This window comes from Globicephala melas, chromosome 13, assembly GCF_963455315.2.
Source record: "Globicephala melas chromosome 13, mGloMel1.2, whole genome shotgun sequence".
Taxonomy (NCBI): Eukaryota; Metazoa; Chordata; class Mammalia; order Artiodactyla; family Delphinidae; genus Globicephala; species Globicephala melas.
This window is the reverse complement of record NC_083326.1, coordinates 64579958-64707632: the sequence shown is the minus strand read 5'-3', so window position 1 is coordinate 64707632 and position 127675 is coordinate 64579958. Positions and strand designations below refer to the sequence as shown.

The following is a 127675-nucleotide window of genomic DNA, read 5'->3' as shown; positions in this document are numbered from 1 at the left end:
GCCAGGACTTCGCTGGGCTGCCCTGGTCATTAGTGCAGGAGGCAGCATGGGTGCACAGAGGACAGGGCTCCACGCTCCCTGGGCTCAACCCGCTCCCTTGGCGGGGAGCACTTGGGAGAGCAGGCTGGGTGTGCAGGAAGGGCCAGGAGCTGGGGGACTTGCGGAGAAGGGCAGAGGGTGACTGGACATGGCCTGCAGTCTGTGCCACCCCAGCTGTGCCAGGCCCAGGGCAAGGGCAGGCCCCAGGAGCCCTTGGATGGTGATGTCTGCATTATTGGGGGGGGGGGGGCGGGGATCCAGGGTTCCAAGGAGGGAGACACCACAAGGTCTGGAATCTTAGGTGGCAGAACCAGAAGGGCTGGGTAGGAGTACGGGGTGGACCATTACCAGCACCTGTCAGGGAGGAAGCAGGGACACCCAGGTCTGCCACCAACACCTGTGAGGGGCTGGGGCTCTTCCCACCTCTGCAATGTGGTCACCCCAGGAAGGGTCCCCTTTGGACCGTGCTCCCAGGCTCTCTGTGAAGTGGGGCGGGAGGTACCCGGGGAGGTCTGAGGCAGGGGTCCTGGGAGAGTGGCGAGGGGTGGCTTTCATGTTCAGGCAGCTGCTGCTGTGTGGGTGCCTGGGGCCCTGGCTTAGGGCCATTCTTAGGTTTGTGAGTGACAAGCCTCGCATGCCAGGGGCTGTCCCTGCCACCATTGTCCAGGACAAGGCCCCACTCCCATCTGGGCCTCAGTTTCCATATCCAAGGGATGCACCCAGGTCAGCTCAGAGGCACAGGGCTCCCAGCAGGGTTGCCATGTGACGCCAGAAGTCATCGTGGGCTGAAGCATCCTCCCAGGACTGGGCTGGAGGATGGGGTGGTCCTGCAGCTGCTTGGCTACGGGCGGCTGGAGAGCTTCCTCATGTGATTCTGCTTTTTGGGGGCCTTAGTCTGAGTATAAACTGGAGTCCCGTGAGGTCCCCCCACTTCCTCAATCCCAGAACCCCAGGAAGTGTGTGGTGCCTGCTCCTTCAGAGGAGAAGTTGGTGAGCACCTCAGGGTGGCCTGGTGGTTCCCGGGGACACTGGCCCCGGCACCCACTGGGTGCTTCATCCTGGGGCTGGCCGCCTTTCTCTGGCCCAGCTGGCCCCAGAGCAAACAATCGGGCCAGAGGCCACCCAGGTGCATCCTGGATAGGAACAAAGAGCCCGCGGGAGTAGGTTGGGGGTGGGAGTCTGAGAACGGAATTCTGGAGCAGGAGAGCCCAGCTGGCCCCCTGCCTCGCCTGCCGAGCCGGGCCTTGAGGGAAGGAAGGGTGGGTGCCCACAGCCTTCACAGCTTGTCTTGAGGCTGGGCAGGGAAACCAAGGGCCCGGAGGTAGTAGATGGGGCCGGCCAGGGCATCCCTGAGCCCGTCACCCTCGGTGCTGCCTCAGGCCTGCAGGGCTCCCGGAGCCTGGCACCTGAGGAGGACTCTCAAGGCCAAGGGCAAGGGGCTCGCTGGCCTGTGGGGTGGGGCAGCAGAGGGTTCCCCAGGAGGGCCTGGAGGCGCACATCCGCTCCATGGGGGGGGCAGAGTTCGTGAACAGCCCTCCCATGTGCCTGCTTCCTGTCATGTGCTCTCTGGGCAATGGCTTCACTGGGGACCTGGACAAAGGCACCTGGCAAATGACACAAGAACATTGGAGCAACCCCCCCTCCCCCCCTCCCATCTCTAACAGGGGCTGCTGGAGAGCAAGGCTGGGGACCATGCTGCTTCAAGGCCATGTGGGTTCCAGGGCCTAGGGAGCTGGCCCCAGGCCTGGAGCCAAGCCAGGCCCTGCTGACCACCCTAGGCCTGGGGCACCCACACCGAGGAGGGGCTTCCCACTGGGCCCCACGAGTGAACTCTAAGGGCTTTGGCACCCTGGCCCTGAGGGCCAGCTACAGAAATGAAGCCTTCAGCCCCTGGGCACTGGATGTAGCCAGTGTGGGGGCAGGCCACACTTGGGGAGGTCTCGGCAGGACGGCCATTGGGCCCCAGAATGGAAATGGCAGGGGAGAGCTTCATGGGGACCCACGCTGGGGACTAGGGGACAAGAGTGACCCCAGTATTGGCTGAGTGTTGGTCTCTGCCCTATGAACCCCATAGTCCTCTCTGGGCCCCAGGTGGCTCTCAAGCTCTTCCCTGCATGTCTGTTGAGTGAGGACTTGAGTGAATACGGGCCCAACAGATGTTGGCAGGAGGGTTTTGTCCCAGCTGTAGGAGTTTGTCCCATGTAATGGCCCAGAAGCAAGGGAGGGAAGCCAAGGGCCTGGGGGGAGGGTCCCCCAGTGGGACAGCACCTCCCCAGGTTCCTCATGGTCTGACTGGCACAGCTAAGGAGGAGGCAGGGCAGGAAGGCGATAGTCCCATTTTACAGGTGAGGCAACCAAGGCAACCCCAGCCGAGGTCTTGATTCCCCTCAGTGGAGGTGAGTGCGGGGGAGGACGGCAGAGCCAGCTGGGGCTGGACCACAGCCTGGACTGGGGGGTGGGGGCAAGGCAGCTGACGAGGTTGGAAATCAGGACGGGAGGTTCCCAATTTGAACATTCTCACGTGCCTCTTCCCATGAGGTCTCAGGTTTTTCTCTCATGTTGGAGTCCCAGCCCCTCCCAGCATGCCCTATTCTGCCTCCCTGTGCCTGGAGACGGGCCCACTGGACATCAGGGGAAACGGGGAGCAGGGGATCCAAGCTGGCTGAATGGGGCCGGCAACAAGCTGGGGAGGCTGCCAGGCAGTGGAGGCTGGTACCTTGGGCTCTGCTCCTGGGATGGAGGAGCTGGCCAAGTGCCTGTGCAGGCTCCCACTTCCCACCCGCCCTTCCCTCCAGCCTCTGCTCCCACTGGCCTCCACCCTGGGGGCCAGCAACACCCCCTCTCTGCCCCACCCCACCCCACCGTGACCCTGCTGGTCCCAGGAGGTTTGAGAATGCAAGGTTCCTGCAAACCCTTGGCCACCAACACCCTGGCCTCTGAGCAGCTCGTCCTGCTGTGCACAGGACTGGGGTTACTCCACTTCTGTCCAGATTCAAGGGTCTGAAGGTGGACTGGGGCTGGATGGATGTGAGGTCGTTTCCAATTTGGAATCACCACAACATGGATCTGTGGGGTGGGAGGAAGATGAAATCCCAGCGCAAGGGACTGAGATTCCAGGTTAGTCAGGGATGCAGAAGGTGACTCCTCTCTTTGCTCAGAGCAGTTGGGGAGGGGGAAGGACCTGACCAGGCACCGGAGCTGAGGAGTTCTTGGAGGGATCACTGGAATTGGGGCTGACTTCTTTAGAGGCATCTTTGAGCTGAGGTACCAACCCTCCACCCCCAGCAGCGCAGGACCAGACTTAGGGAGGGAGAGCAAGGCTGTGGACCGGACTAGCAGGCGTGTCCCTGAGGTCCCTGGTATGAGGCCGAATTTTCTCCTTCAGGAACTGGGGGATCCATGGAAAGATTTGAGGAGAAGCAGGCACAGGACGCTTCCCGGGATGACACAGGGGTACCGACCCGCTCAGCTCCGATGATGAGGGACAGCAGGGCTCCGGGAGGACCCAAGCGGCAGGGGCAGCCTGGGGCTTCTTGGAGGAGGGGAGGGAGTGTGGCTCTGGGACCCAGGGGTGAGAGAATCATCGAAGGGGAGGGGGTGTGGTCCGGAGGGAAGTGGCCTGAACGGACGCGAGAGCTGCGAGGGCGCGCCGGAGCGGGAGGCGGGCATCAGCCGGACTTGTGGGCTGGCCGCCCTGGCGGGGCCACCTGGCCTCGGTTTCCCCACGCAGCGGGGCGGAGCGAGAACCGCGCGGGTCTGGAAGCCGCCCTGCAGGGGGCGCCCGCGGGCGGCGCGGCCGGAGCTGGAGACCCAGCGGCCGCCGAGACGGCGGGAGCCGGCGCGCTAGCAGCAGGTCAGTGGGGTCCCGCGTCCGGGGTCCCCAGGGTCCCGGGCGGGCGGCCGGGCAGCGTGGGGCCGTCGGAAGCTGCTGGACTGGGGGGCGGGAGGCGCGGGTCCCCTCCTCAGGTGCCCCGCCGCTCCGTCTCTTCCCGCCGACCTGAGAGCGAGTTCGTGGGCCGGGGTCCGAGCCCTGCCCGCGGCGGCGGCGGGAACAGCGGGTGCAGGGGCGGCTCGAGTGCGGCTGTCGCTCTAAGCCCGGTCGGGGGACGGTGCGCAGACCCTCTGGGCCACCCTGAAATGGACCGGAAGGTGCGCAGGGTAAGCGGGGAGGGGAAGGGACGAGAGAGCGCGGCCCCAGCGGCAGGGGCGGGAACCTCGCCGGTGCGTTCTGGGCCACGGGCCGCCCGGGTACTCTGTGAGCCCTCGGGGCGCGCCCTGGCCTGGCTGGGCTCGAGGCAGAGGCCGGCCTGAGTAGGGCGGGCCGGACCCCGCAGACGAGAACTTCCACAGGTGGAGCTGCCGAACGTCCAGGTGTTCCCGGGAAGCTGGGTGAGCAGACGGCGTCCGAGCGCCTGGGGCGCAGCGAGAAAGGGGGAGTCGAACGCCGGCCGAGCGCGGGCGCGTCCAGTGGGCATTGGTGGCGGGAACCGGACTTAGGGGGTCCCAGGAGAGGCCAGGGTTGGGGGCGCGCCTCGGACTGTCCTGGCCGTCCGCCGGGCTGCCCTGAGCCGACGTAGGAATTGCGGGAATGGTGGCGGTCCCCGAGGGACTTGGCGCGGGATGCCCAGGGGATCAAGGAGGGGCCGGGGCCAGCGGAGCAGAGATGTCTGCGTTGCGGGCGCGGCCACCGCGCTTTAGACTTCAATTTCCCCGACTGTACAATGGGAGGAAGGCGGAGGCCGAGGGCTCCGCAGGGGAGAAAAGAGAAGAGAGAAGTCCCCACCCCCTTTTCTCTGGACTGGAGCTGACCCCTGGGGGAGGACTAGGGCGGCCCCTTGTGCCGGTTCTCCCTCCCCATCTCAGGCGGCACCTAGGCCCGCTTCCACCCACAGGCCTGTGCTCCTTTCCCACCTGGAGCTCAGGCTGCCCTCTCCTTGGCCTCTGCTATCCAGCTTCCATCGACTCCCAGCCTCTGCACCCTCAGAAGACAATCCATGTCACCTCTATGCCGCTAGGGCTGCCCCTGCGTGTCCTGGTCCTGGGGCCCATGATGGAGAGTTCTTGGGAGCACAGTGGGCTAGGGAGGCTGTGTGGCATCAGGGGCTGCCTCCTTAGTCCTGCGGGGTCTGGTCCTAGATGCCTTGGATGGGCTGGAAAGGCTCTGCCCTATGGGCCAGGCCCCCTCCCAGGTTCTGGTCCATGGCGGGAGCTCCTCGCTGAGGCTTGTCCACACCTCCTTGCTCTACTCTTGCCCTTTAGGGTTTCCCTGGCTCTCCCAGGTCCTGGTGTCTCTTGGGCCACTGCCCCTCCCTCCCTATCCCCTCATTGCAGACCAGATTCTGGGCTAAGCTGGCTTCTCTGTTCATCGCCTCAGGGAGGCTGAGGGCAGCCCAGACATGGCTGGCAGGAGACAGGCTTTGGGCCAGGTGGGTTTTGGTGGACGTGTGTGTTGCCTTCCTCACACTGGCCTGGGAAGTGCAGGTCTCTGACCACACACTGGTCCTGCCCCCAGGAATCCACAGCCTAAGAGGGCAATGGCTGGCTTCAGAGGCAACCCAACGGCCCAGAGACTTCCATGCCCAAACCTGGGTTCTAGTCTTGATTCACTTGCTGAGCAGCCCTGGGCCAGTCATTGCCCCAGCAAACCTGCCTTCTCATCTGTAAAACAAGCCTGATGGTGCAAGCAATGCTTAACGAGGGTTGCGGTGGAGAGTAAATGAGAGATAGGCATTGGTTGTGGGGGACAGATTGGGATCTGTGCTTGAGCTTGGGAACCTGGGAGGGAGGCTCTTAGCCTTATGGGGTTGGGGGGGACACCACAAGAGATCGCTGTTGGCCGAGGGACATGTGGACTGGAGTTGGATTGGGAGCAAGCACCTGGCATCACACCCTGCAAAATGTAGGGCCTCTAGGTCTGCTGTGTAGGACCACAGCGCCTGGTGGCCCTCAGCAGTGACCTGAAATCCCTCAGCAACTCCTGCTCCCGTTTAACCTGCCTGACTCCTGAGCCACCTGACTCTGAGTGAGCTGGAACTGCCACCCCAAGTGTCTTGTGGGGGTCAGTCCTGTCTGCTGAAAGATGTGTACACATGAGAGCCAAGGCGAGCACAGCCTGAGGGAAGGCAAGGGCTTGAAGGATGGGCTGAGAAGTTGTTTTGGTGTGTGTGTCAGGGGACCCTGAGGAGATCACTGGTGTCAGGTGCTAAGTTGACAAAAGGATGAGCTCCGGCCCCTAGGGAAGGATCTGGGCCTGGGAAATGTTGGCGGCCACAGAAGGGAGGGTTTGCCCCATGGTCTGGAGGCTGAAGGGAGCAGTGGGAGTGCGGTGCTAAGGGTGGGCCCCTGGAAGTCTGTGCTGGGCCCAGATGGGGGAAGGGAAGTGAGGAATGGCAGGAGTTCAGAGCTGGGATGCAGGGAGCCCTCGCAAGAGACTGCTCACCTCCCGGACAGGGCTGGGAGCTCTGGGTGGTGGGAAGGAGCAGTTTAGTGGCAGAGGTCCCCCAGCCCTTGCCCACAGAATCATGCAAGGGGCCCCTACAGTGTGGAAGCCATGGGATCCTGACTCCTGATGGGGACTGGAGAAGCTCAGCTGCCCTCACTCTAGCTGGGGGAGCAGGATGGTGGATGGGGGAGATGGGGGAGGGAAGGCAGGAGGCTTCAGCTTTCCAGGACCCCCGCAGGCCTTCTCTGGCATGCCTCTGGGCCTTGCACAGACTGTTGCCTTTGCCTGGAATCTCCTTTCCTCTCTTCCCTGACCCTTCAAATCCAGCATGAATACCCCCTCCCCTGAGAGCCCTTCCAGACTCCTCTGGCCCACAACCCCTTCCATAGGACAAGCTTGTTTCAGAAGTTGCTGGGCAGGGTCTTTCTGCGGTTCCCACCTCTGCTGCTGCTCGCGTCAGCCCAGCTGTCACCTGGAAGAAAGGCTGCCTTGGTGCGCCATGGAGAGGCAGTCAGTGCCACTCTGGTGCCTCCCTGCTGTCAGGGTAATGGTTTCTGCCCAGAGGCCCCCAGGGCTGGTATGTGTCTGCCCATCTGTCACAGAGCATTCACCTCTGGCCCCTCAGTGGACTCTGCAAACCGTAAGCCAGGTACCAGAGGCCACTGAGTGACCAGGGAGCAGTGGCAGGGCCGTGCTGGAGTTGGTCTGGCTGACCCTCTTGCTCTCTCCTTTCAGCCTCCAGGGCTGCATCATCACATCTTCATCCCAGGGACCCCAGAAGTGGGTCTGCCTGCCTCCCATCCTCAGCATACCCACCCTCTGGGAGCTCCTGAGGCTGTGCACCTGGCACTGCCCCTTCAGCAGGCCAGCCTTCTGTCAGGGTCCCACCCCAGGCCCACTAGGGTCTATGTTCTCAGGGCCATTTAGAAGCCCCCCCCCATCTTGACCTCTTCAGGCATGGTAGTGCCTGTCGTCATGCCAGTAGAAGATTCACTTGAGAGGTGTGGGTGCTGAGCCACGTGGGTGAGGAGGTTGTCTCACTGTGGCCTGCTGTACCAGAGGGGAAGCCTCTTGCTCAGGGTCTCAGGGAGTGTGGGATGGAGCAGGAGTGGGACCCCATCTGGGTTCCTTGCAACACAGGGTGGGCACGTAGCACTTTGTGTGTGGAGTGGCCCCTTGGAGGGGGGAGTCAGGTGAGGCAGCCCATGGGGGTGAGTGGCCACGTCAGGCTGGGAAGAGGCAGGGCCTGTGGCCTCTCTGGCATCTGGCCTGGACACGAGGGGGTGGAAGGGGGATTCTGGGCCCCCAGCAGGGAGAAAGGCCCTGCGGCTCCAGGCGTTGCTGATGTGGAGGCTGCTCTGGGGGCTGGGCTCAGTGCAGGGAGTAGGCTCTCAGCCCCAGTCCTGCCCACATCCTGCCCCCAGGCTCTGAAAGCAGCAGCTGCACACCCCAGGGGCCGTGGGGGAAGGGACACCACTGGTGCCTGCCAGGGTACCTGGGCCCAGCCCTCACAAGGTTCCTGAAGTTGGAGCTGCTAGCAACCCTGCAGGGAGGGAGAGAGGGAGGGAAGATGTGCCATGACACAGAGGATGCTCACCTCCAGGCAACACTGGAGATGGCCCTGCTCTCATTGATGGGTTCGGAGAGGGGCCTGGCCGGTCCCAGGGTCCTGAGGTTTGGGAGTCTTGTGCCCAGGCCTGGGCCACTCTAAAGGCCACTGGAGGGCTTGTGGTTGGGGCAGAGCTGAGCTGCCTGTCCAGCTAGTTCTCCTTTGCTTGTTGACCTCTCCACTCTCCCACTGAGTTCCCTTCCCACTGAGGTGCTGCTGCTCAGTCTACCTTCCATTTCTTTCAACTACCTGCTCTGAGGTTTGGGTGAGAATTCCACAGTGCGGTCTTCAGATCCCCAACTGTCTCCTCAAACTGTATGCACATGACAACACATCAATTGTGTTCTCCTCAATCCTTCTGTTTTTCATTTCCAGGATTTTTATATTATTTCTCGTTCATATTTGCCTGTTCTTGTTTTGGTTCTGCCAATAATTCTCATTCTTGTTTATGGATACTACTCCTTTATCTCTTTGAAGATCCTAAATGTCTTTGAAAATTATTAGATTACTATATTATCTTCATCTCTGGAATGAATTAATCTCTATATTGAGGTCTTGGAAGTGGGGAGTGACCTGCACACCTGGGTAGTAGCCAGCTCTCAGGACAGTCTCCTGGGACAACTCTGCCTTAAGGCCCCCCACTGTGGGCTCAGGGCCTGTTGGGGTCAGGCTCAGCAGCAGGTGGCACAAAGCTCCCTGTGCTGTAGCAGCTGGGATGCTGCCTGGCACAGAGTAGGTACTTGGAAACATCTGCTGTGAGAAAGTAGTGGAGGATTCTCAGGCTGGGATTCTGGAACCCAGGAACAGGCCCAGTGTGGCTGCAACAGGCACAAGGCGCTAGGCTGGCCTTGGTACATTGCCCTTAGCTGCACTCAGGAGCAGGTGTGCAGGGTCCTGCCTGGAAGTTGGCGGGCACTTCTATCCACCGGGCTCTGGGGGGTACAGCCACCATGTGGGCATGTGTACAGAAAGCCTTGCTAGTCTGATGTACAAGGAGCCAGGAAATGTGCGGGTTTGATTAAATGGAGTTTTAATTAAAGTGGCCAGACTGGTGAGGGTAAGGAGAAAGGCGGGAAGCAGCAGCAGTTTTGAGTCTAACTGCTGGGGAATCCTGTGGGTTTGTCCTTTTGAGGCTTATCATGCACCTTCCCCAGCATGTAACTCTGATCTGTATGGGATGGCTTCTGCCCTCTGCCCTGTCCCCAATAAGGGACAATCACAAGGAAATATTACATTATTAATATTTCATTTCCCCTCTTGGCTAGCAACAGATGACTCAAGGATTAATTAGAGCCAACAGAGAGGAACAGGAAATTGCCAGATCCTGGCCCCGCCCCCAGCCCCCTCCCCCTGGGCCTCCAACCTTCCTGTCACTCTTGCTCTAGGAGGCCTCTGAAGGAAAGCAGAGAGGGGCCAGGAGGCCCTAGGAAATCTTGCTGCTGCTGTTTTTCATGGGCATTCCCCCAGCTCTGTTCCACCCTTTTATGCTCATGGTAAAGCTGGGAGGGCATTAGCCTCTTTGAGCCTTAGCTTCCTCATCTGTAGAGTGAAGTTCATGGGGCCAGCCAGTGAGAACACAGATGACCCACAGACCTCTGCACCCTCATTTCCTGAGCTCCCAAGCAGGCCGTGCAAACTATTGTAGAGGGTCTGGAGTGGAGTCCAGGCAGGTGGGCCCTGGGAGAGCACAGGGCTTGGTGGCTCAGTGGTGGCTGGAGCCTTGTTTTCCCCAGCTGACTGTGTACGTTGATTCCCAGTTCCTGTCAGTGACTCATTAGTACCTTAAAACAGGCCATCATGGGAGCATTTTACTACAAAACTCTGGCAAAGGCCCCAAGTTAGGGCACCCCCAACCCTGGGCTGATTTGCGGTCTGACAGCTGGGAAGCTTCAACCTCCTCCCAGCTACCTCCGTGCCCTGCTCACCCCGCGGTGCCCTGGGCTCCACTGATGTGCTCTGCTTGGGGCTGGGAGATTCTAGTCTGGCAGATAACCAGGTTGCCTGTGTGGCCAGGCAAGCTTCAACCCGGGATGTGCTGGCAGCTGCTGGAGGGCCTGCAGGAAAGCTGTAGAAGGCTGATGGGGAGCCCAGTGTGCAGGGAGGCAGCCTTCCAGACCCAGCTGGCAGGGGTGTATCTGGCTCCTTGCAGGGCTGACCTGGGCTGGAGGGTCTGTTGTATCCAGTGAGACTGGGAAGGTACCCAAGGCTTGCTGGACAGTAGGAAGGTGCCTTCAGCTTAGTCAGGAAGGGTGCTGGTACCAGGTGCTGTGAGGCCTGAGAGCCCACAGTACAGAAGGTGATGGGGAAGCCCCAAGGATTTAGGGGTCCCGAGTCTGCCAGGAGAACCTCACCAAACAGAGGGCTTGGGTTAGGGTCCCCAAACACCCTTCTATGCTGGGCATCCCAGCCCACATGGAGTCAGCCCAACATCCAGGGCAGATGCTAATGATGTGACCCCATCAGTAGGGCTCCAGGCAGTGGGGCCAGACAGCCCACGTTCAGCTCCACAAAAACGTGGTACTTATCTGGGTCAGGTGGATCACTGGTGGCCCCACCTTATCTGACCCTGGGAAGCACCCTCTGAATCTGGATGATGGCCTAGGGCCAAGTCAGGTTTCTAGCCTGGGCTGGTTGGACTGGCAGAGGCTGTGTCTCTGTCAATGCAGATTCCCCAGGAGAGGCTGCCAGGGTAAGAAGGATGGCAGGGGGTTGTCTGGAGGCCAGGAAGGTGGATGGGTGGCTCACTGGTGGTAGGAGGCAGGGTCCCTGGGGCTTGCTGGGCCTGACTGGACAGTGGCCCGCTGCTGGTGGTGCTGAACCTGGGAGGCCCCCAGATGGGAGGCAGCTCTGGGGCTGTCACTTCACTCCTGCAGAACGAGGACGAGACACTGGACACATAGCCTCTGCAGTCAGGGTGCCCCTGGTGAATGCTACTCTGGGCTGCAGGCCGGGAACACCAAGGGACACTGTGTGGCCAGAGTTGGCACCAGGAGACTTGGTCTGCCCTACCTCCGCCAGTGACATGCTTTGTAAGTAGCTGGCTGGCAAATGCCCTGTGCACAGCAGGGGCTCGGTGGGACTTGTCCATGGCCCCTTGGAGGCAGGCTCCTGCCAGGCCTGGGAGAAGACGTGGGCTGCAGGAACCCCTTGGGTTCTCAGGAGCTCGGCCTCCTCTTCTCTCTCCGGCTTCCTGGGGCTGGGCACTCCCCTCCAAGCCTCCCAGTGGGCATGGGGGACACCTCTCTGTTGTACCTCTCCGTGCCCACCCAGCTCCTGCCACCTGAGGTAGATCGGAGTTAGAAGGAAACTTGGGGTCATTTATTGCAGCTCTAAATCACCTCCTGGACAGGGTGGGGGGAGCCTGGCCCTTGGAATACAGGCAGGGACAATAAGCAAACTTCTCCCAAGGTTGCCAGTCCTCTTGATCCCTCGTATCCTGGAAGAGAGAGGGGGGATGCAACCCCGAGCCCACATGTGGGCCTGAAAGGCAGCTTCAGGCTTTTTGTTCCCAGGCAGGCGGCAGCCACTATCCATGTGCACCTGGACCATGAAAGCCCAGGACTGCAGGAGGGGGTGGATTTGGCATGGAGGATACTGCTGGGCAGCACACGTGAGTGTGACAAGGGGGAGGTAGAGGTGATGGGGAGAGGCCCCTGGACTGGCAGGGGCGATAGAGACTGTTTCACAAGCTCAAGGGGGATCCCTGGGGGTTTGCTTCTACTGGGTGTCACTAATCCTTTACGTTTCTATGACATTTTGACTGGGGGAGCCCTTTCAAATGTGTTCACTCCCTTCTCATAGAATCATGGGTGAGAGCTGCAATGGCCCCCAGAGGCTACTGGGGTCCAACCTCCCCACTGTATCAGTGGGGAAACTGAGGCCCAGAAAGGAAGAACATTGTTGCCCGCAGTCCCCAGGCAAGCCTGGCTGAGCGCACCAGCCAGGCTGGGGAGCAGGTGTGGGAGGAGGGAGTGAGCGGGGAGGCGAGGCGGCCGCCCCTCCCAGATGTGCAGTCAGCTGGCGGGGGCTGCTGAGGGGCGGGCTCCCTTTGTGCCTGCTCCAACACTCTGTGCAGCACCACCAGTGAGGGCAAGAGGGCTTACCTGCCAGCAGTGGGAGACAGGACCAGAGGGCCACCAGATCCTCCCAGATCAGAGCTCTGGGGTCTCTGGGCCTGTTCCTTATGCGGGCAGCATAGGTAGGTGCTGGTAGTCCCTGGGGAGCGCTCTCAGGGGGATGGAGCAGACTGAAGCTGGCTGAGAGAGAAGGTGGGTGGCCCTGGGAGATCCAGGGGTTAAGGAGGCCTTTCCAGGAGGGAGGGTCATGGGGTAGTGGTGAGCTCAGGGATCCAGGAAACTGGCAGAGCTGCCCCAGAAGGCTTGAGAAGCTAAGCCTGGGGGCCAACACAAGTGACTCAACTCTGAAAGTTCTCGGCTCCTCTGGAAGAAAAACAGACTGGGGTTGATCCCTGGCCCTCTGTTTCAGGTGGGAGAGGCAGGGCACGGTAGGTCGTCCTCAGGCTGATGCCTGGCCTGTGGGGAGGGCGTTGGGGAACCGGGGCTGAGGGCTGCCCCTGGGAATCTTCAGCTGTGCCCCTGCCAGTGGTCCACCTCCTCACGTGGCTTCTCCCTTGGCAGGTACCACAGGAACTCTGAAGCTAAGCTGAGCCAAGATGCCGCCAGAGCCCCTGGAGAGGGCCTGGTTTCTGAAGACTCGGAGTTGGCTGTGAAAAGCCCTTGGGGGGCCCCCCCAACGGCAGGGACGCTCCTGGCTCCTGTGAAGGGGCTCAGGGCCTGGGCAGGCCAGCTGTGCTGCAGCTATGGACCGTGAGCTGGCCTGGCCTGCGTCCTTGCTGACCCTGCCCATCTGCAGCTGTGCCCAACATGGGCTCCTCAGTGTACATCATGGTGGAGCTGGCCATTGCCGTGCTGGCCATCCTGGGCAACGTGCTGGTGTGCTGGGCTGTGTGGCTGAACAGCAATCTGCAGAACGTCACCAACTACTTTGTGGTATCCCTGGCGGCAGCCGACATCGCTGTGGGGGTCCTTGCCATCCCTTTTGCCATAACCATCAGCACGGGGTTCTGTGCCGCCTGCCACAGCTGCCTCTTCTTCGCCTGCTTCGTGCTAGTCCTCACGCAGAGTTCCATCTTCAGCCTCCTGGCCATCGCCATTGACCGCTACATCGCCATCCGCATCCCACTCCGGTGAGCCACGTTCTCTTCCCTGGTACACCTCATGCTGGGGGCCACATCTGTGAAAAAGCTCCCTGTGTCAGGGTCTGGTCTGTGCCAGGATCAGAGTGAACCAGGGGTCAGGGTGAACTTGGGGTCAGGATTTGGTCTGGGGTCAGTGTGTTGAGCTGAGGACAGGGCCATGGGGCTCAGTCTGGGGCTGCCCAGGGCTTGGCACATGGCCAGCACTTGTGCCACACCAGCTGATCCCTGTGGGCACAGGGCAGGCTGGTCCTTCCCAGGCTCCCCTGGGCTACATGGGTGAGGCTGCCGTGTTTTGGCTATTGGCAGATGTGTGCAGCCCAGGCCTGGGTGGGTGCATCTGGGGCGTTCTTCACACAGCATGACAGTGGGGCAGGGTGGGCACCACGGGAAACCACAGGACCTGAGAGCTAGAAGCCCGCCCACCTACCCGCCTGCCTTCCTCCAGCTCCTCCAGGCTGCCCTGCAGCTTGCACATTAGGAAAATGACCCAGAGAGGGGAAGTGACTTGGTCAAATGCCTTCGTGAGTCACTTGGACCTCTATGCAAATTCTGTGCTGCTCAGTCACCAAGTGTTCATGGGGGACGGGAGCTGGCTGGTGGATGGGGGTTTTTATGGTGAAACTTTTGTGAAATGACTTCAGCCATGTATTGTGTAAACAAAGACTTTCCCTGAGGCTGAGTTCACTTAAAGACAGGCTCCACCTACCACCACCGACCCATGGACAGGGCTAGTAAGTGTCCCTCCCCACCTGGGGGCCAGCCTGGGGGCCTTCTGCCCCACCTCCTCGCCCCTCCACCCTGGAGCTGGGTTCCACAGCCTAGATGGCTGCAGGCCCTGAGGGAGGTCTCAGAGGATGGTGTGCCCCCATCCAGTGGCGAATTCTCTGAACCAGAGTAGTCCCATCAGCTCCACGCTGGGCTGAGGGTGCCCCAGCCAGGACAGGGAACAGGCTCAATGAGCAAATGGAAATATAGAGTGTCAAACCCAGGGGCACCCTTAGAGGTCCTTTCCTCTCATCTTATGGATGGAAAAATGAGGCTCAGAGAAGGGAGTCAGCCCCCAGGGCTACACAATGAGTTGGTAGCACAGTCAGGACTGGGCCTGGGAAGAAACATGACTGCCACCCTCGGTGACTTCAGTCTTCTGGGAGCTGGTCATAGGGTGGCCCCTGTCTCCCAGAACCTGGGCCACCTGGGCTCTAAGGGAAAAGCAGACACCCTCATCATGCTGCTTAAATGAAGGAAGGAGCCTGGGCCCCGTGTGGCCCTCCCAGAATACTTTGTCTCGGGACAGCCTAGGACCCTTGTCAAAAGAAAAGGGGACTCTGGCTGGTCCTAATAGAGGACCAGCCTAAACAGGCAGAGCCAGAGTCCAGGCTCGACCAGGACACAGAGGCCTTAGGGCTCCCAGGCTGATTGATTGGTGTCCACTTCGGGGCCAGGCCAGTGTGGGCTGGGCCGGGCCGGCTCTGGCAGAATGTTCAGTGGGGAGCAGAGGTGTCGTTCTCAATTTCTTCCTGATTCAAGGAGCAGTAGATTCGAGGGAGAGATCAGAGCTGCTGATCTCAATCTAAAGGGCCTTCCTTGGCTTCTTTTTCTTGTCTCTGTTTTTCAAGAGTCAAAAGTCCCATCCTCCCTGATGCAAGAGGATGGGACGCGCTGTGTGACTGTGGAAAGTCAGCTGCCTCTCTCTGGGCCCATTTTTCATCTATAAAAGGGGCCAGGTCTCTATCCCTCTGAGCTCACAAAGGTGTTCTGAGGGCCCAGTGAGTGGACTGGAGTGATGGGTCCCTGAGGAAGGATGGCAGGGTGGGGTGGATGGAGATTCAGGTCTTTCTGAAGCTGCTGGAGGTTCAGAGCTATGGACCTGGCCCCCCCTCCCAACCCCATCTGCCTGCCCAACTCCCACAGTCTTCCAGAGCAGGACCTAGTTCCACCCAGACCTTGGCCATTTGAGCTCCACTTGATAGGGCTTAGAAGGGTCAGCCTGGCTGTCTTGGGTTAGGGAGCCAATGGGATGACGGTGGTGATGATGCTCAACCCTGCTTGGGGCAGAGAGCTCCACGTTTGCCAGAGGATGTTGGCTCAGCGTCTCCTTTGGTCTTCTCGGCCGGCATTGTGGCCGGGAGGATGTTATGACCCTCCTGTTACTCGTGGGGAGGCCAGAGCCAGAGAAGGAAAAGTGTCTCCGGACGCGGGGACTCCAGGGCCCTTCACCCTGCTCCAGGTCCCCTTGGGTCCCTCCACTTTCCTCTTCCTCAAGGGTACTGGGCTGGCGAGGGCTGGGAGAACGAGGTGTGTAAAGTTGTCCGTGTGGGGCTCCTGAGAGCAAGCTGGGCATGAGTGGGGACTAGATGGAGGCAGATGGTAACCCGGGGCAGCTCTGGGACTGCTGCCTGGCTCAGGGTGCCCATTCCTGCCCCCCTTCCTCTGTCCCCTTCCAGCTGGAATCCAGTCTCTCCTGTGTGCTGTTTCCTGATCCACTCAGTAAGTCCATTTGGCTAACCTGAAGTCCAGCCTCTGACCGATGCTCTGGATGCCTAGCTCCAGGCCTGCACCGTTCACCATTAATTTTTCTTTTTTTTTAAAAGAATTCAGTTTCAGAAAAATCTTATGTGCTCCTTCCCAAGTGCACGGACCCTACTGGGCTAGGGCAGGGCCTGGACAGAGGCAGGGATGGGAGCTCTCCATGTCCCCAGAGGACAGAATTCCCAGGGTGACAAAGGCTTTCTTTTCCCAGGGGAATTCCACACCCCTTGTCTCCCATCTCTTACTTTAGCCCCTTCTGACTGCTCTCTCCCTTCGGGAAACAGGCCTTCGTATGGGGCAGCAGAGTCCTGTGTGGTGAACTGCCCCAGGGAACAAAACCTGAGTACCCTGGCTTCTAAGGGGGCAAGATTGGGAGAGAGGACTCCCTGCAGGAGGTGACGCCATGGGTTGCTGGGGATGCGTTGGAATGGGCATTGGCGTGTGTGGGGAAAGGGGTAACAGAAGGGGGCCAAGCCTGGACAAAGGCCACAGGGAAGGAATAAGCATGTGGGCTCTGGGCCAGGGAGAGGTGACAGAGAGGAGAACAGGCCTACAGGGAGGCTGTGAGGCTGGCTCAGGCCTTCCCATGCTTGGGAGGGAGTTTGGGTTTTAGCTGTAGGTCAGTGGCTCCTTTGGACAACTTAGGAAAGCTCCGCCTTCTCCTGACTGAAGGGCAAATGCACGGGAAGCCCTAACCTGAATTGTGGGGGGTACTATTGGATCATAGGGTAAGCCCCCAATGTAATGGGGAGCCCCCAGGAAGGGGCAGCCTGTGAGCTGGAGGACATAGGGATGCAGAAACACCTCTAAACGCGGGGGATGTGGTTCTGGCACTGGCTTCCTATGACACTTCTGGGCTCCCCAGAACAGCAGAGCATGACCCTGGATGGCCTTGGCACCCCCTCCACCAGGCAGGCAGTCTATGTCTGAGGCCCAGGAGGGCAAGATGTGACTGCCTTAGTCACAGACACAGCTCAGGGGATGGGAGATGCTGCTGGGCCAGGCTGTGGCTTGGCCATGGTTCCATCTGGGCCCTAATGTTGATCCAGTCCCCTGGGAGCCTGGGTCCAGGCCTCTAAGCCTAAGAGGCTTTCTTTCCAATAACAAAATTAATCTGTTTGGTATCTTTTTAAAATAAATAATACCTGCATGTATTACAACATCAAAAAAGAACAAAAGCATATATGGTAAAGAATTGTCCCCCTTGCCCCACCTCAGCTCCCTTCCTGGAAGGCAGTGTTGGGAATCCTTCCAGACATCCTTTGCATACAGAGACAAGTGCTATCAATGTGTTTCTGTTTCTGTCCCCAGGACAGGAGGAGCTTTCTTTTCAGAATGCAGTGGCAGACTTCCTCTCCTAGGTTTCCTCATCTAAATGTAGACAAGTGGACAAAACAGGAATTTTCAAACCGTGTCCCCAGAAGCCTTCAGGCTGGGCCCTGGCTTCCCCCCCAGTTCATTCGTTCAGTGAATATTATTAAGCCTCCTCTCTTCCTCGGCAGCTCCAATTCTGTGATTGCCTGGGAATGCAGGTGAGAAGGGTTGCTGCTGGAGAACAATTTGAAAATCCCCAAAGCAGGTGGCCTCCAGGATCTTCTACACCATCCCTATTACTGCTTGCTTCTGCTTGACTGCCTCAAATGACAGGAGCTTCACCACTGCCTGAGGCAGTCCATTTCTCCTGTGAATAGCTCATTTACCCTGAGCCACAATCCATCTCCCTATAATTTTCACCCAACAATTCTACAATCTGCCCTCATGCGACAGTGCTCACAAGCCCCAGATTCTTAGTCCCATTTTACAGATAGGGAAACTGAGGCTCAGAGACGCAGTGACAACATGGCTAAACAAGAATGCACCATCGCTAGAACCCAGAGGGAATATGCTTTTCTTCAGAAAAATATCAACATTAAAATAGCCTCCTGGGACTTCCCTGGTGCCCAGCGGTTAAGACTCCGAGCTCACAATGCAAGGGGCCCAGGTTCGATCCCTGGTCAGGGAACTAGATCCCACATGCCACAACTAAGGGCCCACGTGCCACGATGAAGATGCCACATGCTGCAACTAAGACCCAGTGCAGCCAAACACATTAAAACAGCCTCTTATTCAATCAGATCATATAAATTACTATTTGTAGAGTACTAAAAACAGTGCCTGGCACAGAGCAAGTGCTATATAAGTAATAAATGGAAAAAAAAAAACCTGTGACCTCACGTTTGAAGCTCCAGAACAGGAAATAGGGCAGTATAGGCTCTCTGTGGCTTGACAGAAATGGGCAAGTCCACGACCCTCTTCCTGCTGCAGGCACCCAAGCCCCCAGTGAATGGGGCTGCAGAGCTCGGGAGAACAGTCCTGCTAGGTTACTGTTTGGGTTCAGAAATGAGGAAGTTACCTTGGCCCGAGTTGCCTCTGGATTCCTGGAATGTCCAGGCAAGTCCATTCCTCTCCTTGGGCCTCAGTTTCTCTACCTATAAAACGAGAGGGTTGGAATAGACTAGAGGTCAGAGGCCACCGTGGTTTTTTTTCCCTTAATTTGAATCAGTTGATAAAATTTAAACCATGGGAGGTTTTACCCAGAAAAATCAGCTCCCAGACCCTCCTGAGATCTGGCAGCACTGGGCAAGTTTAAATGGTGGGGGTGGGGGAGGGGGTGGCTGAGTGGTATCAGCTGCCTCCTGCACACAGGGTAAATACCCACCAGCCTGCCTGCCTCACACATCTGTAACCTCTAGGCCCCTGTGTTTGCTACCCCATGGACTAGTTTCTATGGATACTTCCAGCTCCAGAATTAAGCATGTTTTTCCTTGACACCTACTATGTCCTGTCTCAGTGATGGTAATGCAGCGATGGATATAGGGACCCAAGGGGCCCCCAGCCTTGGGAGCCCAGATTGGGTAGGGATTAGTTGAGCTTGGGTAGTAAACTTCTCTGAGATCTGTCTAACCTGAACTTAGAAAGGATGGGTAGGGTTTACTAGGTACAGAGGAAGGCAGTCTGGTGTTGCCGGAATCAAAACCGTTAAATGCAAAGTCATCCCTCAGAGATAACTGAGGTCACCTTCCTCAGTCAGGGAGATGATTTTTTGATTGCCCTTTCTTTTAATAAAAACGATACCACCCTTTTTTGTTGGCCTGAGGTCAGCTTCTGAGCCAGCAGATCAGGCCACTCCCCGAGTCTGGAACTGAGTCTGGTGCTCTAGAGTACTGAGTGATTTGGGGCAGACTACTTCTCCTCTCTGGACCTTAGAATCTCATGCAACTCTTTCCTCTTGAATGTTAAGGCTTATATAAATGTTAAGACATACTGATCTCATCTCTCTCCAGAGGGCTGTGGGTGAATTTGGAAGGGAGAGGGGGTATCTCATTTGGCCCGGGACCTCCACCCCTCCTTTTCCCACCTGTCCCACCTCTCCTTAGGGGCTTCTGGAGACCCTAAGTCAAGTGGGGAAGGAAGAGCATAAGCACAAGAGATGTGAACCACCTACAGGTTTGATCTGGCTGGTTTGGTTCCCAGCCAGCGAGTACCCTCCTGACCCGTTCCCACTCTAAATAAAGGGACACCCACTGTAGCATCGACTGAGATCAACATGGAGGTTATAACTTCTCCCCTCCTCACCCCCCCAGAATCACTTACTAATTCCTTCAAACCAAACTAATTAAGTCCCAGGACTACTCGTAATACTATTCAAAAATCATCTGGACGTCCGTGCAGTGGTCTCCCTTTCCAGGGTGCCTGCTCTCCTGTTACCTCCTGTGAGAAAAGGCCAGGCTTGGCCCTCCTCTGAACAGAAGAGGATACTGAGGCTAGGAGGCAGGAAGTGACTGGTCCAAGACCTCACAGCCAGTGGATGAGGTACAGGTTGCTGCTCTGGGTTTCTGACTCTTGGCCCTTCCTAAGCCCTGGTTTCCCAGGCCTCTGATGCTGGTCTCCTCTCCCCAGGTACAATGGCTTGGTGACAGGCACGAGGGCCAAGGGCATCATTGCAGTCTGCTGGGTGCTATCGTTTGCCATCGGCCTGACTCCCATGCTAGGCTGGAACAACTGCAGTCAGCAGGAGGGCAGAAACCACTCGCAGGGCTGCAGGGTGGGCCAGGTGGCCTGTCTCTTTGAGGACGTGGTCCCCATGAACTACATGGTGTACTACAACTTCTTTGCTTGTGTCCTGGTGCCCCTGCTGCTCATGCTGGGTGTCTACTTGCGGATCTTCCTGGCAGCCCGGCGACAGCTGAAGCAGATGGAGAGCCAGCCTCTGCCGGGGGAGCGAGCCCGGTCCACGCTGCAGAAAGAGGTCCACGCTGCCAAGTCACTGGCCATCATTGTGGGGCTCTTCGCCCTCTGCTGGCTGCCCCTGCACATCATCAACTGCTTCACCTTCTTCTGTCCCAAGTGCAGCCACGCCCCACCCTGGCTCATGTACCTGACCATCATCCTCTCCCACACCAATTCCGTGGTGAATCCCTTCATCTATGCCTACCGCATCCGCGAGTTCCGCCAGACCTTCCGCAAGATCATTCGCAGCCACATCCTGAGGCAGCGGGAGCCCTTCAAAGCAGGTGGCACCAGTGCCCGGGCCCTGGCAGCTCACAGTAGCGACGCGGAGCAGATCAGCCTCCGCCTCAATGGCCACCCTCCCGGGGTGTGGGCCAACGGCAGTGCCCCCCAGCCTGAGCGGCGACCCAATGGCTACACCCTGGGGCTGTTGAGTGGAGGGAGTGCCCGTGAGTCCCACCGGGACATGGGCCTCCCAGACGTGGAGCTCCTCAGACAGGAGCTCAAGGGAGAGTGCCCAGAGTCCCTGGGCCTCGAGGGTCCCCAAGCCCAGGATGGAGCAGGAGTGTCCTGATGAACCACTGAGTCTGCCCCTTCCTAAGGGAAGGAAATCTTTCTCTTCCTGGTTGCTGGAACCAGTCACGTTGAGAGAAGAGTGCATGTGCCGGAGACCCTTCTCATGGCCGGTTTCCACTTTGGACTGAGGAGGGAGCCCCGGCTGGAGCAGCATGAGGCCCAGAAGGAAGGGTTTGGAGTCCGAGGAAGTGGACGTTTCATGCTGGGAGGCCCTGCATCAGGCCAGAGCCCCAGCACGAGAGCATCTTGGCTGGCCAGGGCTGGTCCCCAACTCCAGAAGCACCTAGAAGTGCCACCTTGTCTCCGCAGAGCAGCTGTGGCAGAGCAGGTTGGCTGGCCTGAGGCTGGGGAGTGGTTCCAAAAGGCCCCCCTGCCACACACACACCACCCTCCCCAGACTTTCCAAGGATTCAGGAGCTATTGTGCTCAGAGGTGGCGTTTGACTATTTTTTCCAGGAGAAAATGTAAGTGTGAGGAAACCCTTTTAATCTTCCCTGCCGGGTTGCTGGCTCTGTTTCAGCCCTGCTGCTAACCTGGCACCAGGAGTTGGCCCAGGGAGACCCAGGCAGCCCTCTCCCGCTGCCATGAGCTGTCATGCACGTCTCCTTCGAGGACAGCGAGTTGTAATGGAGCCGTGCCAGAGCGTGGGCGCAGGGGAGGATGTCGGGGCTGGCCAGCATGGGTTAGCCTGGGGAGCTCAGAGCTGCCCAGGTAGAGGCCCTATCTAACTGCCTTTTCTTCTGAAGGGAATGTTTTTTTTTTCTGAGATACAATAAAAATGAGCCACGTTGTGTTTTAAGCTTGTCCAATGAGAATGGTGTCTGAGTTCCTTTCCCTACTCCACAGCCAGGCCTGGCACACACATATGGGTATGTGTTGCAGGTGTGAGAGAGGGTGCACATATGTGCAGACAGCCTGCCTGCCTGGGGCCTTGATGGGACTCCCAGGCTCCCATCTTCCTAGGGAAGAGGCTGCCTGGATGCACCAAAATGCAAATGCCCATGTGCAGCCCCAAACCTGCATTCCTGTGAGAAGAGGATGTGAAAGGAGGGGACCCTTTCTCTAGCTGCTCTCCCTCCAGAAGCCACAGACCCATCCAGCCCTAGGCATTCCCTCAGTGTGGGGACCAGGCTCCTCCCTCCCTCATTACCTTCCTAATGTCCTTTGTAGGTCTCCTTCTATGTTACCTTCTCAGAGCTGTTTCCTTCACTCCCCACTGCCCTGCTCCACCCCTCAGCTGAGAGGGGATCTAGAAATGATGAGGGGGTGGGGTGGGGGGCTAAACTGCCTTCCCCTGGAGTCATCCCTCCTCCTACTCCCACAAAGAAACGTACAAGGAACAGGTGTTTCATGCTCTAACGCTGTCTCTGGGGCCCCCTGCCTAAGGAGAGGGTGCCACCCTTCTGTGCTGGAGAAGTCTGAGGCCCAGGGGAAGTGAGCAGTGTGCCCCAGCCGGAGGGCCAGTCTTGGTCTGAAGTCTCGCAGGCACACTCAGGGCGAAGATGGGCAGGAATGTTAGAACTTCACAGGTAATCCTCACGTAGCCCTGGGAGCCCCATTTTACAGATGACTAAACAACAGAGAGACTAAACCACCTCTCCTGAACAGAGAGGTTAAGTACTTGCCCCAGTCACACAGCTAGTTAATGGCAGAAGTGAACTTAAAACCCAAGGTTTATCTGACCAAAAAATCCATGATTTTTTTTCCCATTAACTTAACGATGAACTATTTCAACCAAACCGAAAAATATGAAATAATACCATGTTCCCACTACTCTGCTCAAGAAACGAAACATGACAACCAACCCCTCCCCATATTATCACCCTGCTTCGTGCACCTGGAAACAACCACTTTCCTGGGTTTCATTTTGTTCCACTGCACATCTTAATACTTCTACTAGACAGATGTATATGTAAGTATTCCCTAAACCAACACAGGTTTATTTTAGCAATATTTCACTGTCATATCTATCAGAGGTCCTCTGGACTGGCTGCACAGAAGAGACCTAGGACGCTCTAAAGAGTGCCGACGCCTGAGCCCTTACCCCAGAGATGCTGGGTCGACCCAGGCAGCAGCAATTCCCCAGGGGTTCTCATGGACAGTCAGGGTCAGAACCACTGACACAACCACACAGCCCACTCCCTCCACTCTCCTACACACTTTGGCCTGGGCTTGCTGCAGGCTGAGGGCAGAACAGTGGCCTGTTTTGTGCCTGAGGCGGCCAAGGGCACAGATGCTGTCAGTCCTCATGACCAATTGGTGGGAAGAGGCCACTAAGAGAACCACAAAGGTAGGTAAAGAAGAAATATCGTCTCTCCATCCTTTTTTGAGGCCTCTTGGGAACAGAGCTTTGAGTGCTGGGCTACATGGTGCAGGCTTTGGGTTGGGGAAGAACAGGGACAGGGTCTTAGGAAACACTTTAGATACAACTGAGCCCTAGACCCTCGCAGGACCAGCCCGTAGGCCAGCCCTGGAGCCCAGGCCCACGTGATCATGCTTCCTCGGGTCCCCAGGGGGCCCAGTGTCCCATCACCACACACACCCTGTACAAGCTCCCACTGTGAGCCAGGCTCATGTGTAAGCGCACATACACAGACACGAACAGATGCATGTGTCATTCCCTGACCATGAGAGAATACACGTGTATGCACGCAAACATACAGAGCCCACCTCAACAGCAGCAGCAGCAGTGAGACATAGGCCTGGCCCAGCCCTGGGGCTGCAGATGCGTGTCTGCCCTGGGCCAAGCTGCCGGGGGCAATACCAGGGCTGCTCTAACCCCTAAAGCTCTGTCCTAGGGCCCCTCTGCTCTCTCCTTGCTCTTCCCAAAGGGCTGGGGATGGACCGCATGCCTCATGCAAGCCTGTTCCAAGCACAAGAGTTCCATCACAGGGCTTCCCTGGTGGCGCAGTGGTTGAGAGTCCGCTTGCCGATGCAGGGGACACGGGTTCGTGCCCCGGTCTGGGAAGATCTTACATGCCACGGAGCGGCTGGGCCTGTGAGCCATGGCCGCTGAGCCTGCGCATCCGGAGCCTGTGCTCCGCAGCGGGAGAGGCCACAACAGTGAGAGGCCCACGTACCGCAAAAAAAAAAAGAGTTCCATCACAGAACCTGTCCGTGTGGTGGTCCCAGCCCCGCTCCATGGCGGTTGTGGCCAGGGTCCCCAGGGAAGCCTGTGAGCAGAGGCCTGGCTCAGGCCGCATCCTGGCTCATCACTCGCCCCATAAGAGACAGGACCCCTACCTTTGCAAGCCTCCCCATTTGTGTTAAGGTCCTTTCCTCTGGGAGGACTTACATAAAACACTTTGGGCTCCTGGTGGGTGGGGTGGGCCAGCCTCAGTTTTGCACATACTGACCAGGGCACAAGCTCTGGAGACAAATCAAGGCAGCTCAGGGATGAAGGGCAGCCTGGGAAGTAAGAGGAAATGAGAGGTTGCCCCCTGGATCTACTGGGCTGGGTCTTGATAACCCAGAGCTGGAAGTGGGCCTTCTTTGCAACTGTGGTAGAGAAACAGGAACCCGGGGGCTCGCAGAAGCCAACTGCTTAGGGAGTAGGAATGGTTCCGTGCAGCCTGCCCTGATGCCCAGGGCCTAAATAAAGGCACGTCAGGATGGCACTCTGTGCCTAGAACGCACCCCTATCCTTTCATGTCACACAGGCTCCCGGCCAGTCCTGTGGGCTGCTGCCATGGTGAACACTCTTCCCCTAAGCTCCCAAAGCGCTTCCTGAGCATGCTGGGACACCCCTCTGCTGACGGGAGGTTACATTAAGGGGGAAGGAACTTAGGGAGACCTGAGATCTGCTGTGAGGCAAGTCACTCCCTCAGGGAATGAAAAAGCGCTCTGAAAAGTGGAGAGCACTCTATCAGAATGTCTGATTACCACAGCCCTCTCCTCCCCTCCTCTGTTCTAAGGCACCCCTCACTGCACTGTAACTCATCATTAGCAGTAACTGTCACTGTTGGGATGGCCCCTGTCAGGCTGCAGAGCCAGGAGTGGGGCGGGAGAATGTCAGGTGACTCACAGCCCTAAAGGAGAAGGCTGGACACACAAAACACAGAGCCTGGGTGCAGAGTCACCTTCGTAGGTGCTCTGGCTCCACCCTTTCTTTTGCCAGAGGAGAAAGGGCAACTCAGCAGAGCTACCCCACAAGCCCCCCTGCCCTGCCACTAGTCAGGCTTAGAGAGGGGCTGGGCTCAGGGAGAGGCCAGGCCAGGGTGTCAGCACAAGGCTAGGCAGGTGACAGGTGTGATGACCCAGTGTCCTCTGAGCGAAGAATTTTTTCCCACCAGTAGGAAAGGCTTGGTGCAGAACCATCCACACTTCTCTGCCTTGCCCAGGGAAGCGTGTGTGTATGTGTGGCGGGGGGGTGGGGGGAGAAAGAGGGATTGATTTTGCAGAATCAGCCTCTGGACTGGCACCTAATGACCAGTAAGCTCTCAGAGAGGGCTTGGGTAGGAAGGAGCAGACTAGAACTGGAGTCCCATCTCCTGACTTTTTGTTCCTCTCAACCACTTAATGAGAACCTGCTGGTGATGCTGGGCCTGGGGCAGCAGGGAGGGGGGTGCACAGGGTGTACAGGTGCCACCAATAGGGGCAGCAGGAGGTGAGGCCACCAGCATGACACAGGCTCTGGTAGTGCAGTGGAGGAGCAGGTCTCACCCAACTGGAGAATCAGGCAGGTTGAAGTGAGTTAGTCTTCCGAAGGCCAACGGTCAAGTCCAGGGCTGTGTTTTCCAGGTGTTTGTTAGGAGATGTGAAGGAGAAGGAGCTGAGTAGACGTGCACCTGATTTACATCTGCCCACACAGGATTATGCCACCCATTTGCAGGCAATTTTCAAGTTAAAATGTTGTCAGAGAGTTGTCACAGTTTTGATCTTTCTTTTCTGTTCTTTCTCAATCCACCCACATTTTCTAGTTGGTATAGAAAGGAGAGTGAGGGGAATAAAACCTGGTTTAGATTCAGATTTTTGGAAATGTTAGATGGGACTTTAAAAATTATGTAGTTTTCTCTTGGAAAAATTTAGGCCCAGAACCCAACATATATCACAACTGTTGTCTGCTGCAGAATCTTTAGGGGGACTAGAGAGACCAGGCCAGGCCTTCTGCAGTCATCCTCAGATGACTACCTCTGGGGTTTCAGCTTGACTCTCTTTCCTGCCTCATTCAGAGATGCCAAAAAATCCCTCTGCTTGCTCCTAAAACCACCATCCTGCTTCGCCGAGCTCTGAATGGGGGTCAGTACCAGGTTCAAACGGCCTTGCCACTGACTTCTTTTCAGACTGTGGGCAAGCCCCTCTTTGAACTGCCATGCCTGCTTTTAGATAAAGCAGATAATAAATGTGAAAGCACTTTGGAAGGTATATGAGATAAAGAAACATGGCAAGTGTGAATTTAAACCAGGCACCTGGAAGCCTCTGGTGTCTGTGGGGCCGGGAGCTGGGTGTGGACACTGGCTGACAACTGAGGCAAGGGACACAGACTATGGATCACTTGCTGTCTGCAGCCCAATCCTGTCCCATACATTTAACACCTCAAGTCCAGGGGAGTTAAGGCTTATCAAAGATGCAACAGAGAAGATATTATAAATGTCTGAGCTGACAGAATCAGGATTCAAAATGACCTCAGGGGCACCGGACAGAGAAATCTAAGCAAAGATCAGTGTAAAGTCCTGTACTGAGTTTGAAAAAGCAAATGTGCAGGGAGAAGTGGGAAGAGAGAACCCAGCTACCATCAGTTCATGTCACGACAATGAACACTTCAGTTGCTAAGGTCAGCAGAGGCCAACTTTGTGCAAAATGCCAGAGAAAGAAATGGCTGCAGCCGCAAGCTGCATTGCACTGCCGTTAACAGGAGGCCCAGGCGGGAAGAGCTCACGGGGTCCAGGTCCTGGCTCAAGGCAGGAGGCTGGTGTTCAGTTCCCAACACCACAGCTGATCATCAACAAACTGAAGTACCCTATGAAGACGTGCCCACCCAGAGAAGGTAGTCTCTCAGGGACACCTGGCAGGATTAACAAGTAACCAAAGGAAGGCACTCAAGACAGGGGGAGGATGCGGAGTGTGTCTGCAAACCGGAAACTGAGAACGGTTGGAGGAAAGAAGGCTGGAGATGACTGAGGGAGAGCCATGACACCAGGTGAGCAGACCAGAAGAGGGAAGCAGCTTGTCATGTGCTGTCCCAAAGGGCACAACTAGGCTTAGTAGGACAACCTACAGGAGTTCTGGGGCTCACAGCAACTCTGGTGGAACAACTATAGTTCATGTTTGAGGCTACCGGGCTGCAGCAAATGGAGACCCCTCCAAGGGCACTCAGGCCTCACTGGCCTGCAAGGGGCATGGGCATCGTTGTGAGCCTTTGAGGAGCCTCCCCCGAACCACGAGGGCATAAGGCCAGATAAGGATGGCTCTTCTTTCTTGCCCAGAATTGTCTCAGGATCCTGGAAGCCCGAATCAGGAATGGGGGATAAGATAGGCGATAAGGAACAGGGAATGACAAAGTATAAACAAAATAAAACCATCACCTGACTCAAGTTTATAGGTATAGGTGAGGGGTGATGACCAGGTGTGAACTGAAAGGAATCAAAAGGGCCCAGTGCCCTATATCGACGGAATATACCCAAGACCTAAAATTCTTCCCACCAGAACCACCTGCAGTGACAGCAGGTGGTGACAGCTGAAGTGCACTGCTGTCTGGTGGGGGCAACATGTAATTTATCGGGTTAGCATGTGGACATCTGGTGGAGAAGCTTGAGGAGCTGGGACATGGGGTAGATGGGACATGGGGTAGATAAGGTTTCACGCAGCACAGGGTTAAGCAAACTTTGCCAGTTTATGAAGTACTCTACCCAATGAGTGCCCGAGGGTGAAGTATGGGAGGGTCCTCACCCACCTCCTCCCTACCCCCATACTTCCCACTGCCACTCCTAACTGCCCTAATCCTTTCCTTATCTCCCCAAGTCCAATCTATTGTATCCTGCTAATTCCTCTTTCCAGATGTCTTCTGAATCTGTTCAATCTATCCTACTCCCAGGAACCCCCCAAAAGTCATGGTGTTAGCTGAGGCCTCACCATCTCTCACCCACCTGGATAAGCTCCAAACCAACCTCTCTGCATTTCTCTTTTTACCGTAATCGATTCAGCCCCTGCAGTCAGATTAGCCTTCCCACAGCACCTCCAATCATGCCCCTCCTTGCTCAGAAGTTCAGTGTATATCACATCAAGCCTCCCTCTAGAATGGCAGTCAGGCCACAGCTCTGCTCTCCAGCCTTGCCTCCACCCACGCCCCCAGCTTCCCCAGCTGAGCCAAACTGAACAGCTCCTCCCTCCTAACCCATTCCCTGCCTCTCCCTTTCAGGGAGGCCTCTGCTAGGAATGCTGACTCTCTGAATCTCTCCTATTTTCAACACATCCCATGCTTCACAACCAGCTGAAGAGCCACCTCCTCCAGGAGGCCCTCCTGAACCCTCTGCTGGAAGCCTCATCTCCCTCTTCCCAGTTCCTTTAGCACTTAGTGCCTGTCCTCTGCACTGGAAGTTTGTCACCTACTTCTGGTAACATCTCTTCTGCTAAGGTATGACTTAGCTCCTGGATAATGTGCTGGTTTCAACAGTGTGTGTTCTGTCTCCCTACCTAGACCATAAGTTCTAATCCTAACCATAGACTTCCAGAGAGTGGAGTGGGAATGGCATCTCCTCCAACCCAGGGCTAAGCATAGTGAGCATTTGATAAGGCATGGTGACCAGACATGGTGGGAAAGAGCATGGCCATGAAGTTGAGAGACCTGGCTCTTAGCCCTTTGCAGTCCTAACGGGTCACATGACTTTAAGTATGGTGGCAAGCTTCTTTCCCTGCAAAATGATGCAGAGGGACAATGCAAAACGTCCCTTCCAGCTCTGGTGCTCCCCAAGTCTGTGTGACTGCGGACTGACCCAGCCCTAGGCCTGGCTAGGGAAGGAGCAAGGGGAGCTATGGAACAGCCCCTGGAGGGAGCAAGGGAGAGGGAGATGCGGAGCTAATAGCTCTGGAGGAAGGAAGGACATGCTGGGCTAATGGGATAATTGGATAATCCTCAGAGCGAGGGGCTGCCAGGCTGGGGCCAGCTGTTAGAAGCAGACACAAACAGCACAAGCAAAACAAGGGTGCTGGTGCAGGAAGCAGCTTGCTGAGAGATATGGGGGAGGGGTTGTGGTGGTTAGGGGTGGGGGAGGGGGATGGAAGGGAAACTGAAGCCCCCATTCTGTGGGGGACATTAAGGACAGGCCCTTAGGGACCCTGTGCTCTGAATCTGTAACAAAGATTCCATTTAGGGGCCTTGGACCCATTTCCACTTTAGGAGACATTCTTAGAGACCCTGGACTTACTCTGGCCTTGAGGGTATCCCTCCACCAAGATCACCCTTAGGGATCATGAAGCCCTCATCCCTGCCCACTGAGGTTTATCTGCAGATGGGCCATTTGTTTGACATGCCTGTGAAAATACTGCTGGACTCTTATAAAATAATAATTTTGGATGCAGGTCTCAGGGTTCCCTTCTTTCAGGCTAAAAAGTGGATCTGTCCGGGGGTTGGGCACAGAACAAAAGAAACTTGGGAGGGGGCTCTGGTCTAGAGTCAGATGCCTGGCTTCTAGTCCCAGCTCTACTGGGTCACATAATTCATGATATGATTTCTCTGGTCCTCAGCCCATCCATAAATGGGGGCAATAAGCAATACTCTCCCTGCAAGGCTGTTGTGAAGATAAAGTAAGATCATGAATGGGAAAGTAACTGAAAATCTGTAAGTGGTCTGCCAAGTACTTTAGTCCTAACTCTGTTTCTAACAAACTCTGTTTGATTTTGGAAAGGCTATTTCCTTTCTCTGGGTTCCAGTTTTTCCTACTATAAAGTAATAAGATCAAATGGGACACCCTTTAAATTCCCTTCTAATCCTAATGATTCTAATCCTTATAAAAATAGTTGGCTTACACTGGTATACACTGTAAGTAAAGCATGAGAAAGGAAAATCTGAGGCCAATATTATTCATGAATTTAGGTATAAAATACTCAATATTAGCAAACCATATACAGCAATGTATCAAAATAATATAAATCATGACCCATTAGAGTTTATCCCAGGAATGCAACGGTGGCTTAACATTAGATAATCAATCAATATTATTCATATTAATAAACATATCTCAATAGACACAGAAAATGATTATGATTAAAAAAATTCAACATCCATTCATATTAAAAACTCTTAGCAAACTAGAAATATAAAGGTATTTTCTTAACCCAATAAACAGTATTTTTCAAAAACCTACAGCAGACATCATACTCAGTGGTGAAATGTTAGAAGCCTTCTCTTTCTAGTAAAGATCAAACCCACTATGCTATTCAATATTGTACTAAAGGTCTGAGAGATCACAGTAAGACACGAAAAAGATACAAGACTGGGAAAGGAAATAAAGTGATATTATTTTCATTAATTGTCTGTATTGAAAAATTCAAAAAAATTTCTTTAGAGATTATTGTACTAATGAGAGTTCATCAAGGCTGCTGGGTATATGGTCAATATAAAAAATCAATAGCATTCCTATATATCAGCAAAAACTATTATAAGAAGTAATTTACAAATACATTATTTACAATAGCAACAAAAACTAGAGGGTACCTAAGAATAAATCTAACAAATATGCACAAAAGAGAAGACTCAAACTGATGAAGAGACGTGCCATGTTCATGGATGGGAAGAGTTGATATTATAAAACTGGAAATTATCCCCAAATTAATTTGATATCAAGTACAATTCCCTTAAAAATCCCAAAAGGGTTTTCATGAAATTTGACAATTTGGATCCAAAAAAAATCATGTGGAAAAAAAAAGACAGGGTCAAGAAGAGCTAAAATATTTGTATTCCTTTTGAAGAAGGTGAAAATTTGCCTCAACATATCTAAAGTTCAAGTCATTACAATAGGCAAACAGGCAAATAGACAAAGTGAATGGGATATAAAGGTTAGAAGCAAATTTATCTTGTATGGGCATGTGTTATATGGCAGAGGTCACATTACAAATCACAGAAAAAGGACAGAGTGTTCCTTAAATGGTTCTGAGACAACAGAGTTTCTTCATGGAAAAATAAAATTGAAAACAAAATAAAGGTGGTAAAACAAAAAAACTAACTCTTCTAAAAGCAAACATAAGAAAATATCTTTATGATCTCTGAAGAAAGATGGATTTTTTAAAACACAAAGCAAAAGCTTTAAGAGAAAATGCTGCTAAATCGACTTATTAAAATTTTTAAACTTTTTTTCACACACAAAAAATTCAAAAAGTACAAAGAAAAGCCACAAACTAGGAGAAAGTAACTATAGTGCATATAATCAATAATCAATAAAGGATTAGTGTCCATAATATATAACTCCTATGAAAATAAACAAGCTATTAGAGGGCTTCCCTGGTGGCGCAGTGGTTAAGAATCCACCTGTCAATGCAGGGGACACAGGTTCGAGCCCTGGTCCGGGAAGATCCCACATGCCGCGGAGCAACTAAGCCCATGTGCCACAACTACTGAGCCTGCACTCTAGAGCCCGCGAGCCACAACTACTGAGCCCGTGTGCCACAACTACTGAAGCCCGCGCACCTAGAGCATGTGCTCTGCAACAAGAGAAGCCACCGCAATGAGAAGTCCGTGCACCACAACGGAGAGTAGCCCCCCACTCGCCACAACTAGAGAAAGCCACGCACAGCAACAAAGAACAAAAGCAGCCAAAAGTAAACAAATAAAATAAATTTATAATAAATAAATAACAACCTATTAGATAAATGGGTGAAGTTATAACCAATTTATATGAAGAAGTCTAAATGATCAATAAACATGTGAAAATAAGTTCAATCTCCTTATACATTATTGGTGGGAATGTAAATTGGTCCGACCTCTATGGAAAACAATATGGGAAAACAATATGGAGGTTCCTCAAAAAAGTAAAAATAGATTTACCATATGACCCAGCAATCCCACTCCGGGGTATATACCCAAAGGAAATGAAAACAGGATTTCAACAAGATATCTGCACTCCCATGTTATCACAGCTTTATTCACAATAGCCAAGATATGGAAACAACTCAAATGCCCATCAATGGATGAATGGATAAAAAAGATGTGGTACATATACACAATGGAAAAGGAGAATATCCTGCCATTTGCAATACAGGTGGACCTTGAGTTAAGTGAGATAAGTCACACAGAGAAAGACAAACACTGTATGATATCACTTACACGTGGAATCTAAAAAAGTTTGACCTGTAAAAAAACAGTAAAACGGCGGTACCAGGGGATGGGTGTGTGTGCGTGTGTGCGTGTGTGTGTGTATGTTTGTGTGTGTGTGGGGGGTAAGATTGATGGTGTTTAAGGGTACAAACTTGTAATGAGTAGTAAATAAGCCATAGAGTTCTAATGCACAATATGATGAATATAGACAATAATTTGCCTTAACAAATATAATTATGTAATGTGATAAATATTGTTGCATTGGCAATCATATTACAATATATAAATGTATCAAAGTAACACTGTATACCCTAAACTTACACGTTACATGTCAACTTTATTCGATTTTTTGAAGTTTTAAAAATTAAAAAAAAATTCAATCTCACTAGTAATTAGGGAAAGGCAAATTAAAATATATTTTCTGGCCATTCACGGTCAGCCAATTGGCAACAATTTGAAAGTGTCAATGGGGCCCATTCATGTGATTAGAGGGTTGGGGCTTTAAGGGACCTTCAGGGAAGGGAGAGGACTAGAGATTGAATTCAACATCATGGCCAGTGATTCAATCAATCATGCCTATGTAATAAAACCCCAATAAAAGCAAAACTCTGGACAACAAAGTTCGGGTGAGCTTCCCTGGTTAACATACTCAGTGCATATTGTCATACACTGATGTGCCAGGAGAGTGGTGTGTCCTCACTCCACAGGGAGACAACACAGAAGCTTTGAATTTAGGACCCCCCCCCCCAGACCTTGCCCTATACATCTCTTCTTTTGGCTGGTCCTGATTTGTATTCATTTTGCTATTATAAAACTGTAAGTTAAAAAAAAAAGTGCTGGTGGGGATGTGAAAAGACAGAAATATGTAATACCTAGTACAGCTGGAGATGTGAATATCCTACCATTTTCCACTTCTAGGCCTCAATCTCCAATAAAGACACACACATATATATAAAACCATGCATACGGACATTCATTACAATGCAATACTAAAAAGCTGAAGCAATTCTCAGAGGTGAAATGGATACATAAACTGTGGTTTGTTCCTACAGGGAACTGTCATACAGAAGACAAAATGAATGAACTCGACATATCAACACTTATTCTGTACTCTAAGTTAAATTTATCTAGCAATTTCCAAACTAAGCCTTGAATTTCTGCCTTATGTGCCAGTGCTCATGGCTATTGTCCTTCCCCTCACTTTTAGCCCAGCAAATCCCTGAGTCCTTTAATCCTGACACTACAGATGGGAAAACCAAGGTCAAGAGAGGCTGAGTCGTGCTAACTTCACATGTCAGATGAGCAGCAGAACCAGAAGCAGAACCAGAACTCTAGCCCTCTGACTCCTCATCTCAAGTAAGGCTGCAGAGAATCTCAGAGAATGGTAAATGCAGAATCTATCCCACCTCCCAGCCTGGGGCACTCCATCCTTTCAACATCCCTGGATAGCCCTGGTCTCAGCTGCTACAACTTCTAGCTAATGAAGTGTTTAGATATAGCTTCACCTTTCAATCACCGTGTGACTCAGTTAAGTCAATCTCTCTGTGACTCAGTTTTCTCATGTTAGATGCCAATAATCTCTGCCTGGCTGTCACATGACCTCATTAACAGCATCAAGTTAAATAAAGGATAAGAAGCAATAAATGTGTGAAATAAATGAGAAATTATTAACTTTTTATTATTCTCAGGATGCATAAATGCCTGCCCTCTTGCTGCAGAGATCATGGGATTTCCAATTTGTAAAGAGATTTGATGTAGAGCATTTTGCCATGAAGCATGGTAGTGGAGTGGGGGGTGCTGGCCTTATACCAGAAGCAGGACTCTGGAAGCTCTACTCCTTTTCCCCACCTCATCTGGCTTGTCACCTCTGTGCCACTCGGCTCTCTGGCACAGGAAACTAGCAGGCAGTCCAGGGTTCCTGGAGGCAGGGCCAGCCAGTCCTGACAAAATACTGAAGTTAGCCAAGTTGGTCTTCAAAATCTCTTCCCTGTGCCCTTTCTCCTGGTCTAGGCTTCACTACATCTTTCCTGGGTTACTGAAGGAGGGCTTCTGGTTCCACCTCCTCCTCTTCTACCCACCACTGTTAGGTTTCCCACTATTTAGTAAGACGTATAAGGACCCTGAGGTTGCAAACTATGCCTGGCCCCATCTTGGCAGAGTCCGTATTCAGCAAATGCTGAATTGAGCCAAGGTACTGCCTGTGTATCCCTCCCTTACCAGGTGCATTGTGCTGAGCTGGGCCTCTTGCTCACAAGGAAGATGTCTGATGGGTCCCTTCCCACAGGCTTTTGGGAACCACTGCCTTTGCCCTCCCCTCCCAGGCTCTATGGTTTTTCCAACAGGCCTGTGGGGAGCACTGGTAAACCTGGGAGATGGTCACATAGTGCAGTGGAGGGAGTGTATGGGCCGGGGACTTGGCTCCCTGCCCTGACTCCTCTGCTGCTGCCCATAGGTTTCACACCACCATGTTCCCTGGCAAGGGCAGTGGCCTGGGGTTCCCCACGGACAGGGCTGGCACTGAGAAATGCTTCGAAGTTGAGGTCATGCTACTTCTCTTCTCATTTTTAAAATGTAGAAATATTTCCCATTCTCCTCCCTTCACAGTACTGTTAAGAACTAAATGTGAATTAATTAATAATTAAAGATTAAATGTGAAAACAAGTAAGAAGAGAAGTGAGACAGGCAAGGCATCTCCAGAGCCAGGCTGGTCTGCCAGGCCCTCCCGACTGCGATCCTCGGGCCACTGCCAGCTTAGACTTCGGTCTGGCTGCCCGTGGCCACTTCTGGTGGCCCTCCTCTCACCCAGACCAGAGACATAGGGATTAAACACAGGAACCCTGCCCTCCTGAGTGACCTTTTATCTACACAGGATTGTTTTCTCTGAGAAATAGACCAAAAGGAAGGAAGGCCAGCAAGACATTAGTTCTTTTCTTAGCCTCTCAATGGCTGACATTTCAGGAAACCAAAATTCTGAACGGGACCAGAGGGGATTTCAATTCACTCTGCCTGTCTGCAGGCAGGGTCAGTCTTACATTGGGATTCTAGTACACAGGGTGCACTTCCAGAGGTTCAGGGGAGGCCTCTGTCCAAAAATCTCTTCCAAACTTATTTGCTCATGCTTGGAAATCCATCATTAGAGCTTTACTTCTTTGGCACAAGCCAAATGTGAGTTTTTGTCTTCTGTACAATCACACAAATCATACACATAAAATTGTGAATGAAATAAATTGGTCCTTTCCTGACAATAGGCTCGGATGGAGATTAGAAGGCTAGAAGATTGCCAGCGCAGCCCCTGGGGCTGTAAGAGGGAAGATGGGAAGCGTGCAGAAGAGAAAGGATGTAGAGGGGGTGGAGCTGCTGAAGCCTTTTGACCTAGACAGTCAGGTGCAGCCTCCAGAGCACACAGAAAAACTACATGTAAAAAACGCCAGGCAAAAAAAATAGATCACACTCTATGATTCCATTTATATCTAGCAAATGCAAAGTGACAGAAAGCATATCAGTGGTTGCCTGGGCAGGTTGGGGGGAGGCAGGAGGGAGGAATGACAAAGGGAATGGGGAAATCTGGGAAGTGATCAGTATCTTGATTATGATGATAGTTTCAGAAGTATATAGATAGATAGATAGATAGATCAAAATTTATCAAATCACACACTTCATATATGTGCAGTTTATTTATTATATGTCAGTTATACCTCAATAACACTTTTTGGAAAAGAGTAAAAAAAAAAAAGCTACGTGAGTACAGTGTGCCTGCCAAATCACCCATCTCACACGCCTCTGGTAAGTTCTGACAGAAGCAAGTGTTTTCCAAGAAAACACCTCATCTCTCTGAGAACTGGGTATTCTCTCTGTAAGTTGATAGGGATGAACTAGACAATCCCAAGGTTCTATCCAGATATCACATTCTAGGCTGTGAGGGTCAAATATATTAACTAATAGGAAACCATTATAAAAGCTTAAAGGATTTGATTCAAATAGAAGGCAGGAATTAATAGCCAATGTATATAGAGATACTGAGTAAAAATAGTGGATTAAACACGTGTCTAATTTCAATATATCTAAAACTCCATTAAAAAGTATTCTTTTTTAGAGCAAAGTCTCCAGTGGGAGCTCTTGGAAAGGAAAAAATGACATCAGAAATAAAAATGTAATAAAAGCATTAGAAGACAGATTGAGGAAGTTTCCCAGAGAGTAGAATAAAAAGACAAAGATAGAAACTAGGAAAGAACAGATAAGAAATTAATCCCAATAGCTGAATCACAGGAGTTTTAGAAAAACAACGAGGGATATAAAATAATTCAAGAAAACACTCCAGAATCAAAGGACATGAGCTTTCATGTCCTTTGAAAGGGCCACCAAGTGGCCAGCACAATAGGTATGTCCTCGTGACATTTCTTAATGCTGGGGACTAAGAAGTCCTACCAGGCCACATGCAAAGAAAGAATGGCCTCAACAGCAGTCCTGAAAGCTAGAAGACAGTGGAGCCACACTACCAAGTGACTCTTATCTAGGGCCCTACACTTAATCAACATGTAAGGTTTCAAAAAATTTCCCTTTCATGCACTCTCAGAAGTTCTAGAAAATATAAGTCATCAAAAAGAGGGAAGGAAGCAAAAAAATGAGAACACATGGGATCCAGAAACAGGTGATCCAAGACAGGAAAGAGGCAAGGGAATTCGGAATTCCCTGGATGACAGTATGGGGGAGGGGTTCCCGAGACGGCAGCAGTACCCCCAGAGCAGGTGAGAAGAAAGCCTCCAAGAGACTGTCTGGATCTGGATAGAGAGAGATCTGGATAACTGGCAGGGTTTAGGGTTAATTAGTGCTAAGATCTTAGAAACCTAAATGCATGAAAAAACAAGAAGAACAAAACAAAAAGATATGCTGGGAAGGAAAACCAATCATAGTTGACTACATTGCTTACCTGTGAACGGGATTTACATTGTCATAATGACAAGTGCACTAATTACTGATCTACCCAAAATTACACTATAACTATATTGGGAACTATATTGGGCATAGGAAGTATAACATGTGTAGGGGGGTGAGTGGAGAAAAGGGAGCTGAATCCTCATCTCCCATGGTGGGAAGTCAACAGATAATGCCTGAACTGAAAAATCAGGAAGTAGCAATACAAACATGTTATTTATAGATAGTTAAAAGAATGAGCTAAACAAGTTGAAAATGGTCCCTCTAGAGAAGGAAAAGTGGCGGTAGGGTGGTGGAGGGAAGCTGAGGACCACTCTTTGTCTTAATAAACCTTGTAGCACTGTAGAAGTTGACTTTTTAAATTATGTGCCTGCAGGGAATCCCCTGGAGGTCCAGTGGTTAGGACTCCACGCTTCCACTGCAGGGGGCTCAGGTTTGATCCCTGGTTGGGGAACTAAGATCCCACACTGCCTCGCAGCGCAGCCAAAATATAAAATAATAAAAATAAAAAAACATAAATTACATGCCTGTATAACTTTGATAAAATAACATAACTTAAAAAATGAGTGTGGTGAAATTCACTTATTGAGGGCCTGCAGTGCAAACAGGTGTTCCACATGTAGGCACCATGGTTTTATTAAAAACACATGGAAGAGGGTGCGTCCATTTGGAAAGTAACACGGGGGTTAATCCCACAGTGCTTACTGCCTCCTCAGTAAGTTACTTGGCCTAAATCTCAGGGTGTCTCCTTGAGAAACCAGATGCAAGGAGTGGTGAAGGCTTTTTTAAGCAAATGTCTAGAGAATACAGAGTGAGCAGAGCCTAGATCTACAGCCAGCTGCTTCAGGTCCTAATTTGGAGAAGAGCAGGGGGTAGAAATGTGGTGAGTGGGACAGAAAAACGTGCCATCCTCCAGTAGCTAACAGACTGGCCCTAGCAGCATGAAAAGAACAAGAAGGAAGCCCTGTTTATGAGTTGTCTCATACCCTGAGCATCAGGCTTTGTTTGTTACACTCTTGTGTCTTAAATTTCAGTGGAAACTGGAGAGTTTCTCCTTTATGATGCTGAAATGGTGACCCCATGAGTCCTGTTGTCAGCTACCACCAGCAGCAGCAGCACAGGGCCAGATCTCCGGCAAAAACACCCATCAGAGAGGCCACAGTCTCATTAGCAAGCTGAGAAGGGAGAACTCACAATATGAGTGGAAGAAAAACACCCAAACTAGGAATGAAAAGACCCAGCTTCCCAGATTTCCTCTCTGCCACTTGTTGCTTTGTGCCCTTTCTTTGCTTTATAAGTCACTCATACACATGGCTCAACTTTTCTTTTCTGTAAAAGTACTTGACTAGATGCTTTCAAGGGGCAATACTGGCCCCCTACACACCCTGAGGCAGGGTCCGTGTCTGTCTTGTTCTGGTGGATTGTATGCTGCATTCTGTAAACCTGCTGTGGTCCCCAGGTCTACACATTCGCATGGTGGGGCAGGGGGAAGGGGGAGAGGGAAGAACTTGTTGCAGAAGTTTTTTTTCTTTATTTATTTTTTATTCTTTTGGGTTTTCTCTTTTGTTGCTGTTGTTTTCTGTTGGCAGGACACACCCAAAGATCCAAGTTTATTTTAAAAAGAAATGGAAAAAAGTACGTAGCACAATGCCTGACACATAGCAGATATTCGATAACTATAGAATGATGAAATGGAAGGTAAAGACAATCAGTTTATTAGAGTCTTAAAACTGGAAAATGACCCCAGTCAATGAAATTCATCACAGATGAAGAAACAAAAGCCTAGTGAGAAGGGAACACATGTGTTTGTGGTCACCCCAGCTAAGCAGGAATGGAGCTGAGTCTCAAGTCCCAACCCTGTGGGAGCTCAATAGAGGGTAGATCAGGACAGAATAGACAGGGAAGGGAAAGAGCCACATATTGGAATATTTAGAGGAAAACATCAGTGTAACAAAATACTATTCTGAACTAACTAGTAAAGTTGGGCAGTGAAGCAAGATAGAGTAAAAAGAGCACACAGTATCTGGTTCAAGTCCCACCTCTGCTACTCACCTGTGTGATTTAGGGCTAACTACCTTATCTGAGTCTAAAAAGTATGGATAATAATAGCATCTGCTTTAGAGAATTCTTGTTAGAGTGAAAGTAAGTTAGATATGGTATATGAAAAAAATATTTTACAAGCTATAAAGTATCATAGATTGTTAACCTGTTTGGCTAGGATCCCTCCTGAGTATCTCACACTAACAAATCAACATGGATTATTAATGACAGTTTTCTTCAGCCAGCTAATTGTCGCTTTGAAAATCAAATGTAAGGACCTTGAAGGGGGGTAAGTTCTGATGGAGGGGGCAGTAGGAAGAAGTGGGCAGTTAGACTCTAGGTGGCGGTGCTGCAGGGGCTGGTCCTGAGTGGTCAAGAGCAGATTACACCAAGGCAGGGCATAGGGAGAGCTGGCCCATGATCTGGAAACTGGTCTCTAGACTTCGTGACTGGGGGGACCTGTGAACCCTCCTGGTGGGTTTCCTCTTCTGTAGAGTAGAGATAATACCACCTCTACTAACTTGGAGACTCCTGTAACATCATGTGAGATGGTAGCTGTGAAGAATCTTTAAGAATCATTGATCACCATCTCTGCAAATGGGAGATTATCATTCCTTTAGAAGAACATGGATGACAGGATATAAGGCACATGTATAATAAACCTTGCCCACTGTTATGGACTGAATTGTGTCCCCCCCCCCCGGGTTCATATGAGGAAGCCCTAACCCCCAATGAGATTGTATTTGGAGATAGGGCCTTTAAAGAGGTTATTAAGGTTGAATGAGGTCATAAGGGTGGGGTACTAATCCAACAGGACTGTTGTCCTTGTAAGATGAGGAAAAGACACCAGGGATGTACGCACACAGAGAAACGGCCATGTGAGGACACAGCGGGAGGACAACCACCTGTAAGGCACAGAGAGAGGCCTCAGGAGAAACCAAACTTGCCGACACTTTGGTCTTGGACTTCCAGCCTCCAGAACTATGAGAAATGAGTTTCTATTGTTTAAGCCCCTCAGGCTGTGGCATTTTATTATGGCAGCCTGAGCAAACTAACACTCCACCTAAGTTTTGCTGCCTTTACTCCTTTCCCCAGAACAGATTCTCCCTTCACACTGAAGGGTAATACACAAAAGTGGTTCCCAGAGGCATTCCAGCAAGCCAGCAAAGGGAGGAGGCAGCATGGCAAGTAGTCAGGACCAGGTGTTAGGAGCTTGCCCAGCCTACTTGTGGGTTATGTCCCTGAACTGCTGAGTGAGTGAAACCATCTTTGTCTGCTCTTAGATACCAAGTTTGTCTTCTTCTGCCTATGTACCAAGATTCTGAGACTCAACAGAATAAGCTGTTTAAAGAGCTTTTAGTCCAAGGGAAGGATGTAGCACACGATTAAAGCTCAACTTTCCTCTTTGCTGTGTGCTATGCAATTTGAATAGTGGTACCTTAGAAATAAGGGACAATGTTTGAATCTTGATTGGGAGCTCCACAAGTAATTATGTTGAATCCTGTCAGAATGAAAATGACAAATCTGGCACTCTGTATTCTCCTTACACACTGACTTCATAGGTTTATTCATTCAACAAATGTTATTGATCACCTACTACATGCCAACTTCTACTGTAAATCTCAGAGATATACTAAGAATAAAATAGGGGCTTCCCTGGGGCGCAGTGGTTGAGAGTCCGCCTGCTGATGCAGGGGACACAGGTTCGTGCCCCGGTCCGGGAGGATCCCACATGCTGCGGAGCGGCTGGGCCTGTGAGCCATGGCCGCTGAGCCTGCGCGTCCGGAGCCTGTGCTCCGCTATGGGAGAGGCCACAACAGTGAGAGGCCCGCGTACCGCAAAAAAAAAAATAAATAAAAAAAATAAAATAAAATAAAATAGACATAGTCCCTGTACTTACAGAGCTTACAGTTGAGTGGGAGAATAGAGACAAGAGCCAGAGGATAGAAATAAAACTCTGTGGCCTGGCATTTGAAAACCCAGTTTAATTTGGGCCCAGACAACCTCTCCAGGTACCGCCTACACTCCTACTGAAATGCCTTGCTCCAACCAAATCACCCCAGTCAAACCTTTCTAACTTCTGTGCTTTCACGCTTATTCCCTACCTGGAATGCTTTCTATACCTTATTTAAATCCTATCCATCCAGCAAGGAGTGGTAGGCAGCCTCTAAGATGGCTCCCAATGACTTCTGCCTCTTGGTATTCACACCCTTGTATGTGGGCTGAACATAGCGACTTGCTTCCACTGAGTGAGCAAAAGTGATAGGATATCACTTCTGAGATTAGGTTACAAAAGGGCTGCGGTGTCTATCTTGGTCACTCTTGCTCTCTCTTAAATCTCTCACCCTGGGAGAAGCCAGCACCAAGGCTTGAAGAAGCGTGTGGAGAGGCTGTGTCACAAGGGACTGAGGCCTGCCAACGACCAATTCAGTGAGCTTGAAACTGGGTTCCCCTCTATGATCTGTTGAGACTTTAGGCTGAGAGCTGGACCACAACCTCACAAAAGACCTTGAGCCAAAGTCACCCTGCTAAGCTGGACCCAATCCTTAACCCACAGAAACTGTTAGATAATACATGTTTTTGCTCTAAGCCACTAAGTTTTGAGGTAATTTGTTACACAGCAACAGACAACTAACACACAAAACCTGGTTCAAACTACCCGCCGAGGTTTCTTTCACCTAGCCTAGTCCAAAGCAACTTCTACCTCTTGTGAACTTGTAGAGCTGCTATCATTGGTCATTTTATACTTTTGCAACATTACTTACCTTCTATCCTCTGTGTCTCTGGTCCATTCCAAGTAACCCAAGATCACTAGCTGCTTAAATTTCTTGTGTGTCCCTGTTCAGAGCAAGTATTTGGCAAAGTAGAGAAAGAGGTTTTGAGAGGCTAGAATTTTGTGCAGAAATGGGCTTTTAGTTCATATTTGGTGGCTGACAGATAAATGATTTGGAGGTGGGAAACACGTGGAAGTTAGAAAAGGGACTATAGCTTGGGAAGAGCTAATTTCTGGACTTCACCCATGTGAGGCATCAGTGGCTAATACTAACAGTCAGTCCTCCTTGTAAATTCTTTCTGGCAATTTCCTTCTTATTGTGTGAGGAGCTTAGCCTTATGTTGGCAGTTGTGAGAGGCAACAGAGAGGGTGGCTCTGGGGCACTGGGGTCACTTCAGAGGAGGGAAGCTAATTGTTTTCTCAGGTCCCCTCTCTCACGTTTATTCTTTTCAGGGCCTCTGTAGCAGGACGGTGCTGAAGCCCATTTCCTACATGTAGCACATTTATTTAAAACACATACCACATATACACAAAAAACCAAATGCAAAGGAAAAAGGGGAAAAAGGCTGCTGAAGACCAGAGTCACTAAAAGTTCAGGCTAAGAATAGACAAGGAACTCTGAGAGCTGCTCGGCTATGTGACCTCCTACAGGGGCTTGGCAATAAGCCCGATCCAGCTTTGTTTTTTCTACGCCTTTACAAAGAAAGAGCACTAGCTTAGGAGTCAGGAGAACTGAGTTCTAGGCCTGGCTCTGCCGGTGCCTTCTTCTGTGACCTTGGGTGAGTCCTTCCCCTCTCTGGGCCTCAGTTTCCCATTTGGAAACAAAAGGGTTGGACTAGACTCCAATACTGACAGAATGCAAAGGAAAATATTAGGTCAGCCAAAAAGTTCATTTGGGTTTTCCCATCAGATGTTACAGAAAAACTCAAACGAACTTTTTGGCCGACCCAATAGAAAGGATGCTAACCCACTTGCGACGCAGGAGACCTGACTTCTTGTCCCAGTCTTGTCACTAAGAAGCCCAATCTCTTTGGACCTCTGCTTCTTCATCTATAAAACAAGGTGATATATTCATTCATCCATTCCTTCAACAAATACTTTTTGAGCACCTACTACGTTACCAGGCTTGGTGCTAGAGATATGATGGTGAATCTAGACAGACGTGGTCCATGTTCTCATGGAATTTCAAGTCTATTGGTGGCAGTGGAAAAGAGGAAAAGATGAACTGTAATTAGTCATGTAAATAAGGGTGTCATTAATGCCAAGGTAAGTACGATAAAGGAAGGATCATACTTGGTTTTGGTGACTGAGGGACACTTGCAACCTCCATCAATTCCAATGTTCTGTGATCCAACAGGTGTCTCTGCTAGGCGGCGAAGAGAAACCCTTTGATGAACTCACATCTCATACCATAGCTTTTTTTTTTTTTTCCCATAACAGCACAGCTCAGTTAACCCAATCAACCATCACTCATCTACTGGGTACATATGACAGGGAATCAACCACCAATTCCTGGCTTCCTGGAGCTTACACTAGTGGGCAGAATAAAATCATAAACTGACACAGCTACAAAATGTCTCACACCATTCTGACTGCTAATTATATGCTTTAAATAATAATGTTTATAAGAATTAAGAATCAAGTGGGGATTTGGATGTGCTAGGGCAATCAGAGACATTTTCTTAGAAGTAGAAATTGAGGTAGGCCCTGAAGGTTTGCTGCATAATTTTAGATAAACAGAAACACTATTATCAGGGTGCAATGGCCCCATTCCCTACTACTAGACAGAAAAGGTACATGGGACATACAAGAGAGATCTCAAGTGGGAGATTCCTTAATTCCCTTTGGGGCAGGAGGGATTCAAGTCCCACTTTTTGTCAAGGAGCAAGAGACCTCTTCTGTGACCTACTCTGAATACTGTCCCTTGGATTGGGAGGACTGCTACAGATGAGCTGCCTGACTTGGGGTGGCCACCTCACCTCTGTGAGTCTGTTATCTCATTTGTAAAATGAAGGGGTTGGATGATATCCAACATCCCTTAGAGTACCCAGAAAGATGGCTAAAATTTGATTCTTTGTAAGTATTTTTATTATTTTATAATAAAACTGGTAGTGGCTGCCATGGAGTAGGAGCTGTGGGATCTTAGACAAGTTACTAAGTTTTCTAAACATGATTTACTTCTTTTTTCACATTAGTTTTTAGAATTAAAAGGTGATACATGCACAGTTTTTTAATAAATTTATTTATTTTATTTATTTATTTTTGGCTATGTTGGGTCTTTGTTGCTGCACACAGGCTTTCTCTAGTTGTAGTGAGCGGGAGCTACTCTTTGTTGTGGTGCGCAGTCTTATTGTCGTGGCTTCTCTTGTTGTGGAGCACGGGCTCTAGGCACACAAGCTTCAGTAGTTGTGGCACAAGGGCTCAATAGTTGTGGCTTGTGGGCTCTACAGCGCAGGCTCAGTAGTTGTGGTGCACGGGCTTAGTTGCTCTGCGGCATGTGGGATCTTCCCGGACCAGGGCTCAAACCCATGTCCCCTGCATTGGCAGGCAGATTTTTAACCACTGCGCAACCAGGGAAGCCCATGCACATGATTTTAAACAATCAAATATTACATTCTTTTTTCTCAAGATTGCTTTGGCAATTTGGGGTCTTTTGTAGTTCCATATAAATTTTAGGATTATTTGTTCTGGTTTTATGAAAAATGTCATGAATATTCTGATAGGGACTGCATTAAATCTATAGCTTTAATGAGTACAGACATTTAAACTATAATAATTCTTCCAATCCAAGAACATGGGATATCTTTCCATTTCTTTGTATCATTTTCAAATTCCTTCATCAATGTTTTATAGTTTTCTGAGTATAGATCTTTCATCTCCTTGGTTAAGTTTATTCCTAGGTATTTTATTCTTTTGATGTAATTTTAAACAGAATTATTTTTTTGCTTTCTCTTTCTGATAGTTCATTATTAATGTATAGAAAAGCAACAGATTTCTGTATATTAATCTTGTATCCTGCAACTTTATTGAATTCATTTATATTAGTTCTAATAGTTTTCTGGTGGAGACTAAGATTTTCTATATATAGTATCATGTCATCTGCAAATAGTGATAGTTTTACTTCTTCCCTTCCAATTTGGATGCCCTTTATTTCTTTTTCTTGTCTGATTACTCTGGCTAGGACATCCAGGACAATGTTAAGTAGAAGTGGCAAGAGTGGGCATCCTTGTCTTATTCCTGATTTTAGAGGAAACACTTTCAGCTTTTCACTGTTGAGTATGATGTTAGCTGTAGGTTTGTCATAAATGGCCTTTATTATGTTGAGATATGTTCCCTCTATACCAACTCTGATGAGAGTTTTTATCATGAATGGATGTTGAATTTTATCAAATGGTTTTTCTGCATCTACTGAGATGATCAGGTGATTTTTATCTTTCCTTTTGTTAATGTGCTGTATCACACTAATTGATTTGCATACGTTGAAACCATCCTTAGGTCCCTGGGATAAATGCCACCTGATTATGGTGTGTGATCCTTTCTGTAATTTACTGAATTCAGTTTGCTGATATTTTGTTGAGGATTTTTGCATCTATGTTCATCAGAGAGTTTGGCCTATAATTTTCCTTTTTTGTGTTGTCTTTTTCGGGTTTTGGTATCAGAATAATGGTGACCTTGTAGAATGAATTTGGCAGTATTCCATCCTCTCCAATTTTTCGGAATAATTTGAGAAGGATAGGTATTAACTCTTCTTTATATGTTTGGTAGAATTCCCCTGTAAAGCTGTACAGTCCTGCACTTTTGTTTGCTGGGAGTTTTTTTTTTTATTACAAATTCAATTTTACTACTAGTGAGAGAAAAAAGAACAAAGCTGGATGTAACACTCCCTGACTTCGGACGATATTACAAAGCTACAGTAATCAAAACAGCATGGTAATGGCACAAAAACATACACATGGATCAAGAGAACAGAATAGAGAGCCCAGAAATAAACCCACACAATTATGGTCAATTAATCTACAGCAGAGGAGGCAAAAATATATAATAGGGAAAAAGACAGTCTCTTCAATAAGTGGTGCCGGGAAAACTGGACAGCTACATGTAAAAGAATGAGGTTAGAACATTTCCTCACATCATATACAAAAATAAACTCAAAATGGATTAAAAACCTAAATATAAGATCTGAAACCATAAAAGTCCTAAAAGAGAACATAGGCAGACACAACTTTGACATAAATCATGGCAATATTTCTTTGGACCTGTCTCCTAAGGCAAAAGAAATAAAATTGAAAATAAATGACACCTAATTAAACTTAAGAGCTTTTGCACAGCAAAGGAAACCACTGACAAAATGAAAAGACAACTTACTAAATGGGAGAAAATATTTGCAAATTGTATGACCAATTGGGGTTATTATCCAAAACACATAAACACTTCATACACTTCAATACCCAAAAAACAAACAACGTGATTAAGAAATGGGCAGAAGGGGCTTCCCTGGTGGGGAAGAATCTGCCTGCCAATGCAGGGGACACGGGTTTGAGCCCTGCTCTAGGAAGATCCCACATGCTGCAGAACAACTAAGCCCATGCACCACAACTACTGAGCCTGTGTTCCAGAGCCCAGGAGCCACAACTCCTAAAGCCCGGGCGCCTAGAGCCTGTGCTCTGCAACAAGAGAAGCCACTGCAACAGAAGCTCGTGCACCGCAACAAAGAGTAGCCCCCGCTCACCGCAACTAGAGTCGCGCACAGCAACAAAAACCCAACGCAGCCAAAAATAAATAAATAAAACAAATAAATTTTTTAAAAAAAGAAAAAAAGAAATGGGCAGAAGACCTGAAAAGACATTGTTCCAAAAAGGACATATAGAGGTCAACAGGCACATGAAAAGATGCTCAACATCGCTAATCATCAGAGAAATGCAAATCAAAGCCATAATGAAATATCACCTCATACCTGTCAGAACAGCTATCACCAAAAAGACCACAAATAACAAATGTTGGCAAGGACATAGAGAAAAGCGAGCCCTTATGCACTTTTTTTGGGAATGTAGTTTGGTGTAGCCACTATGAAAAACAGTATGGAGGTTCCTCAAAAAGCTAAAAATAGAAGTACCATATGATCCAGCAATTCCACTCCTGGGTGTATATATATATATATATATGAAGAGAATGAAAACACTCATTGAAAAGATACAAGCACCCCAATGTTCATAGCAGCATTATTTACAACAGCCAAGATATGGAAACAACATAAGTGTCCATCAACAGGTGAATGGATAAAGAAGATATGCGTGTGTGTGTATGTGTGTGTGTGTGTGTGTGTGTGTGTATATATAAAATGGAATATTATTCAGCCATAAAAAGAATGAAATTTTGCCATTTGCAACAATGTATACGAACCTAGAGAGCATTATGCTTGGTGAAATAACTCAGACAGAAAAAGATAAATACTCTTTTTTATCACTTATATGTGAAGTCTGAAAAATAAAGAAGTGTATATAACAGGGACTTCCCTAGGTGGCGCAGTGGTTAAGAATCCACCTGGCAACACAAGGGACACAGGTTCAATCCCTGGTCCAGGAAGATCCCACATGCCGCAGAGCAACTAAGCCCGTGTGCCACAACTACTGAGCCTGTGCTCTACAGCCTGCAAGCCACAACTACTGAGCCTGCACACCACAACTACTGAAGCCCGTGCACCCTAGAGCCTGCATGCCACAACTATTGAGCCCACATGCCACAACTACTGAAGCCCACGCACTCTAGGGCCTGCGAGCCACAACTACTGAGCCCTCATGCTGCAACCACTGAAGCCCACGCACCTAGAGCCTGTGCTCTGCAACAAGTGAAGCCAAAGCCACTGCAATGAGAAGCCCACGCACCACAACAAGGAATAGCCCCCGCCTGCTGCAACTAGAGAAAGCCTGCACGCAGCAACAGAGACCCAACGCAGCAAAAAAAAAAAAGACTATGCTATAAAGGTTACAGAGTTCCTATTTGAGGACTAAAAAAGCTGTGGAAATAGACAGTGGTGACGATTGCACAGTACTGTGAATGTAGTTAATACCACTGAATTGTATACCTTAAAATGGTTAAAATGGCAAATTTTGTTATATATATTTACCACAATTTTAAAAATTAATAATGTAATATTACAAAACTCACTGAATTATACACTTTAAATGGGTGAATTGTATTTCAATAAAACTGCTAAAAAAAAAAAAAAAAAAAGAGTATACTACAAGAGTGAGAGACTGGAGAAAATACTCCAATCCAAGCCAGAATCTGGTCCCCTCCCCAGAGGCAACTATTTCTTGTTTCTCCTTCTAGAAACAGTCCAGACATAAGTATATTTTGAAATCTATCATATCTTTTTCTTTTAACGCAAATGGGTGAAGTGATGTTCTGCTCTGGATTCTGCTTAATTTCACTTACTAACATATTTCAGGTTGTTGCATATCAGCACACGCAAATTTACTTCATTCTTTTCTGCTTCTGCACAGAATTCCACTATAGGGAGCTATCACAATTTACTTAATGAGTTCCCTCATTGACGAACGGTTTGATTGTTTCTAGCCTTTTTCTATGGCAAACAGTATTGCAGGAAACATCCTTGCACTTATGGCTTTAAACACAGGCATGAATATATCATCAACAGAATAAATTCCTAGTTCTGGTATTATAGGTTCAAAAGGTTAATGCATGCTAAATATTAACATTTCTAAATCGATTTCTCTAGCGTCTACCAATATATACTCCTATCAAGAATTCATTCATTCATTTTTTTCATTCAACCAATATTGGAATGCCTGTTGTGTGCCAGGCACTATTCTAGGCCCTGGGAACACAGCAAATAGATGACAACAACAACGACGACAAGACAAAATCCATTCCCTAATGGAGCTTACAGTCTTGTAGGGGGAGAGGGCAAACAAAAAAGTAAAATATGTAATATTTCAGGTGGTAATAAATGCTATGGCTAAAATAAAGCAGAGAAAGGAGTGTTGGTCAGGGGTGGGGACTGGCAATTGAAATAGGATGGCAGGGTATGAGAATTCCAAGCCTCAGTTTCCTTATCTGTAAAATGGGACAATAACAGTACCTATCTCATAGGACTATTGAAAGAATTCAATGAGGTTACGTCTGGTAGAAAATAGTGAGCATTTCATAAATTGAGCTAATATTATTATAAACAACCTTACAGGTGAGGAAACTGTGCCCTAGGGAGGAACAATATGCCTAAGGTCCCAAGGAAAATTAGTGGCTGGGTAAGAATCAGAACCCAGGTCTCCTGACCTTCCCTGCAGTATTACTTCCAAATATACCCAGGGACCTAAAGCACTAAGAAGCCATCCGCCTGGGGGCTGCTAACGGCACCATGATTTTAGGTTGAAAAGTTCTCTGAGAACGTGATTTTCAACATCAGCAAGAGGGGAGGGAAGATGTGGGAGTACACAAGGTCCTTCTTCAAGGAGAAGCAGTACAATTTCACTCGGGCCTAAGGCTGGGCCTGCTGGGGTTTACTCACAAGACGTTCAGATCCAGGATGGTGCTCTCAGCCAAAGGCAACAAGCTTTCTGGCTGCTGCTGGCCCATCTGCTCTGATGAGACTCTCCCAAACCCTAATCTCCCATTGGTTTCATTCCAAGGAATCTCCTAGAGGAAAGATAAGCAGCAGCTAAATCACAGCTGTAGAAATAATAAGAACTGGACAGGCTGTTGTATCTGTTTGGCTGGGTGAGATTTTTCAAGCAGGCCAAGTGTGTGGTGGTGGTCTCCTAACTCTCTGTGCCCTTTTCTCAACCAGTGGCACCTCTGCTCCCCCTACAGCCAGGCACCCACAGCTTCCCTGGGCCTTCTGCCTACACAGTGCCCTACCCCTGCCTGGGTTCTAACCTCCTTCAGCCCTGTCCTTTCTTCATGGAGGGTCTTATCCCCTCCACTCATCCTAACCTCTCCTTTAAAAGAAGATGCTTGCTTGTTTAACACAGTCAGTATGGAGCAGGATTTAGAGAAGTCAGCATTCTGGGCTTGACCTCTGTTGATGAGTGCTTATATGAACCTGGGCAAATCAATTACCTTTTCTGGGCCTCAATTTCTTTACCTAAAAAATGTTGTAAATTATATGGCATTTCAAGCACCATGGAGTAGATTATTCTGCAAAGGGCAGGCACCCCAATGATCTACCTAAAGACAAAGAAGTATACAGAGAAGTAGTGAGGCCAAAGGCAGAAATTTGCAGGTTGGAGGTGCCAGAACCACTAAAATGCTATCAAGAAGTATGTTCTGATAAACAATGTCATAACAATGTTGATGAATGGCACCCAGTGTCAAGTTTGAGGTTAGCCATAAAGGGAGTTCACACTTCGACAAGAGACCTAGGTTTCGAATTCTATTCTTATACTGAGTAGACCTCAATGCAAAGGAAAATCCAGGCTAGATTTGGACCTACCCTGTCTGCTCTTGAAAAGAGAACCATAAGAAATAAAAGGAGCTTTGGCCCAGATCACCAACTGTTACTTGAATATCATGATGAACATCATGCTAGGGCTAACTAAAGTTTCCTCTGCACGGGTAAAAGCACGAAGCTTGAGAAACATTCAATTCATAAAAGGAACACTGAACTCAAATTTGGGAAAGTGATCTGAGAAGATTTCAAAAGATGTCAGAACTATAAGCAGATGTGTAGATGCTTCCACTTTTGTGGAACTATGGCCAGTTACATAGAGAGGAAGCTTCTGTTGGGGTAATTTGAGAAAACGTGAAAATCTTTGTGACTATCACTAACGTATGTTATCTTATGAGGTAGCATCCATAATCTTAACTTTACCCACAGAGAGAGGCAGGGAATAGCATGGATGATGGAGACATGAGATTCTGAATTCCAAAATAACCTGACAGTTACTACATCACTGTTCCTGCCTAGGAAAATAATCTGGACCCCAAACTTTTCTTCTTTGATGCCCCACAGTTGGGTTGATAACAAACTCTCACAGGCTTGAGTCTTTCAGCATTGTTGATAAAGCAGAAGCAATGGCAGACATGAGTACTTTGGATGGTGAGTCTACCAGACCTGCTTAGATCCTCTCCCTGCTGGGATACCAACAGACTCAGACCTCCAGGGTTGGCGGTGCGTCCTAGAAGAGAAGCACTGAAGGAGGGGTGGCACTGCTTTCATGGAGCCTTCAGTGACTTTCCACTGAGCTGTGGGAAAATTTGACAGTTGACTGCAGCTGAATCATAACCCAGAGGTCCTGACTACTCAAATCCTTGAAGATTCCTTTCATTCCTTTCCCAAAGGGGAACCTGGCAAACTCCAACTGGTTAATTCCATTTACCTTCTGTTCCTTGCAAGATGTAGGTGCAGAGTAGTGTGCTCTCAGTGGCGGCAAAAAGGGTATCAGAATAACAGCATCTACAATCTACAATTACAATACTGTACATTAAACTCTGACTCCAGAGTCTGTGTTCCTAACCACTATGTCATACTGTATCCAACACCAGTACAGATATTCCGAACTCAAAAGCACTTTAGATATCACAGAACAACTCCCAAATTCTGCAGCTGAGAAAACAGACCTAGTGAGAAGGATGGGAATTGCCTAGTGACAGAGCCAGGATTCAAGGCTGGATTCAAGGCCTCGGGTTCTCTGATTCACCTTAAGGATGTGGAGTTCTTTGCTATCTTATTCCTTATTTTTTAGGGATTGGAACTATATATAAGCATAAAAATACTTTCACAGACTTTTTCTATAAATTATTGATCCCTCAATTCTTCCTACCCTTTTTTAGGGACTTTTTTTTTTTTCTTTAACTTGGCTCCTTTTTGCCTTCCCCTTTTTTTTAAATCCCAAGAAAGTGAAAGCAGTTTCAAACAGGATTTTTTTCTTTTTTTTTTTTTTTTGCAGTAAGCGGTCCTCTCACCGCTGCAGCCCCTCCCGTTGTGGAGCACTGGCTCCAGACGCGCAGGCCCAGCGGCCACGGCTCATGGGCCCAGCCGCCCCACGGCACATGGGATCCTCCCGGACCAGGACACGAACCCGCACCCCCCTCATCGGCAGGCGCCACCAGGGAAGCCCAGACAGGATTTTTTTTTAATCTTTGAAATCTTTTAGCCAAGTTTCCCTTCTTTTACCAAAGCATTTTAAACACTGCTATTCAGCTATGATTTCTAATTGTCAATCATCCAGTAAGTGCTTTTGATCTCCTCACTATCCTTCCCTGCCCCTCCCTCTTAAGAGATGACCACTAAGGCTCGTTATGTCCCCTCAGCTCCCGTGTGTCCATCTTCAGTTCCCGCTCTGCACAGGTTCTTCCTCACATCCTGCCTCCTGTCATGGAGAGGGTGTCCACACTGCACCCCAGGCAGTCTCAACACGATGACCGTGGCCCCATTCCTTCCAACTCCCTTCTTTATCCGGACCAACAGATCATAAACAGGTGGGTAAGAGCCTAGAAAGAGCAACATGTGGTAGAAAGAGTTTGGTCTTTGTAGTCAAACAAATCTTCATCTCTCTGGTCAAGTTTGTTGACTGAGCTGACCCCATATGTCAAGTGGATAGGAGACCCCACTTCAAGGTGATTATGAGAATGGAACGAGAGAATATGTAAAGGGGTTAACAGACCACCTAGCACACAACTGACACTGCCTTCTTCCTCTCCTCCGGTTCCTTCCCTTTTCACAAAAAAAATGTTCAAAGACCTTCGTTTTTCAAAAAGCCCTAACTCATCCTCAAACAATGAACTGTTCTTTCTCCTTCCTGTCATTCCAACCATAGTCACAGTTTATCCTCACTGTCGGCCCTTCCTTCCCCCTATTCAATTCATTTTGGCCACTATATACTGAACCCTACTAGGGACCAGCTCAGCCCATTTCAATACTTTCCCAAACTCTGAATTCAATACACACTTGTGAACTGACGCCACTGCAGCATTAACTGCTGCCCAGCACTCTGACCTCGGGTGACCTGCTCATTTCTGCATCTCCTCCAAGTCCTCTGAACTTTCTGTCTCACCATTTTCTACCTCTCATCTTTCTGCATCCTGTCTCTGGGTGATCTCTTCCCATGGATTCAACAATCACTATTTGCTTAGATTTCCAACTCCTGCTCTCTCTAGTTCAAATTCCAATCCTTAGGCCCCAGACCTGAGTTCCCAACTGTTCACAGGAATCTCTCTTTGGAGGTTTCATGAGCACCTTAATCTCCAAATTTGCTTTTTCACTTACGGTTCCTGTTTCCTAAATGGCTTCACCACTAAGCCAATGCTCAAGAAAGAAGCCTGACTCATCTTGAACATCCCTATCTTCCACACGCCATACTCTGTGTTTGAGTGGTCACAAATCTCTTTGATTTTTATTTCCACAGTATCTCCTGAATTCACCCTCTCCACTTCCAGTGCCTTACTTAGATCAGGACTTTGTCATGTCTCAGCTTATACTGCAGTTACTTCCAGTTACTCACCCTGCTCACCCTCTGCACAGATCCGTGATTTATCTAATTAATAGATCTGAGCATATTAATCATCTTCTCTAAAACCTTCCATAGCCGTGACCAGGTGAAATCCTGAATATTTATATCTCTAGCTCCCCATTAGAATGAAGGCACCTCTTATTAATTACTGTATCCCATTGCCTAGTAGAGTACATTAAATATGCATCAAGAAAGCTTATTATATGAATATAAACCCAGAATCATGGCATGTAGAGAATATGAAAGAAATATGATGTGGTCCCTGTCCTCTAGGAGCTTATACTCTTTTTAGAGAGACAAAACAAACACAAGAAACTATTAAGTACCTAAACTGAGATACAAACTCTGAATACCAGAGGAACTCAGAAGAGAGACAGGTCAGTATAAGGTGGAACTTCTGGTGAAGACCTCACAGAGAAGAGGCTTCCCGAGGATCTGAAAGGATGGGCCTAATGGGAGTGGGAAATTATGCTGGGGACCAATGAGACTAACCTGGAGAGAATAGGTGGGTCAGAAAACAGAGACCCTTGGGACTTCCCTCGTGGCACAGTGGTTAAGAATCCGCCTGCCAATGCAAGGGACATGTGTTCAAACCCTGGTCCGGGAAGATCCCACGTGCCGCAGAGCAACTAAGCCTGTGCCCCACAACTACTGAGCCCGTGTGTCACAACTACGGAAGCCCACGCCCTGGAGCCTGTGCTCTACAACAAGAGAAGCCACCGCAATGAGAAAGAAGCCTGCACACCGCAATGAAGAGTAGTCCCCGCTCAACGCAAATAGAGAAAGCCCGTGCACAGCAACAAAAACCCAACGCGGCCAAAAATAAATAAAATTAAAAAAAAAAAAAAAGAGGCCCTCAAAGGTCAAGGAAAAAGGAGTTTGCCCAGAGTAAGAAAGCAGTAACTTTTTTGAGTGCTCTAACAATAAAAAAAACTGTCATATACAAAAACTATAATAATACAAAAGCTACTTTTGATATACACGCAAAGACACTCTTTTAATGCAGCAATCCTTTGACAGACACTATTATCCCCATTTTGCAGATGAGGAAAATGAGACACAGAGCCATAAATAATTTGCTTGGGGCCACACAGCTGTGTGTAAGCCCCTAAGCGCTACAGGCAAAGATAAAGAAAATAACTCCTGCTTTCAAAGATCTCAAGTCCAAACAGAGACAGGGGCACAAATGATTACCTCATTAACAATTACTTATACGTCAATGTGTTAGGTAATGTAACAAATATATACACAAGATGGGAGAGTTATTTTAGGAAAATTAATCTAAAAGTATTAGGTTAAAAGTAAAAGGCTCTACAGGAGACAAAAACACTGAAATTGGAGAAATTAGCTTCCTAGCTAATACAGTGATTCAGGCAAGATCCAGCAAGTGAGGTGATGATGGTGGATGCAGTAAGACTGGAAAAGAGGCAGAATGCAAACCATTCTAAAGCAGAAAAGGTTTAATGTAAGAAAAAGAGAATCAGACACATTTTTAAGTCTGGGAAACTGAGAGAAGGACATTAGTAAGAGAAAGATAAATTCATTTGAAGGTATACTGAGTTGAAGACAAAGTAGGACCATTCAGCTCTGGGAGAATGTAAAAGGCCTTAATATAGTCAGATTTAGAAATTAGATTTTTTACATTGTTAGCACCCAGGCTTGAGTTGTACATAACGAAAGAATTTTTAAAACATTTTAATGAACTCTGTGCCATTAGGTTGAACTCTACGTATTTCCTGTGGTTTTATTTTCTCCTCACATTCTGCTAGTCTCTATTAACAATTCTGTCTTGCCTCATCCTTTCCACAGAAATGAAGTGTGATTATAACATAACAAAGCTGAAGTTTAAACACACAAGAACTTATCTGTCCAAAACTGATTCCAAAAATGCTGTTTTTGCTCAACACTTCTCTGGAACTTCTCTGTTGGAGCTGCTTTCAGGGTCAATCTACAATCCAAACTTTACCATCACACTCTGTTAACACCTCCAACCTCATCACTCAATAATTTAGCTCTTGTTTTTTTCAAAAATAAAATCTACCCTCAAAAAAACAAAAACAGGGCTTCCCTGGTGGCGCAGTGGTTGAGAGTCCGCCTGCCGATGCAGGGGACACTGGTTCGTGCCCCGGTCCTGGAAGATCCCACATGCCGCGGAGCGGCTGGGCCCGTGAGCCCTAGCTACTGGGCCTGCGTGTCCGGAGCCTGTGCTCCACGGCGGGAGAGGCCACAACAGTGAGAGGCCCGCGTACCACAAAAAAAAAAAAACAAACAAAAAAAAACAAACACTTAGCAGCAGTAAAGCTGTTCCAGAAGCTGTGCCACAGACTGTAGGCAACTTCCAGAGAGGCTTTCCAAATATTCTGAGAACTAGCTACATCACTGCAGGGAAGGGATGCCCCTACCAAGAGTGGGGCATCATACTGCTAATTATTTCACAGACCCACTTTTCATTTAATCCTTGAAGAAGCCACAGAAGCAAGTATTATCATCTTATGTTAAAGAAGAATAAAAGAAGGTCCAGAAAAGTTAAGCAACTTGCTCAGGGTTATAAAATACATAGCAGAGTTGGAAAATTTAAAACTTATGATTTTACCACTGTATCACGTTGCTTTTGATAAAATAACTCAATGTATGGGAGCATTATTAAACAGTATCATTACTATATAATCTTATCTCATATGGCCATGATTTTAATACTCCTTTAATTTTTTTCCCAACCACTTTCTGTATCTACTAATTTAGGAAAATATGAACAACCAGCCATGAAAACTTGTCATAGATATTGAATTAAGTCTACCTTATAGAAACACAGAACATTAGAAATAGAAATGTCTTTAAATCATCAGGCCTGACTCCCCTGATTATATCATGTGGTTTACGTATGTTACAATCCACGTCAACAAGCAAATAGTAATTTCTTCTCCTCAGATAATGTGTTCAACTGAAGGTTCTCGTGTATTTGCCATCAGGGCTTTATTCAAGCACCCTCTGTTGAATACAGAAAGTTTTACTTATTCCTCCTTTAAATTCTACTCCTTCACCACTGGAACACCATCCACATTTATATATAACAGATGATTATACTGTCTTAAGCTGGGTTGGAAGCCTGCAGGCTTGAATTATTTAAGAGAAAAACATTTCCACTTGTCCTGCCAAACACGTTGATCAATGTTCACTTAAGTGATGTAATCATCTCCTCTCATTTTGTAAGGTCTACTCTCTCTCTTCAGGTGACTAAGCAGTCTGCAATCTTCCTTCCTTTAATTAGATAATTTTCAGGCTTGTCTTACCCTTCCGGTTTTTACAACTTCATGCAATCATTTTCTCCTGTGAATACAGTAAAAGGTTTCATGGCTAGAATCTTTCTTTAGCACATGTCTCTAGAACTCGAGCTATCTTCCTGTACACTGGTACAGTGCGACCATTTATCTACTCTGGTGCCCCAGACAGACTGGCTACTCTGCAACGGTCACCTTTTTCTGCTTGCAATCTTGCTTTTCCTCCTTCTTGGATTGACCTTCCTGTGTCCTCCACACATCCTTCTGGCTCAGATGCTTGTTCTCCCACCTCTGGATCTGTGTGGCACTTTTGGTAATGTTATCATCTAACATTGTAAACACAGCTACTGTTTATTAAGCACTAACCATGTGCTGTCCCTGGAGTCTTATGTCTGTAATACAAACTACCCAGCTTTTCCTCCTACCCCCTCACAACACACCTCCCATCCCCTATGAATTCTGTCACTTAGAGGCCTAGCAGTGTCTTGCACACAGCAGGTGCTCAAGAAATAGGAGCCATTATTATGATTATGAGAACGAGCACCATATGACTTATTCATGTTTGACCCCAGTGCCTGGTACAGTGTCTGGCTCACTCAATACACGTTTATAAAACTAACCAATGAAGAGAATAAATGTTAAATGGCTATACGAGCCTTGTGAAACAAGCTGTGCAGCTTGCCATGGACTGCTAAAACTAACTCTTCAGAGTCTAGACAGGAAAAGTACCAAGTTAAGCAAACAGAGATGGGGCTGGGGAGCATGGAAGCACCGCCTAGAGGTCCAGGAGGATGCATGGTACCACGTTCAGAAAGCTCTTGCTGGCTATTGAGTGCAGAGGTTGATTATAGAAGACAGCCTCCTGTGGACTGATCTGAGCACAGGCCAGGATCAGTTTGGCTCCCACATGTAGATGGCATGGTCAGACCAACTCCCTTGATCAGGGAGAAATTTGGGACTGTAGGAAAGGCTCCTGATGATGAAGGGGGTACCTCATTCTTTGAGAATGGAAGCCTATACCTGCAGCACCCACAGAGACCCAAAGGTGAGTCTCTGGGGTCCTGGGATTTGGCAGTGGCAGGAAGTAGTCTGTGTTGGAATCTGGCAACAGCTAGCAGGGCCCAGTGAGCAGAATGAGACTCAAAGTCCAGATGCAAGTCTTTGGCAGTGCTAAGTTTAAAAGGGGCAGTGCACTGGGATGCCAGAGAGAGACCTGGATTTAAGGAAACAAAACCCAGATTCAGTTACTAAACTATAGTGCAAACAGGTTTAATGCCGCAAACATGGCAGACTAGTTATTTGATTTGGGGCATTAATTATTCAGGCAGGGCTAGCAGCAAAGTTGAAATCTGAAGTGGAACTCAGATTCTGGGACTAAGGACAGGACTTGCTAGTGGTAAGGTTGTTGGTGGGGCAGAGAACCTGGCACCTTACTACGATACTGCACACCCTCCACAATGGATAATTAACACACAGTACAGTCTCTCAGAGCACAAATTCTACTTGGCTTCAGTGCTAAGGATTTTGAGACACCAGTTACCTATAGATGGTAGAGTACCACAAATCTGTTTGGTCTGGCTTAACAAATATCTAATTCTTTCTAAACACTTGTTTCACCCCTGGGCTGTACCTGCCTAGTCTCTTAATTCCACTACAGTGTTTCTCCCCTAACTGATCCCCAGATACAACCACTTCCAAGTTGAAATTACTCTTTCCTACCACAAGATAGTTGTTTCATCCTCTGATTCTGGGACCAAAACTCCTGTCACTATTAGGTCCCAGAATCTAGGTCCACACTACTAGCAATAAAAGTGGTCCTTGGACTTCCCTGGTGGCACAGTGGTTAAGAATCTGCCTGCCAATGCAGGGGACATGGGTTCAAGCCCTGGTCCGGGAAGATCCCACATGCCACAGAGCAACTAAGCCCATGCGCCACAACTACTGAGCCTGCACTCTAGAGCCTGCAAGCCACAACTACTAAAGCCCGCGCACCTAGAGCCCGTGCTCCGCAACAAGAGAAGCCACCACAATGAGAAGCCTGCACACCACAATGAAGAGTAGCCCCTGCTCACCACAACTAGAGAAAGCCCACACACGGCAGCGAAGACCCAACGCAGCCAAAAATAAATGAATTTTTAAAAAATTGGTCCTTTTCCATTAAAACCAACCAAACCAAACAAATACACTACAACAAATACTACTAGTACTACTACTACTACTACTACTACTACTACTACTACTACTACTACTACAATCTTCCCATCACCTGGTTCTTCAGTAAGAGCACTCTTCTTGACTTTCACTTCTTCAGATACCAAACTATCTTGTATTGGTCTATGGTCTGTTTGTGGCTCTTTGGATTTAATATCCCTCAGTTTTTTTTGGTTCATGTTAAAGCAATACATACAAATCATGGACTATCTGGTTCAACTACCCATCTGATGACTGACTTTCTTCTACAACACTCCCACCAAGTGGTCATCAGGACCATACTTGAATATTCAGAACGACTGAGAACTCACTGTCTGCAGAGGCAGCCAATTTCACCTTTGAATCACCTGCTGGAAATAACTGGGGCTGAAATATGCCTCCCTGAGTTTCTATCCATTGACTCCAGCTCCTCTCCTTAGGGCCATATGGAACAAATATAAACCTCTTATACATGGCCCCCTTCAGATATCTGAATAAAGTGACAATATCCTTCCTGAGTTTGTCTGCTTTGTTTTGCTAGTGCCTTCAACAATTTGTTGCTGTTAGATGTTCTTACCAACATCATCTCTTTCTTTTCTGGATGTATTCAAGATGATCTACATGCCTCGTATCTAGCCCAGAGCAAGACAGATTACAGATGTGTTCTGGACACTATACCTCTCATAATGCAACCTAAGACTATATCATCTTTTTTGCAGCTACAACACACTGCTGACTCACACTGAGCTTATAATCCGCCAAATACCCCTAAATGCCACACGTATTGCTACTAATCCCACTGCATATGTATACAATTGTTTTAGGGAGAGCAGGAAGTAGACAGGAAGGTTCATTTAAGAAGATTCATTTACCACATTGAAACTTCATGAAATCTGGGTCCCAAAAACTCAACCTGGGATTTTGCATTCCTAATGATACACCAGCCTGTGCTTACTTAGTTTGCTAGCCCAAATGATTAGACAAACTAGTGATGGGTCATGGACTAGATTTCAGCTTAGGCTAGTCAGCTTTGATTTATTTCATGGCTTCCCTCAGAATGCAGCCTTCTTTAAAATTACTCGTCTTTCAAATGTATGCTATTTATTACCAGAAGAACTGGCGGAAAGAGTATAAATGATTCAATGCAAAGGCATTACCACAACTGGAAAAAATACCTCAAAGATAAGCATCCAGTACATTAAGGATGGTATATTTATGATTTTCCATGGGAATATTATATCTAAATACCTTTTCCCTGATTAAAAATACCTTGTAGCAATAAAGATTTTCAAAGATATTTCCACTTAGCTTATTGGATTAGTTCAAAGAAAGTAGAGTGGGTATTATCCTCATTTATAGATGGAGAAACAGACCCAGAAAGGTCATGACTTGTCCTGGCATAGAACCAGGAGTGAACCCCAAGTCCTTGGATTTCTAGTCCAGTGCAATTCCCATGGCACTCAATAACACAAGGGTGGCCCAGTCCTGGCCTTAAGGCACTAATATCCAAGGAGTTCTCCATTAGCTGTTAGCCACATGTGCTCTACTTGCCCTTGCCATACAGATAAAAAGAGGTCTCAGTGAAAAGATAAGAAGTTGTTACAACACTTAAGAGATGCAAACTCTAGCAATCATAAAATAATAAAATTTATGAGAATTAGTCCAATACCTTTAACTTTATAGATTAGGAAGAGATATCAAGTAATTTATCTAAAGCTGCAGTTACCTAATACCAAAACCAGGATTAGAACAATTCAATGTTCTTTGTTATACTATATTGTTTCTCAAAATACATGTAGGCAGCTCTCTGTTACCTATAGCTAGGACATTTCTGAAAATGAGGTCTGATGTATGTTATCTACAACTCAAGAATGTGATGGCTAAAGATCCTGCCAAACTCCTAATCCAAGTGACTATGGGCTAGGAGATAATCAGAGAGGGATGAATCATGACATACTGAACTGGCAACTTCCGAGTAAACAGAGCTATGCTATATGAAGTAGCCCCTAAGGATGGACTTCTTTCCCCCAACAGCAATACTGGTATTGGAACCACTCAAGGACTTGGACTACTTGTGTCCTAGATGACCAGGGTTTAAAGACAGCTGAGAGTCTTACTGAAAGGAAAGGATTATGAATCTGCCACAGCTAAGGGTGGTCTTTTTAAAAAGCAGGCTAAGGGACTTCCCTGGTGGTCCAGTGGGTAAGACTCCATGCTCCCAATGCAGGGGGCGTGGGTTCGATCCCAGGTCGGGGAACTAGATCCTGCATGCATGCCGCAACTAAAGAGTTCGCATGCCACAACTAAAAGGTCCCACATGCCACATCAAGACCTGGCACAGCCAAAATAATTAATTAAAAAAAAAAGCAGGCTAAATATACAGCTACAAAAGGACCCGGTAAATGACTATATAAACATTTATAAATATTGATGTGGTGTTCAATTTGCTTCAACAATCATTTGTCCAAAGACATGTCATACTTCTATCCTCAAGAAACTTAACAGATTCGATATTATGGAAACACAGAGGTGGGAACTCAAGCAAGCCTGAGGAGCCAGGAAAGGATTTATTGAAGAGGAGACACCTGATGAATCTTAAGGTTTGGGTGAGAATTTACTAGGTGAAGAAGCCAAGCAAAGACATAGGCATGAAAAGGTATGGAGGGTTTGTGCAACTAGAAACAGTCTGACAGTGCTGGAGCCCAAAGTATGGGTAGGGAAGAGTTATAGCATGAGATGAGGCCAAATCAGAGGGCCTGATGCCATGCCCTCTAGGACTTCGGCCTAAACTAATGAAGTGCCACTGAAGAACAGATCACCCTGGGAACCAAGGCTGAGGAGGAATTTGAAGTTGGGAGGCAGGAAGACTGATCATGTTGGTTGAAGTAATTTAAATGGTGAGAGCCTGTACACAGATGTATAAGTAGCAATAGGAATGTATACGATGTATCAGATAGGTCATATTCCAGAAAAAATGAGGCCATTGAATGTTTTCTGAGGGGTGGGGTCTCCTGACTTAAATATTTCTCTCAGGGCTTTTTCTCATGTCTGACACTTTCATCATCAGAGGTTCCTTCTGTAGGATCTCCCCCACTAAAATGGAGGTGATCACTGCATTTTATTGTTGCTCAGCTAACATTAAGATGGATTATGAGGGACTTCCCTGGCAGTCCAGTGGTTAAGACTCCGCGCTTCCAATGCAGGGGCATGCGAGTTCAATCTCTGGTCGGGGAACTAAGATCCCACATTGCCACACAGCCAAAAAAAACCAAAAAGAGATGGGCTATGAAAGTTCACTGGGAGTAAAGAAGGCCTTGCAGGGATGGGCAGGATTAGTGATGAGGGGAGAAGCAAGGGACTCAAAGCAAAAACAAGGGACAAAAGTTCAGACTGCTCAAAAGGAGACAATGAAATTCCATGTCACCATTTTGGCTGGGCTGGCCCTGTCCTGCTACAAAATCCATTTTCAGGCAGCTTGAGTGTGTTATTCCGAAACTCTTTCATGTGAGCCACTTAAAGTCTACACAAGGATAATAATATTAACAATAAAATACACTCTAGCAAAGAAAGAAGAACTATGACTTCTGAGCTAAGGAACACCATATAGGGACAAGTTAACCCAGACACTGGACCTTTAGAAAGTTTCCTAGAAATCGGGTCACTTAAGATCTTTTCGCCCTTGACTATAAGTGAAATATTGGCGCCTGTATTTTCATTTCCAGTAAGTATCATGTTTAACTTGGAAATCTGACAAATACCAAGAACTCCTGCCCCATAGTTCACAGTATTACTGCGAGGATCAAATGGGACAAAAAGAGGCAAAAGCTTTTGTGTGCTGTAAAGCTAAATGAGGTCATAGGCAGTCCCTCTGGTTCATAGGAGAAAAGAGGAAGATGGGGTCTCCATGTCATGGCCCTTGCAAGGACTGCTCACAAACAACGATCATAAAATCGTTCAAATCTTCCAAATGTTGATGAGTGGAGTCCACAGCACCTTAAGTACCTTCCCTAAGGATTAAAATTAACATACATTGTGAATTTAAAAGTAACACCTCGGCCTTCCCTGGTGGCGCAATAGTTAAGAATCCGCCTGCCAATGCAGGGGACATGGGTTCGAGCCCCGGTCCGGGAAGATACCACATGCCGCGGAGTGGCTGGGCCCGTGAGCCATGGCCGCTGAGCCTGCACGTCCAGAGCCTGTGCTCCGCAATGGGAGAGGCCACAACAGTGAGAGGCCCGCGTACCGCAAAAAAAAAAAAAAAAAGATGTTAGTTTTAGAGGGACAACTAAGGATAGACATCAGAGGTAAGGAGTAAAGTTAGAAGACTGGCAGCAATTCAAGCAAAAGATGACATACTGCAGGCATGAGGTGGGAGAAGGAAGGATTTTAGCAAAAGTCAGGAGATAAATTTAGCAGAAGTTGATTGCATGGGGGAAAAAAAGAACATGGAGGAGTTGGGGATGACTCCCAAAGGCTTAGCAAATGAGTGGGCAACAAGGCCATTAACTAAACTAGGAAATACCATACAGAAGACAAGAGCAGGGCGGAAGAAGGGGGGTTCAAATTCCCTCTGAGGCATTTTGAGTCGGCAATGAATCCTCTCCTTTGAGGCCTTAAACGATTTCCCCTTCTAAGGCCAGAAATCACCCCTTCCTCTGAGCTCCACGGCACCTAGTATACCGTTTCCACACCGAATTATTTAAATCTGCAGTAATTACAAAGTTTGTCCCTACCTTAAATCACAGAGGAAAGGTACTAGGTCTTGCTGCTCTGTGCAATGCCCTTATCTCGGAGCCTCAGACACAGCAAGCCTTCAAAGTCTGCATTCTTGAAATGCGGCTCCATCAGATACTGGAAACTGCCCGTGAACATGCATTAAATCAATGACCCAAACCTGTGCGTGAGAGGCTTCTGTAACGTCTCTAAAGCCTTGGGCCCCACAGCACCTACTCTGAGCTCCCTGTGTGTTCATCTTATCTGATGTTTAAACAACCCCGCTCGGCAGCGAGATTCCGGTCCACAGAGAAGCAACAGAAGCCCCGCGCCTGGGGTATCAAGGCCTGCAGGTGGCTGACCAGGTTGTCCCTGCCAGCGCCTGCCCCGTCGGGCCGGGTGGGCCAGGCCTGGGGGCTCCTCGGGTTCTGGGGGGGCCCACCGTGGCCTCTGGGCGGCGGCCCCAACCCCCCCCAGGGGGCCATGAGGACACCTAGCCACCCGCCCGCCCGCCCCGCGCGGACCGCCCCGCGCTTGTTGGTATCAGCCCCATGACGGCGTGAGGGTCCCTGGGTGGGGGCACGCGGCCCGGCCCCTCAACTCTAGAAACCTGGCCCCGGAAGGCAGTAGTGAGGCCTCCGGCCCGGGGCTCAGCTCGTCCTGTACCTCCGTCTGCGTCCCGGGCGCTGCGCTGGAGCCTGAGGGCTTGACGGGAAGGCCCCGCAACGGTCCGTTCACCTCAGGCCCGCCGCAGTCCTGCAGGCCGCATCCTGGCCACTCTCGCCGCCTCTCTGCGTCCTCCGTCCCGACCCTCGGGGCGGGAACCTGAGGTGAGGAGAGCGAGAGACAAGCACGCGGCCCGGGCACCTGAGCGAGGGCCTCTGAGGGCGGCTGGCGGACGGTCAGTCAGGCAGTCAGGCCAGCGGGAGCCACAGCGCTGACGCGCGAGACTCCTGCGTCCCTTGTGGACGGGGCGTGGCCGGCGCGTGCCGAAGGAGGCGGGAAGGGCAAGGGGCGGTGCCACCCGCGACGTCCTGGGGCGCTGATTGGAGGCGCGCTGCCGATGTGTGAGGAGGGGGCGTGTCCCCACGTGAGCTCTCGGGTGCCGAGGGCGCTGGAGTAGAGGGGATGGCGCGTGCGCGGTCCTGGCTGTCTGCCGCAGCCTTGTCCGCCTGCTCCTCTTCCTGGGGGCAAAGGCCGTCGGGCAGTTTGCGTCTAAAGAAACGTTCGGACTTCAGCCATGGCCGGGGCTGGATTTGAGTCGCTGGAGCGGTGCTTGGAGAAGCATCTACCACCCGCAGACCTGCAGGAGGTCAAACGCATTCTCTATGGCAAAGAGACCAGGTGTGGGGCCTAGAGTGGGAAGGTGGGGGACCTTGGGGCCAGCGGGTGTGGGTCTGGGGGACCAGGCAGAGTGCTTCAGTATCGGAAGGGCTCTACAAGGGCGCGGGTGAAGTACTGAATTGGCGAGCTGAGACCCTAGGAGGTCTAGATGTGACAGCTCTGGGAGCTCAGAGTTGCACAACCGAGAGTGAACTTTACAAGCCTAGAGGGAAAGAACGGTTTTTACTCTTTGTGCTTTCTCTGTGACCACCCAGCTCTCTTTCCCAGCTTCCAGTGACCAGCTTCTTCCCCAGAGCCAGGCCTGCCCTCTAGGTGTCTGTCTAGATCATTACCTCCTGTCAGAGCCCCCACCTCCTCCTTCCTGCAGTGACCCAGCCTCTGGCGGACCCTTGGAGGGAGAGGCCTCTGAATCTGGTTGGCGAAGGAACTTTTCCCACTGGCAAGCCACAGGAGTTAGTTCCCATGCTCAGAGCAAATTTTTTCCACTCCCAGCCAGCTGTGTGCATCACTAGGACTTTCTGAGGGCAGTGCACTGCTGGACGCTGGGCATACAGAGCTGGAAGACACTTCCCCTTCCACTCTTGTTTCTCTTCAGTCCACTTTTCTCAAAGCAACCAGAAGATGTAAATCATATCCTGCTTAAAACTCTATCAGGGATTCCCACAGCCCTTAGAATGTAATGCAAACTCTGACCCCATGCAACTCCTGACTAAACGTCCTTCCACTTTCTTGCCCATTTGTGGGCTCCCCCAATCCAGCCAGACTGCGCACTCCCTGCCCTTGTGGCAGTGACCTTGAGGCAGGAACCTGATCAGCTCACCTGAAACTGGAGAGTGTTGATTGGATCAGAGATACCCAGCCACCAGCTGATGTGGAGTTCCTGCAGGGAGGCCAGACCTCAGAGTCTCAGGTGTTTTCATAGCTAGTGGATGGTAAAGGTAGAACAGCTGCCTTTCGGGGTGGGCATGGTACAGAACGTTGTCCAAAATGGCTCTTAGTACCCAAAGAGGGGTGCCCGGGACTTCAAGTCCCCTCCAGTGTGCTCATGCTGGATTACTGCTTCCCACCACATGTGTAAAGGCTTGTCAGGGGGCAAGCCTCTTAGAATTGAGGCTCCTAAAGAAGGTGTCCTGAAGCAGGGGGTGTCTCAGGGTGTTTAAGGGTGAGGTGGGCATGTTCCCCTGGGAAAAGACAGAGCTCGTGGGTGTCAGGGAGAGTCTTAGGAAAATAGAAATAAGTTTCCCACGTAGGGGACTTGCTGGGACCCATTCTAGAGCTCAGAGTAAGGACTGCCTTGTAAAAGGGACTTTGTGTGCACATTTGGATCGCTCCAGGGTGGGGAGGGATTGGAATGGGAGGTAAAATGGGAGCCAAATTCCATTAATCAGTGACCACCAGGCCTCCTCCTGGGGCTTGGCTCACAATAACTGAGTAAGTGGTTCCCCTTTTCCATTCTTTCTCCTTTTCCCTTTTCTTGGTTCTGTTCCACCCAGAACTGAGCCCCTTCCAAGCTTCACCTCTAGGGCATAAACCTTTGTACTTGTGATTGAGTGGGATTTGGCTATGAACAGACTGCAAAGTGAAGGTAGAAAATTAGTCATTTAGGGACTTCCCTGGTGGCGCAGTGGTTAAGAATCTGCCTGCCAATGCAGGGGACACAGGTTTGAGCCCTGGTCCGGCAAGATCCCACATGCCTCAGAGCAACTAAGCCCGTGTGCCACAACTACTGAGCCTGCGCTCTAGAGCCCACGAGCCACAACTACTGAGCCCACATGCCTAGATCCAGTGCTCCGCAACAAGAGAAGCCACCACAATGAGAAGCGCGTGCAATGCAACGAAGAGTTGCCCCCACTCACAGCAACTAGAGAAAGCCCGTGCGCAGCAACAGACCCAACACAGCCACAAATAAATAAATAAATTTATTAAAAAGAAAAGAAAAAAAAAGAAAAGAAAATTAGTCATTTAAAAATCCTTCTGTTCACTTCTCATGGCCTGTCTCGGGCATGGCTGCCTCTATGAATGCCTGGTGGACCTGAATCCTCAGCCCCTCCCCTGGACTCCCCCTTTGCTCCACACAAGACCAGCTTCCCACCCCAATAATTGCTGCGCCCAACACAAAGATGATGCTTAGTAAATGTTTGCTAAGTGAATGAGCTAAATGGGCCTTTGCCTGTGCCAGACAGATGAAATCCCCAGAGAACATCAACTCTCAGTTTTAAGACAGCCAGAACCAAGAAACATTTATTCATTCAACAAACATTTATTGTTTATTTTTGTCTTGGGCACTAGAGGTACAAGGATGGGTTAGCCACGGTTCCTACTCTCGAGGGACTTTCTGTCTTTTGATGGTTGTCCTACATCATGGTTCTGAAGACCAGAAGTACAAAATCAAGGTGTTGGCAGGAATAGTCTTCCAAAGATTCTGGGGGAGAATCCTTCCATGCCTTTTCTAGTTTCTGTGGCTTCTGGCGTTCCTTGGCTTGTGGCAGCATCACTCCAGTCTCTGCTTCTGTCTTCACTTGGTCTTTTCTCCCTGTGTCTCTTCTCTGGGCGTTTCTTAGCCCATCACTGGATTTAGGGCTCACCCGGGTAATACAGGATGATCTTATCTTGAGATCCTTAATTACATCCACAAAGACTCTTTTTCCAAATAAGGTCCCATTCACAGGTTCTGAGCATTAGGACGTTGGACATATCTTTTGGAGGGGCCACAGGTCAGCCCACTACAGAGATTCTGCAGAGGTGGGCATCAGGGTGGAGGGAGGCTGGGTTTGGGATTGTCCTAGAGATGGTCGTTCCAGGTGGAGGAGTGGGTGCAGAGTAGGAATCTGGGGGTCCCAGTGTTAAAGGGGCAGAGGAGGTGGAGATTTTGTGGTAGACTCTAGAGGTAAGGATGCCGGGGGGACACTAGGGCCAGTATCAAGGATGCTGATTGGGACAGGGACAGAGTGTCAGGTGGCTCAAGGAGGTCTGTAAGGATGGGGACAGCAGGGAGTCCACTGGCTTTAGCAACCAGTAGGCTGGTGGTTCCAGAACAAGAGAGGCCTGTGTAGAGCACGCTTTCCCTTTTTTCTTTTTTTCTGGTTTTTTAATGGGAGAGACTCAAACAGCTGTCATGGTGAATGTGGCAGGTCTGCAGGAGACAGGGAGAGATGTCCAAAGTGGGTATATCGTTAAGTGAAAAAGGCATGAAGGGACTTCCCTGGTGATCCAGTGGTTAAGACTCTGTGCTTTCAATGCAGTGGGGCACAGATTCAATCCCTGGTCAGGGACCTAAGATCCCACATGCTGCTTGGCGCGGCCAAAAACAAAAATAAAGGCAGAGTAGAACATACAGAAGGACACCTTTGTATGTGTAACATACACGCATATCAAAAATATTGGAAAGATACATAAGACATTGTTAAGGGGGTTGTCTCTAGGTTCTGAGATGGAGGGGAACTCATTTTACATTTTCTACTGTTTGATTTTTTTCCCCCCATGAGCATGTGTTTCTTTTGTAACAAAGCTCTGGTTTAATTATTTAAAATGCTGATGGTAAAGAGCCATTAGAGGGGAAAGAGAAGTTCCAGAAGCAAGAGCTTGCCAAGGAAGCTGGGGCTGGGCTCCCTTGGGCAAGGTCTGCCTTGACCTCGCTGGAAAAGGGGGTGCCCCGGGGAAAGGCCAGGGGATGTGTGGAGCCAGGACAGGAAGTGATGGGCTTTCCTCCTTGAAGTTGTAGGTGAGGCCCCCAGGGTGGGGGCCTTAGTATCAGGATGAGGGGCAGAGGGGCAAGAGCCAACTATGGGGACCAAGGGAGGGTTGGGGGCAGCACGGAGCCCCCTTTGTGAGGTTGTGGCCCATTTGCTGGTCTCCACCACGGCTGGTCGGTGCCACGCCACATCCTTGAGCCAAGCCTTTGGTGGACACAGCACATGGTTAGAGAATGGGGCTCGAGGGCCAGTTGGGTTCTCCAGGATGAAGCAGGCAGGATTGGGTGAAGGAATGCCAGGGTAACTGGAGGGTGGGGAAACCTTCAGGTAGTGGCCAGACAGTGGGGGGTGCTGGGGAGAGGTAGAGCCCAGAAGGTAGTGGAGGCCTGGCCTGCATGGCCTAGGGGACGGGTGTCTGCAGGGAGCTGTGGGCAGGGATGGGAATGGAGGCAGGGAGGTCGAGCATCGTGGAATGACGGGGCTGAGTGTTGAAGGTAGAAACGTGGGGAGAGCTGACAGCTGCAGTCAGTGGGTGGGGAGAGTTAGCCAGAGGATGAAGGACCCCTTCCAGGTGATGGTTACAGCTGGGCTTGCAAACCTGAGGCGAGCTTTTCCACCTGATGTCTTCCTGGTTGACAGTGCAGGCTGAGGACGGCCTACCAGGACCACTCCCAAGGGCAGCCGGCCCCCAGGCCCTCCTTCTTGTCCTGGCCACCATGGTGACTTGTCCGGGGGAGTGGGGGCGTCCGCCTGCAGGTGGGGGACTGTCTCTGAGGCAGTCATGGCAACAGGAGGCGCAGTGTGGGCACTGCTGCTATTTCTAACCTGCTGAAGCACACGGAACCCTGACTAGTTGAAAAGCAGGCTGATTGTCAGGGGTGGAACCCAACTCCGAGCTGTCAGGGCCATCACAGGGAAACTGCCTGGCAGGGGGCGGTGGCAGGGGGCTCAGGCTGACAGGGCTGTGATTTTGAAAGGAATGTCTTTAAGAAAGTGGTTTAAAGTAGGAGAGAAATATTATTAGATAATGGTTGTCAGGTTATTTTTTGATGCATTCTCTGGGTATTTCATAACCACCGTGCCCCTAGGTGGTAAGGCCTTCCTGGCTGGGGGCCCTGTCCCATGCCCCTGCGGGTTTCACCCCTGGGCCAGGCACAAAACGGGCCATGTGGCCCATGGTCACTTTGATGGGAGGTTTTATAAATAATCCACTTGCTTCTGTTAATAAATCACAAACAGGGATGAGCCCTTCAGCCTTTGGTCTGGACATCTGGGCCCCGCCACGCTCACCCAGCATCGGGCAAGGAGCTGCCCTCTCCCCTGGCGGGAAGCAGGACAGGATGGGGTGGGGGTGTCACCAAAGACTTGTAATCCTTAGTGGCAAATGGCCACGGGACCCTCCGTCCTGCTGTCGTCCTGGCCTCTCTTCCTAACCGGCTCCCAGCCTCCTTCTCGACAGCTCCTTTGTCTCATCATGACCTGCCGCAGCCCCCAGGCTCAGCACGGTCCTCTCACTCTAGTCCACAGACATTTTTGGGAATCTGTTCCCTCTCTCCTGTGCTGCCTGCTGAGACTTCAATTCCCGCCACCACCACCTCCACCACCACCACCCCTGATTTCAGCAGCTCCAGCATCAACCTTGTGACTAGTTTCCCTGCTGCCCCCTCCCCACTGCCCTCCTCCGCCCAGCCTGGCCATGCCGTTCCCAGCTCCAGTCTCCCCAGGGAAGCCCGTTCTCCACCCACCGGGCCCAATGCTCCAGCCCCGCCTCAGCTTCCCACATGTGGCCGAGGCCCTGGCCCTGGCCGGCTGCTGGGACCTTCTTGCCGGGACGCTCCCACCTCTTCTCTGTCTGAGGAGTGACTCTGGAGGGTCATTAAATGCAGCAGACCTCAGGCAGATCATGTCCCCTCTTTCCTGCCTGTTTAGGAAGCTCGACCTGCCCAGCAGGGCTTTTGAAGCCGCCTCCAAAGGGGACTTTGAGCTGCAGGGCTATGCCTTTCAGGCTGTGACGGAGCAGCAGAGGAGGCCCCGGATCGTGCGCATGGGGCTTGTTCAGAACAGAACCCCCCTCCCCGCGGACACCCCTGTGGTGAAACAGGTTTGGCCTTTTTGACTGTGAATACATAAACGGACAGCGGGCCGCTCTGTGTTTTGAACTCGATCTTGTCCCCGGATGGTTGCCCAGCGGCTCTGCCCTGGCCCCCACTTCCTTCCAGCCGTGTCTCTTGCTTTTCTTTCTCTTCTGGCTCCTACCCTTTCTCTGCCTTCCTCTCACTCCTCACTATTCTGTCCACCTTCCTTTCCACTTCCTCTTCTGTGATCGAGCTGAAGTTCCGTTTACCAGTTGGGAGGGTGCCCCTGTGACTCACGCGCTCTCCGTGGAACTGCCTCTCGGGCTCCTACCGGCACACACCAGTCAGGACCCATCTGTCCACCGTGTGTCCCTCTGCCTGGATCCTAAGATCCCCAGACGTTGGTCAGATTGTGAATATGTCTCCTCAGCCCAGGTTGTCAGGTCATCGGGGGGCAGGGATGCTGTCATCACCACCCCCCAGAGCCTAGAAGCACGCTTGGCACCCAGCAGTCATCCGCGGGGCCCCGTGCACGCAGTCCCTCGAGGGAGACTGAGCGTCCATCAGGAAGCATTTGTGGTCTCTGGGTTTTCAGCCTGGTTCCTCTGGTCTGTCTTTGAACAAACACTTCTGAATGTCTCCTGGGAGCCAGACGTCATGCTGAGCACAGAGAACTTGAGGACACTGCTCCCAAGGAGCTCGTGGGGTCATGGGAGTGTCAGTGGAGGAATGTGACAGCACAGTGGGAACAGCGCCACCATAGGGACACACACAGGCCGGGGAGAATGCAGGTACCCCAATTCTCGGCCCCTTGCTGGAAGAGCTACCCCTCTGTGGGCAACACGTGTTGTGGATAACACATCCAGGGGATTTTGGGTGGGGAAAGGGAGCACGTTCTGGCAGAGGGCACAGCTGGGAAAGGTGAGTCATTGGAAGACACCATACATATGGGAGAACAGAAGTGGCAGGACAAAGCGTCCCCGAAGCTGTGGATGCAGGAAGTCATAAGCGGACTGGGTCCTGGGGGGTAGGGGGCGAGGGAGCAGTTAACCCAGGGGATGGTTGTGGTGTGTGGTGGGCCCACTGAGTGTGGCCCCTATCGCAGTAAGCACTCACATCCTCACGTCCTCCTCTTAGCAACCCCCAAGGTGGGTAGTGTTCTCCCCATTCTCTAGTCAAGGAAACCGAGGCTTAGCGAGGCAGCATTGAGTGTGTGTGGGACCCCAGAGCCTCTGCACCGCCACCTTTGACTGCAGAATTGGACCCAAGGACAGTCCAACATACCAGAACCTCCCACCCTCCTCGTCCTCTTGCAGCCGGCCACGTGGGTGTTGAGTTCTAAAGATGGTCTCAACCAACTAATCCTCGCTGTTTAAATTGCCAGGTCACTGCCCTGCACAGACGCATCGAGGCCATCGTAGAGGTGGCTGCCATGTGTGGAGTCAACATCATCTGTTTCCAGGAAGCATGGAGTAAGTCTCTCTCGGGGTGCTTTCTCTGCTGCCTTCAGTGCTGTCTTATCTCCACGTCGCCAAGAGTGTCTGCTGCTTGATTTCTTAAAATCTCCTTTCTTTTGTCATCCATAGAAAGGTTCTTTGTCAACAACACCAGCAGCCCCAGAACCCCAGCCTTCCTCCTCCTCACGTGCCTCAGTCTCTCGTCTGAGCCTCAGCCTTCCTCCCAAACTTGAATCCGTTTACTCCTTCCTCTCACCTCCTTACCTCTGCCCTGATCCAAGGCATGTCAGCATCTCCTCAGCTTCTGTAATCGCCTCCAGCTGGTCTTCTCCACTCTGGCCCCTTCTAACTGGCTGCCCACACCTTCTAGGAAAGATCTGTATGAAAACTCTGCACTGCATCATCTGTTCCTCCCCATCTCTGCCGGGCTCTGCCCTGACCTTCTGATACTTTACTCCCCTCCCCCGAGGCCACTGCGCCCACTGTTCCCTCCACCCAGAGCCAGAGCTGGAGCTGGAGCATTCCTCTCCCCTGGCCTGTAACCCTGCTCGACCTTTGGATCTCAGCTCAGAGCCTGCCTCCCTGTGTAAAGCTGCATCCCTATTAAATACTCCTGCTACCTTGTACCTCTTTATTTTATTTTTAGTCATAGTTATACACATTCATGGTTTAGATTCAAATGGGTCTACAAGGTCTGTTACCAAAAAATAGCTATCCTTTTCCCCAGAGGCAGCTACTTCTTCTCTGAGCTGGTTCTTTTGGAATTTACCTTTGCTTGTGTTGCTGCTTCCTAATTTTTCAGTTTTGCATCATTTATTGACTTCCCATGATGGAAGGAGACAGTGTAGTCCTTTGCCCTCTCCTGCCCCCTCTACGCACATGTACCCTTCCTGGTCTGTCCCCAGTCCATTTGCTACCAAGATTCAGAGGAAATCGCTTTGATTTCTTTCCCTGAATAGCTTTCTGTTTTCCCTGCAGTTTGCTTTGTTTTGTACATGCTTACCACAAAGTCTACCCCAAACTTTCTGCTGGTTTCCTAAATCCCCCTAAGAGGTTTAGACACATGAAGTAGTCTATCGGTTTCATCTCCTCACAGGAATCTGTCACAGAGCCTTCTGGCTGCTCTGCTCTGAATTGGTTTCCCCCTCTCTGCCATCCCAGGACTCCCTTAACCATCATCCAGGGGAGGGTCCCTCTGCCTTTCTCTTGTGTTTCTCCTATCTCACAGCTTCCTCTTTCTTGCTTTTCCCCCTCATTTTTGTTGAGTAGACCGTTTGAGACCTTGCACATCTGAAAATATTGCTGGAGAGTATGGTTGGGTATAGAATTCTGGGTTAGAAACAATTTTCCTTCAGAAGTTTGAACACTTTGCTCCATGTCTTCTGGCTTTGGGTGTTGTTGACTAGTCTAAGACTATTTTGATTTATGCCCCATTGTATATGGACTGTTTTTCTCTAGAAGGTTGTAGGATCTCTTCTTCTCCAGTACTTTGAAATTTCATAATGATGTGCCATGGAGTGTATATATTTTAATCCATCCTTCTAGACACTTCAGTGAGTTCTAACAGTCTAGAAACTTGAGTCTTTCAGATCTAGGAGATGTTCTTAGATTGTTTCATTCGTGATTTTCTCCCCTTTTTTCTCTCCTCTTTTTTTGATACTCCTTGCTGTTAGGATGTTGGAACTCTGGACTGGATCCCTCATTTTCTTTTGTATTTGTGCCTATTTTTCATCTCTTTGTCTTTTTGTTCAATTTTCTGGTAGATTTTAGCTAATTTGTCATTCAGCCTTCTAGTTAGTCTTTTGTTTTTGCTGTCATATTTTGAATTTATGAGTTCTTTTGGTCTGAAATTTTCTATTTTATCACATTCTGTTCTCGTTTTATAGTTACAATATCTTCTCTTATCTCTAAGGATATTAAGTAATATTTTTTTTTCTCCCTGCATGGTTCCTGGTTACTCCAAGTTGGTCTCCCCGCTGCTGCCCCAATTACTTATATTTTAAGAATTGGGGATTAAAAAGCTGATTGCAAGCTCTGAGTTTGTGGGAGGGGCTTCTCCACTGAGTTTCATTATAGGATGACCGGATTTAGCTGTTTGTTAGGAAATCGCCTATGGTAGTATCTTTGGGTCATTCTTTTCAGGCTGGTCAGATTCCCCAGAGAAAATTCATCTAATCTCCTGCCAAGAGGAAAGGACAGGAGTCCAGTGTGCTTATGTTGAGTTAATCCCTTTGTTTTTATCACTCCACTCACCTTTGTCCTGGGTTCCCCAAGGCCAGAGACCCTCTGTTTAACTGTCTCTAGAGAGTGAGCCTCTAGCTGGGGTGGGAGAGGCTCAACCCAGCCTCTTGGAGTGGAGAAGGGATCTAACTGCTTCTTAAGTAGACTTTTGACCATCCTACTTATTTGTCGCCCCTCCCTGCGTCCCCACCTTCAGAGCTGCATGGTGCCTCTGGCTCCTGAGCTTTCAAGGGGTCTGTGATGGAGAGTGGGGTGCTTCCTGGCCTCCTCCACTGCGGAGGGGACTCAGTGTTCTCAGATTCACTAAGATATCTCCCACCTCCCTCGGCTCTCCAGCCTCCCATGTTTTGTTGTTTTTGTCCCTGGCTCATGCCCCATCCCTGTGGGTTTATACCTGTACACAAAAAACCCTTTACTCTCATTTGGTGGGGTTTCAGGAAAGAGCAAAGGAGTGTGTCCCATCTGCCACCTGTACCCAGAAGTTCATCACGTTCTTCACATTTCTCGTTACACGTATACTCTTGTGTGATGCTTTTGATTTGTCTGCCTCTTCCATTAGACCGTAAGCTCCATGTGATCAGTGCCTCGGTGGTGTTTATTTTTCCCACCCCAATCCCCACCTCTATTTTTTTAACATTAAAAAACTTTAATTGTAAAATATGCATACTATTACTATTGGTAAGTGTACAATTCAGCGACATTAAATACATTTGCAAAATTATGTAACTGTCATCACCATCTATACCCAGACCTTTTCATCATTTCCAGCCAAAACTCTGTACTCCCCTTCCTCTTCCACCCCTGATAACCTCTATTCTACTTTCTGTCTCTATGAATTTGACTACTCTAGGGGCCTCATGTAAGTGGAATCCTATGGTATTTGGCCTTTTGTGTCTGGCGTATTTCACTGAGCATCATGGTTTCAAGGTCCGTCTGTGTTGTTGCATGTGTCGGAGTGTCCTTCCTTTTTATGGCTGAATAATATTCCATTGTTTGGATGGACCACATTCTGTTTATTCTTTCCCCTACCCAGATTTTATCTTTAGTGGCTTGAATGACCCTTGGTACATGACAGACACTAAAAAATATTGGATGGTTTAACCAACTTCTCTTTCTTGGATCTGGAAAACTCCTGCACATACATCAAGGCCTAGCATGGACACTCCCTCCTTTGGGGGGGCCCTGGGGACTCCCCTACACAGGTTCCCTTTCAGCTCCCATCTTGGCTGGCAGCTCCTGAGGGCAGGGCCCGGTCCAAGTCTGAGCCTGCCTCATGGAGTGTTGGTTCAGTGAATGTGGAACCCCCTTCCCCTCTAATTTGGAAACTGTAGTTGGAACTTCACAGCCGACCTCCCCCAACCTCCCTTCCACATGCTTCTTTCGAAAGTTTGTTTACATTACAGCAGTTGTGAAAACAGGAAAAGAAGCCATTAAAATGGAAATGGAGAAATTTGGAGAGCTTAGCAAGCTGAAATGAAATCGGAAAGAGAGGTTTTATTCTCTTGGGGCATTTGAGTCTCTCCTAATGCTCTGAAAGCTGAGAGTGAACAACGGTCATTAAGGATTGTTCTTTGTTATCAACAGCTTTCTTGTTGGCTTCCTTAAAATAGCTCACCCATCTTCACCGATGGTGCCTGGGGAATCTTGATCCTGGTGCCAGGGCCCCCTGGGCTGGTGCTGGCAGAGCCTGCTGCCCACTTAGCTGCCTCCATGGGCTACCGCCCTGGCAGCTGAGATGGTGGTGGTGCCATCATAGCACCAGGCTTCCAGGGACTGGAAGGAATCTGGAGGCTGATGCTTCTCTTCTCTGTGAAATGAGGAGTCACACCACCTTCGCAGGGGTATTGGGGACATGCTGCCTATTACCAGGCCTGGCACCTTAAAATTTTTTTGCAAAATTTGCAAAATTTTTTTGCAAAATTGGCATGCACATGGCCCATGTTTGGAAAAGGTTGGTTGCAATTATTACCCCCAAACAGGCCACACAACCCATGCAGCGGCCAGGTAGTCCTCGCCAGCCACATCACACAGCTTCCTACAAACCTTCCCTGCACTCTGAGTTTCAGAGTGACCGGAACAGTAGCAAGCACCTGGAAACATCCGTTAGGCTAATCCTCCTAAAAGAAATGGACTTGGGTTATTAGGAGGAGGAAGATCTAAAGAGTACAGTCGTCCCTCGGTATCTACAGAGATTGGTTCCAGGACCCCAAACCCTGCAGAGACCAAAATCCAGGGATGCTCAGGTCCTTTATATAAAATAGTGTAGTATTTGCATGTTACTTACGCACATCCTCCTGTATACTTTAAATCTTTAAATCATCTGGAGGTTACTTGTAATACATGATACAGTGTAAATGCCAATTAAATAGTTGCCCGTGTGTGGCAAATTCAAGTTCTGCTTTTCGGAACTTTGTGGAATTTTTTTTTCAAATATTTTCCGCCTGCTGTTGGGGGAACCCGCAGATGCAGAGGGCCAACTCTATGCGGAATTGGTCCAAACAAGGAATTCAGTACTCCAAATCAAGAAGAAAAAGACAAACAGCTCAGCAGGAAGTGGACAAAGGGTACGGACAAGATCATCTGGAGGATGAATCCAGAAAGGCCAGCAACCATGTGGCCAGGTGCTCCACCTCAATGGTGACACGGCAAACGCATATCTAATCCCAATGAGATCCCAGCTCACAGCATTAGACTGGCGGGTGTGGATGCACGTGGCCGAGGCTGTGGAGCAGTGGGACACACTCAGCCAGAGGTCCCTGGTGCCTACCCCCATCGCAGCCCCCTCCACCCCACAAAGGAAACTGCCCTTGAGAATCTGGTGTGCATGGCGTTCTTTGAATTGTTACTGTGTGTATATGTACCTGCTTTTTTTTTTTTAAGCAAACAAAAATCAGTGAGTTAATGAAATTTCCTATTGAATTAGCCCCCTAGATGGTGGCATCTAGCCAGAGGTCACAGAAATAATGCTTTTATCCTTGGGGAGTGCTCAGCCTACCCAGTGGTTCCCAAACTTCTGATGGTGTCATTAAATGAATGGCTTTTCTTGTTCCTGAGCAAGCCTCAGTCCCTGGGACGATGAACATTCCTATGGTGATGCGTGAGGGTCCCAGCGCCATCCTCGGTGGCCCTCTGACGCTGTCCCCAAGGAGCCTTGGTTGTGCTCTTAACCAACCAGCAGATTGGCCAGCAGCTCGGGATCTGCTGGTTGGGAACAGTTTCTGGCTGTACCTTTTGCAAAAAAAATTTAACATATATATGTATTGTTAAAATTGTGGTAAAATAGGCATAACGTAAAATTTACCATTTTAACCGCTTTCAAATGCACAGTTCTGTAGCATTAAGTACATTCACATTATTATGTAACCATCACCACCATCCATCTCCAGAACCTTTGCATCTTCCCAAACTTAAACATCTCCCCATTCTCCCCTCCCCCAGCCCCTGGCACCGACCATCTACTTTCTGTCTCTGTGAACGTGCCTATACTAGGTCCCCCATGTAAGTGGAACCATATAGCACTTGTCCTTCTGTGTCTGGCTTATTTCAATGTGCATAATGTCTTCAAGGTTCACCCATGCTGTAGCAAGTGTCAAACTTTCCTTCCTTTTTAAGGCTGAATAATATTCCATCTAACGGATGGACCACATTTTGTTAATCCATTTGTACACTGATGGACATTTGGGTCATTTCCATCTTTTGGCTGTTGTGAATCATGCTGCTGTGAACGTGGGTGTGCGAGTATCTGTTCAGATTTCTGTTGCAAGTGTTTTTAAGACCATAGGAAGGACATTTGTCCTTGCCTCTTATTCTGCCATGAAGCCTAAAGGGGAGGCGTCCCCACAGCCAGGGATGGGCTTCAGAAGGCAGACCAAGGCTCTTGGGGCTGGGGTCTCCTGTGGAAACCCTCCCCCGCCAGGCCAAGGACCCCCCTCAGAGGCCATGAGCTTGGATGTGATTCTGACCTGTCTCCTCTCCACAGCTATGCCCTTTGCTTTCTGTACGAGAGAGAAGCTTCCATGGACGGAATTTGCCGAGTCAGCAGAGGACGGGCCCACCACCAAGTTCTGTCAAGAGGTAGGATGTTAACCTACCTTTAACTGTTAACTAACCTCTGGCAGCAGCCAAACACGGGCAGGTCACAAAGAGAGGCCGCAGCTGCCAGGGGTGGAAAACGCACCCATTTGGCTCTTGCTTTGCCAGGTGAGAATAGATAAGACTATTTACTGCCCCTGCCCCCCCTTTTTTTAGTGTACTTTCTTTTTTTTTTAATAAATTTATTTATTTATGTATTTATTTTTGGCAGTGTTGGGTCTTTGTTGCTGCGCACAGAATTTTTCTAGTTGTGGCGAGCGGGGGCTACTCTTGGTTGCGGTGCACGGGCTTCTCATTGTGGTGGCTTCTCTTGTTGCAGAGAACAGGCTCTAGGAACCTGGGCTTCAGTAGTTGTGGCTCGTGGGCTCTAGAGCGCAGGCTCAGTAGTTGTGGCACACGGGCTTAGTTGCTCTGCGGCATGTGGGATCTTCCCAGACCAGGGCTTGAACCCATGTCCCCTGCACTGGCAAGCGGACTCTTAACCACTGCACCACCAGGGAAGTCCCTAGTGTACTTTCACTTAAAATCAGAGTTTCAGAGCCAGAAGGGCCCTTAATGGCTTTTTAAGTGAGGGGGCTGCAGCCCACGGAGGGGGTCCTGGAGATGACTCCCATAGTAGGGTCTGCAGCTGGCAAGTGTGGCACTGGCACTCGGGGACTGAGGTCAAGGTCGAGTCTGTGTCCACAGCTCTGCTACCCCACTTGCTGTTAGCCTGAGTTATGGAAGCATCTCTGCATGGCCCGTCTCATCAGTGTAGAAACTGGGCTTCCTTTTTCTTTATTAAAACCTCATAATACATGTTCTATGATCCCATTTATATGAAATATCCCGGGTAGGCAAATGCTTGGAGGCAGAAAGCAGATTAGTGGTTGCCAGGGCTGGGTGGGGAGAGGGGATGGGGAGTGACTGCTCATGGGGACAGGGTTTCCACTTGGGGTGTGGAAAATGTTCTAAAATTAGCTTGTGGTGTTGGTTGCACAACTCTGAATGTACTGAAAACCACTGAATGTCACACTTTGAAAGAATGGACTTTATGCTCCGTGAATTGTATCTTAATAAAGCGGTCATCCAGAAAACCCCAATGATATTCCAAGAGGTTACAAATGGTGACTTACGCTTATTCTCACCTCGAAAAAAATAACTCCTTTCATTTCTCCAATGTCCCATTTCAGGCTTTCTACATATACTTAGGGGATTTTGGAGCAGAACTGTAATCATAGTGATTCTATCAATACTGAGTTGTGATTCCAAACATCCCTGTTCTCAGGCTGTAGGGAAAATTCTCTCAGCCACCAGATTGTTGATTCTGTGCTACGAGGCAGGAAGTGATTGCAGATGGCGTGCCTGAACCAGGGTGGGAGGAAGGAAGAGCAAAGGTGGGAGGAAGGAAGAGCAAAGGGAGGATGGGGATGAGCTGGTCCCAGGGGACCCCTGTCTGTATCGAGGGCCCCGGGACCACAGCTGCCCCCACGTGGCTCATAGCATCCCCTTCTGCCCACCGTGCCATCCCTCTGTTCTGTCATTAAGGTCAGAAGTAGCAACGGGCTGGTAAGAGCTGATGACAAATGACCAGCTGGGGCTGCTCATCCTGGTCACCAGATCCTGAACTTCTTATTTGAGACAAAAGGAATTTGGTGTCAAGAGTTATGTTTGGTTTGGTTCTGGGTTTTTTTGGTATAGATTAGACATATGATTTATTTTATTTTATTTTATTTTATTTATTTATTTTGGCTGTGCCACCTGGCATGTGGGATCCTAGTTCCCCAGCCAGGGATCAAACCCACACCCCCTGCCATGGAAGCGCAGAGTCTTAACCACTGGGCCGCCAGGGAAATCCCTTTTTTCTTTGTTATTATGGTAAAAAACACATAACATAAAATTAATCATCTTAACCATTTTTAAGTGTACAGGTCAGTCATGTTAAGTATCTTCACAGTGTTGTGAAGCAAACCTCTAGAACTTTGTCATCTTGTAAATCTGAAACCCTCCACCCATGGAACAACCCCCTCCACCCCCAGCTGCTGGTGCCTGACGTTCCACTTGGTTTCTGTGAATTTGCCTAGCTTAGATGCCTCACATGAGTGCACTCCTGCAGTGTTTGTCCTTTTGCGCCTGGCTGATTTCACTTGGCATAACGTCGTCAGGTTCATCCATGTCAGGGATGACAGCCATGTCATCCATAGGCCAGGATTTCCTTCCTTTTTAAGGCTGAATAATACTCCATTGCATGTATACACCACGATTTATTTAGATGCTTGTGTTGCTTCCACCTTTTGGCTGTTGTGAATAGCGCTGCTCAGAACATCGGTGTGAAAATCTACTTTCCTGCACAGTTGCTGCTCCTATGGTAGCTGTGTTTAACTCCGCCAGGAACGCGACATCATTTACATTCCCACTGGCGGTTTATGAAGGTTCCTGTTTCCCCACATCTTGTCAACGCTTGTTACCTTCTTTTTTGTTTTGTCTTGTTATTGCCTCTGGATCTGAAGGTCTATGGGAAGTGGCTTTTAAGTCTTGCTTTTATTTTATTTGTACTGTAGGGTCTGTGATCTTTGTATAGGGCTCACAGCATTGGAAAACAAAAGACTTAGCTCTCTGTGCACCCTTTAGAATTAGGAAATCAGCCTTATTCACACTAAAAAGGTCCCCAGGGCTATTTTCAATATTTCAGAAATCCTGATATAACCCATACACCCTCTCATTAGGGTTGCTAGGCTAATTGAAATTTCAAGTGATTTAATTCTGACTAGAATTATTTAAGTTTAGACTGCTTAAGAATAGAGAATGCATTTCACCTATTAGCACACACGTGACATATAGTAAATGGTAAAGTGAATGAATAAATAGTTATTATTCTCACTTGTATCGGAAAGAGAAAAAAGACTAATTTCAGTTATTTTGGGTATATACCCAGAAGTGGCATTATGAGGTCATACGGTAGTTTTGTTTTTAATTTTTGAGGAATCGCCATACTGTTTTCCACAGCAGCTGCACCGTTTTTACACTCCCACCAACAGTGCACAAGGACGATGCTGGTTCCTGTTTAGCTAAGCTTGGGCGTCAGGACAACGCTGGCATTTACTCTTCAAAGAACAGATGCAGGGAGAGCTCAGAACCCCGTCTAACTATCTAGGGGGACCATTAGATTCTTCCATAAAAATGTATGACACTTGATTTGAAAATAGGACTGTGCCATGCTCCTTTTTCCAGCTGGCAAGGAAGCATGACATGGTGGTGGTGTCCCCCATCCTGGAGCGAGACACGGAGCATGGGGACGTCTTGTGGAACACAGCCGTGGTGATCTCCAACTCTGGAGCCGTCCTGGGCAAGACGAGGAAAAATCACATCCCCAGAGTGGGCGACTTCAATGAGGTGAGCTGCCCCTCGGATGACCAGCGCAGCTGCATCACGGTGTGGCAGCAGCGCTGAGGGCCTCCCTGCACTGCACTGCATCACACAGGTGGATGGGATGCAGTGGGATTCCCGGTGAGTCCCAAACGCCTTTAGCGCAGAGGGCTATTTTTTAAAAAATATAACCTGATTTGGCTTCCTGGAATTTTTCTTTGAAGTAAGTCATATACAAATTAAAACCAAAATCAATAGTGCACAAGCGTGAAATGATTCCCGTGGCCCCTTTCAGGCCCTGAGCTCCGCGTCCGTCACAGTCTAGTTCTTGTTTGGTGGGGAGAGGTCCTTGTCCATGGCTCCCATGGGGTCTGAGTCAGCCATGTCCACGTGTCAGGTGACAGCGAGGAATGTGTGTCTGTGCACAGGTGTGTAAGCTGGGGCTTGGTGCCCATAATCAGGCTGTAAGTCAGGGGAGCTGTTCTGCCCATCATGGATGTGTAGGTGGAGGGAGGTGGATGTTTGAAGGAGGGAAATGAACTCCACCTAATGCCTAAGATATGAAGTCTGAACTTGATCTGCAGTAAGTACAGTTGTTCAGGATGTGATATCCCCATCCTTTGCCGCCCTCCCTGATTGTGGGGGTCCCAGCCACTCTCAGGCTGGTCAGGCAGACGAGAAAGGATGTGCAGAGCTAGCCAAGGCCCTCTGGGGAGAAAGAAGAAGCCAGCATTCCCCAGTGACAGCTGGAGGCGAGGGCGGGAAGACGTGCCCCTCACCTGTTTACCCTGGGATTAATCTTTAGCTCCCCACAGATAGTGACGGGCTTGTCTCAACACACAAGGATCTGCTCTGGCGTCCACCCTGTGTGCACATCCTGGTTGCTGCTTGACTCTGACGAATTTTGAAATTAATGGGAGGAGGCAGAAGGCAGGAAGCAGATCTGTGTGAGACCCTGACCAGCACCCCAAGGGGGCAGGCGGAGAGGCAGGGTTGGTAGGACTGTGTCTCACCTGCCTGCCACACAGGGACGTCCTTGACCCCAGGCAGAGTGCCCAGGGAGCTTTGTGGAGAAGAGCACTTTCAGAGTGGGATTCTAGTCTCATATTGGCCTTCGTTAGCCAGGCAGGTCCTGTGTCCACTGGGCTACGCTGTTCCCCCCAAGCAGGGTAAGAGCTGCTCTGGACGAGCCCCCGTCCCTTCAGCTCTAACCTTCTTATGGGAACAGGTGGTTGGTGAGGACATTGACCAACTTGTGTTAACACTGACCATACACCTCAGCCTCTAGTTGTACCACGATTGAAACCTCACCAAGTTTATCTTTGAAATACTGTGGGAAGTTGCTTTGGGGACTTTTTAACATCCCACAAAAGAAACTGTGGGTAAGTGCTCAAGCCACGGTGATTTCCCCTTGGGTCAGCTGCTTGTTATTGTGTCTGGGTTTTCAGATTTTTGGGTTTTTTTTTAAGTGGATTGAAATTTTGGAACTTAAAGTAGAGTCATACCAGGAGCATCCCTTTTGGAGTATGGGTGACATCTCATTTTTCTGTCAAGTCTAAGGAAAGGGAAACTTGACAGCTCAGGGGCATCCATACATGACCCTTTGTCTTCCAGTCCACATACTACATGGAGGGAAACCTGGGCCACCCCGTGTTCCAGACTCAGTTTGGGAGGATCGCCGTGAACATTTGCTACGGGCGGCACCACCCCCTCAACTGGCTCATGTATAGCATCAACGGTGCTGAGGTCATCTTCAACCCCTCGGCCACCATCGGAGTGCTCAGGTCACTTGGCACAGGGGACTTGGGAGGGTTCTGGGGGCAGGCTGCAGGGCGCGGAGGCAGGTTTGGGAAACAGCAGGCAGGTGCGACCACCAGGTCATCTGAATCCTGGGATGGTGCCAACTTTTCTGTGAAAAAATACTGCAAGTGTCAATTACGATCCCTCCTAAAGAGCTGTGCTGTACTGCAAAATACCGTCCTTGGCTATGATGGTGTCTCAGGTAATAATAATCTCCCCCATCGCTGACAGAATTCAGAAAAGCTCCCCTTCTAAGGGGTCTGGAGCATCGGAGGTACCTGGCCAGCTTCAGCTCCCCCTCCTGTCACAGCTGTGCTCCTGGGGGGTTGGGAGGTGGGGTGACGAATGAGGAGTCCTAAGTCTCCTGTCTGCAGAGTCCGGAGCACGGAGGGCAGACACCCAGACGAGAGAAGGAGCAGACGATGGGTCGGAGCTGAGAGGGTCCTTAAGACATCAGTCAGGTGGCTCTGAAACCTGTTTTTAGCCGACCAAGTGTTTCCTTCTGATAACACAGAACCGTGTTTGGGTGTTAACCCAGCCCTGAGTAGATAAAGCTGTTGTGACCAGGGTAGAGGGTGGGCCTGGCACCCCTGAGCTCCTGGGCAAGCCCTGGGCCCCTCACTGAATAAGAGCAGGCGGCTGAGATGACCCAGCACGACTGCGCTTCCGCTGCTTCTGTCTCCCCAAAGGCTGAGCTTCTGGGTGGTTTCCAGCTTTGCATCATCAACAAGTACCAAAGCTCTAGGAATTTGTGTGCAAATACCTCTCTCCCCAGCTCACTTCCTCCAAAGCAGCATTGCTGGGTCAGGAGGTACTGGCTTTCACTCTCTGTCAGCGGGACAGGGCCGGGAGGGGGAGTCCCGGTCCCCACGTGGGGTCAGCTGGGGGAGTTCTGGGGGGCAGCCTTGAGTTCCCTGTCAGCCCACCCCTGTCATTCTTGTCCTCGCTCTCCATGAAATTTCAGTCTAATTTCTTCTAAAAGTCAGGATGTGACATTCACTTTACCTTTCTCTTGAGCGTGATGCCCCCTCCACGGCGTGACTTCCCTCAGTGTTCTGATCTGCACAGCAGGTCCCTCACAGAACGCAGACCCCCCTCTGCTACCCCAGACCTGCTGCCCCATCCATGCACCCCATCTTGTCTAAGTCTAGGGGGGCACTGTCGGGCAGAAGGGGACACTCGAGTCTTGGATCTCCCCTCAGAGAATCTCTGGGGGCCTCCTGGCAGCATGGCCACTATGACAACATCCGTTGGCAGTTGCGACAAAGGGTGATTCCTGGTCGTCGGGCCACCAAGCCTGGGCAGAACCTCTGGGCCCTAGAGCAGCCCCTCCTGCTGGCCATGTGTAAGACATCCAGCAAGCTCCATCTCCCCAAAGGGGTCCCTGGTGGATCCTGAAGCCAGTGCCCCACCGGGTACAGCTGCTGTCAGGCTGGGCCGGGCACAGCTGTGGCCTGGAATCAGATGGTCACCTCTCCAACCAAGCGCCCCCAGGCTTTTATTAGCCCCAATTAAGCAAACAGAAGCACCTCAACGTAATACACACATGTCCTTGGCTTATTAAGTTATCGATCTTCCTTCCTTGGCCAACAGTGGTCCAACTGGTGCCCTCCAAGGATGTGGTTCTGCTGGCAGTTAAAACTCTGACAGGTCTTTCAGAAGCAGCATGTCTCACAAGTTCCCACAGTGTCCACACCTTGACCAGATAATTATAGTCTGAGAACCTTAGCCTGAGGATGCATCTGAGAGAGGAGGGGAAGGCTGCCTGCCTGAAGATGCTCATGGCAGCATGATTGATTACAAGAAAAGCTGGAAGGGAGAGAGAGGTCAGAGTCAGGTCAGTGCCAGCCCGTCTTTTCCATGGGTTATCGTACAGCCACTAAAACAAATCTTCATGGAGGTACTGCAGCACCATGATGAAAGCCTGTGAGCAAAAAGATGTTTCCAGGCTGGGATCAGAACTCTGCAAAGACTGAGGATGGTCGTAGAGCGTGGGAAAATTACAACAGGTGGTTCACTAGGATGGTGCAACTCTGAGTTTCTTAAAATACTGAATGATTATTTGTAGAATTGATGGCAAGCACGATGCCAGGCAGATCCCCACAAGCTGTGCACAAGCATCGGCTCACAGCTTCTGGAAGCATCCATCCCCTTCTCCGGCATCTCCCACTTCCTGTATCAGAGCCCCCCCAGACACACACACACGTGCACATGCACAGATTGGAAGGGTATCCTCATTTGTGGGTCCCACAGTTCCAAGCACCCAATGGAGGCAAAGTGCTTTTTTTTTTCTTTGCGACATGCGGGCCTCTCACTGTGGTGGCCTCTCCCGTTGCGGAGCACAGGCTCCGGACGCACAGCCTCAGCGGCCATGGCTCACGGGCCCAGCCGCTCCGCGGCAAGTGGGATTCTCCCAGACCGGGGCACGAACCCGTGTCCCTTGTGTCGGAGGGCGGACTCTCAACCACCGCGCCACCAGGGAAGCCCCGGCAAAGTGCTTTTTGACGAACTGAGTCATCCTGACAAACCGTGCAGCCCGTGTGGTCAAGGATTTCTACCACGTATGTGTGTTAATAGGAAAGCCGCCATCCCCACCCCTCGATGGCTTTCCCCTTCCCACCGTGATTATTTTTAGGGGCTTGTGTACACCGCGCTGGGAAAGTGGCAGATGTCCCCATACCCCCACCGGGCTCTCCACGATTCCCGCATGCCCCGGCTCTCACGAACCTCCGGCTTCCTTTCCCTTGCTTGTTTTGTTTGTTTGTTTGTTTGTTTGTTTTTTGCAGTACACGGGCCTCTCACTGCTGTGGCCCCTCCTGTCGCGGAGCACAGGCTCCGGATGTGCAGGCTCTGAATGCGCAGGCCCAGCGGCCATGGCTCACGGGCCCAGCCACTCCGTAGCTCACGGGATCCTCCCGGACCGGGGCATGAACCCGCGTCTCCTGCATCAGCAGGCGGACTCCCAACCACTGCGCCACCAGGGAAGCCCCCCCTTGCTTGTTTTGAGAGCCTCCGTTTTATTGCCAGCTGTGGTTTTGAGTCCTGCACTCCGCACCCTCCCTGGAGAACTGCAAGAATGATGTTTTATGGCACTCGCTCTGCAACTGTCTGTTTAATTCCCGAAAATGTCATTGACGGGTGTGTTTCTGTAAAAATCCTTTCTTAAAAGTTTTGTCAGCTTGGCTTAGCAGCTGGAGGGGGGAGAAAAGCGGCAAAATGAGTCCCCTCAATCAAGCCTGTGATTTTTTTTCTTCCAGACTCGTGAATCCTCCTGAGAATTAGGCTTGTGACAAGCACCCACCCACCCCTTCCACCTACTCTGTGGTTTAAACCAGGTGCATGCTGACAGGAAGGAAGATTCCAGGGCATCCCGCTCCCAGTCACTCAGCGTTTCTAAGTGGGCATTACATCTGTCAGTTCAGAATCCTAATCGCCTTGCTCCTCAGACAGATAATTAGTGACAAGGAGGCCCACTGAATCCCGCGGCACATTTTCTTTGGTGGGCTGGGGAAGGACCTGTCTGGTTGGGGCGAAGTTTCCCACCCTGTCCCCACTTCGCAGGTGCTGGACTGAGGGAGGCCTGCAGCTCAGCTGTGCCTGTGGGATGACTCCTTCCCGGGCCCGTAGGAGAACCAAGGGGCCTCGGCTGCGAGACTCAGGGTTCAGAAGAGGGAGATGGGGGGGCACTGGGAAATGGGAGCCAGCACAGGGGAGGCGATGCCCACCTACAACCTAAATTCCTTTCAGGTGGACTCTGTTTGCTAGGCGTGAAATCTCCCCCGTAGAGACTGCGTTGCAAGGCAGCACAGCAGGGTAGGGATTGGGGGACCCGTTACACACAAGCCACCAGGGCCCCAGCTCCCTTCGGACATTTACCAGCCTGGGAGGTGGGTTCCTGACCCCCACCTGGGAGGAGGGAACGAGTGAGAAGCAGCAGTTAAGGGGTTCCTGCCACACAGCCTCCCACCCCCACCCCGCCCCCAGAAGCTTCATCTGCATGGTCTCTGAGGAAGTTTCAGAAAAGGAAACTGAGTCAGGATGAGGCTTTGATCCAGGGCTGCTTCTGCTGCATTGGGCCCTCTCCAAAAGGCCGCTTTGGCTTGAGCCGGGGACGAGCCGGCCTGTTTGTGGGTTTGGGGTCACCCACGGATGCAGTGAGTCTCCCTGGCCATCTCCACTGCAGGCCTGGAAGGCTGGCACCCGGGCTGCAGCTCGGGGCCGAGCATCCTCTGAGCCTGGCTGGGAAGTCGGCAACCTGGTTCCTCTCCTTCCGCTCTCACAGTGAGTCCCTGTGGCCAATCGAGGCCAGAAACGCAGCCATCGCCAATCACTGCTTCACCTGCGCCATCAACCGGGTAGGCGAGGTAAGTGCCCGAGGCCTGGCCTCCAGAGAGCCCTCCTGCAGCTGCCGCGAAACCTGCCTGCCAGCGGGGCCCAGCCTCTTCAGAGCAGCAAAAGCCACAAGGGAAAGAATTGCTGTTGCTGTGGCCCTGCTGGGGACACCTGTTGTTACACCTCCTCTCTGCATGCAGGCACACCCCACATGCTAGGGTCCCAGCAGGGGGCAGACTGGCTTCTGTCACTTTGGAAGAAAGCACTGTCCCTCCCCTGTTTTTGTCTGTTTTGTCTTTAGCTGAAACCATTTTGAAAGGCTCTCACCTCAGTACCACCAAGTACCCAATTTCTCCCACCCACCCTTGACCTCATGCACCAAAGGATTCTGACTACACACGCCATGTATTTATTGCAAAACACATCCTCTTCCTCATTCTTACTAATCAGATGTCAAACTCTAATCAGAGCATCTGATCAGTCAGAGAGAACACTAAGTCGGTCTAATTTCTGACAACGTAAAGAGACTTGGTGTTTTAATTAGCCCACGTATCCCTGTCCCTGCTGGATACGCAGTTTCCATTAGGCTTCTGGAAGATATTGAGAGCCACGAGCAGACACCACCACCCCCCACCGCTGCCTTCGCAGACCCCAGGCTGGACTTTATGACTCTAGCAGGCGAGCCTCAGACGCCCTCCACGGCCCTGGGAACCAACTCTCTGCAATGACTTTCTCTTCTCCCAGCAGATGGCAAAATCCGGGTCTTTCCCCTGGCTAGTCAGATGCCCCGCTGGCCGCTTGCTGGCCTGGGGCTGGGACTCAGCAGGGACCAGTTAAGTTCAGGCTGGTCCACATCACTTTAACTCCTAACTCCCTCACCCCAGCCTGACGTTGAGGAACAACCCAGCAGCGCCCCCTATAGGTGTGTCTTACCTTGGTTTTATTTCCCAGGAGTTCTTTCCGAACGAGTTCACCTCTGGGGATGGCAAGAAAGGTATGTCCCGTAACTTTCCGTGGGACTGCATATGAGGGGTGGGCCTCACTGTTCCTTCCCCATCTGCCGCTTCCGGGCAGGGTCTACCCCACAGACTGTGTCTGCACAGCTGTGTTCCCATGTGGATCGGCATTCCTGGGCCTGTGACCACCTCATTCCCCGGATGAGGATGGAGTAGAGATCGGATCAGACTCCATCCCTCCCCCGGGACTAGGGTGAAGATGGACTGAGGTGTGGGGGGAGCCCTTTGTGAGCGCCCTGAAATAGGGGTGCATCATCCACCCCACAGACCTCACTCTCCCCTCCCTTTGTCCTCGTCCACACCCCTCACTCCCCAGCTGTACAAATGCCCCAGAGCCCAGCATGGCTGCCTTGGGTTCCTAGAATCCACAGCTTGTTTTGATCTGAGGGCAGGTCTCACCTCACCTCTGCTAGGAATCTGCCACCACCCCCCTGCCTCACCTCTCTAGCCTGGAATGTGGGAGGGGGGCTGCCCCCTCACCAAGGAGGTGTCTGAACTCGCTCATGGTTCCCGCCCTGGGAAGCAGGGGGTGCTGAGGGGGTCTGTCTCCCAGAAAAGCATTTCCTGAAAGGGCTCCACATCCCCCCCAACGTGAGACCTCATGAGTCTCTAGTCTCACTTAGCTCCCTGCAGGAAAGTGAGGCCAGCTGGGCCCTGCACTGTGCCCACGTGCTCCCTACACACCTTCAGGGTGGCTGTTACCCTGCTTTACTGGTGAGGGGACCGAGGTGTGGAGGGAGGGTGGGGGTGACAGCTGGCACGGCTGGCGGCTGGCGAGGGCAGAGCTGCCAGCTCACCGTGCGGGGCCACCACAGGAGGCCCTGCAGAGCCATGCAACTCCCTTGGGCTATGGTGGCTGATGCTGGAGCCAGAAGCCAATACCTCTACTAGGGTGACCTGTAAAAGGTTCCTGGGGCAGAGGTGAGGGCTCTGAGGGTGACATGCAGCCACTTGCTGGGCCTCCAGGCACAAGGAGGGAGGCAGGTCCTTGGGACCTTGGCCACCACTGGGAAGGGTGGTGGGGACCCTTTGTCCTGGGAGTCTCTTGGTGCACCCGTCCCCCTGCCGAGTCCACCCATGTCTGCCTGAGCTCACCGGGGCCTTGCCTTTGCTCCTTCACAGCTCACCGGGACTTCGGCTACTTTTATGGCTCAAGCTACGTGGCGGCCCCTGATGGCAGCCGGACCCCCGGGCTCTCCCGCAACCGGGATGGGCTGCTGGTCACCGAGCTCGACCTCAACCTCTGCCGGCAGGTGAATGACATCTGGGGCTTCAAGGTGGGTTCTGAGTCCCCTGCTCCTCCGCGTGGGCCCGTCCTGCCCCCAGCCCTGGGAACCGCGGCTGCTGTGGGCCTCAGGGACAGCCGCGTGAGGCTATGAGTTGAGCAGAAGGCCTGGTGTCTGCCTCCTTGAAGGCCAGGGCCAGTGCTCAGGGGAGGAACCACTGGGTCAAACGATGCCCAGGCAGCCGGCCTCAATAAATTCTCTGCTCATCTGATTTAGATTCTGGGCACCTTCAAGCAAATTAATCTCAATTTCATTTGTCCAGAGAATAGAGTGGATTGGCCTCGCTAATCCTGTTTTCCTTTCCAGGCATTTGCACTTACCACAAGGTAAATGTGGATGTCTGGCTCTGCCTGTGGCCATGCCCCGAGTCTAGGCCTTGACAGTGGAGGGAAGTGGGTCAAGCAGAGAAATGGGATCCAGGCCTGGCTCTGCCATTGCCTTGCAAGCCCCTTCTGCTCCCAGCCTCAGTACTCCCATTTGTAAAACAAGAGGCTGAACTCGAAGGCCCCAGGTGGCCTTGGAGACCAATACCCTGTGACACCACAGGAGTATAAGTGCCCACCTCCTGGGGTAGCGTGCTTGCAGCCTGGGACCCCCCCAAAAATATGGCATCTCATCAAGGACACAGATGGAGTTTGCTGTGTTAGTGTCTAGCAGTATTTCCACCAACTCTGCACCCACTTATAAGAAAATCATCAGATGTAGAGAACAAACGTATGCACACCAAGGTGGGAAAGAGGCGGGGGGGGGGATGAATTGGGAGATTGGGATTGACATATATACACTAATATGTATAAAATAGATAACTAATAAGAACATACTGTATTAAAAAATTAAATTAAAAAAAGAAAGAAAATCATACACACAAATGAACATTGCATTGTCAGGACGGAATGACTTTGCCCAGCATGTCTGGAAGGGACCAGGACTTCAGATCCAGCCAGATGTGGGCTTTAGGCCTGACTCCCCTGTTTATGTGAGGGTGGGTCCTTGGGCATGTTTCCTGAGTCCCAAGTTCTCATTGGACAGAGAAGGCACTGCCCACATGAAAGTCTCCTGGCCTATCTCTCCTCCTCTGGAAGCTTAGATTAATGCAGGATTCCACACAAATTAGAAGTCGGAACCAATAAACAGAATGGTTTCTCATTAGTAACTTTTTATTTTTTATTTTTATTTTATTTTTGCGGTTTGCAGGCCTCTCACTGTTGTGGCCTCTCCTATTGCGGAGCACAGGCTCTGGACACGCAGGTTCAGCGGCCATGGCTCACGGGCCCAGCCGCTCCGCGGCATGTGGGATCTTCCCGGACCGGGGCACGAACCCGTGTCCCCTGCATTGGCAGGTGGACTCTCAACCACTGCACCACCAGGGAAGCCCTCATTAGTAACTTTTTGAAAGCGGAAGCCTTCCCAAGCTGTGGTGATGGGCATGAGTTCCCGTCAAGGCTTTGGAAAGGAGGGAGGGAGGGAATGCTGGGGTGTGAGCACCCTGGGTGGGCTTTCCGGCCCCACCCCCAGCCTCTGTCTGTGTCCATGATGAGATGCCATGTGGAATGGATGGGCCTCCAGAGCCAGGGGACCAGGGTGCGAATCCCAGCAACTCCACTGCTGGCTCGTGACCGGGAGCAGGTCAAGCCCTCCTCCCTCCTGAGTTGGAGCCACCACACCTTCTGGCCGAAGATCACAGAGGTCTTTCAGAAGGGGCTAGGGGGTATGAGTCATCACCGGCATCCGTGATCTTCGCCACAGCCCCGGAATCGTTGCCAAAAGGTTACACGGGGGTTGTGCCTCTATATTATACTCTGAGACTGTCCTGTCAACCAGCCTTCCTAACGCATTTCTGTCCCATGGCTGCCCTCCAGTGGCAGCAGGTGGTGGCGAGCAAATGAGGGCGGTTATGAAACGGGAACCTCTAAAGTCTGTGTTTCGCTTTCAGATGACAGGCAGGTACGAGATGTACGCACGGGAGCTTGCCGAAGCTGTCCAACCCAACTACAGCCCCAAGATTGTGAAAGAGTAACAGGCTTCAGCCGCTGCCCGCCAAGGAGGGCACCTCTGCCCACAGCAGATCAGCCAGGGCTCTGGGCTCTAGTGTCCAAATTCTCCCTGCTTGATGCCCTGACAGCACTGCTGCCCAGATTGGTTTTAAAGTGCCTGGGTGGGGAGGGTCGAATGAGTACCAGGTTTCCTTCTGTGGTGATGAAAATGTTTGGGGACTGGATAGAGGTGATGGCTATACAACATTGTGAATGTACCAACTCCACTGAATTGTTCACTTTGAAATGATTAAACTTTGTTAAGTGAATTTTAGAAATTCAATTAAAGACAATCCCAGGGACTTCCCTGGTTGTCCTGTGGCTAAGACTCCCAATGCAGGGGGCCCGGGTTCAATCCCTGGTCAGGGAACTAGATCCCACATGCATGCTGCAACTAAGAGGCCCGCACGCTACAACTAAAAAAATCTCGTGTGCCACAACGAAGACCCGGCACAGCCAAAATAAATAAATAAATAAATATTTAAAAAATAAATAAAGACATTCCCAGGCACCCATTGTGCAGGTTGGTTTGAAGTTACACAGGTGGGAGGCCCCAGTCCTGAGTTTCTCCGCTTCTCCGTTTAGACTGGCAGCAATTCGAGGGTCAGCGTGGGAGTGTATGCACTAGAGGGAGGTGAGGCTGACCAGAGTCACTGAGGCGCCTGGTGGCTGCGGGCAGGGGGGAAGTCATTGGAAGAGTCATCTTGGCTATAGTCTCCACTTATTCAATCAGACGCTAATCTGGGTGTTGCTGTGAAGGTATTTAGTCAATGTGATTAAAGCCCATAGCCAGTTAACCAAGCAAGTGAGATTATCCTAGATAATCTGGGTAGGCCTGATTTAATCCGTCAAAAGGCCCTGAGAGCAGGGCTGAGGTTCCCGGATGAGGAAGGGATTCAGGGATTCGCGTGTGTACAGCAGCCTCAGCCCAGGCCCAAGCATTCCAGTCTGCCCTTCCTGACAGCCTGCTCTCCACATTTCAGGCTTGTCCATCCAGACCCCACAGTCACTGAAATCAATTCCTTGCAATGAATTCCTTAATATGTGTCGTACCGTTTCTGCTTCTTTTTTTTCTTTTTTTTTTTTGGCCATGGCTCACAGCTTGCGGGATCTTAGTTCCCTGACCAGGGACTGAACCCGTGCCCTCGGCAGTGAGAGCTCAGAGTCCTAACCACTGGACCACCAGGGAATTCCCCTGTTTCTCTTTCCTTGGTGGACCCCGACTGATATAGGTTCTGGTATTGGAACTGTTTCTAGAGGAACAGAATCTCAAGGATGAGTCTTCTGTGTTGGTTCTAGGATTCCTGGAATTCTTCTCTAATTCGATTGGATTTAAAGGCACTGATGAGCTGTGAGCTGGACCTGGGCAATTGGAGGCTCTTACCCTCTTCCGTGTCCTTGGAATGTCCATTCTGCCCACAGTTCCTACATTAGGAGCGACATCGGTGATGCAGCCTTGAGAGAGTGGTGTGTTATTGAGCCCATCTGGACTGTATTTAGTGACTGAACCCCATTAAGGCATCTGTGTAAACTCTTAAGATTCTGACAGGCAGGTGGCAGAGATCTACTCATCTTGCAGCCGCCCAAGACAAGCTTCCTATGTAAGTCCTTTTATTAAAACTGCCACCTGCCAATCTGGAGTGGCTGCTTCTTTCTTTGGTCTCTTGCCCTCCGAGAGCAGGGGCCAGTTTTAAATTTCACCTGGGGAACTCCTGAGGTTGTGAACCAACATAATTGTACGCCAACAAATTGGATACCCTAGATGAAATGGACAAATACCTAGAAATACAAAACCTATCAAGTCTGAGTCACAGGAGCTTCCCTGGTGGCACAGTTGTCAAGAATCCGCCTGCCAATGCAGGGGAAATGGGTTCAAGCCCTGATTAGGGAAGATCCCACATGCCACGGAGCAACTAAGCTCGTGTGCCACAACTACTGAGACTGCGTGCCACAACTACTGAAGCCCACACGACTAGAGCCCGTGCTCCGCAACAAGAGAATCCGCTGCAATGAGAAGCCCGCGCACCCCCACTCACCGCAACTGGAGAAAGCCCACGCACAGCAACGAAGACCCAGTGCAGCCAAAAATAAATAAATAAAATAAATAAATTTATTAAAAAAAGACTGATGGGCTTCCCTGGTGGCGCAGTGGTTGAGAGTCTGCCTGACAATGCAGGGGACACGGGTTCGTGCCCCGGTCCGGGAAGATCCCACATGCCGTGGAGCGGCTGGGCCCATGAGCCATGGCCGCTGAGCCTGCGCGTCCGGAGCCTGTACTCCGTGACGGGAGAGGCCACAACAGTGAGAGGCCCACGTACCGCAAAAAAAAAAAAAAAAAAGACTGAGTCACAAAGAAATAGAAAATCTGAATAGACCTATAACTATTAACGAGACTGAAGGAGTAATCAAAACCCTCCCAACAAAAAGAAAAGCCTGGGACCTGAAGGCTTCAGTGATGAGTTCTACCAAACATTCAAAGAAGAACACCAATTCTCACATTTTTCAAAAAAACTGAAGAGGAGGGAGCACTTCTTAACTCATTCTGTAAGGCCAACATTACCCTGACACCCAAGCCAGACAAAGATGCTACAAGAAAACAAAACTACAGACCAATATCCCTTTGAATATTGATGCAAATACGCTCAACAAAATACTAGCAAACTGAAATCAGCAGCATGTTAAAAGGATTATACACCTTGACCAAGTGGGATTCATTCCCAGAATGCGAGGATGGTCCAAAATACAAAAATCAATGTAACATGCCACATTAAAATCTCAGATGATCAACTTAATTGATGTAGGAAAAGCATTTCACAAAATTGAAAACCCTTTCATGGTTAAAAAAAACACTCAACGTAACTGGGAATAAAACACTCAACACGGAATAGAAGTAAACTATGTAACAGAGACCATATATGAAAAACCCACAGTTAACATCATGCATAGTTGATGGTGAAAGACTCAATGCCCACTTTTTGCACTTCTATTCAACATAGTGTTGGAAGTTATAGCCAGAGCAATTAAATAAATAAGCATATCCCAATTTGAAAGAAGTAAAATCATGTTTGTAGATGACATCCTGTATGTAGAAAACCCTAAAGATTTCATACCAAAAGAGTATTAGAAAAAAAAATGTATTAGAACTAATAAATGAATTTAGCAAAGCAACAAGACACAAAAGCAACACACAAAAATCCATTGTATTTCTATACACTAAACAATTTGAAAAGGAAATTAAGAAAACAATTCCACTTAGAATAGCATCAAAAAGAAATACTTAGGAATTAACCAAGGAGGTGAAAGACTTCTACAATGAAAACTACAGGGAATTCCCTGGTGGTCCAGTGGTTAGGACTCGGCGCTTTCACTGCCGAAGGTGCAGGTTCAATCCCTGGTTGGGTAACTGAGATCCCACAAGCCATGCAATGCGGCCAAAAAAAAAAAAATTAGTAGTATTTACCTAATAGATTTATTATGAGGATGTAAAGCACTCAGAATAGTCTGGCACTTTGTAAGAGCTCAATAAATGCTAGTTATTATTTAAAAAAACAAAAAACCAAAAACACCAACAACACCCATTAAATGATTGTGCTGGGAAGTCCTTCCTGGTCACATGCCTCAGTCCACGACGAGTCATGGGCCCCGGAATGCAGATGTCTGCATGGTGCAGGTTGAGGGCTCCGCTTCTGCTCTTGTTTCTCCTGTTCCCAGCTCCAGGTGCACAGCAGGCCCCTGGGGAAATTCTGTAGAGCAAAGGAAGGCACGCTGGTTCAGCTGGGACCCTGGGCAGAGGATCTCATGGCTGGGGACTGTGGTATTCAAAAGAGAAATCGGCTTTTTTCTTCGGATTGTAGTGAGCAAATATTTTATAGAAAATTTAGAAGATAAGGAAAAATACAGAGAAGGGAGAAAAAACTCATCTCTAGTCCTCCAACCCAGAGATAGATCATAGCTAACATTTTGGCATATTTCTTTCCAGTCCTATTTTATGGACTATGCCTATTTTAACATAATTGGGATCATAATGTCCATATAATTTTGTGGTGTTCCCTTCTGTTTCTCAATGTAATGTGAACATTTTCCTTCACTATAAAAAAAAATTGTTTTTAAACACTTTACCAGCTGCATAGTGTTCGACATGTAGATGGCCCCCTATTTAATTATTCCCCTACGTTAGACATTAAGGTATGTATGTATGTATTTATTCATTGCTGTTACAAATGATGCTGGTATGGATACTTTCATGGCTAAATTAGTCTTATTTCTATTGTTTTCTTTAGGATAGGTCCCAAGAAATGGAATTCACTGTGTTGAAAAGCATGAACATCTTGTCGAGAACTGGGAAGAATCTGACATCTTACCCTACGTGCAAGCTGATGAGTTAGCTGACCTCAGTTTCATGGATGCTCCGCAAAGATACAACACTCCTGGATCAGAGACAAAGGACTTCGTTACAACAATAGCAGCAGCCAGAGGACCAGCATTTTCTTGCAGGAGTTCCCTGAGCCCCAATTCCCACAAGACAACACAAAGAGGGCCAAGTGACTCCTACACACACAGTGAGTTGCATGAAGGAGAGAAAGGGAAAAAGAGAGATGAGAGCTTAGAGAATTTGACTCTTTTATACTGGATGGTAAAGTACGTCTGCTCCTTGTTCTAAAGACAGACGCTGCCCCTCTCTACCAAGGTCGCAAGAACACTTGTGCTTTGCTCTGGAGGGAGAACTATATCTTACAAGGCTGTTGGCTCGGCAGACATCCTTGAAAAATAGTCTGGGACAAAGGCATTCATGGCTTTAGCTCGCAAGTCATGCAAAAATTCGAGAAATGTGAGAGACCCACAACGATAACTTCCAAAAATGTCCACCCCTCATTTCTACACCATCTTGACTTCTGGCAACATCCCCATGAGTGTACCACGCCAACAGTTGCTCTCATTAATCTGATCAACAGAAGCTGGACTAAATCGATTCAGTTTGTCTCTTGGCATTTAATTAATTTCACCCACAGCACTTCAAGGAGCAGAATGAGTCCCACCTGCAGTATTAACCTCAATCCCACCTCCCCCACCCGCCCCCCACCCCTGGGTCCTCGACCCAACAGGCTGGACAAATCCCATAAACCATCAAGGTCTATCTTAGAAAAAGTCAAATGGCTTTCTCAAATACTGACCTCTCCACTTAACCTAGGTCATTAATCCAAGAATGGCAGGATGTATTAGGTATTGCCCAATCGTCGCTCTGGCCCACAAGGAAGAAGCCTAGGCAAGTTTATCATTCGTACCCACTCTGGCCAGTAAGTTGACACTGACCTGAATGACTTCCAGGGCCAAGGTGGTATCACTGGTCACTTTAGCTACAGTCAGGGACAAATTGTGCATCACTGTTTCTAATCAATGACTACCATCACAGGGATAACTACCCACAGAGTCCACCTAAATAATGGGTCAGTTATTGGTCCAGCAAGCTCCCCAGGGTAACTCAGGATAGCCTCATTTCAGTGAGGTCTCCACAGTTGTCTGTGGGCTACCCAACCTACTGGTGGTATTTGTTTAAACACTTGAAGGGGGAATTCCCTGGCGGTCCAGTGGTTAGGACTCTGCGCACTCAATGCCTAGTGCCCAGGTTCGATCCCTGGTCAGGGAACTAAGATCCTGCAAGCCACGGCGCAGTCAAAAAAAAAAAAAAAACCAAAACAAAACAAAACAAATAAACACTTGAAGGTCTGTTATAACCACCATAAAGATGCAAGACACTGTTCAGGGAGGTTGGTGAGTTCATTCATGGCGTCCACACAAGTACAGTCATCAGGGCACACATGGTGCCCCTAGAAAGAAAGTGTTATTTACAAGTGTTGGGGTCCCCCAAGAGGGACCTCCATCCGTCAAGACAGAGGTTGATAATGCCTCTAGTGTGGCCTCCTGGCCAGCTGGTAGGCCTTTGGGTTCCCAGTTGAGTTTGAATAATTGAGTCTGATCCTCGTGTTTGGAAGGACTGCCTGAGGGCAGTCATCCAATCTATTCTGTTTGCCCATGCCGCCAGCTGGGTGGCATTCTTCTTCCCCACAGGGTGACTGAGTGCGTTCTATGGGAATGGGGGTTGGGAAGGCATCTGGTGGTACTGCAGGAGTTTTTCCTGGAAGATACAGGAGCCAACCACATCCCCTGCATTTCCAATGGACTTCTGGTGAGGTTAACAGGAATCACACTGTAGTCAAAACCATCTGGTCAGGAAGAGGGCAAACCCTGTTACATTTAAGGTGCTTGCAGAAGTTTGGGAGAACTGCACCAGGGCATATTTTTGGAAGGCTCCAGAGGCAATTATGAAAGGCAAAGATCATTTGTGATTAATGCCTCTCTCTACCTATCTCCTGGGATCTAAGGTGTTTCCTACCTAGGGGCCAGAGTTGCTGCTCCCCCTCCAAAATCAGCATAGCTAAACTCCAGTAGCTAAAATGTCACCTGTTAAATTTTTTTCCCCAGTTTTCTCCTTCTCAGACCAAAACCTTTTGTTTGGAAGGGTCAGGTGCAAGAAGAAAAGGACATTTTTATAAAATGCAGAGAGACCCAATATATTCCCCACTTTGTCCCGCATGGGCCGCCGTAGGGGTTCTCCTCGAGCAATGTCCTCACCCAAGTGGTTGCGGTCCTTGTGATCTAAGACCATGCCAGTCCATCAAGAGAATCAAAGTGGCTGAACCAGAATCAAGTTTGAATCCCTAGGCCCCCTTTTGGCTTGGCTTTCACCTAGAAAATGTGCCAACCAGGCCAGCCCAGAGCTGCTCTCAGGGGAAAGAAAGAAGCAAGGTGTCCAGGAATAGTCAAGTCTGAATCCCCAAATTTCAAAATAGGTCCTTATGACCTTCTTACCACTTTCATCCAGATGTCCCCAGGAAGTGGGGGACAGGTGCGTTCAATGGCCAAAATGCTTTACAAAAGTGTGTGGAGCAGGAGGCAGTGAGGGAAGTAGAGCCAGAAACCTTTTTGTGTTGATTTTTGAGGAGGCATTCCAGTGTTGAATGCTTCCAGAGGCCTGTGGTTGGATGGCAGGGAGTGTGGAGGGTCCACAGCATATCTTGACTTCTGCTCATTGTTGATTAGCTTTTGTGATGAAAGGTACACCTTGTCAGACTGCAAATGGCCCCAAAAACCAAAAACACCACACAGATTAGTTTCAAGGGCCACAACGGTGTGCCCAGAGTTGGCTGATTGGAACGGAACAGCAACTCCATAACCCTAAAAAGTGTCAACCGTGATGAGTCACCATGAATAGCCCCGAGAGCAGGTGGGAGGTACGATGGAGTCGGAGGTGTGCCGCCCGGGCAAGGTGGGCAAGGTGACCTCCTTCCCTGCAAGAGAAATGGGCCAGCCCTTGGCAGGAATCACAACTCCAGCATGCAGTGGTGGCCTCCACATCAGAAACCATTTTTCCTTTGTGCCAGGTCCAAGGCGGTGGGTGTGTTGGCATACCCAGCCCAGTGATGAATCCAGGTGGCAGTCAGGTGGCCCAGGGGTGCAATCACCAGCCTTATCCCAGTTGGTCGCATCAGAGAACAGGCTTGGGCATCCACATGAGTGATCTAGACAGTTTGAAGTTTGCGGGGTGGCAGACCCAACAACAGCCCAAGAGCCAGTAAAAACACATCAGGGTTTACCAAGTGGAGGATTGGCCTAGTGCATGAGAATGGCCTGGGATTCTCGCACTGAGCAGAGGACTCACATCCATTTCTGGTTCTGGGCCGTGCTGCTGAGGGTAAACAGCAGAGCAGCCAGTGGACACCACTGGATTTCAGCTTAGTTGACCCATTGGTGAATAAGACCCAGGCATTTGGGGGAACTTGAGGTCACCATAGAGCCAATGGCTTTGCTTTGGTAGAAGGAGTTGGGGATGTAAGTTCCCCCTGGAGGATCAGCTGCCAGTTTTTTCAGGTAAAGCTGAGGTGTCCCTCGGGCCAGGGGAAATCCATGATGTGGGTCCCTGGATACTGCAGCTGGGGCAGGTTGGACGGAGGTGAGTCAGAGGAGAACAGGATCTGTGCTCCTCCAGAGTGTTGGGGCCACACGCCAGGCTCCCTACCTGGAGACAGGACCCCCGGGACAAGTGCAGCCCAGCTCTGGCTCCAGAACCCAGAGTTCACTTCCTGGTTCTTCTGGCACGGCTCACTCCTGCAGGGCCACTGGTCTGCTTCTGACCGTGACCTGGGCCAAGGGTTGGGAAAGCAGCAATGATGGGTTTGGGTCAAGCTCTGTCCATAACTCTTTGAACGATGACCTCGGGCCAGTCACTCCCCTCTCTGGGCTGCAGTCTCCCCACTGGACTAGACCAGTGGTTACCCAAGGATGGGCATGTTTCACAGAATACCAGTGTTCCACAGAAACAAACTCTGTGGCAAAGCAGTTTGGGGAAACCCTAAATGAATGCGGTCACCCTGCCGCAGGATTATAGAGTCTTTTCTGCACATCCTAAATCTCTGGGCGGGGGCTGCAGCATGCAGTATTTGCCAAGCTGATCTGACCAGGGCACCCCGTCATATAGAACTTCTCACCATTAGTATTCTGAAGGGCGTGGCTCAGGACACTCTAGAGAGGATTGTCTCCGGAACGTTCCTAGCTCTGGTCTATGGGACCTCTAGTGATCCTTGCCTCCTGGTGTTCACGCTTGCTCTCATGCTCTCGTGCTCTTGTTCTCTCCCTCCCTCCTTCCCTCCCTCCCTCTTATTACCTCCTGTCATGTCATGAGGATGCCCAGGCAGCCTGTGACCAGCAGCCCTATGAGTGAGCTTGGAAGCAGATGCTTCAGCCCCAGTCCAGCCTTGAGGCAATTGCAGCCCTGCCCAACAGCTTGAGAGACCCTCATGTAACCCCATGAGCGACCCTGGGCAAAAGGCGCCAGCTTACCTGCACCCAAACCTCTGCTTTGGTCTGGCCCCTTGGCTCCCAGTGGGGCCCTTCCCAGGAGTCCTCAGCCTGTCCCCCCCCATGCCCCCCATCCACATGCTCTGGGCAACGTACTCCATCCAGGACTCACCATGCCCCGCCCCCCCTTTGGTCCCTCCTGCTTCAATGCCTCCCTCATTCTGTCATTTTCCTCCCATAATTGTATTCAGGGGCCACTCAGAGGCCCCAAACCAATCTCTCCCATGCCTGTCCCGACCCATGATATGTCCATTCAGGATGGGCTCCTTCTCCCCGAATGGTCAGGGCTCATGCTCAAGTGCAGAGGTGCGCTCCCTGCCAGGGCTCACATGCTATTGGCTACACTCATAGGAGACCTGCCCTGCTGCCTGGCACACTAGCTGGGCACACTGACCTCAGGTGGTCAGCTCCCTGACTGAAGCTGTGTCCAGAGGGCTGTTCTCCAGTTTACAGACCTCTGTCTCCACAATGTGGGGCTTGGGGAGGGGCTGAGCAGCAGTCAGCCAGCATGAGAGCACCGGCCGGAGACCAGGACCTACAGGCTCCGGCTCCATCAGCTCTCTGTAGGACCTGGGGCAGGTCTGAGGATGCCAGATAAGGCAGGATTTCCAAACACTTCCTTTTTCTGTAGATTTTTTTTTAACATATTTATTTGTTTATTTATTTATGGCTGCGTTGGGTCTTGGTTGCTGCACGCGGGCTTTCTCTAGTTGCGGCGAGCGAGGGCTGCTCCTTGTTGCGGTGCACAGGCTTCTCATTGCGGTGGCTTCTCTTGTTGAGGAGCACGGGCTCTAGGCACGCGGGCTCAGTAGTTGTGGTGCACAGGCTTAGTTGCTCCGCAGTATGTGGGATCCTCCTGGACCAGGGATCGAACCCATCTCCCCTGCATTGGCAGGCGGATTCTTAACCACTGTGCCACCAGGGAAGTCCTTTTCTGTAGATTCTTATCAAGCAAAATGCCAGGAGTCCAGTAGCCAGCAGATAAGGCTTCAGGGTGCAGGGAAGGCTGTAGTCCTGCCCTCTGCACCCCCCATGCCCTCCTGTGGGCCCCACTGTCCCCCCACTCCTCCCCCGCCCTCCCAGGTCCTCCTCCTGCCCACAGCTATGCATCATCCAGGCCCTCTCCAAGACCCATAGTCAAAGTCGAGCTGAGCTCCAAGACTCTTCCACCTCCAGCTCCGCTTGTGTGTGCCTCCACAGGCACTGGAAGGGATGCAAGTCTGAGAAGCAGGAAGCTATTCCAGTCCCAGCTAAACCCGCTGTGGCAGGTTGAATGTTCAGGTTCCCATGCACTGGTGCTGAGAACCCGGGGAGAAGACAGGAATCACTCATTTCGCAGTGAGGATAATGTTTACTGAGAATGGCTCATTACAAACAAAATATATGTATAAAATCTCTGTAATGCAAAAGATCCCTTTTGTCCCCAGGTGGCTGGAGTGAACAGAGCCAACTGTCCAGCGTGGCCCCCTGTGTGTGGCCAGGGGGTTGTGGTGCCACGTGCTGTAGGCAGAGTTCCTGATGTCTGGGCTCTATCTCCAGCCCCATTTTCATGATTTGTGCGAGAATACGACACAATGAGGTTTGTGTCCTGCCTCCATGACCCTCCCCAGGCAGGTGGCACCACCCCAGGGGCAGGTGGCTCTTGTGAATCTTCCAGACAGGTGACCTCTAACCTGTGCTTGCCCTGAGAAGCCCTCCTCCAAGCCCAGGGATTGAGTGTCTCTGATGGACAGAGGTGCCGTGACCGCTCTTTGTGGAGGCTGCTCTCTGTGCCAGCCTCACTCACAGGGAGCCATCCTGAAAGCTTCACTTCCTGTTTCCCTTGACACATATGTCCTCACCAGTGTTACCTGGACCCCTCCTGAGCACACCCAAACCCAAAGCCACCTGGGCGTGGGACAGCGCTCCCTGGGATCTTGGGCCACCCAGCATTAAGGCAATGGACACGAGGCCAGTCTGCAGGCAGCACTAGTCTCTGAAACCCAGGGTGGCTGCCCAGCCAACAACGCCTCCCTCTTGGTCAAGGCCGTCTGGTGTTGAGAAACAATGTGGTTAGGTGGTCTGACAGCCCTTGTCAGCAGAGCCCACCCCTGCCCCTCAGAGTAGCCATGGCTCCATGGGGGCAGACGTGGAGCATGGCCATGGTCGGCAGTCTGAGGGAGGGGCAGCAGCTGCCCCACATCATGCCTCAGGCACCGGAAGACAGAGATGCAGGGTGCTGCAGCGGTGTGGCTGTTAGGGCATCCCTTCCCCCTAGCCAGAGGCAACCCGAGGCATGGGTGTCCCCAGCCCTTTTGGGAATGATCCATTGTCCTTATTTTTCAGGTGCAGAGCCAGGTTCAAGACCCAGCTCCACCACTCTCCTGGGCCAGATTCTGTCCGTATGGTGAGAGGCCCCTTTGAAAGAGAACTTGGGCTGGCTTACCTGTCCTGTGAAGAGAGGTGTCAGTGGTTCCAAAGTACCTACAATCTCACTATTATTGTCTTACTTGAGGTTGAGTCTCACCCCCATAAAGTGAAAACTTAAATCTCAAAAACACCACCCTCCCCCTCTCAAAAAAAAAAAAGAAAAAGAAAACAGCTCTAGTCCATGCTATGGTGCCGTGCTGTGTGATCCTGGGTAGGTAACACCCCTCCTGTCAGATAGAAGAGACCCAAAGTTCTGTGCAAAAGGTCCTGATGTGAACACCAGGGCGGGTGGTGGAGGGTCACAGTACCCCCCCCCACACCCAGCCACTGATCAGCCACGCAGGCCCAGGGCCCCAGCAACCAACCCTGCGAAACTTGGGGTTCCCCGCCCTCAGACACAAGCCCCGTTGCCTGCCTAGTCAGGAAGCCTCGTGGGTGTGAGCATCTTTGGGGACCAGGCAGCTATTCCTGGCCCTCGGGGTCAGGCATTGTGAGCACTGCTGGCCAGCAGGAGCCAGGGTCCCACCTGCAGCCCAGGTTTCCACCCCAAGGAGATGGAGTACCTGGAGGGCCGCAGGGGCCTCAGAGTCATTTCTGCCTGAGGTCCAGCCTTCCCCAGGGGCCAGAAGCCTTGCAATCAGCTGCAGGAACTGGTCCCACTGGGAGGTGGGAGGGGGCGGCAGCATCCACCAAAGGCCCAGGGGTGTCTGCAGTACTTCCAGGTCCCTGCAACGCTGGAGCAGTCCCAGCCCCGGGGCCCAGGCCAGCTACACAGTCTCCAAACAGACAAGCAACACCTCTCTTCAGGGCTCATTCACCAGGTCTGTGCGGAGATGGGCTCAGGCTTCTCCCTCTGCCCTGGGTCTGGCTCACAGGCAACAAGGGCACCCGTAGGGGTGGATGTCCCCTGAGCACAGCTGGAGTCAGCCTCGGGGTCCTGGGGGAGGCTCCACCCAGATGCTCTGGGGACGACCCAGCAACCAGCAGGAGTGCAGGGTAAGTGGCATGACGGCTCAGCGCTGGTGGATTAAGCACGTGGGACTCAGCCTCCTAGAACTCCCTGGTGTTTGGTCACATGAGCCGGAGCCACAGTTCCACATCTGAGCCCTGGCAGCCCCAGACCTGGGCCAGGGCCTCCTGAGTGGGCCCAGCTGGGGCAGGGCAGGGTGGGGTCCAAGGGCCTGGACACACCAGGCTCCTGCTGTCAGCTGTCCAAGTAGACAAAGAGGATGTCCTCGTCCGTGCCGTAGCTGGTTCTGGCCTCCTCGAAGTTACTGATGCTGGTGCTGCACATTCCTGCTGGGGCACGAGGGGCAGAGCAGGGTCAGCGGGTGAGGCGAGCACCTGCCTGACTAGCGCCCAGGGAAGCCACATCCCACGTGCCTGGCTGCCCCTCCCTGCTCAGGAAGCCCTCCTTGCCTATTGCAGCCTGTGTGAGCTTGTCCTCTGACCTTTCCCCAGTTCAGCAGATGGAGAAAGTGAGGCCCAGAGAGGGGACGAAACACGCGCGAGGTCGCACGGGACAAGTCTGTGTGAGTCAGGATGGTCCTTCCCCATCCCCAGGCCCATGGGAGCCCTGGGGGGTTCTGGAGCCAGGGCTGGGGCCGGGGCTGGGCAGACTTTCCTTTCTGACAAGTGTGCTGGCTATCCTCGGAGGGCTGGCCTGGGGGAGATGGAAACTGCGGCCTGTGCAGCTGAGACAGCAGGGTGGGCCCCGGGAGGTGGCAGGGGGCTGGCGCAGTGGGAGGGAGAGAGGGCTGGCCTGTGATGACGGGGGTATGGAGTCTGGCACAGCCCCAAGTTGTGGCTGGTTTCCTGCATGGCCAGAGGGGTGGCAAGGATGAGGGAGTCCAGGGGGAGGAGGGGCTCTGGGGAGAAGGCACTGAGGTAGGTCTTGGCCACACCAGGTTGAATGGGAGGAGACGTGGGGGCCAGGGGCCGCCCTGCCCACTGTTGCCGCCTGCCACACTTACGGTCAGCATAGGCCGGGTTGTTGTAGAAGATGCAGCCAGTGGCCCGGTTGTAGCCGCGCAGCACGATGAAATGGCCCTGGTAGTCGGGGGTGCGGCAAAAGCAGCGGTGGCCACTGGGGGCAAAGCAGCAGTACTTGACGGGGCTGGAGCAGAGGTCGCAGTGCAGCACCCCTGAGTTCACCAGCACGATGGCCACGTGGCCCTGTGCCAGGTGGGCCTGGATGTCCTGCACGCTCACTGTGCTGTGGGCAGGAGGAGGGTCAGCTGGCGCCGCTGGGGCCCATTCCCCGTCTCTCAAGTGGACCCCCACTTGGACCCGTCCTGTCCTGTGTCACAAAGCTTGGGGACATGGCTCGTGTCTGCCCTGAGATCCTTGCAGGTGGGAATGTCCTGCTTTGTTACGGTGGCCCAGGCTCAGATGGGGGCCAAGCATGGGACCAGGGTTGGAGGGCTCTGAGCGTGCCCAGGACAAGCTGGGCCCATCAGGCCCTTCACAGGGTGACAGTTCAGCTCCAGACAGACCCCCATCAAGGGCCACTGGCGCAGCACCCCACCTCTTGACCTGGTTAGTGAGTTCTTTTGTACAAGCACCCCCTGCCTTGGTCTTTTACCCTAAATGATGCGTGACTAATGTAAACTGTTGGTTTAATTTGCTTCCCAAAATCTGAGTCAAGCACGCCTTCACCAGTTTCAAAACCAAGTGTTTCTCTGAAAGGGTTATTTTTCTTTTTCTCTAAGGCTCCTCGTGGCAGAAGGGGCTGCCCAGGAAGGACTGGTCAGCAGCACGTTGAGGGGAACCCTCAGTTCAGCCAGCTGCTCCAGACTCTTAGGCACAGCCCCCCTCCAATGCCCCCAGAAGGAAGCAAGTCCAAGTAAGACCCAGAGGGGAGAAGGGCTGCAAGGGTCCTCTGTGCCTGGGGCCCCACCATCTTCACGGGGGGACGTTCACCCACTCTGGGCCCTCCATCCTTACAAGCTCCTCAGGAGCACACATTAGCACCTCATGGCCTGGCCCAACTCCAGCCACGCTGAGTCACAGGACCGTCTGGTCTGTTGCCTTGGCCCAGGGAAATACGCCCTTTTTCCATTTGGTCTTTGAAATGAAACAGCTGGCTGAGTTGCCAACGGTATGTACCAGAGTGGGATTTCAGCTACCGGGAAAAGCAGGGGCTGGGCTGGAAGGAAAAGGGCAGACCCCATGGGACCCGGGGGGTGCAAGTCCCAGGTTCGAGTCACAGCACGGCTGAGTTGGGGTGGCCATGGTGGCTCACACTGTTTTTCCCATCAGTTTCCTCACCTGTGGGACGGGGACAGCCCCAGCTCTCCACTCAACAAGGAAGCACCTGTCAAGTGCCACTAAGCACACATCGGCTGCCTCTCCCTCCAACATGTGCTCACGGGGCCCGAGGATGTGTGGAGACATTTTCCCTGTTTCCCAGTGGGCTTTCGTGTGCCTAGGTTACGTTACAATGAAAACAGAAATCTGGGGGGAATGGGAGACCCAAGGGAGGTCTGGGGGACCCAGCCCAGGTCTGAGCCAGCAGGCCTGGGCGCATTACCTACAGGGAGCCCAGGGAAAGAAATGGTTCGCATCTGGCCAAGTCGCTCGTGGGGTCTCCTGAGTCCTGCCCCCACGTATAGATTGAGAAGCGGGATCCACATAAGGTCGAGCAGCCCGTGGGGAGATCTGGCAGCCAGGCCTCCCTAGACAGTGACCCTGGGCTGTCCCTGTCACCCTCCGTCACCGTGCCAGCATGCTCCCCAGGCTGTCACCCCTTTATTAGGGTCCCTGTGTTCTGTCCCATGCCACCATTCTGTGAGCAGCCCGAGGGCTGGCTGGAGTCTGTCTTGCTCACCTGTTCCTTCATCCCCCACTCAGGATCTACCCCAGGCCAGAGTTTTGTGTATAGTAGGTCATGTAGCCCCACTTGTCCCTATTTTATGGATGGAAAAACTAAGGCCTGGGGAGGGGGGGCAAGTCAGTCAGTGCCCAGGGCCAGCTGGGTAGGAAACCCCAGTTCTGCCTGACTCCCCAGCCTTTCCTGAGGCCTCCCCCCAACCTGCAAGTCTGTGGGTGAGCAGGTGCACAAGGAAGGGCAGGGGTGGGGTGGACTCACCACTTCTCCACCAGCACCTTGCAGGCCTTCGCTTGTGCGAACAGCTGGTTCACCCGGGTCTCCTCTGTGTCGAAGTGCTTCCTGTAGAAGGACTGAAGAGAGAAGGGCAGTTGGAGAGGCCACTGCCCTCACCCCACTTGGATGAAGTAAACAGCACCTTCTGGAGTTAGCAGAGGAGCCCAGCCTGCAGGGGGACAGCACGGGCAGCATGCCTGGGTGGAAGGCTGTGTCTGTCCCAAGCGGGCAGGGCGGCTGGCCGGGAGTGCAGGACCACACAGAGAATGAGGAGGATGCTCAGGCGATGGGTGGGCAGCAGGCTCAGGCTGGCACCCTGAGGAAGGTTAGCCGCCCCGGGCTTCTGTACCCTGATGGGCAGGAGTCTGGAGTAAATGAGCAAACGGGCCGGCTGAGGCCCCTGGATATCTAGCCACCACTCGGCTCAGCCAGTATATGTTAGCAAGGAACAATCTCTGTTTGGTGCAGGGGTCTTAAGGGGGCCAGAGCCCCTGTGGTGGAGGCAGAAAATACCCTGCTCTTAGGCCCTTTCCTCTGCCTCGCGGCCATGCTGACCAAGCCAGATCTGTCAGCCTTCTTCCCCTGGCCTAGAAGGTTCAAAGGAGAGTTAGGTTGACGAGCACTGGCCACCGTGCGACAACCCTCTTGCCAGCGAGGCCAGTAGCGACTCTGCTCTGCCAAAGTTTGGAGCATGGGCCGTGATCCACCCTGCGGGAGGCAGGTGAGACCAGCTCCAGCTGTGCAGGGTGGGAAAATGCACTGGGGTATGGGAAAGGCTATGCTGGCATTCTTTTTAAAAAGAAAAATAAAAGAAATGAAAGACAGTATATTGTTTTTTCTTCCAGAACACCAATGACCCAACTTGGAGCCAGCTGTCCCCATGAGAAGGAAGAAAATCGGTGAGTGATGGTAGAGGAGGACAGTGTGTGCTCTGAGGCCTGGCCCGGCTCATGCTGGGACACAGGGAAGGACACAGGAAGGTCACCCGGACGCTCCTCTGTGCATCGTCAGGTGCTGTCGAAGGCAGGCGGCGGGTGTCTGTGGTGGGGGTGTCAGGAGGGACCCGGCTCACCACTGGGGTCCTCTGAGCAGCTGGACCCAAGGTGATCTGGTCCGACAGCTCACAAGTTCTGCCCTTAGCACGTCTGCCTTGGTTCCCTGGTCTCTGAACACCGGGTGCTCACCTGGGTGTCCAGGTCTGGACCACACCCTCTTCTGATCACCACATCTGGTGAAGGCCAGTGGCCGGCGCTCACCTGGTTCTTGTAGCCCTTGTCCACGCCCAGGGTCTGGGTGCAGAAGCGATGCCTCACGCCAAAGTGGCGCATCAGGTAGGCCAGGTCGATGGTCCAGATGCTCCTGGTCAGTCGCAGCTCCTGCAGGGCACTTTCGAATTCACTGTCGTCCAGCTGGCCCAAGTAGCTGTGGGCAGATGGGCTGCTGAGGTCAGGGAAGCTGGTCCGGGTCACCCTCTACCCGAGGGCCTGCCAGCCACTGTCTGAGTTCCTGTGCCCCCACAAGGCTCTGTCCTTTGTCATGAACTCCTACGTCCTGCCCACACACTGCCAGGCACAACCCGAGGCTGCTGGGGGCACTGCACCGGCCACGGAGTCCAGGGCCTGGATTCTGCGTCTGACCTCTCTTGCTGGCTGTGACTTTGGTCAAGTCTTGCCATCCTCTCTGGCCTCGCCAGCTTCATCTCTAGGACCATCTAAGTGCTTGGACCACATCAGTGGTTTTCTAAGTTTTAGGTACAGAATCCTTTTCTTGAACCCTATCTTGCCTGGAATTCCAGGAGGTAAAATGGGTGAGGGAGAGGCTGCCCTGGCGTTCTAGGCTGCTGCCTGAAAACTCTGTGACAAGGAGATGGCTATGGTCCCTCCGTGCCCCAGTGGTCAAGGTTCTTGTGATATTCACGCAGCCTCAGCTCAGCGGTCAGCTCCCTAGTGACTCAGTCTCCCAAGAGTCCAAGGCCAAGAGTGGGGAGGACACCACATCTCAATCATGGGGTCACTCTGTGGGCCAGGCCCGGGCACCTGGGACTTCCTGGCCATTCCAGAGCCCTGGCATTCTCAGGACGCAGACCTGGAAGGCCTGGTCCACCATTGCTTGCTTTTGCAGGTGGGATGGAGCCTGGATGGAAGCTGGGCCTCCCACAAGCCCCAACAGAGGAGAGCCACATGGACGATGAATCCCCCCCAGGTCTCTCCCTGTGTGCCACCCCGCAAGAGCAGGTGCTGTGGACTGGGAGGGCTAAGGCCTGCCCACTCACCGCAGCACCATCCTGGAGCAGGCCAGGCCGCAGTCCCAGTGGTAGAGCTGCTGGATAATGGGCACGGGCAGCTGCACAAAGTCCCCTGCAGGGAAACACACGGAGGTCACAGACCCTGGTGTAGGGCCCACCACTGCCACTCCCACCATAATCAGCTGCTGCCCAGATCCTGCAGGAGCCATTCAGGGACCAGTGCACTGCCTTACAAAAGGCCCCCTGATCCATTCTCCTCACCATGGCAGTGATCTCCCCAAAATGCCGGTCAGAGAAGGCCAGCCCTACACAAAACCCTCCAGTGGGCTAGCTCCCATACCTCCCCAGGACAAGGCCTTCATGGCTGCTGCTCCAGCACCCTCTGCTTCCTCGCCTCCCCGCATCCTCACCAGCTAACTCCTGTCCACGGACGTCACTTCTCCATGACGACCCCTGTTGTGCCTGGCCCCCCACTCCATGCATTCCCAGCCCCACAGGCCCCTCTCCAGAGCCCTCTCTGTGGTGGGTGCTCCAAGGAGGCAGGGACAGGGCGGCAGCCGGGAGGCACTCAGCAGATATTCATGTCTGAATTCCTGAGGCCCCTGACTCCACAGCCCCCAGGGCTACAAGGAGGGGACGGTCACGTGTCTGCATGTGGAAAGCTACTCTGGGTGGAGCAGAAAGGGCCCGACCTAGGCATTCTGGCATTCCAGCCCTGGCTCTGCCACTGGCCGGCTGTGGGCTAGGCCACTGACTCCCTCATGCTGGACAGAGTCTGGCCATCTCTAAAGTAGGGACTTTGGTCTGATTCAGTTGTTCAATCAACAAATAATTCCCAAGAGCCTAGTAAGTGCCTGGCATGTGAACCAGAGATGGTCGTGAGTGACACAGACAGGTCCCTGCCCTGGTGGACAGCAAAAACAAGCAGCGTAGGAGAAAAACAAGGGGCCAGGATAGGGGAAGTAGGGGGGTGTGCCTTAGAGAGGAGAGCCAGGGAGCACCAGGCAGGGCTGGGGCAGGCAAGCGGGCACGCGGCCTGCAGGACCCTCCTGCCCTGGGATCCTGTGAATCTGGACAGAGCTTAGTCTAAAGAACTGGAAGGATTTCTCTCCGGCTGTGAGCACTCTGTTCATTTAGGACGGCCTTTCAGCCCATGTGGTTTCCCTGCCTCAGGGGTCTCCGGGGGACTCTCCTGAACCCACGACTGGTCTGTGCAGAGCTGCCCTGGCCTCCTCCGCGTGCACCAACCAGGAGGGCCACCCATGAATCCTGGAGTCTGTCCTGGTCTTTCACCTGCTGGTCTTGTCCAGGCAGCCTCTTGCCTGGAGTGGGTCCCAAGCTCCTACTCCCCATGTCTAAACACTCCCCGGTCTCAAGGCCTGGCTCAGATGCCAGCACTTTTGGGGCCTTCCCTGATGCCAGGCTGGCCGTGCCCCTTCCCTAATCTGCACTCTGCCGGGCCAGAGTTCATGCTTTGGCTCACAGGAGGAGACGCTCGCATGGAGCTCATCTGTGCCCTGCTGGGCTGTCATGCATTCCCAGGAAGCAGGGACCCGTGACTGCTCCTTCGCTGCACTGTACTGTCCTCTCTCCTCCTATGCCTCACCTGCGGGGCCCTTGGAAGGCAGGATGGCACGGGTGAGTGCAGGCCACCAGCTGGGTGAGTCACATGGCCTCTCGGTGCCCGCTCCTTTCTCACAGACCCCAGCCCGCAGGGTGCTGTGGGCACTTGGGGCAAGAATGTGTGCGAAGCCCTTCACAGGCGCTGCCGTGAGTCCTGATCTCCATCCAGCTGGGGCGTGGCACACTTAGACCAGGCAGGCTCAGGCTTTGCTCCCTCCTTCTGGCTCTAAAAGGAACCCAGGCCATGACTAGAGGCCTTCTAATATTCCCTCCATCCACTGCCATGGATTCAACCCCCAGGGCTCCATCCTGCCTGACTTCTGCCTGTCCTCTGCCCCAATTTCTACCCCCAGCCCCTCTCCTGTTTCTGTACACAGCATCTGGAGGGATCCCTTCCAGTCTCCCATTGCTCTTAGAATAACGTTCTTATCTCTTACTAAGGCCTGTAGGGCCCACCTCACTCGCTTCACCTTGGCCCTCACCCCAAGACCTTTATATGTGCAGCTCTGGAACTCTCTTACCCTCAGTACTCAAGTCTTCCCCTTTTTGTCATTCAGGTCCCAGCTCAAAGTCTCCTCCCATGAGAGGCGTTTTCTGACTGTACCTTTGGGAGAAGGGGCTCTTCTTCACAGTATTTCCCTGTTTCCTTCACAGTACTTAGCAAAAGTAACAAAAACAAGAAAAATAAAATAAAGCTATCCTGTCTCCCCACTAGGCTGTAAGCTTCCTAAGGGCAGAGAATGTGCTAATCTTGTTCACTGTTATTCCCAGTGCCTAATGTCTGATGCTTAGTAGTAAATCAAACCTTTGCTGGAAAAAAAACCGAACTTATTAAGCACCACTGTGTGCCAGGCTCTGGGGACATTACAGGTAACTGAGACCAAGCCCTGCCCTCCAGGTGTTCACATCCTAAAGTAATCCCCCAACGGGCTGAGTGGAGGGAGAAGCCTATGCAGTGTGCTGTCCCCTTGTGGTGGGTGCCTCCCTCTTCAAGAACCCCTCACTGTGGCTTTAAACTGCCTTTTTGTTTTTCTCTACATGGGCTGTTTACTCCCCAGCCTTTGCTCTTGCATATCCCTTAGTCCGAAAGGTGGTCTCCCATCCAAATGCTCTGGTCTCTTTCCCTCCCTGAGGCCCTTTATATGGAGGATTGGAGGTGGTGTGTAACTTCCCCACTGGACAGACTGGGAATTCCTCAGTGGCAGGCAGACAACATTTGCCTCCTCCCAACCCTCAGACCACATACACATGCTTGAATCGCGAATGAAAGGAGTTTTTTTCAAAAAGACCTTATCCTTCGAGATACCCAGGCCCACGTGTCACAATACTCCCCTTTCCCCCAGGCTTCCAGACTGTGCCCCTCTGTTCACAGCTCCCTCCTTGCTCTGTGGCCTGGGCTCTGACACTGTCTAGCTGGGCCATCTTTGGCCAGGCTCTGACTCTTCCTGTGCCTCCCCTATGCCTAAGCTGTAAACGTCGCAGGGGTCGGCGGCTCTCTAGGGCCCTCGGGAACTCTGCTGCCCCTTCTCTTCTTGCCCTGATCTCTAACTCTTTTATCCTTACCCCACCCCCAATGTGGCTAAACGTCCCCCACATGGCCATCCCGAATCCTGGCACAAGCAGGTCAGCCAAGAGGGACCCAGAGATACTCCTGTGGGGGGTGATAAGAGTAGGCGAGGCCTTCCAAGCCCAAAGCTGCTGCCAGATGTTGATGCCTGGAGCCAAGGGACTGTCCCACCTGAGAGCTAGGGTCTGCCTGGAAGGTGCTGGCCTGGCTTCAGCTGGCAGCTGTTGCCAAGGAAGGAAGATAGTTCACTGGCCCTGAATACTTAACCCCTCTCGGCCTCAGTCTGCTCATCTGCAAAAGTGCAAATAACATTGGTAACCGACTTTGTCATTATGAGCATTAACGAGGCTCTGCATGTAAACAACTTAGCACAGTGCCTGCCCACAGAAAGCTCCCTGTAAACGTGAGTCACTACACCACAGAGGCTCAGGAAAGGCAAGTGTCTGATCCAAGATCACAGAGTTAGGTAATTGGAGGAGTAGGCAGGCAAATCCCAGGGTAGCCCCGGGCCCTACTCCTTGCTGCAATCACAGTGTCCCACTAATGCCTTAGGGTTGGGGTCTCCTGTGCTCCTGACCTCTCCAGTGTGTTGGCACTTCACTTTAGAGTTTACCAGCCCTTTCTCTTTCTCATCAACCCTGTGCCTTAAGCAGAGCAGGAATCACTGCTTTCCCCCTCCCCCACTTAGAAAAGCAAATTGAGGCCCGCCGCACTGAACGGGTCAGTCTGTGTTTCCGCCCCCAAGGAACTCAGGCCACCTGGGGCAGAGGAACTAGAGAGTGAAGAACTGTAGCAAGACAAAACGCTGAGTCTGGAAGGCCAGGGGAAGGCCCTCCCCCATTGCTCTGTACTCCCAGCCAGTTCCCAGCCCTTCTAGGCCTTAACTACCCGAGGGGACAGGATCTTCCAAGCCCCAGGAGGACTTTTCGCTTCTGGGGAAGGTGCCGCTCCTGACTTTCAACGGGGACCCTCCCACCATGATCGCAATCAGAGCTGCCTGGGGTCCCAGCCCAGGAAGTATCAGGAAACCCAAACTAACCGGGGCTGGCGGTGGGGTGGCCAAGGCGGAGTGCACACCTGGCCAGGTTTCGCTCAAAGCTCTACAGCCCGGGCCGCGGCGGCCGTCGGCCCAAGGTCGCGCGGCCGGACCCTGCCCCGCGCTAGGGCGGGGTCCCCCCCTGTTCCCCGGAGTGAGAGCTGAGCCCTCGAGGAGCACTGACCGGGTTCGAGCGGCGGCCCCGCTGCCTCCGCCTCCGTCCTCATGACGCGGGCGGCGGGGGGCTCCCATGGCCCCGGCCCGGAGCCGGCTGCAGCTTCGGCTTTGACTGGGGCTGGAGCGGGACCCGTGCGCGCCGGGTTCCTGGGCAGCCACCGCCAGCACCGGCGCGCTGGGGTGAAGGGGAGGCAGCGGCTGGGCCGCCCCAAGCCCCGCCCTGGCCCTTCCAGGCCGCGGCCCGCCCCGCCCCGACTCCTACGCCTCCAGGCCCCAGGGCTCGGGATCTCAGCTCGTCCGGTCGCTAGCGGTCCCGGCTCCCGGGAGCCCCGCCCCTGGCCTCCCGGGCCTCGCACCCCTTCCCCGCCCGGCTCCCCGGAAGCTCCGCCCAGGCCCGGGCGAACGCGGGCTCCCCAGAGGCTCTTCCCCAAGCAAGCTCCGCCTCTGCCCGGCCAGCTCCTCCGCCAGCCTCGGGCCGAGGCAGAGCGCGGGGCTCCGGGAGAGCAAGCCCCACTCCAACCCCCTGGAGGGACTGTCACAGGCCGCCCCCGCTCCGCTCCGTCCGTGTTTCCCTATCCGTATGGTGGGATACTCGCCTCGCTCAGGGCGCCCCTCACCTGGCGCTGCCGGGTTCTCAAGGTTAGATTGTGAGGGCAGGTCTTGACCCTCGGCCCCACCGCCTCTCGCCCCCGATGCCCACCTTGCCGTCCAGCCCGTCGCTGGTGTGGGGTGCTTGGAAACGCGACCCCCTTCTGCCCTTGCCGGCCCGAGGGTCGATGTTTCCGGCGGCACCTGGGTCCGGTCATCAGCCCTCTCTTCCGGGCCCGGAACTATTATACCAGAGCCCAAGTTTCCCAGCCGGCAGGGTGAGGAGAAAGCAGAGGCGAGACCGCGCCCGCCACTAGGAAAAGGAAGGGGGCGGGCCCTGCGCGAGGCATTTTGGGAACGCGTGGTATTCTGGGAGCGCGGGACCCGCCATTCACTCGCTTAACGCCTTCGCAGTCGCAAGAGTCACCTCCGCACCAGAAAGGAAGAGGAGACCGGAACCGGTGAGGAGAGGCCGGGGGCGGGCGAGGGTAGGCCGAGGTACCCGCGAGGAGCCGGGGACTGGAGGAGGACGCGCTGCCGGGAAGCTTTGCGGGGCTCGGGGAGGGAGAAGAGCGGGAAGCCTGGCCATCGAAACATGAGCGTCGCCTCACTAGCGCCTGGGAGTGAGTTCGTTAGCTTTTCCCCAAAGTACATGCTCTTCAGTTTCTATACCTCTCCAGGCCGGTGTTTTTTGAATCATTCAGGTAATGGTCTTGAGATCATTTCTGACTGATTGCCTCCTTCCCCCAAATCCTACCTGGGTGATCCTTTTCAAAGCCCTTTGCATCTCAGCCTCCATCCCCCTTTCAGACACTGGTCCCTTCATGCTTTCTACACTGTTACACAAGTTTTTATCAAGTTTCCCTGCTTCTAAATCGTGTTCGATTCATTTTGTAAGTGCGGATGCCTTTCCATCGGATAATTCCTATACTGCCGTGGTTCCCCCACTGCGTTCAGCATAAAATCCACACTCCTAAGGCTCCGCACCAGGGGAGCCTGTCTTTCCCAACCTCTCCTGTTCCTTTTCCTCTCTTGACCACACAAGATGTGCCCATCTTGGAACGGAAAAAGTCCACTGCTTTTCCCTTTCAATTAGGTCAAGTCGGGCTCTTGCCCTGATTATGTTTTTCCTCCAAGATAAGCATTTCCTGCTTGTAGCACATTGTCACTTTGTGAACACTTTGCTATTTTCTCTTTAGCCTTGATGGTGAAGTAAGTGGAGGGTCAGAGAGCAGTTAATGGGTTGAATTAAATGCACTGCCTCTTCTCGATTTGCCTGGATCTTTTGGTCTGTATCTGCACTGCTTAGTGCCCACTGCATTGGGCTCTTGAAACGTGGCTGATGTGACTGAGGGACTGAATTTACTATTTTAATTTTATTTCACTTTAATTGAGTTTAATTTCAGTAGCTGCATGCAGACAGTGGCTACTGCCTTGGACAGCTCAGGTCTGCGTCATAGGTTCTCCAAGAGATGTTACCTACAACTGAGGGTTGACAAATATACATGCATTTCAACCTTCTCTTCTCCAACACACAGTATTGGGGAACACATAGTTATTTGATGAAAAGTAAGCGATCTACAGTGGGAGGGAGATGGGAGGAACTTTTCATTCCCATTAGCTTTCCCTTTAGCTCCACTGTTCCTCCCCACCCACATCTTGCATGTGTTTGCCAGATGGGTCCTTCAAGCTAGGAATTAAGCTACTTTTTTCTGTAAAAAATAATAATAATAATAACAAACGCACCTTTGGCATCTTGTCTAAGTTTTGTGTAGTTTCAGGCCTTGAGGGCGTGGTGTTTGCCACATGCCTTCTTGGGCTCTGAAAGGTGAACTAACTGTTGTCTCTCTCACTGTAGAACTCTCTTCCTGCCGAGATGTCTATTGGCGTGCCGATTAAAGTCCTGCATGAGGCTGAGGGTCACATCGTGACATGTGAGACGAACACTGGTGAGGTGTATCGAGGGAAGCTCATTGAAGCGGAGGACAACATGAACTGCCAGGTACCCTGCTTTGCACTTGAGGCTGTGGGGGAAGCTTGAGCCTGTGCCTTGGAGGACAGAAAGATGGTGGCTGGGGGTCTTTTTGAAGTTCTCATTCAGCAGTTATTTACCGAGTGCCTAATGTGTGCCAGGCACTGCTACAGGTACTGGGGATGTGAGTAGAAATAAGAGCCATTCGGAAGTTTGGAATATTTAACTTTGTTCTTTGTGTCTCCCAATCCCATAATCATTTTCTCCCATATTTTGGGGACCTGTTTAAGAAAAGTGACACTACCTTCAAGAGGACCATCGGGTTCGGGGCCACTGTTCATTTACCCCATATGTTTGCATAGTGCTTTGCAGTTAGCAGAATCTTCCGCTCACATATTGTGTTTATTGCCATTTTTCTTGGGGGAGGCATCTCATTTGATTGCATTTATAGCAACTACCTTGTGAGGTAAGCAGGTTTGGTGATAGTTTCATCATCCATAAGATAGGAAGAATAGGGGACTTCCCTGGTGGTCCAGTAGTAAAGAATCCGCCTTACAATGCAGGGAATGTGGGTTCGATCCCTGGTCAGGGAACTAAGATCCCACGTGCCATGGGGCAACTAAGCCTGAGTGCTACAACTACTGAGCTTGCATGTCTAAACTAGAGCCCATGTGCCGAAAACTACAGAGCTCACGTGCTCTGGAACCCGTGCGCCACAACTAGAGAGAGAAAAGCCACAACGAAAGATCCCGCATGCCGCAACTAAGAACCAACGCAGCCAGAGATAAATAAAATAAATAAATAATAAACCTTAAAAAAAAAAGATAGGAAGAATAAGATTAAAGGACTCATCTACTGAACGTCACTGTTAATAAATGTTGGAGCCACTTCTTGATGTGGTGCCCTTCCCGTGGCACAGCATTGCTTTTTGTTAATAGTCAGGTGGATTTGTATGGCATCGCTTTACAAAGTGTAACATAATTTCTCCTTAAGAGCTTGGACTTTGGAATCAGATGTGGCTTTGAATTCTGATTGACCTTGGGCATGTTAATCACCTCAGTTTTCTCATCTGTAAAATGAGAACAGAATTAGTTCTGCAAGAGATTGACTGGGAAAGCTAACAATAAAGGGTAAAGGAGAGGGAGCAGGAGAGCTTTCAGTCTGGGGTGCTGGTCTGACACTGGGGAAAGGAGAGAGGAAAGGAAGGAGGGTTGAGTAGGAATGTATCTCTGAGGAAGTCTCAGCCAGGCAAAGGAAGGTTTCTCATTGGAAGAGTCTAGCATGGGGCACAGGTGGCCTGGCGCTATACCCCCACTGTGGTCAGTCATTGACTGGCAGCCTGACAAGAGAGTGGCTTCAGGGTGAATGCTGTGGTGGATCCCAGTCCGAGCAGTGCACTCCTAAGACTGCCACTGGGGTAATACCCCCACCCCAGGGCTGTTCTGAAGATCAGATGAGAGAGAGAGAGAGAGAGAGAGTGTGTGTGGGGGGGGGGCGGGGGGGGGCAACTAGCTCAGCGCCTTGCACATTGTAAATGTCAACATATGGTACCTGTTGATATTTTCTAGGTGAGAAAACTGAAGGTCAGAGAGGTGAGGTGACTTACCCAAGGTCATATTGCAGGACAGGTGTCCTAAGTATCCATTGTTTCACAGGGTTCATTGGTTTATTTGTGATTTCTCTGTAGCTTTGAGCATCCTCTTCCTGCCAGGTTGACCAGCTGGGGGTTCCCTCGTGTTTGGGGAAATAGACATCTGTTGACTGCAGGTTTCTCTCCTCGGTGTTAACGCCACAGAGGTGGGTGGGTGGCCTCTCTGCAGGTCTGGTGGGGCCAGGCCTCCTTTGCCTTCATGAGGTATGGCTGTCATAGGTCCAGTCCTCTGGCTGAAGGCATCCTCATCCATTTTAAGGTGCTTCAGTTTGGTGAGTAGAATGCAAGACTAGGATGGGAATCTTCGTCTGTTTATTTAGCTGTTTATTTGGATAGCTTCCTGAGTTTGCAGAGCTTCAGACTTCCCATCTATAACGTGAAGGTAAGGTGTCTGACCGGGTGCCCTTGGTGTTCTCTCTAATGGTAGCCAGTGTGAAGTAAAGCACACAGACCCTGTGATGGATCTGGAATCATTGCAGGCTGCCACCTGGTGTGACTTGTCGTGAGCTTTGGACCTCCCTCACCCTCTGTTCCCTCCTTTCTAAATCAGGGATAAAAATAGCACCTCAGCCTGAGGACTGTAGTGCAGGATAAATGAGCCGTTGCGTGTCAGACAGTGGGGGCCTGCCACCTCCTTCCACCTGTGTTAATCTGCTAGGGCTGCCATAACAGAGTCCTATGCTGGGTGGCTTAAACAACAGAAATTTATTCTTAGGGTTCTGGAGGCTAGAAGTTCGAGATCAAGGTGTTGCAAGGTTCGTTCTTCTGAGGGCCATGAGGGAAGGATCTATTCCAAGCCTCTCTCCTTGGCTTATAGATGGCTGTGTTCTTCCTTTATCTTCATGTGGTCTTCCCTCTGTGTGTGTCCGTATCATAATCTCTTCTTATAAGGACATAAGTCATATTGGACTAGGGCCCAGTTACCTCTGTAAGGATCCAGTCTTGAAATACAGTCATGTTGGTGGGCGCTAAGACTTCAATATATGAATTTGGGGGGTGGGTACAATTCAGCCTGTTACCCTGCCCATGCCAAGATTCGAGGCCTCACGGGGTATAGCGAAACCTGGCGCGTTGGATAGACCCCAGCAGGCTATGGCGGAGCTGAGCCCACTGTGATGAGCACCCAGCACAGTTGACTCACATGTCCCCGGGCTGGGAGGCCGATGGTGCCTGCTGTTCTCCTTTCTTCCTAGTCCCAGTAAGTGTGCCCTTTGGGGATGAGAGTGTCCTCTTGGCTCTCTCTCTGCTTGTTCTTTGCTAGAGGGCAGCTGGAGTTCAGTGTTTGCCATTTGATGTTGGGTTTTAATAACATTTTCTATTATAAAAATGGTGTGGGGGACTTCCCTGGTGGCGCAGTGGTTAGGAATCTGCCTGCCAATGCAGGGGACACGGGTTCGAGCCCTGGTCCAGGAAGATCCCATATGCCCCAGAACAACTAAGCCCATGTGCCACAACTACTGAGCCTGTGCTCTAGAGCCTGCGAGCCACAACTACTGAGCCCGTGTGCCTAGAGCCCGTAACAAGAGAAGCCACCGCAATGAGAAGCCCATGCACCGCAACGAAGAGTAGCCCCCTCTCACCGCAACTAGAGAAAGCCCGCACGCAGCAACGAAGACCCAATGCAGCCAAAAAAATAAGTAAATAAAATTTAAAACAAAAAAAGGTTTTTGAGGAAGACCAAAGTGAATAGTTGTTTTTTCGTGGGAAATTATATGTGATTAAATTAAAAAAAATATTTTTCTTACCTTAAAATGACAATCATGTGTTAAGCTTGTGATCATAAAGCACAGTAAATGTTATTTTTTAAAAAGAGAGTAAGGGCCAAATCCAAAATTTCATTATCTTTAAAGTGACGTAATTCCTAGACGTTTTGGTGGGGGAAAAGTGATAGTTAATAGATTCTGCAGAAATGATGCTTTGGGGGCTTTGGCATGATCACCCTGTCAGTGACAGGACTATTTGAACTGTTTTCTTGGCTGTGGCATAATGGTCTGTGGAAAAATCTACCTAGATGTTTCTTCTGAGCTATTTGAGAGTGGATTGCAGTCATCATACTCCTTTATTGCATAATATGTTGTGTATATCTGTGTATATTTCCTCTTACTGTATCCATAGTACAGTTATTCAAGAACTCCAAGATTGAGTCAGTACTTTAACCTGCAGTGTATCCAGTTTCTACAGGTGCACAGTGTGTCCTTTATGGCCGTGTAGTCCTCTCTGCCTCCTGGGTTTAGTGTCAACTCATTTGATGCTTCTTTAGTCTGGGACGGTTCCTCCAAGTTTGTTTTTCACACCATTGATGATTCTGAAGACTAGAGGCCAGTTATTTTGTTAGAATGTCCCTTGATTGGGGTTTCTCTGATGCTTCTTCCTAATTAGATTTGGGTTATGCTTTTATGGGCTGTTATTGTGTGATTTTTGTCTCCTCAGAGGGTCAGTCAGGCCTAAACACCTGTTTGCCCCTTGTTTGCAATGTTAACCTTGATCTTTTGGTTAAGGTGTTATGTGGTCTCTCCACTGTATGTTCCTTTTCCTTTTGTAACTAATGAGAATTTTGTGGGGAGGTTCTTTAAGTAAATACCTTGTGAGCATTCTGTTCCTCATTATTGTCCCATTCCTCAGCCCCATTTAGCTTCCCGTGAAGATTCTTGCTTGAATCTTTTTACTATTACGGTTGCAAAGGATAATTTTTGTTTTTCCTCCATCATTCTTTCTGTATTTATTGGGTCTGCTGTATGGAAGTGCATTCCCTTACCCCCCATTTATCCATTCATTTACTATCAATATAGGCTCATACTGTCAATATGTTTTGTTAAGGGTGTTACAATCCATTGCTGTCAATGTTTATTTTGATGTTCCAGTTATCCCAGATTTGACCAGTAGGAGCCTCTCAGGCTCACTCCTGTGTCCTTTGGTGTGTCCTGGTCATTTTGGGGGAGCACATCCCTACCTTCTGGTATAAGATGCTTGTTACAGGCTCATCTTTTACCTTCCCTAACCCAGCTCTGGAATCAGCCATTTCTTCAGGAGCCTTGCTTTCTTTTAGGTTGGGAGTAGAATTTAGAAACCAAACTCTAAATTCTACTGGGTGCTGTTAAGTATTTTGAAGTCTTAGTTTAACTTGTCAAACTAGGACCTGTCTCCAAATGGCTGTGCTTAATAGTGCCAGAAGGTTCTGTTCATTGCATGCACATTCTGTGCCAGGTACTATGCTGGGGTTTTACATACAATAGGTCCTTGAATCATTACAGGACCTCTCTGAGGACAAGCTTCCAGATGCCCAGGGTGACCAAGCATGGAAGGAGCCAATCTAAACCCAAGTGTCTGACTCCCAAGTCTGTGAACTTGGCGACAGTCTCTAAAATGAGGCCTCGAGTAAACCTGTTGGATCCCATTGCCTCTGAAAGCATCAAGCCCTCAGTTCTGACTGTCAGGTTCCAGACAGGAAAATGAGGATGGTGGGACAGGGAGGGGGTGAACATCTGCTGGCTGCTCGCCATGTGCCCCGCAGCTGGGATGCTGTGACCGACTATCCTTGGCCACCCAGCACTCTCCACCCCGGCCCCAGACATGTGGGTAATGAGTACAGAGACGGTCTGTACTAAGATCTTCTCTCTCCAAAGTGTCATTGCAGTTGGGCACCTGGCTTATGCCATCTGTGTTTCATTGTGGCTGTTTGGGAGAGTTGAATGGACGGGGTGTTCCTGCCTGACTTTCATTTAAACCGAGTTCACACAAGTTGCTGCCTTTAGCTCATGATGCGAGCGCAGCTCGGGCTTGTTGACAAGCTGTGTACCCGGCGGAGGGATACACGGCACGGCCATTTCTCTGCTGGTGCCGTGGAGAGAGCGCGAGGCAGCGGCCCGCCTGGTTCCTAGGCTGTAATAGGACTAGGGATGCTGGGCTCTTTCTTGCTTCAGCCCAGGTGGACACGTGCCGTTTGTGAAAGCACTCAGTGTAAGTGTTGTTGGTCTTCCGTAACAGCCTCTGTCAGGGATTCTCAGAGAGGGTTGGGGAGGCAGTGACAGAGGAGGGAGTGAGATGTACCAGGATGTGCTGGAGGGGAGGCGGCTTGGCAGCTGCAGGGCAGCCTTAGAGCGTGTTTGATCTTTCTGCCGCTGGGCGCTCATGCAGAGGCCACGGGGGCCAGTTAACACTTGAAGAAAAGAGCAAGTCAGGCTGAGGTGACAACAAGCAGCAGAAATTGGGGAGCCAGCACACCTCTCTCCCATGTAGGCTTGACCCATTCTGAATAAATTGTAGTCCTTTTCCATCCAGAAGGCTGGTAAAATAAGCTGCTTTATCTGATAAACGTGGTGCCTGTTGAGATTGGCACTGGCAGGTTTGTGTCACGTTCCCACGCCCGGCCAGTATCCTGGCTGGATTCTCCTCTAAGCCCCCCTTCATCCCCCACCCCCCATCCCATGGTTGACGCATTCATCTGTCCGAAGTGCCGCCCTAGCCCTGTCTGCCCTGCCTCTATCCACAAACTTGCATGGCCCCATAGTCTCTGAGGTGACGACCCTGCCCTCAGTCCCAGTTCCTCTGCTCCATGTCCTGTCTGGTCTTTGTGTGAACTCTCGCCTCACACCTGTCCTGTATTCTGAGCCATTCGTGCAGGCACTGCCACCCCCACTTCTCAGTCCCTGTCACCCAAGCCAGAGGGGCTCTGTCTCACTTACTCGAGTGTGTCCCCTGGGAGGTCAGGGACCGCATCTGGTGCACACTCGTAACCCTCATGGCGCCTTTGCAGTCCATGTGCTGGGCAGATACGGGAGGGGACACAGGGTTTGGACAAGCAATTCTAAGCCATTTCAGTTAGTTTATCACGTGCTGGTGGGAGAGCGAGGATGGCAGAGTTGGGGCTCTGGGGGCCAGTCCAGGCATTTGAATCAGGAGCCCCTGCCTTCTGGCTGTTGGACCTTGGACAAGTGCCTTAGTTTTTTTATCTTTAAAAATGGGAAATCTCGGGCTTCCCTGATGGTGCAGTGGTTGAGAGTCCGCCTGCCGATTCAGGGGACACGGGTTCATGCCCCGGTCCGGGAAGATCCCACATGCCGCGGAGCAGCTGGGCCTGTGAGCCATGGCCGCTGAGCCTGCGCGTCTGGAGCCTGTGCTCTGCAACGGGAGAGGCCACAACAGTGAGAGGCCCGCGTACCACAAAAAAAAAAAAAAAAGGTGTGTGTGGGGGAAATCTCATACTGTTAGGACCATCTCTGTGAAGTGCTGAGCACAGTCCCTGGCGCACACAATAGGCCCTCTGGAGTTCCCCCAGCTTTACTTAGTGATGTGAGTTTCTGCATTTCTGGACTCCCCTCTTTGCCAAGGCTTGTCTTCACGTACCCTGCTCTCCACTGGTGCTGTTGGCCTTTACTCATGAGCCGGTGGTTCCCTTCCAGATGTCCAACATCACAGTCACATACAGAGATGGCCGAGTGGCACAGCTGGAGCAGGTGTACATCCGTGGCAGCAAGATCCGCTTTCTGATTTTGCCTGACATGCTGAAAAACGCACCCATGTTAAAGAGCATGAAAAATAAAAACCAAGGCTCGGGGGCCGGTCGGGGAAAGGCTGCTATTCTGAAGGCCCAAGGTAGGTGCTCCTCGTGCACTGGTTGTGACATGTGGGTGTGTCGTGTACCTTTTAGAAATGCCCTGTTGTTGTTGGGGCATGGGGGTGGACCTGACCTGAGCCACTCCGTACCCACTGCCACCCCTTTTCCCTGCAGTCTTGGGGGATCCAAGTGCCCTGCCTTCTCTGTCTGCCTCACCTGATCCCATTCACAGGAGCTATGCAAACTCCAAAGTGGCTCCTTAGAAAGAAGATGGGGACTTAAATGAAAGAGTAGATAAGTCTCCTATAATGACTCTCTAGGAGGCCCTTTGTTTTCAGAAATTCTGGGGTGTCTGGGGGAAGCTTGCCCTGGCCTAGTTTGCTGACTAGAGGCACTGTGGTGTTGATTAGCTGACTCCTAAAGCAATGGGATAATAGTTCCTCTTGAGGCTGGGAATGTCTCCTGATACGCAATATAAATAAGGGAAATGGGGGGGGGGATCCACTTTCAGATAAGTAAGCAGTTTTGAGCCATCTTTACCCATTAAAGGGGGCTGACTTCATTTTCAAAACTTCTTACATTTGAAAATAAGTCCTTTCTTTACCACTTTCCAAAAGTGGGACTAGCCTTTTCCCGGTGACTTGGTCTGACCTCTTTTCTTGGTTAGCCCAACCAGAGTTTTGTATGTGGGTCCTGAAAAGTTCTGCCATGTTGATTAGCTAAGAAAGCAAATGCAGTCGCTAGGAACTGTCTTAGTATTTATTGGTAAAAGGCTTTACAGTGCAGGAAAGTCACCAGCGTCTCTGTCAGTATCTTTAGCTGCAGTACATATGTTGAGTTTAAAGACTCAGTAGAGTAACCCTTTAAAATGCCCTCCAGAAAAACTGATCAGAGAATCTCCTTGCCCTTCCTGGAAGAGAGATAGTTGTGGGGAGATGGGACCAAAGCTCTGGACCTTTGTCCTGGAGAAGGAACTATTTTCAGAAGTTCCAGCTTTGTGCTACAGCTGCTGTTCTCTCTGCTTCCTCAAGGAGAGCTGCCCTCGTTGTCACTGTGTAACAATACCATCTTCTCTAGCAAAGGGAGGAGCCCAGTGGCCGTGCACTAGAAGGCACTTGGCAGTGAGTCTGCCTCAGCCCGCTGACCTCTGCCTGAGCCACTGTGCCTGTGCCAGCCCCAGGCTCTGTAAGAGGAGAGGGGTGAGGCTCCAGTTAGTAGCCATCAGGATATTGTCACCTGTTCTTCAAAGCCACTGGTCTCCTAGAACCTTTGGGTCACAGAGAACAGCAATCTTTATGTGGGGAGTGGTTTTGGTTTTTCGCCCCATTCCAAAATATTTCACACCTGCAGAATAGCTCGAAGAATAATAAAACCCCTCACCCAGATTTAATAGATATTAACATTTAACATCTGTTTGTTTCAGAATTTTAAGTGTGAATTAAATGCATCTGTCATGTTTTATTAGCTCACCCTGGGCCAGCTCTGAGAAGTCACCTTTTCTATGGTTCCCATACTGGGTCCCCAAACCACCTTTGCCACAAGGCCTTGCCTCTGGTGGGGAACAGTGCTGGGCTGGAAGGCAGGAGTCCAGGGCTCTCCAGCTCTGATGCCAGGCACCTGCCCCTCCCAGGGTCTCTGTTTACCCCGTGAAATGTGACGGGGTGAGCGTGGTGCTGGACGGGGTGGCCTTTCAGTCCCCTTCCTGGGCCATGTCCTAGGGCTCTGGCTGCTCTGTGATATGAGTCCTTACTGACCTGGCCTTGTCCTTTCTCTTCCCCACCTTGTAGTGGCCGCAAGAGGGAGAGGACGTGGAATGGGACGTGGCAACATCTTCCAGAAACGAAGATAAATTTCTCTTGGACAGAACTTTGCCCTTATTTTTTTCTTTTAGGTTATCTGGGTCAGGGGGTGCGTGCGTATGTATATGTCCTAGGTTATCTTTTGACATCTTTTTCTTTAGATCTGGGTAAATGTTAAACTAAATAATTGTGGTGGGTTTTTCTCTTTTTGAGAATATAAGGACTGTGTGTTCATTTTGTAGTTTTTTTTGTGTGTGTGTGTGTGTGTGTGTTTGCTTTGGCAGCAGGTTAAACTTTCACACCCTGGGAGATGTCCTGCTTTTTTCCAGTTTGAAGTAGCATAGTTACTGATAAGAGCATAAGCTGCTGTTCCAGGCCAGTTGCTGGTTAAGCCCTTGGAACAACTCCGAGGGTGCACAGATTGCCTCGTTTGTCGGCACGGACATTCATGCAGCACTTTGTTCAGGCAGCCTTTGTGGGCGCACCATCAGCTCAGCTTGAACAACACAACACACGTGGTCATGGTCTGTGAAAAAAACCTAATACTGTGACCTTGTAGCCTGGAAACCCCAGTGACTCAGCATTTAGCAAAAGTAATCCAATATTAAAAGGTAATTCAGGGCTTCCCTGGGTGGCACAGTGGTTATGAATCCGCCTGCCAACGCAGGGGACACGGGTTCCATCCCTGGTCCAGAAAGATCCCACATGCCGCGGAGCAACTAAGCCCGTGCCACAACTACTGAACCTGCGCTCTAGAGTCTGTGTGCCACAACTACTGAAGTCTGCGCGGCTAGAGCCCGTGCTCTTCAACAAGAGAAGCTGCCACAATTAGAAGCCTGTGCACCGCAAAGAAGAGAAGCCCCCGCTTGCCGCAACTAAAGAAAGCCTGCGCACAGCAATGAAGACCCAACACAACCAAAACCAAATTAATTAATTAATTTTAAAAAATGATCCTGATGTGTCAGGACTTTAAAAATAATGGGGAGGGGGCTTCCCTGGTGGCGCAGTGGTTAAGAACCCGCCTGTCAATGCAGGGGACGCGGGTTCGAGCCCTGGTCCGGGAAGATCCCACATGCCACGGAGCAACTAAGCCCGTGTGCCACAACTACTGAGCCTGTGCTCTAGAGCCCGTGCTCCACAATAAGAGAAGCCACCGCGATGAGGAGCCCGTGCACCGCAACGAAGAGTAGCCCCCGCTCGCCGCAACTAGAGAAAGCCCGCGCGCAGCAACAAAGACCCAACGCAGCCAAAAATAAATTAATTAAAATTTTAAAAAACCCAGAAAACTAAAAATGATCTAGCAATCCCACTGCTGGGCATACACCCTGAGAAAAACATAATTTAAAAAGATACATATATCCCAAAGTTCATTGCAGCACTATTTACAATAGCCATGACATGGAAGCAACCTAAATGTCCATCAGCAGATGAATGGATAAAGAAGATGTGGTACATATATACAACGGAGTATTAGCCATAAAAAGGAACGAAACTGGGTCATTTATAGTGATGTGGATGAACCTAGAGTCTGTCATACAGATTGAAGAAAGAGAAAAGAAATATATCGTTCATTAACGCATACATATGGAATCTAGAAAAATGGTACTGATGAACCTATTTGCAGGGTAGGAAAAGAGACGTGGACATTGTTCCACGAGCGGGGGCCACTCTTCATCACGGTGTGTGGGCTTCTTATTGCAGTGGCTTCTCCTGTTGCAGAGCACGGTCTCCAGGCACGCAGACTTCAGGAGTTGTGGCTCGCGGGCTCTAGAGCACAGGCTCAGTAGCTGTGGCGCACGGGCTTAGTCGCTCCACAGCATGTGGGATCTTCCTGGACCAGGGCTTGAACCCATGTCCCCTGTGTTGGCAGGCAGATTCCCAACCACTGCACCACGAGGGAAGCCCCTATTTTTAGTTTTTTAAGGAACCTCCATACTGTTCTCCATAGTGGCTGTATCAATTTACATTCCCACCAACAGTGCAAGAGGGTTCCCTT

At 50.7% G+C, this 127675-nt stretch overlaps 4 protein-coding genes across 10 annotated transcripts; 3 read left to right on the top strand and 1 right to left on the bottom strand.

Moving 5' to 3' along the window:
• The first annotated feature begins 3754 nt into the window (after window positions 1-3754).
• ADORA2A (adenosine A2a receptor) lies at window positions 3755-21481 on the top strand. Of its 5 annotated transcripts, none has more exons than XM_060310809.1 (4): window positions 3837-3892; window positions 11603-11700; window positions 12728-13296; window positions 19777-21481. In XM_060310809.1, the coding sequence occupies exons 3-4, from the start codon at window positions 12974-12976 to the stop codon at window positions 20678-20680; spliced, it is 1227 nt and encodes a 408-aa protein (XP_060166792.1). In that variant the 5' UTR covers window positions 3837-3892; window positions 11603-11700; window positions 12728-12973; the 3' UTR covers window positions 20681-21481. The 5 variants fall into 5 exon arrangements, with proteins under 5 accessions (XP_060166793.1, XP_060166792.1, XP_060166794.1 ...); XM_060310811.2 differs by having other exon boundaries at window positions 3855-3892; window positions 11607-11700; XM_030836211.3 differs by lacking the exon at window positions 3837-3892 and adding an exon at window positions 9614-11119.
• Window positions 21482-70157: 48676 nt separating this feature from the next.
• On the top strand, window positions 70158-92437 carry UPB1 (beta-ureidopropionase 1). Its single transcript, XM_030836215.2, has 9 exons — window positions 70158-70464; window positions 71823-71910; window positions 78116-78210; window positions 81439-81600; window positions 83188-83357; window positions 87656-87737; window positions 88657-88699; window positions 89844-89998; window positions 91941-92437. The coding sequence occupies exons 1-9, from the start codon at window positions 70267-70269 to the stop codon at window positions 92022-92024; spliced, it is 1077 nt and encodes a 358-aa protein (XP_030692075.2). The 5' UTR covers window positions 70158-70266; the 3' UTR covers window positions 92025-92437.
• A 9600-nt stretch (window positions 92438-102037) lies between these two features.
• Window positions 102038-115000, bottom strand: GUCD1 (guanylyl cyclase domain containing 1). Of its 3 annotated transcripts, none has more exons than XM_030836216.3 (6): window positions 114816-115000; window positions 109740-109824; window positions 108724-108889; window positions 107453-107544; window positions 105336-105577; window positions 102038-104658 (listed from the first exon to the last, which is right to left on the bottom strand). In XM_030836216.3, exons 1-6 carry the CDS (start codon window positions 114919-114921, stop codon window positions 104567-104569), a joined length of 783 nt encoding a protein of 260 aa, XP_030692076.1. In that variant the 5' UTR covers window positions 114922-115000; the 3' UTR covers window positions 102038-104566. The 3 variants fall into 3 exon arrangements, with proteins under 3 accessions (XP_030692076.1, XP_030692078.1, XP_030692077.1); XM_030836218.2 differs by lacking the exon at window positions 114816-115000 and adding an exon at window positions 114123-114519 and having other exon boundaries at window positions 105336-105448; XM_030836217.3 differs by lacking the exon at window positions 114816-115000 and adding an exon at window positions 114123-114514.
• On the top strand, window positions 114580-125913 carry SNRPD3 (small nuclear ribonucleoprotein D3 polypeptide). Its single transcript, XM_030836219.2, has 4 exons — window positions 114580-115164; window positions 116562-116705; window positions 123726-123918; window positions 125668-125913. Exons 2-4 carry the CDS (start codon window positions 116580-116582, stop codon window positions 125727-125729), a joined length of 381 nt encoding a protein of 126 aa, XP_030692079.1. The 5' UTR covers window positions 114580-115164; window positions 116562-116579; the 3' UTR covers window positions 125730-125913.
• Window positions 125914-127675: the final 1762 nt, after the last annotated feature.

Coding starts and splice junctions, on each gene's coding strand:
- SNRPD3 (XM_030836219.2), top strand. CDS start 116,580: ATGTCTATTGGCGTGCCGATTAAAGTCCTGCATGAGGCTGAGGGTCAC. Junction 116,706..123,725: donor AGGACAACATGAACTGCCAG/GTACCCTGCTTT, acceptor GTTCCCTTCCAG/ATGTCCAACATCACAGTCAC. Junction 123,919..125,667: donor TGCTATTCTGAAGGCCCAAG/GTAGGTGCTCCT, acceptor CCCACCTTGTAG/TGGCCGCAAGAGGGAGAGGA.
- UPB1 (XM_030836215.2), top strand. CDS start 70,267: ATGTCCCCTCTTTCCTGCCTGTTTAGGAAGCTCGACCTGCCCAGCAGG. Junction 71,911..78,115: donor CTGTTTCCAGGAAGCATGGA/GTAAGTCTCTCT, acceptor TCCTCTCCACAG/CTATGCCCTTTGCTTTCTGT. Junction 83,358..87,655: donor GCCACCATCGGAGTGCTCAG/GTCACTTGGCAC, acceptor CCGCTCTCACAG/TGAGTCCCTGTGGCCAATCG.
- GUCD1 (XM_030836216.3), bottom strand. CDS start 114,921: ATGACCGGACCCAGGTGCCGCCGGAAACATCGACCCTCGGGCCGGCAA. Junction 108,890..109,739: donor TGCTCCAGGATGGTGCTGCG/GTGAGTGGGCAG, acceptor ATCTGCCCACAG/CTACTTGGGCCAGCTGGACG. Junction 104,659..105,335: donor CAACCCGGCCTATGCTGACC/GTAAGTGTGGCA, acceptor GTGCCCCAGCAG/GAATGTGCAGCACCAGCATC.
- ADORA2A (XM_060310810.1), top strand. CDS start 12,974: ATGGGCTCCTCAGTGTACATCATGGTGGAGCTGGCCATTGCCGTGCTG. Junction 13,297..19,776: donor GCCATCCGCATCCCACTCCG/GTGAGCCACGTT, acceptor TCCTCTCCCCAG/GTACAATGGCTTGGTGACAG.